Genomic DNA, 144,179 nt, shown 5'->3' with positions numbered 1-144,179 from the left:
AAATCGTAATAGTGTGGCCACATTTCCCATTGGGATTTGGTCAGCACAGCAAATACCACCTGCCATGTCATAACAGTAACAGAGAGGGTTGATGAGGGTAATGCTGTTGATGTGGTGTACATGGATTTCCAAAAGGCATTCGATACAGTGTCACAGAATAGACTTGTCAGAAAAGTTGTATCTCGTGAAATAAAGGGGCAGTAGCAATGTGGATATAGATTTGGTTGAGTAATAGGAAACAGAGAGCAATGGTTGATGGATATTTTTCAGGCTGGAGGAAGATTTGTCGTGGAGTTCCCCAGGGGTCAATATTGGGACCTTTGCTTTTCCTGATATATATTAATGATCTAGATCTTGATCTGCAGGGGGCAGTTTCAAAGTTTGCAGATGATACAAAACTTGGAAGCATTGTAAACTGTGAGGAGGACAGCGTAGAACTTCAAAAGGACATAGACAAGTTGTTGGAGTGGGCAAATAAATGGCAGATGAAGTTCAATACGGAGAAGTGTGAGGTGATGCATTTTGATAGGAAGAACATGGAGAGACAATACAAAATAAAGGATACAACTCTAAAGGGTGTGCAGGAGCAGGAGGACCAGGGCGTACATGTGCATAAGTCATTAAAGGTGGCAGAGCAGGTGGAGAGAGCAGTGAAAAAGCATACAGTATTCTAGGCTTTATTAATATCACAGAATCACAGTGCAGAAGAGGCCCTTTGGCCCATCGAGTCTGCACCGACACGTGAGAAACACCTGACCTACCGACCTAATCCCATTTACCAGCACTTGGCCCATAACCTTGAATGTTATGATGTGCCAAGTGCTCATCCAGGTACTTTTTAAAGGATGTGAGGCAACCCGCCTCCACCACCCTCCCAGGCAGCGCATTCCAGACCGTCACCACCCTCTGGGTAAAAAGGTTTTTCCTCACATCCCCCCTAAACCTCCTGTCCCTCACCTTGAACTTATGTCCCCTTGTGACTGACCCTTCAACTAAGGGGAGCAGCTGCTCCCTAACCACCCTGTCCATGCCCCTCAATCTTGTATACCTCGATCAGGTCGCCCCTCAGTCTTCTCTGCTCCAACTAAAACAACCCAAGTCTATCCAACCTCTCCTCATAACTTAAATGTTTCATCCCAGGCAACATTCTGGTGAATTTTCTCTGCACCCCCTCCAGTGCAATCACATCCTTCCTATAATGTGGCGACTAGAACTGCACACAGTACTCCAGCTGTGGCCTCACCAAGGTTCTATACACCTCCAACATGACCTCCCTACTTTTGTAATCTATGCCTCGATTGATAAAGGCAAGTGTCCCATATGCCTTTGTCACCACCCCACTAACATGCCCCTCCGCCTTCAGAGATCTATAGTCACACACGCCAAGGTCCCTTTGTTCCTCAGAACTTCCTAGTGTTATGCCGTTCATTGAATACTTACTTGTCAAATTACTCCTTCCAAAGTGTATCACTTCACACTTTTCAGGGTTAAATTCCATCTGCCACTTATCTGCCCATTTGACCATCCCGTCTATATCTTCCTGTAGCCCAAGACACTCAACCTCACTATTAACGACCAGGCCAATCTTTGTGTCATCCACAAACTTACTAATTCTACCCCCCACATAGTCATCTAAGTTATAGAGTTATACAGCACAGAAACAGGCCCTTTGGCCCATTGTGTCCATGCTGGCCATCAGGCACCTATCTATTCTAATCCCATTTTCCAGCACTTGGCCTGTAGCCCTGTATGCTATGGCGTTTCAAGTGCTCATTTAAATATTTCTTAAATGTTGTGAGGGTTCCTGCCTCTACCACCCGTCAGGCAGTGTATTCCAGATTCCAACACCCTCTGGGTGAAAAAATTCCTCAAATCTCCTCTAAACGTCCTGCCCCTTACCTTAGATCTATGCCCTCTGGTTATTGACACCTCCACTAAGGGGAAAAGTTTCTTCCTTTCCACCCTATGTCCCTCATAATTTTGTATATCTCTATCAGGTCCCCCTTCAGCTTTCTCTGCTCCAAGGAAAATAACCCCAGCCTATCCAGTCTCTCTTCATAACTGAAATGTTCCAGCCAGGCAACATCCTGGTGAATCTCCTCTACATCATCTCCAGTGCCATCACATCTTTCCTATTGCGTGGCGACCAGCTGTGGCCTAAGTAGTATTTTATACAGCTCCATCATAACCTCCCTGCTCTTATGTTCTATGTCTCGGCTAATAAAGGCAAGTATCCCATATGCCTTCTTAACCACCTTATCTACCTGTGCTGCTGCCTTCAGGGAACTATAGACATGTATACCAAGGTCCTTCTGATCCTCTGTACTTCCCTAGGTCCCACCGTTTATTTTGTATTGCCTTGCCTTGTTAGTCCTCTCAAAATGCATCACCTCACACTTTTCCAAGTTGAATTCTATTTGCCACTGCTCTGCCCATCTGGCCAGCCCATCTATATTATCCTGTAATCTAAGACTTTCCTCCTCACTATTTACGAAACTACCAATTTATGTTGTTTATATAAATAGAGGCATAGAGTATGAGAGCAAGGAGGTTATGTTGAACTTGTATAAAACACTAGATAGACCTCAGCTGGAGCATTATGTGTAGTTCTGGGCGCCACACTTTAGGAAGGATGTGAATGCATTGGACAGAGTGCAGAAGAGGTTTACAAGAGTTGTTCCAGGGATGAGAAACTTCATTTACAAAGAAAGATTGGAGAAGTTGGGACTGTTCTCCTTGGAGAGGAGAAGGCTAAGAGGAGATTTGATAGAGGTGTTCAAAATCATGAGGGGGCTGGACAGAGTAGATAGGGAGAAACTGTTCCTGCTCATAAATGGATCGAGAACGAGAATGCACAGATTTAAAGTGATTTGCAAAAGAAGCAAGTGTGACATGAGAAAAAACTTTTTCACACAGCGAGTAGTTAGGGTTTGGAATTCACTGCCTGGAAGTGCGGTGGAGGCAGGTTCAACTGAGGCATTCAGGAGGGCATTAGATGATTATTTGAATAGAAACAATATGCAGGGGTACAGGGAAAAGGCAGCAGAATGGCACTAAGTCATAATGCTCATTCGTGAACCAGTGCAGACAAGATGGGCTGAATGGCTTTCTTCTGCACTGTAACAATTCTGTAATTTCTGTGAAAAGTGACTGGTTGCTACAGGGATCATAACAAAAGCAATTGGCTGAAACAAACTTTGCATTTACCGTGGGTGTCAGTTCAGTGTTCCACCAGTTGTCTGGTATTCTGTTCCATCTCTTAAGTTTCTACTTCCAATGTCAATCAACCTTTGTCGAACACACACTACATCCAATACAGAGATTCGAAGTTTCATACTCAACTCACAGTCTCCAAGTTTTCAACATGAAATCTTGTGTGCACACTAGAGGTAGGAATGTAGTGCAATACGACACTGCTATTGCTAATAATGTCCATCCGTGGTAGCGCGTGTATCACTTCCCTCCACCAAAACCACTTGCTACTCCGGGATCATTCTGGAGAGCTAAGATAACCCCAACTTCTCATCTCCACTAACAACCATCTCCTCAAACACCTTCCCCTTCACTCTCTGCACTGACAAGTGTGAGGAGCTCATTGGCTTCTTTGGCAGTAAGATTGAGATCACCTATTCAGCTGCTTTCCTGCTTCTCCACCAAGTCAAACATCCCCACGTTCCTCTTGCCCTGATCCCACACATCTAATTTATCACCCAGCTCCCCTCAGACCCTCATCTTACCAATGAGACCCAACTTTGACCCCAACCAATTAAACCGGTGACCATTCAACTTCCTGCTACATCAGCAAAACAGTCCTAATCAAAGTCAAACATGACATCCTCTGTGATGTTGTGCACTCTCAGTTCTCATCTCTTGCAGCCTTTAACATGGTCAACCAATCCATCTTCCTCCAATGCCTTTCCTACATTGACCTTCTGGGTGGGACTTTACTGACTTGGTTCCGCTCTCATCCATCCAATTGCAGCCAAAGAACCTTGAAGAATGGCTTCTTTTCCTGTTCCTGCACTCTTACACTGTCAATCATCCTAAGATTTCTCTGAGTTCTGTCTTCCTTGCCTACACACTGTCCCTTGGCGACATCATCCATACGCACTGGGATACACTTCCTGAGTACACTGACAACACCCAGGTCTACCTTTTCAGTACCAGTTCAATTTCTCCACTTCTCCTCAGAATTCGGCTACCTCTTGGACACAATCCTGTGCTCCAACAACAAACTCTGTACTTGTAGCACAGATTGCAGCCTTCTCCTTGGTCAGGAGTTGCTGTTAGCTACAGGAGTTGTCCTGTTGTTAGCTACAGGCCTTGATTATTTCAACACATTTTTGGACAACCTCCATCCTAAGATTTAGTTCATCATATGACTGCTGCCTGCATCCAATCCTACACCAAGCTTCACTCACCCATTCTCTTATATTGGTTCCCAGTTTCTCAATGTCCCAAATTTAAAACTCCATTCCTAGGATGTAAATATAACGCCCAGTTTCTTTTCTCTACTGCAAATTGTCTTTTAAACCCCTCTCCCCAATCTCCTCCATCCTCACCTCCAACAAGGAGTGCGAGGAGCTCATGGAATTTTGTTACTGAGATTGAGACAATCCAATCAGCTGCCTCTGCCACGTCCCCTCCTTCCATTAGCCCACCAGGCCAAATTTTCTTATTTCCAAGTTTCCCCCGTGTTTTAGCCCTGAACTCAAATATTTCTCTAGTTTCTCTATTTCTGGATAGACTGGAGGAGCTGAGGTTTTTCTCCTGAGAGAAGAGTAAGAGGAGATTTGATGGAGGTGGTTAAAATCAGAAAGGCATAAGATTGAGTAAATAAAGAGTTTCCAATTACTGAAGGGTCAAAAACGAGAGGCACAGATTTAAGGTTGTTGGTAAAAGAGCCAATAGCATCATGAAGGAAAAGCTTTTGTTTTTTAACAGCGAGTGGTTAAGATTTGGGATGTGCTTGCTGATAGGCTGGCGGAAGCAGATTCAATACAGCCTTCAAAGAGGAACTGGATAAATATTTGAAGGAGAAAAATATTGCAAGGATATGGGGAAAGAGCTGGAGAGTGGGACCAACTGGATTGCTCTTTGAGAAAGCCGGCAAAGCTTGATGGGCTGAATAGTCTCCTTCTGCACTACACTCTACGGTCTCCCCTCATGTCCTCGTTGAACTCATCTTGTCCATGAGATCTAGCTCCCTATTCCCATTCCCAATCTTATTCCCACAGAACTGCTGATCACCAACTTGCCTCCTGGCTCCTAAGTTAGCAGATATAGTCAATGGGTTTCTCTCTTTAGATGTTGTCCCTCTCTCCTTTAAATCTGCCGTCATCACCCCTCTCCTCAAAAAAAACCCTTGACCCCACCATCCTTGCAAGCTATTGTTACGTCTCCAACCTCCCTTCCCTCTCCAAAGTCCTTGAACATGTTGTTGCCTCCCAAATCTGTTCTCATCTTTCCCAGAACTCCAAGTTTGAATCCCTCCTAATCAGGTTTCCGGCCTTGCCATAATATGTGAAAAGCTCTTATCAAACTCACAAATGACATCCTGTGTCGCTGTGACAAAGGTAAACTTTCCCTTCTCAACCTGTGTGCAGCCTTTGACACATTTGACCACACCTCCTCCTCTAACGCCTCTCCACTGTCATCCATCTGGATGGGGCTCCTCTCATATGGTTCCATTCTTATCTATCTATCTGTAGCCATAGTATCACTTGCAATGGTTTCTCTTCCTACTCCCACAATGTTACCTCTGGTGTCCTCCAAGAATCTATCCATGGCCCCCTCCTATTTCTCATCTACATGCTGCCCCTAGGTGACATCATCCAAAAGCACAGCATTAGATTTCACGTGTACACTGACGACACCCAGCTCTACCTCACCACCACCTCTCTTGATTCCTCCTCTGTTGCTAAATTATCATATTGCTTATTCAACATCCAGTACTGGATGAGTAGAAATTTCCCCCAATTAAATATTGGGACGACTGAAGCCATTGTTTTCCATCCCCACTTCAAACTCCGTTCTTTAACTACCAACTCCGTCCCACTGTCAGTTCTGTTGAAGGGTCATGTGGACTCGAAACGTCAACTCTTTTCTTCTCCACCGATGCTGCCAGACCTGCTGAGTTTTTCCAGGTAATTCTGTTTTTGTTTTGGATTTCCAGCATCCGCAGTAGCTTTTTGTTTTTAACTCCGTCCCACTGCCTGGCAACAGTCTGAGGGTAAGCCTTGGTGTCACGTTTAATTATAAGATGAGCATCTGACCTCTTATTCATGCCATCACTAAGACTGACAATTTTCACCTCCATAACATCACTCGATTTCGCCCTGTCCTAACTCATCTACTGTTGAAACCCTTACTCATGCTTTTGTTATCTCTAGACTCAACTATTCCAACACTCTCCTGGATGGCTTCCAAAATTCCACCCTTCATATATTTGAGGTAATCCAAAGTTCTGCTGCCTGTGTCTTAAATTGCTGCAAGTCCTGTTCCCCTATCACCCATGTGCTCGTTGACCTACAATGGCTTCCAATCAAATAAGATCTTGATTTTAAAATTCTCATCCTTCTTTTCAAAAAAAGTTAGTATGCAGGTACAGCATAAGGAAGGCAAATGGAATTTTGGCATTTATTGCCAAAGAAATTGAGTATAAAAATAGAGAAGTGTTGTTACAACTGTACAAGGCATTGGTGAGACCGCACCTGGAGTACTGTGCACAGTTTTGGTCCCCTTACTTGAGGAAGGATGTAGTTGCATTGGAGGCGGTTCAGAGGAGGTTCACTAGATTGATTCCAGAGATGTGGGGCTTGTCTTATGAGGAGAGATTGAGCAGTTTAGGCCTATACTTGCTAGAGTTTAGAAGGATGAGAGAAGATCTAATTGAGATATATAAGATGCTAAAGGGGATAGACAAAGTAGACGTGGAGCAGATGTTTCCCCTTGTGGGGCATTCTAGGACGAGAGGCCATAGTTTTAGGCTAAGGGTTGGTAGATTTAAATCAGAGATGAGGAGGAATTACTTTTCTCAAAGGGTCGTGAATCTGTGGAATTCACTACCTCAGAGTGCAGTGGATGCCGGGATGCTGAATAAATTTAAGGAGGAGATAGACAGATTTTTAATTAGTAATGGGTTGAAAGATTATGAGGAGAGGGCGGGAAATTGGAGTTGAGGCCGAAATGAGATCAGCCATGATCGTATTGAATGGCGGGGCAGGCTCGAGGGGCTAAATTGCCTGCTCCTGCTCCTAGTTCTTATGTTCTTCTTATGTAAATCCATCCATGGCCTTGTCCCTCCCTTTCTCTTCACCCCCACAATCCTCAGAGAGAACTGCAGTCCTCTACTTCTGGCCTCTTGTGGATCCCCAATTATAATTATTCCACTATTGGTGGCGATGCTTTCAGTTGCCTCGGCCCCAAGTTCTGGGATACCTTCCCTATACTTCAGCGCCTTTCTACCTCACATTCCTTAAAACCTACCTCTTTGAACAAGCTCTTGGTCATCTAATCTAATATCTTCTTAAATAAAAACAAAAGACTGGAAAAGCTCAGCAGGTCTAGCAGCTACTGTGGAGAGAGAAACAGAGTTACTGTTTCTTGGACTCAAAACAAAGTATATTAAAAGGTGCTTGGAGTCAGAGGCCAGTGCTTGTCAGGCAGCTGCCTTCTTCAGTTGAAGGAAGACTGATAAAGTGAGGAAGCCCAGGGGAAAAAGTTTCCTACCACTTCGACTAAAGAGCAGAAGGCTGCCGCCATAAGCTACAGAGATATGGGGAAAGAGCCAGGGAGTGGGACTCGAAACGTTAATGCTGCTTCTCTTTCCACAGATGCTGCATAATGTGCTTTTGTATTTTTATTTCAGATCTCCAGCATCTGCAGTAATTTGCTTTGATGTTATTTGCCATGGTGTCACCTTTTTTATTTAGAATGCTCCTGTGAAGTGCCTTGGGACATTTTCACATTAAAGGTGCTATATAATAAAAGATGCAGTTGTTGTGTTTAAATCTCTTCTTATCCTCTTGCCTCCAGCTTTCCAACCCTCCACCACCCCCAACTCTCCATTCCTCTGATTCTTGTGCACCTTGTGAACTCCCTCCACTGGCAGTTACACCATTGGTAACCACACCATCAGTTGCCTCACCTTCTATAATTCTCTTCCTAAAACCCTTTGCATCGCTACCTCCCTCACCTCCTGTATGATCCTCCTTAAGACCTACTGCTTGGACCAAGCTCTTGGCCACCCCTCTCAAAAGCTTCTCCTGTGACTCAGCATTCATTTCTTCCTTACTCCCCTGTGTAGCATTTAGGATATTTTACCAAGTTAAAGGTGATATATAAATGCAAGTTGTTGCTGTTTGCTGTGGAGAAGACATGACTAACCTGCTTCCATTTTAGTGTTGGCAATCAGCATTTGTCGCAGATGCTTCATAAGAGCTGGCCAGGTAAACGTGCTGAATTGCAGAGACGTGTCAGACATTTGTGGGATGTTCATCAGACTTAGCAGTTTATACTCTGGATGTGTCACCAAACTCTCCAGCAGATCACCTGCAGATAGAGGAAAAACAAGATCAACTGCAAACTTTGGGACAAAGGATTTATACTCTTGTCTGTTAGTGACCGTGAAGATTCAGTATTTTCTGTTAGACTGAGCTGTACAGGCAAGAAGGCATAAATCCACAGAGTGAGATAACAGCAAAGATTGGAGGCAGGAAGTAAAGTTAAATCATTGGTGATTAGACAGAGCCAAACTCTGTTTTAAAAAACTGGTATGTTGTAGAAAGATCTAAGGGAGATAAGGAATTTGTGATCGGGGATAGAAAGACTGGATGCAATAACTGAATTTTAGTGAGTCCAGCAAGAAGTGATATCATGCAGTATTGAGGTGAGCACTGAGGATGCAATCTTCTGTGGTGCCATTCACAATAGTCTAATGTATAATGCAGCTGACATTTCACTTTCCAGAATTTCCGGGGTACTCTGTCCCCTATGCTGACACCACCCAGCTTGAACTTGCCACCATCTCTATCTCGCCAACGGTTTTATGCTGCCAGTCTGCTTGACCAACATTCTGGATAAGCAGCAATTTTCTCAAGTTAAACACCGAGGACTAAAGCCATTGTCTCCAGTCCCACCACAAACTCCTGTTTATTCAATACAGATGTAAGAAATGATACTTTTCAGAATATTATAGAATTCTTATAGAATTAGCAGACACGGCATGAGGCCATCTTGCAGATGCCTGTTTCTCTCCTCTCTCTGTTAAAACACAAACAGGCCCTAACAACCAGAGGCTGAGGTAAAACAAAGATAACAGGCAAGGAGAATGGTGATCTCCAGAGTCTCATGTTGATGTCTCCTGACACAGGCTTCCAAGTTGGCAATCCTGAGTCAATAGGACAGCGTCTTGTACCTTCTTATCAAGACAAGTGTCCAGCAGAAGTTAACAAATGGCATTCAGCATGAGATAAGTTAAAAGATGACCTCAGCCAAAGAGATGGACATGGGGGAGGTGGCACCTTGGGTACAGTCCTTTGGTCATTGTTCGAGTAGCTCTGGCCAGTGATTGACATAGAGCTAACAGCCAGCACCTATAAATAAAGTACATTAACAGGTGCTCGGAGGCAGGGGCCCGTCCTTGTCAGACAACTGCCTTCTTCAATTGGAGGAAGACCGGGTAAAAGCGAGGAAGGCCAGAGGAAGAGTCTCCTACCACTTCAACGAAAGAACAGAAGGCTGCTGCCACAATCTACAGAGATCAACACTCACTCTGCACCATCCGTCCATTTGTCCTCCGGGAACAGTGGACCATTCTTACCTCTCACAAGTCATATGCTTTTCCTATCTACTTAGTTTATGCAACATTTTTAAACTGTTGCTTCTTAATAAACTTTAAAATCTTTCATGAACTTGACCCCCTTTTTGGGTAATGTGAGTCCTGAACCTAAACTTTAAACAGATTCCAGCCTCCTGCTCAGTCACTGTCAAGCTTCAAGCCAACTGTTTTGCAACTACTAAACAAAGCAACTGTTTGTCCCTGAACAAGACCTTGGTCAGACATCAGTTAAAATACTCTGTCCAGTTTTGGTCTCATCATGAGATGGATAATATGGAGGCTTTGTAAAAGGTTCAGAGGAGAGCTGATGGACTAATTTACAGTCCAAAGCATCTGAGTTGCCCAGAAAGGCCCAAATAGCTGGAACACTACACTCTATAGAAGTGTAGATTATGGGGTGATCTGATTGTGGTTTACAAGATAATATAAGGAATAGATTCTGTTCGAGCTGACAGTTTGTTCCAACAGGTTAGGGAGTTTTAAGTTCAGGTCTAGGCTAGATATCAGGAGGTCATCTTTTCCCAGAGAATAGTGGGCCTCTGGGATAGACAGTCAGTGCAGTGGACACTGACTCACTGAATTCCTTCAAGCAAAAGCTGGGCCTGCTTCAGGCTGAGACAAAAAATACCTTTTAGAAACGGTAGGACTGCCGGATATTAATCAGAGGCAGGGTGGTCTTTAGTTTTGTTTTCCTGAGTAGATTGGAAAGGAATTTTTCAGACATTTCCCCTACACCACCACCCCCACAAAATGGCACAGGTTCTTAATCTATTTTTTTGTCTTTCCCAGGAGATTCTATGGCTGCAGGTGAGATGGGGGGTGTCTACCTGGAGTGTGACCACAACTGTGTAGGGCAGATTGGATGGACCAGGAGGACTTTTCTACTCTCAATTTTAGACAGAAGAAATCAGGCATGAATAGCCCAGCTGTTAGAAAAGGTGATATGATCTGAAATATTCAGTGACATCTTGATACACACAAAGTAATTGAATAAAAAATTACAATAGTTATTGTTGCTGCTTTCGGTGACCGGGCCTGAGAAAAGTCAAACCCCAAAGAGAATTAAGCCACACTAGCAATGTGGATTCTATCGCAAACCAATTTAAGTGAGTGTCATGAAGCTATTAATGTATATAATATTTTGTAAAATAGTTTTCTTTTAAAATAGAGGTTTAGTCTGCGGGTCTGTCTTAATTGGATTAAAACCAGCTAGTCTGGGTGCTTTGAGTACTAGTTTTGATATGTAAGGGAGATAGCGTGTATTTGCATTTTTTGAATAGAGCATTCAAGAAGTGGGGTGAAAACTTGACACCTTTCTAACAGCTACCAAGCAATATGTTTATATTACTAATAAAATTGGTACAATGAATGGGGTTTCATTGTTAAAAGGTAAAGTTCAAAGAGACTAGTAAGACAATGAGAATTTAAATTCAATCAGTGGTGGAAGGTATAACTTCAGTAGTTTTCGGGTGTGCAAAGCAGAGGCAATGTAAGATCAAAAGGCAGCTGCAAGCCTCCAACTGGCTTCACAGCGAAAAGAGCCTCATTCTGAATTCATACGGTGAAAATGCTTTGCCTGGAGTTTGGTTAAGTCCATGTTACTTAATGGAGATTAGTTTGGGAATTTGTTAAAAGTTATGATAGGAATAATTTGTAGCCATGTGTACATATTTTTTAACCTGTGTAAATTAATAAAATGTTTAATTTAGTTTAATGTTAAACCTCAAACTAGTGGTCTGATTCCTGAGTTTAGAGTCACATCTCAAAAGTAACACTTAAAATTATAGGTTATGACAGTTGTTTAAAGTTTCCCTCTGGGGTTTTTAAATAACTCAGCTTCACCAATTGCATTGGTCATAACAGTGAGACCCCCAACACAGGAGAATGAGAGTGCTCTTGTACACTCATGCAAGACTGATGCATGCAAGGAGAGAATGTATAAGAGAAAGAGCATGTGAGATAGTGAGCATGTGTGAGCACCTACACAAAGGGAAAGAGTGTACATGTACAACCAAAAGCGAGCACATTAAATAGAGAGAGACCATGTAGGCATGTTATGGGGATGGGGGTGAGTAACCGTGACATTCTATATCAGTAATCACTGGCTATTTGTAATGTGGTTAAAGACTACAAAAATTGGTTGAAATGTTCATCAGTGTAGAGAAATGATGGATTCACATCATGAAATGCCTGTCTCATAGTGACGAATAATCACTTTTTCTTCAGTAAATACAGACAGGTTACGTCTTACTTACCTGGCTGACTGGGACTGTAGTAGAGTATAAAGCCTGGGGAAGGAATGAAAGTCAATAAAATTGAGTTTCTTCTTACCAAGAGGATTTGTGCCATATTGTGAACCATTCCATCTGGTGTATGCTGGCTGTAAGACACTCCCAAGCTGGTGAGCAATGACTTTATTGATGTCTGTGAAGGAAATCTGCTTTATGTTCATCAGCTGGGAGCAAATCTTGTGAACTGTGTCATTCTCATGAATCAGAAGTGCATCAGAAGACTGATACAAGTGAGACAGCGTCAGCACTGCATTATAATTCTGCACAATAACCTGACCAAAAACAAAATGCTCTTTCAGTAGGAAATAAAAAGAACACATGGTCTCCGCTGCCTTACTCAGCAGCACAACTCTGCAGCCCACTGCATTACCCCACAGTCACCCTGCAGCCCAATGCATTACTCCACAGTCACCCTGCAGCCCACTGCATTACCCCACAGTCACCCTGCAGCACACTGCATTACTCCACAGTCACCCTGCAGCCCACTGCATTACCCCACAGTCACCCTGCAGCCCAATGCCCACAGTCACCCTGCAGCTCACTGCATTACCCCAGTCACCCTGCAGACCAATGCATTACCCCACAATCACCCTGCAGCCCAATGCATTACCCCACAATCACCCTGCAGCCCAATGCATTACCCCACAGTCTCCCTGCGGCCCACTGCATTACTCCACAGTCACCTGCAGCCCACTGCATTACCCCACAGTCATCCTGCAGCCCAATGCATTACCTCAGTCACCCTGTAGCCCAATGCATTACCTCACAGTCATCCTGCAGCCCAATGCATTACCCCACAGTCACCCTGCAGCCCAATGCATTACCTCAGTCACCCTGCAGCCCAATGCATTACCTCACAGTCACCCTGCAGCCCAGTGCATTACTCCACAGTCACCTGCAGCCCACTGCGTTACCCCACAGTCACCCTGCAGCCCAATGCATTACCTCAGTCACCCTGCAGCCCAATGCATTACCTCACAGTCACCCTGCAGCCCACTGCATTACCCCACAGTCACCCTGCAGCCCACTGCATTACCTCACAGTCACCCTGCAGCCCACTGCATTACCCCACAGTCACCCTGCAGCCCAATGCATTACCCCACAGTCACCCTGCAGCCCAATGCATTACCTCACAGTCACCCTGCAGCCCACTGCATTACCTCACAGTCACCCTGCAGCCCAATGCATTACCCCACAGTCACCCTGCAGCTCACTGCATTACCCCACAGTCACCCTGCAGCCCACTGCATTACCTCACAGTCACCCTGCAGCCCACTGCATTACCCCACAGTCACCCTGCAGCCCAATGCATTACCCCACAGTCACCCTGCAGCCCAATGCCCACAGTCACCCTGCAGCCCAATGCATTACCCCACAGTCACCCTGCAGCCCAATGCCCACAGTCACCCTGCAGCCCACTGCATTACCCCACAGTCACCCTGTAGCCCAATGCCCACAGTCACCCTGCAGCTCACTGCATTACCCCACAGTTACCCTGCAGCCCAATGCATTACCCCACAGTCACCCTGCAGCCCAATGCATTACCTCACAGTCACCCTGCAGCTCACTGCATTACCCCACAGTCACCCTGCAGCCCAATGCCCACAGTCACCCTGCAGCTCACTGCATTACCCCAGTCACCCTGCAGCTCACTGCATTACCCCACAGTCACCCTGCAGCCCAATGCCCACAGTCACCCTGCAGCCCACTGCCCACAGTCACCCTGCAGCCCACTGCATTACCCCACAGTCACCCTGCAGCTCACTGCATTACATTATCCTGCCCCACACTCTGCATCCATACCCCTTTAAAGACTGAACATGTGCAAAAAGGAAGGTCATGCCTGACCAAACATTGAATTTCCTGAATTAAGAGAAAGGGTTGATAAGGATAATAAAAGAAAACAAAAAAATACCTGGAAAAACTCAGCAGGTCTGGCAGCATCTGCGGAGAGGAACACAGTTAACGTTTCAAGTCCGTATGACTCTTCAACAGAACTAAGTAAAAATAGAAAAGAGGTGAAATATAAGCTGGTTCAAGGAGGGGGTGGGACAGGTAAAGCTGGATAGAAGGCCAGTGACAGGTAGAGATAGCCAAAAGATGTCACAGACAAAAGGACAAAGAGGTGTTGAAGGTGGTGATATTATCTAAGGAATGTGCTAATTAAGGGTAGAAAGCAGGACAAGCAAGGTAAAGATAGCCCTAGTGGGTGTTGGGGTGGGGTGAAGGGAAGGGATCGAAAGGGATCGTTGTCACTGAAAGTGGCAATGCAGGTGGATAAGGTAGTCAGGAAGGCATATGGCATGCTTGCCTTCATTGGCAGGGGTATTGAGTATAAAAGCTGGGAAGTCATGCTGCAGCTGTATAGAACCTTGGTTAGGCCACACTTGGAATACTGCGTGCAATTCTGGTCACCACATTACCAGAAGGATGTGGAGGCATTGGAGAGGGTGCAGAGGAGGTTTACCAGGATGCTGCCTGGTCTGGAGGTTATTAGCTATGAGGAAAGGTTGGAGAAACTCGGATTGTCTCACTAGAGCGACGGAGACTGAGGGGCGACTTGATAGAAGTTTACAAAATTATGAGTGGCATGGACAGAGTAGATAGAAGCTTTTTCCCAGGGTGGAAGAGTCAATTACTAGTGGACATAGATTTAAGGTGAGAGGAGAAAATTATAAAGGTGATGTGTGGGGCAAGTTTTTTTTTACGCAGAGGCTATTGAGTGTCTGGAATTCGCTGCCAGAGGAGGTGGTGGAAGCAGGTACGATAGTGGTGTTTAAGAGGCAGCTTGACAAATACATGAATAGGATGGGAATAGGGGGATACGGACCCCGGAAGTGCAAAATGTTTTAGTTGACGGGCAATATGATCGGCGCAGGCTTGGAGGGCCGAAGGGCCTGTTCCTGTACTGTACTTTTCTTTGTTCTTTGAAATAGGCTAAAAGGTAGGGATAAAACAATGGATGGAAATACATTTAAAAATAATGGAAATAGGTGGGAAAAGAAAAATTTATATAAATTATTGGAAAAAAAAGTGGGGGGGGTGGTCGGAAAGCGGGTGGGGATGGAGGAGAAAGTTCATAATCTAAAATTGTTGGACTCAATATTCAGTCCGGAAGGCTGTAAAGTGATAAGGATAATGCTGTAGATGTAATATATTTGGATTTCAAATGACCTTCAACAAGGTCAGTAGAACTGATGACTGAAATAAGGGGCAAGTACAGAATGGATAGCAAGCTGGCTACAAAACACAAAAGAATAAGAGTTAATGGTGGTTATTTAGAGTAGCAAGTATTGGGAAGTGGTGTTCCTCAGGGATCTGGCTGGGGTCACTGATGGTCATCAGTTACAGAAACAAGTTGGACTCAGGAATCGAAAGTACAATTTCAAAATTTGCATATGATACCGAATTGGGGAATGTAGTTAACACTGAAAAGGAGGGTGAAAAATACAGGAAAGACTTAATAAATTTGCAGAATGGGCATGTAGCTGTTAAATCAACTATAATATTCATCAATATGAGGGGCTGTGCTTTGGTAGAAAGAATAAAGAGGGCACAAGGCGTAGAGGGACAGAGAAATACGGTTCACATGTACACAAACCACTAAAGGTGGTAGTGCAGGTTAATAAAGCCATAAAAAAAAGCAAAGAATACACTGGGGTTCATTTCTAGAGAGGTGTAATTGAAAAGCAAGAAATGCCCCTATTAATAAAGACCAGGATACTATATGCTTTATTAACTGTTCTCTCCACCTGTCCTGCCACCTTCAATGATTTATACACATAAACACCCAAGTTTTTCGCGACTCCTCAGATACTGAAGCTGTCCATGTCCAAATGCAGCAAGACCTGGACAATATCCAGGCTTGGGCTGACAATTGGAAAGTAACATTTGTGCCACAGAAGTGCTAGGCAATGACCGTCTCCAACAAGAGAGAATCTAATCATTGCCCCTTGACATTCAATGGCATTACCATCACTGAATCCCCCACTATCAACAACCTGGGAGTTACCATTGAGCAGAAACTGAACTGGACTAGCCATATAAATACTGTGGCTACAAGAGCAGGACAGAGGCTGGGAATCCTGCAGCGAGTAACTCACCTTCTGACTCCACAAGGCCTGTCCACCATCTACAAGGCACAAGTCAGGAGTGTGATGGAATACTCCCCACTTGCCTGGATGAGTGTAGCTCCAACAACACTAGAAGTTTAACGCCAGCCGGAACAAAGCAGCCCACTTGATTGGCATCCACTCCCTCCACTGACGCACAGTAGCAGCAGTGTGTGTACCATCTGCAAGATGCACTGCAGGAATTCACCAAGGCTCCTTAGGCAGCACCTTCCAAACCCACGACCGCTGCCATCTAGAAAGACAAGGGCAGCAGATAGATGGGAACACCACCACCTGGAAGTTCCCCTCCAAGTCACTCACTATCCTGACTTGGAAATGTATCGCCGTTCCTTCACTGTCACTGGGTCAAAATCCTGGAACTCCCTTCCTAACAGCACTGTGGGTGTAACTACACAATGTGGTCTGCAGCAGTTCAAGAAGGCAGCTCAGCACCACCTTCTCAAGGGCAACTAGAGATGGGCAATAAATGCTGGCCCAGCCAGCGAAGCCCACATCCCTTGAATGAATTTTTTTTAAATCCAATATGGAAAATACAGGAAAACTTCTTTATCTAGAGATCATGGAACTCACTACCACAGGAAGTAGCTGTGGTGAATAGAATAGAAACATATAAGGGGAAGCCAAATAAACAGAAGGGAAAAAGGAGGGTCAGAACTTCCGATGAGTAGCAATCAGAATCAGATTGCCACCCTGATCCTTTTCAATTACCTTAGTCGGGAGCTGAACATTTTTTCTCTTTGGGCCTCCTCAGAAATGTGCAGTGCAGCAGGTTCCTGAGGTCTTTAGTCTAGTGCAGCAGTATCCGGGGAAGGAAGGCATACCCCTTTTATAGCATGAACTGGCATAAAGCAATTAGGTTTAAAGGTCCAGCCAAAGAGAAGATAAATGGCTAGGATAGGGTGGGATTGGATGAGTTGAAGGGGGGGTTAGGATGGATCGGGAATGGGGCTTAGTCGGTGGGGGGTTTAGTAGGGGCTAGTCGGGGGTTGGGGGTTGTTGAGATTAAGGGTAGTCAGGAGTACAGGGTGGTAGCTAGAGGGTTGGAAGAGTAGTTGGGGATTTGGGGGATGGTCAGGGGTTCGGGAGGATAGCCGGGGGTCGGGAGGGTAGCCTGGGACTGTTGAAGGGTCATGAGGACTCGAGACGTCAACTTTGTTCTACTCCGCCGATGCTGCCAGACCTGCTGAGTTTTTCCAGGTATTTCTGTTTTTGTTTTGGATTTCCAGCATCCGCAGTTTTCTGTTTTTATATGAGGCAGTAGTTGGGGGATCGGGAAGGTAGTCGGGGGTGGGGGAGATTGAGAGGGTATTCGGGGAATTTAGGGGGGTGACCAGGGGCTCGGGAGGGCAGCCAGGAATATGGGGCGGTAGTCGGGGGATTGGAAGGGTAGTCAAGGGAATTTGGGGGGTAGTCGGAGGTTCAGGGGGGTTGTCTGGGGAGTTTTGGGGGTAGTCAGGGATATGGAGGATAGAGGGGGGATTTGGGGGTTGGTTGGAGGTTCGGGGGGTAGTTAGGGGATTGGAAGGGTAGTCAGGGGGATTTGGTGAGGTAGTTGGGGGGTTTCGGGAGGGTAGTTTGAGGGGTTTGGGGGTAGTCAGGGAGATTTGGGGAGTAGTTGGGCATAAGGGTGGTTGGGAGGGTCAGGAGGGTAGTTGCGGGGGTGGAGTGGTGTTCAGTACTATCATAACCCAAGAGTTAGAAGTGGTTTTAATTCTTCTAACTTTTCCTGGTAACTGTTCTGCTAAGACAGTCGGAACCATCCGAAGTCTCTGATTTAAATTGGAGTTTCAGATTGTTCCCAGTGCAGGGTAATTGTCCTTTGGAAGTTTAAACTTCCCAGGCAATTCCCATGCAGTCCTTGCCTGGGGAATTCCAGGGGGTTTCCCAGCGCACCTTCTGGGGTACCTCCTGGGTACGACCCCTGGAGGTCAGAAGTTCTGGGCCCTTTACCCAGAGTGTGTGGAACTCACTACTGCATGGAATAGTTGTGGTGAATAGAATAGATACATTTAAGCCAAATACACACAAGTGAAAAAGGAATAGGAGGACATGTAGATATGGTGAGATGAAGTAAGGTGAGAGGAGGCTCATGTACACCATTAACACCAGCACGGAGCAGCTGAGCTGAATGGCCTGTTTCTGTGCTGAAAATACTCTGTGATATTACTAATTGACAGCAACTCAGGAGTGCAGCATTCTCACACAATGAGTGATTAACATTTGGAGTTATCTTCTGGGTATAATATTAAAGGCAAAAAACATTCAGTTATCAGAATGGTTTCATGAAGTGGATGCTGCAAGGGGGCGGCAGGTACCTTTTTCAAAATTCATTCACGAGATATGGGCCAACATTTATTGCCCATCCCTAGTTGCCCTTGAGAAGGTGGTGGTGAGCTGCCTTCTTGAACCGCTGCAGTCCATGTGGTGTAGGTACACCCACAGTGCTGTTAGGAAGGGAGTTCCAGGATTTTGACCCAGCAACAGTGAAGGAACAGCAATATATTTCCAAGTCAGGATGCTGAGCGGCTCGGAGGGGAACTTCCAGGTGGTGGTGTTCCCATGTGTCTGTTGTCCTTGTCCTTCTAGACGGTAGTGGTCGTGGGTTTAGAAGGTGCTGTCTAGGGAGCCTTGGTGAATTCCTACAGTGCAGGTCTCTCTCCTCTTGTGATCGATGCCCCTTGGCAGACCATAGAGAAGTTACGGCACAGAAGGAGGCCATTCGGCCCATAGCCCTGCAGCTTACAGCACTTAAGGTGCAGATCCAGGTACTTTTTAAAAGAGTTGAGTTTCTGCCTCTACCACCAAATTGGACTGCGAATTCCAGACACCCAATACCCTGTGCGTAAAAAAGTTCTTCCTCATGTTCCCCTGACACCTTCTGCCACTTATCTTGAATCTATGTCCCCTGGTTCTAGAATTCTCCACCAAGGGAAACAATTTTATCCTGTCTACTCTATCTATTCCCCTCATAATTTTGTACACCTCAATCAAGTCACCTCTCAGCCTTCTTTGTTCTAAGGAAAATAACCCCAACCTATCCAATCTCTCCTCGTAGCTACACTTTTCTAACCCTGGCAACATTCTTGTAAACCTCCTCTGCACTCTCTCCAGAGCTATTACGTCCTTCCTGTAATGTGGTGACCAGAACTGCACACAATACTCCAGTTGTGGCCTCACCAGTGTTTTATACAAATCCAACATTATATCCTTACTTTTATATTCTATATCTCTGCCAATGAAGTACAGTATTCCATCTGCCTTCTTTACAACCTTGTCTACTTGAACTGCTGCCTTCAGGGACCTGTATACATCCTCTCCACCTGCATCTTGACCTTGTTCACAGCTTGCCCAGCCCTACAGAGTTGGATTGGACTTGGTGCACCAAATTGCCTCATCCTGTGCTGTTATCACTCTTGAAACTTTGAGCTCAGAGACAGTGCTTTTTCATCTATTCCTTGGGCATTTCTCCAGAAGCAAAAAAAGGAAAAACCAAGACATTGAAGCAGAAAGGAGGGCCAAAGAGAAAAGGAGTGAGAGGGAGGGAAAAACACCGCCATCTTATAGAACTTCCAAACTTTCCAAAGCATTTCACAGCCAGTAAGATGTTGAGGTGTAGCCACTCCTCTAACAATAGTGCCATGAAATCTTTCAAGTGCACCTGAGAGTGCAGACAGGGCCTCATTTAAAGTCTCAACCAAAAGACGGCACCTGTGATAGTGCAGCACTGTGAGTGTCAGCCTGACGTGGCTGGGACTTGAACCAATAACCTTCTGACTCAGAGGCAAGTGTGTTATCAACTGAAGCACAGAAGAAGCCTGCAATGCCTGAATTAATTCCTTCTGTGCTGTGAAATGCTGAGTCTATGAGATAGGGTAAGGAGGCAGCCTTATCCCAGCATTTGGAGATAGCTATATTAAAAATAAAAGGACCAATAGTATTGATAGTAGTTTGATAGTACAGAACTTGAGTGTTGCTGGAAAAAAAGAGATTTTTTGTCAAGTTTTTCATCTTGCACTCATCAGGACAATTCTTAAGAAAATAAAAATGTCAGGGGAAACAACATATTTATCCTATATGAGAAGTGGATTCTGATTGGTAGAGGTGTTGCCATGGAAAATGCACCAGTTGATGGTGACTGACAGTTAACTACCAAGCGCTGTTGAGATTTAAACCAGGCAGCTTGACCCTGATTGGTTAAGACATTGCCCTGGGGAATGAACCAGCGAATGGCTGTCACTTATTTTGTTTAGCTGAAACAGGCGCAATGTGTGTACATGTTCTTTCTATCTGCAAAGAACAGGGCCCTGTGTATTAATCTATATAGCTTCCAGTACACGCAAATGCATCACATACGAGCGCCAGACTGACAATCTCAAATTGGTTGTCAGTGTAATTCTTAGCACACTGAGCACATTGGTATCTTCTTGCGATTGTCCTGGTGAGTACAAGACGAAAAGCTTTGACAAAATTGTCTCTTTTTTGAGCAATAGTATTAATATTTGACACTACAGTCATTCCTTTCTGTACAATCCCAGATCCCACAAAACAGCTCATTGCAGCATTGCAGAGCGCAACTCCTCAAGCAGCTCATTGTCTGGAATTGTGGCTGTGATGAGCAAGTTACTCAGACTCTCAATTTTAATTACAGAAATTACAGACTCTCAAAATGAACTAGAAGATACAAGAATAATCGACACTGAGTTATAAGCAGTCCAGTTATCTCTGCACTCTCCTGGCATTTGTTGGATTAAATTATTTTATCAGTTAAAAAATATCATTCTGCTTCTATCCCAGTTTAAGAGGGTCAAAGGCACCGCGCAAACTACAAAATAGCACCAGGGACCGATCCAGGGACCTATCCTACCTCTCCGGTTCCATAAGGCCAGGTGAGCTGGTTCAATATAAATGCGTTTGGGTACGTATCCCTCAAACATCGAGTGACATAGGTTCCCAAGCCAGAGCCGGTACCTCCAGCCACGCTCATCATTGCAAAAAAGCCACTTAGTCGCTCACACTTTTCAACCTCCCGTCGTACCAAGTCCATCACAGCTTCTTCATGCCGAGGGCCATGAACACAGAACCTGAGTTGCAGAACACACACAGAACATTTCATTACGAACACACATACGAATTAGGGGCAGGAAGAGGCCACTTGGCTTCTCGATCCTGCTCCACCATTTAATAAGATCATGGTTGATCTGATCGTAACCTCCAGTCCACATTCCTGCCTACCTCCAATAACCTTTCACCCCCTTCTTAATCAAGAATCTATCTAGCTCTGCCTTAAAAATACTCAAAGGCTCTGCTGCCACCGCCTTTTGAGGAAGAGAGTTCCAAAGACCCACGACCCTCTGAGAGAAACAATTTCTCCTCATCTCGGTCTGAAATGAGCGATCCCTTATTTTTAATCTGTGACCTCTAGTTCTAGATTTTCCAAGGAGAAACATCTTCTCCATCTCCACCCTGTCAAGACCCTTCAGGATCTTAAAGGTTTCAATCAAGTCGCCTCTTATTCTCCTAAACTCCAGTGGATACAAGCCTAACCTGTCCAATCTTTCCTCATAAGACAACCCACCCATTTCTGGTATTAGTCTAGCAAACCTTCTCTGAACTGCTTCTAACGCATTTACATCCTTCCTTAAATAAGGAGACCAATATTGTACACAGTACTCCAGATGTGGTCTCACTCATGTCCCGCATAGCTGAAGCATACCTCCCTACTTTTGTAATCGATTCCCCTCACAATAAATGATAATATTCTATTAGTTTTCCTAATTACCTGCTGTACCTGCGTACTAACCTTTTGTGATTCATGCAGCAGAACACCCAGATCCCTCTGAATCTCAGAGCTCTGCAATCTCTCACCATTTAGACAATAAGCTTGTTTTTCATTCTTCCTGCCAAAATGGACAATTTCACATTTTCCCACATTATACTCCATTTGCCAGATCTTTGCACACTCACTTAACCTATGTCCCTTTGTAGGCCCCTTATGTCCTCTTCAATCTTACGTTCCTATCTTTGTGTTGTCAGCAAATTTAGCCACCATTCCTTCAGCCCCTTCATCCAAGTCAATTACATAAATTGTAAAAAGTTGAGGCCCCAGCACTGATCCCTGTGGCACAACACTCGTTACATCTTACCAACCAGAAAAAGACGCATTTATGCCAACTATATTTCCTGTTAGCTATCCAATCTTCTACCCATGTCAATATGTTACCCCCTACACCATGAGCTTTTATTTTCCACAATAATCTTTGATGTGGCATCTTATCAAATGCCTTCTGGAAATTTAAGTACAGTACATTCACCTGTTCCCCCTTATCCACAGCACATGTGACTCCTTCAAAGAACTCCAATGAATTGGCTAAACATGATTTCCCTTTCACAAAACCATGTTGATTCTGCCTGATTAGAAACATAAGAACAGGAGAAGGTCATTCAGCCCTCCGAGCCTGCTCCTCCATTCAATACAATCATGGCTGATTGAACACTTCAATGCATTTTACCCACACTATCCCCATAATCCTTTATGTTATTGTTAATCAGAAATCTATCAATCTCTACTTTAAACATACTCAATGATTGAGCTTCCACAGTCCTCTGGGGTAGAGAATTCCCAAGATTCATAACCCTCTGGGTAAAGACATTTCTCCTCATCTCGGTCCTAAGTAGCTTCCCCCTTATTTTGAAATCGTGTCCCCTGGTTCTAGACTCCCCAACCAGAAGAAACATCTTACCTGCATCCACCCTGTCTATTCCTTTAAGTATTCTGTAGGTTTCAATGAGATCACCTCTCATTCTTCAAAACTCTAGAGAATACAGGCCCAGTTTCCCCAATCTCTTTTCATAAGACAGTCCCGCCATCCCCGGAACAAGTCTGGTGAACCTTCATTGCACTCCCTCTATGGCAATAATACCCTTTGAGGTAAGGGGGCCAAAACTGCACACACTACTCCAGGTGTGGTCTAACCAAACTTCTATACAATTGAAGCAAGGCTTCACTACTCCTGTACTCAAATCCTCTTGCGATAAAGGCTAACATTTCATTAGCCTTCCTAATTCCCTACTGCACCTTAGCTTCCAGTGACTTATGGACAAGGACACCCAGGTCCCTTTGTACATCTACACATTTTCTAATCTCTTACAATTTAAGAAATACTTTGCAAATCTGTTACTTCCACTAAAGTGGATAACCTCACATTTTTCCACATCATATTCCGTCTGCCATGTTCTTGCACTAAAGTTTGTCCAAATCCAAAGCCTCTTTACATCTTCCTCACAACACACATTCCACCTAGCTTTGTATCATCCACGAACTTGGAAATATTACATTTGGTCCCCACATCTGAATCATTGATAAATTCTGTGAATAGCTGGGGCCCAAGTACTGATCTTTGCAGTACCCTACTAGTCACAGCCTGCCAATGCGAGAATGATTTGTTTATTCCTACTTTCTGTTTTCTGTTAGCCAATTCTTAATCCACTTGCCCCAGAATCAGTCCCAATGCCTCAGAAATCTGATGCCCTCCCTCCTACACCAGTTCTCCAACCACGTATTTAATCAATCAATTTTCCTATTGCTATGCTCACTAACATGTGACATTGGGGGTAGTCCTGAGATTACTGCCCTTGAAGTTCTGCTTTTTAATTTCCTTCTTAACTTCCTGAAATCTGCTTTCAGGACCTTATCCCTCTTCTTACCTAGGTTGTTGGTACCAATGTGGACCACGACTTCTGCCTGATCCCCCTCCCCCGAAGGTTGTCCTGCAGCCGCTCAGTGACATCCATGACCCTGGCAGCAGGGAGGCAACACACCATCCTGGAGTTACATTTACCGTCGCAGAAACGTCTGTCTGGTCCCCTGACAATGGAATCCACTATAACTATTGCCCTTCCATTCTTCTTCCTCCCCCCTGTACAGCTGAGCTGCCCATGGTGCTACAGGCTTGGCTCTGGCTGCACTCCCTAGAGGAACCATCGCCCTCATCAGCATCCAAAATGGAAAACCGCTTAGCAAGCAGGATAGACTCAGGGGCCTCCTGCACTACCTGCCTGGTTCTCTTAGACTGCCTGGCGGTCACCCATTCCCTCTCGGGCTGTACGTTTCTGACCTGCGGTGTTACCACCTCCCTAAACGTGCTATCCATGTAGTCCCCTGTCTCGTGGATCGCAACAGTGACTGCCACCACCGCTCAAGTTCCGAAACCCCGACCTCAAGCTTGTGCAGCTGGTGACAATTCCTACAGATGTGTTTTTCAGGGACACATGGTGGGTCCACAACTTCACACATGCTGCAGGATGTACACTCCACTTGGCCGAGCTGACCTGCCAACCCGTAACTCTAAAAGCTATTTATTACACTTAAAGAGTAAGTAGAATGAGTAGAATAAATTACTAGTAACTTGACTTTGCTACGCTTACGTTAACTTTATCTTACTTTGGTTTACTTTATTACTTTATTTCACTTTACTTCACGATTGCTAGTGTTTCTTGATGAAATCTAAGTAGCTATTTCTTTATAAATGATACATTTTTCTAGTTTTAAGCTTTTTAAACACACTCCCAAACAGCAGCTTCTCACCAACCAATGAACTGACAGTTTTCCTGTGACGTCACTCCTGGACTTTTTTCAAACTCAGCCCGTTGCCTGAGTAGAGGTGTCCCTCTCAGTTTGGCTGTCTCCGCTCCCTTAAATTTTTCTAAGTGTCCTGCTATAACATCTTTAATAATAGCTTCTAACATTTCCCCTGTGCTGATCAGCCAATATAGGTAATTGTCGTAATTTACTGCAAAAGGTTCGAGCTTCAGTGCGGATATTCAAACTTGCTGACATATTGTACACTGAATTTTGTGAGGCTGTGTGCGGCACCCAATCAATCACACATCTTGGAACTGTCCACATGACTCAGAAGATGGGAGGTGCTGAGCTAGCATGCCCACTCAATGGCAACCTTGGAGTTGAGCATATTTCTCAAATCAGTCATTGGAAATGCTAAGTATCATCTTTCCGCTTTCTGTTGGCTTCTCATGTTTATGTCCCACCAACACTGCCTTCCTTAGATGTTTGAAAATGGCCTTGCTCCTAATCTATGCTGCTGACCATGTGTCAATTTGCCATAAAAGTCCTTTCAAAGTTTATTATTTAGGATATAATTCAGTCTTAACCGCTCTAAAAGTTGCTGCAGTTGCACTTGGTTAATTTTCCTTTGGCTGATTTGAAATTTTCGGGTCTAGAAATGTCTAAACTTGCCCTCTGGCAGGGCTGCTGCACGGTCAACTGGAAGAGAATACAGTGAAATGTGAGCGGCATCTTCCCGTTCTGCCTCTGCTTCACACATCAGTGCCTCTTGGTGACATGACTGAGATTGGAATTTTTTAATTAAAACGATGTTTGTGACGTGAACTTGTGTCCCATCAATGCTGCAGCACAGGTGACTGCCAACAAGTTGTATACCAGACTGAGACTGAACACCCTGACATGTCAGCTTGTATGTAAATACAATGTCATGGGATAGTTGGTTGGAGCAATTTTAACAAGGTGTGAGGTGCTGTAAAACTCTAAACTGCCAGAGCTAAACATATTTACCAGGAAACATCCTCAAGGAAGAGGGCAGTTGTGCTTTTAACTCGACAGCTCAGTTGAAGTCATGATTTTTTTTTAACATTTTATGTTTACAAGGGCATAATTACCTCTCACCTTAGATATACACCTCTTTTCAGTGATTTCAAAAAACTCATTTTTGTATTTTAGTGCTAAAATCTGCAAATTTCTATTTAACTCGATATAAAAATAACCAACAAAGGCTAAAACCCAGTGTATACACCTTCCTTCAAACCTACTGCTGCTATAATAATTAAAGAGCTATTCTCTCTACAATCAGGTCTGTTGCTTCTGAGTAGTCCAATTCCATTATTGGAAGATGGGTTCTGGGATTTTACAAAAGTTTGTGGATTACATTCCATGATTCCATTCATTTGTGCTTAGGTAAAGGGAAAACAGAAAAGAAGGACTTGTTATTTCTATAGTCCCTTTCATGACCACCAGATGTCCCAAAGCACTTTACAGGCAATGGAGCACTTTTGGATTATAATCACTATTGTAATGTGGGAAACACAGGAGGGAATCTGTGCACAGCAAGCTCCCACAAACAGAAGTCTGAACAGTTTTTTTAATAATGTTGATTGTGGGCTAAATATTGGCCCAGGGCAACAGGGAGAATTCCCCTGCTCTTTTCCAAAATAGTGCCTTGGGATTTCACATCCACCTGAGGGAACAGTCAGGGCTTCAGTTTTAGATCTCATTTGAAAGATGGCACTACCAGCACTGCAGCACTCCCTCAGCACCGCTCTGCAGATCAATCTAGACCTTTTGTATTCAAGACTCCAGAGAGGGGGTGAGTTTAAATTTGGCAGGGGGATGGGAACTTGAGCGGGGAGACAAAAGAGAGGAAACAAAGATAGGAATGAAAGACAGAAAAGTAGAAAGTAAAAGGGTTATCAGCAAATAGGGCCATAGTACAAAAAAAGGTATGTAAAAATGTTATAAAGACAAGTCTAGAGGCACTGTACCTGGATGCACGGAGCATTCACAATAAAGTAGATGAATTAACAGCGTAAATAGATGTTAATGGGTATGATATGATTGCAATTACGAGGACATGGCTGCAAGGTGACCAAGGATGGGAACTGAATATCCAAGGGTACTCGATATTTAGGACGGAGAGGCAAAAAGGAAAAGGAGGTGCAGTGGCGTTGTTGGTTAATTATGAATTCAGTGCGATAATGAGAGAGGATATTTATTGGCTCAGAAAATCTCGATGTAGAATCAGTCTGGATGGAGCTAAGAAGCAACAAGGGGTGGAAAACATTAGTGGGAGTCGTCTATAGGTCTCCAAACAGTAGTGATAAGGTAGGGGACAGCATTAAACAGGAAATTGGAGATGCATGTAACAAGGGCGCTACAATAACCATGGGTGACTTTAATCTACATATAGACTGGACAAACCAAATGAGCAATAATAATGTGGCGGATGAATTCCTGGGGTGTTTGTGAGATGGTTTTTCTGGAGTTTTTGGTTAAGGACAGTATTGCAGTACTGGAGAAAGAGGCTGTGTCAGAGGTTTCAAGGGCAGATTCGATTTGGCTAGAGCTAAGGAATAAGAAGGGTGCAATTGCATTGCTCGGTGTAATTATAGACCACCAGCTAGTGGGAAGGATACAGAGGAACAAATCTGCAAGGAAATTACAGAGAGGTGTAAACATCGTAGAATAGTTATAAGGGGGAACTTTAATTACCCGTATATAGACTGGGATACTGGTAGTGTAAGAGGCAGTGAGGGACAAGCATTCCTAGACTGTGTTCAGGAGAATTTCCTACAGCAGTCTGTGTCCAGTCCAACGAGAAAAGAGGCACTGCTAGGGTTCTTGGGAATGAGGTGAGCCAAGTAGATAAAGTGACAATGGGGGAACATTTAGGGGTCAGTGGTCATTCTATCATAAGGTTTAGGATGATGGTGGAAAATGACATTGGTCAATCCAGAGTAAGAATAATCAACTGACAGAGAGCAGACTTCAATGGGACAAGAACGGAGCTGGGCCGGATAGACTGGATCCAAAGGTTGGCGGGAAAAACAGTAGCTGAACAATGGGCTACCTTCAAAGAGGAGATGCTTTGGGCACATTCAAGGTATACTCCCTCAAAAGGGAAGGATAGGACAAACAAATCCAGAGCTCCCTGGATGACAAACGAGATAGAAATTAAGTTAAAGAAGAAAAAATGTGCTTATGACAGGTGTCAGGTAGTAAATACAATTGAGAACCAAGCTGAATACAGAAGGTTCAGAAGGGATGTGAAAAAGCAAATACGAGAAGTAAAGAGGGATTATGAAAAAAAGGCTGGCAGCTAACATAAAAGGAAATCCCAAAGTATTCTATAAGCAGGGTGGTAAAAGGAGGAGTCGGGCTGATTAGGGGCCAAAAAGGGGATTTACACATAGAGGCAAGAGGCATGGCTGAGGTGTTAAATGAATACTTTGCATCTGTCTTTACCTACGAGGCAGACGCTGCCCAGGCCATGGTGACAGAGGAGGAAACTCAGTCACTAGAAGGGTTTAAAATTGAAAAGGAGGAGGTATTGGATAAGCTGTCGGTACTTAAAGTTGATAAGGCACCGGGACCGGATGAGATGCATCCAAGAATATTGAAGGAAGTGAGAGTGGAAATTGCAGAGACACTGGCAATAATCTTTCAACGTTCCCTGGATTCGAGGGAGGTGCCAGAGGACTGGAGAACTGCAAACATCACGCCCTTGTTCAAAAAAAGTTGCAAAGATCTGCCCTGCAATCACAGACCAGTCAGTTTAACTTCGGTGGTGGGGGAACTTCTAGAAACAATTATTTGGGATAAAATTAATAGTCACAGGGTAAAATATGGACTGATTCAGAAGAATCATCATGGATTTTTTAAAAGGCAAATTGCATCTAGCTAACTTGCTGGAGTTTTTTGAAGAGGCAACAGAGATGGTTGGTGAAGGCAAGGCCGTTGATGTGGTGTATATTGACATCCAAAAGGCATTTGATACAGTGCCACACAACAGACCTCGAGGAGAGTTATAGACCATGGAATAAAAGGGAGAGTAGCAACGTAGATACAAAATTGACTGAGGGATAGGAAACAGAGAGTAATGGTTAATGGGTATTTTTCCAGCTGGGAGAAGGTTTGTAGTGGAGTTCCCCAGGGATCGGTATTGGGACCCTTGCTCTTCCTGTTATATATATAAATGATCTAGACCTTGGTGAGCAGGAGACGATTTCAAAGTTTGAGGGCAACACAAAACTTGAAAGAATTGTAAACTGTGAGGAGGACAGTGTAGAACTTCAAAAGGACATTGACAGACAGGTGGCAGATGAAGTTCAATGTGGAGAAGTGAGAGGTGATACACTTTGGTGCAAAGAACATGGAGAGACAATATGAAATAAAGGATACTATTCTAAAAAGTGTGAAGGAGCAGAGACCTGGTGTATATGTAAAAAAATTATTAATGGTGGCAGGGCAGGTAGAGAGAGCTGTTTCTAAGGCATACAGTGTTCTAGGCTTCATTAATAGGGGCATAGATTATAAGAGCAGGGAGGTTTTGATGAACTTATATAAGACACTGGTTAGACCTCAGCTGGAGTATTGTTTACAGTTCTGGGTGCCACACTGTAGGAAGGATGTGAATGCATTGGACAGAGTGCAAAAGAGGTTTACGAGAATGGTTCCAGGGATGAGACACTTTAGTTATGAGGAAAGATTGGATAAGTTGGGACTGTTTTCCTTGGAGAGGAGAAGGCTGAGAGGAGACTTGATAGAAGTTTTCAAAATAATGAGGGGCCTGGACAGAGTAGATAGGGAGAAACTGTTCCTGCTCGTAAATGGACCAAGAACCAGAGGGCACAGTTTTAAGGTGTTTTGCAAAAGAAGCAAATGCGAGGTGGGAAAATACTTTTTCTCACAGTACGTAGTTAGGATTTAGAATACACTGTCTGGAAGTGTGGTGGAGGCAGGTTCAATCGAGGCATTCAAGAGGGCATTGGATGACTATATAAATAGAAACAATGTGCAGGGTTACGGGGAAAAGGCAGGAGATTGGTACTAAGTTAAAATGCTCAGAGAGCTGGTGCAGACACAATGGGCCGAATGGCCTCCTTCTACATTGTAACAATTCTGAGACAGTGTGCAGACATTCATCCATAAATACTGAAGATTGACTGATACATCTGTAAATTACATTTTCCTTTAAAGATGTGTTAGTGGTCACAATATATGTGAGTATTATTGCCAGAGACTGGGAGTTGGTTTGATTTCTCTACAAGCAAAGGGTTGTAAAAGGAAAGTTGCTATTTCAGACGGTGTTATGGTGATGGATAGGTTCATTCTCACCCATTTGCCCAGTTGTTTCCGGATCCTTGTTTCTGACAGAAGTAGGATTGGTTTCCGTATCTCCACCATCCTGATTTTGTGGCTTTGGATAAAGTACGACTGATGACCTTTGGCTCCATGTCGACTAGGATGGCCCGAGCTACTGGCAATGCTGAAAATCACACCAGTGCTGGGAAATTACAACACAGTATCTAAAAATACACATTCCAGCTATCAACTATAGCACAAGTGGTTTTCACTCAAAACCTGGCTCTAAATTTTTTAAACCCAAAACCAATGGGAAGAATGATGCACGAAAGAGCATCGCTGCAGGGAGCAGGGGGGACACTATTTAGGCTGCACTCAGTCTTAGTATTGCAGCAGGAGTCTTATGGCCTTTGTAAACAATCAACTCAAGTAGTAGATGGTCTCAATATCAAAATAAACTGTTCTACATATAAACTGTTTCACTTCAGTTTAAATACAATAGAATTCTTTTAAGAATAGTGAAAATGCTTGGAGTGACATTCATCACAAGTGCTGCCTGCAGAATCTGCCACATTCTGTTTTTATAACTGTTCCAAATTATCTTATTTGTAATTGTTTTTAGAGTACTAATAATTAATTGACTAGCTTTATCATATTTACTACATTAGTAAAAATATGCTATAGATAAATGTTTATTCAAGAGGCTAAGCCAGCAGAGACACAATGGGCTAAATGTCCTCCTTTTGTGTATTATTAGTTTTTTTATTCTTTCACTGGATGTGTATGTCACTGACAAAGCCAGCTTTTCTTTCCCATCCCTAACTGCCCCTTGAACTGAGTAGCTTGCTAGGCCATTTCAGGGGGCAGTTAAGAATCAACCACACTGGCTTCTACATGGACTTCAGTAAGGCTTTTGACAAGGTCCCACATGGGAGAATGGTCAAGAAGGTAAGAGCCCATGGGATCCAGGGAAATTTGGCAAATTGGATCCAAAATTGGCTTCGTGGCAGGAGGCAGAGGATGATGGTCGAAGGTTGTTTTTTGTGATTGGATGCCTGTGACGAGTGGTGTACCGCAGGGATCGGTGCTGGGACCCTTGCTGTTTGTAGTGTACATTAATAGCTTATACGTGAATATAGGAGGTATGATCAGTAAGTTTGCAGATGACATGAAAATTGGTGTCGTAAATAGTGAGGAGGAAAGCCTTAGATTACAGGACGATATAGATGGGCTGATAAGATGGGCAGAGCAGTGGCAAATGGAATTTAATCCTGAGAAGTGTGAGGTGATGGATTTTGGGAGGACTAACAGAGCAAGGGAATACACAATGAATGGTAGGACCCTAGGAAGTTCAGAGGATCAGAGGGACCTCGGTGTACATGTCCATAGATCCCTGAAGGCGGCAGCACAGGTAAAGGTGGTTAAGAAGGCATATGGGATACTTGCCTTTATTAGCCGAGGCATAGAACATAAGAGCAGGGAGGTTATGTTGGAGCTTTATATAATGCTAGTTAGGCCACAGCCGGAGTACTGCGTGCAGTTCTGGTCGCCACACTATAGGATGTGATTGCACTGGAGAGGGTGCAGAGGAGATTCGCCTGGGCTGGAGCGTTTCAGCTGTGAAGAGAGACTGGGTAGGCTAGGGTTGTTTTCCTTAGAGCAGAGAAGGCTGAGAGGGGACCTGATAGAGGTATAGAAAATTATGAGGGGAATAGATAGGAAGAAACTTTTCCCATTAGCAGAGGTGTTAATAACCAGGGGGCATAGATTTAAGGTAAGGGGCAGGAGGTTTAGAGGGGGATTGAGGAAACATTTGTTCACCCAGTGGGTGGTTGGGATCTGGAACACACACTGCCTGAGGGGGTGGTAGAGGCCGGAACCCTCACAATATTTAAGTAGTATTTGGATGAGCATTTGAAATGCCAAAGCATACAGGGCTACGGGCCAAGGGCTGGAAAATGGGATTAGGATAGGTGCTGGTTGATGGGCACGATGGGCTGAAGTTGCTGTGGGTCTGGAGTCACATGGCGGCCAGACCGGGTGAGGGGGGCAGATTTCCTTCCCTCAAAGGGCATTAGTGAAGAAGATGAGTTTTTACACCAATTGATAAATAGTTTGATGGTCACGGTGATGAGGCCGGGCCGGGTGGGGCTGGGTGGGGGGTGAAGCCCTGACCCCACAGCCTGACCCTGGGCCCCTGGATAACTAGCCCAGTGACACTGACACTGACTCGATGCTGAATGAGGGGGTTTGCCCCGCGCTCCCTGAGTGATGAGGGGTTGGAGGGACTGAGGGAGCTGCTGCTGTAGGAATGTCCCTCACCATCGCCTCCGGCCTCCTGCCTGAAGAATCTCTCCTGGGAAGCGGCCCGGTAACTGTCCCTCCGGCCCCGGTCACTCCGGCCATCGCTGCTGACCACGTCCAGCAGCTCCTGGCCCACCTGGTTCCCGCACTGGCCGAGCTGCAGCAGCACGAGCGCCATGGCCTTCCCCCCGCGCGCGCACGCGCCTCCCGCCACCAGAGCGCGCGCTCCCCCACGCGCCCGTGCGCCCCCCCACGCGCCCGCGCGCCCCCCGCCGCCGCCGGTCAGACGCGGAGCCCCCGCTTCCTCTCGGACTCCGGCGCCTGCGCAGAACCCGGCTCCCCTTAGCCCCGCCCCCTCCCTGCAACAACAACTGGCATTTAGATAACCCTTTTAATGTAGAAAAAAGTCCCAAACGCTTTACAGGAACTTTATAAAACAAAGTTTCATTCGGTTTAGATCAGAAATCATAACCTGAGTCAAAGCTGGGCAGGTCTGACAGGCCGTGTGTGCAGAGAGAGGGAGAGTTTCCCTGTCCTGACCCGGGGGAACAGCATCTTCCCCATCAGGAACCCTACAGCCTCCCGGCCTGACCCTCCCGGCCTGACCCTCCCGCCCTGACCCTCCCGGCCTGACCCTCCCGGTCACTACACCCTCCCGGCCTGACCCTCCCGGTCACTACACCCTCCCGGTCACTACACCCTCCCGGCCTGACCCTCCCGGTCACTACACCCTCCCGGCCTGACCCTCCCGCCCTGACCCTCCCGGCCTGACCCTCCCGGTCACTACACCCTCCCGGCCTGACCCTCCCGGTCACTACAGCCTCCCGGCCTGACCCTCCCGGTCACTACACCCTCCCGGCCTGACCCTCCCGGCCTGACCCTCCCGGTCACTACACCCTCCCGGCCTGACCCTCCCGGCCTGACCCTCCCGGTCACTACACCCTCCCGGCCTGACCCTCCCGGTCACTACACCCTCCCGGCCTGACCCTCCCGGCCTGACCCTCCCGGTCACTACACCCTCCCGGCCTGACCCTCCCGGTCACTACACCCTCCCGGCCTGACCCTCCCGGTCACTACAGCCTCCCGCCCCGACCCTCCCGGCCTGACCCTCCCGGTCACTACACCCTCCCGGCCTGACCCTCCCGGTCACTACACCCTCCCGGCCTGACCCTCCCGGTCACTACAGCCTCCCGGCCTGACCCTCCCGCCCTGACCCTCCCGGCCTGACCCTCCCGGTCACTACAGCCTCCCGGCCTGACACTCCCGGCCTGACCCTCCCGGTCACTACAGCCTCCCCTCCCGGCCTGACCCTCCCGGCCTGACCCTCCCGGTCACTACAGCCTCCCGGCCTGACCCTCCCGGTCACTACAGCCTCCCGGCCTGACCCTCCCGGTCACTACAGCCTCCCGGCCTGACCCTCCCGGTCACTACAGCCTCCCGGCCTGACCCTCCCGGTCACTGCAGCCTCCCGGCCTGACCCTCCCGGCCACTACAGCCTCCCGGCCTGACCCTCCCGGCCTGACCCTCCCGGTCACTACAGCCTCCCAGCCTGACACTCCCGGCCTGACCCTCCCGGTCACTACAGCCTCCCGGTCACTACAGCCTCCCGCCCCGACCCTCCCGGCCTGACCCTCCCGGCCTGACCCTCCCGGTCACTACAGCCTCCCGGCCTGACCCTCCCGGTCACTACAGCCTCCCGGCCTGACCCTCCCGGTCACTACACCCTCCCGGCTTGACCCTCCCGGTCACTTCAACAACATCAGACCATTAACTCCCTCCACCACCCCCACCCCCTTTTTAAATCCCCTTTCTTCTAATAATTATTATATTTTTCTTATAGATTTTTCTTTTCCCACCTATTTCTATTATTATTTTTAAAATTTATTTCCATCCATTGTTTTATCTCCACCTTTTAGCCCATTGCGATCCCTTCCCCCCCACCCCACCCCACCCCCACCAGGGCTATCTGTACCTTGCTCGTCCTGCTTTCTACCCTTAATGTCACCATTAGCACATCCTTTAGCTAATATCATCACCGTCAACACCCCTTTGACCTTTTATCTATGACATCTTTGGCAATCTCTTCTTTGCCTCCACCTATCACTGGCCCTCTATCCAGCTCCACCAGTCCCGCCCCCTTAAACAACTTATATTTCACCTCATTATTATACCGAGATAGATAGGTTCTTGATTGGTAAGGGGATCAAAGGTTACGGGGAGAAGGTGGGAGAATGGGGGTTGAGAAACTTATCAGCCATGATTGAATGGCGGAGCAGACTCGATGGGCCGAATGGCCTAATTTCTGCTCCTATGTCTTATCATCTTATTTCTATTTCTCTTTAGTTCTGAAGAAGACTCATACGGACTTGAAACATTAACTCTGTCTTCCTCTCCACAGATGCTGTCAGACCTGCCGAGTTTTTCCAGCAATTTTTGTTTTTGTTAAAGTTTCAGGCCTGTTTGACTCTCCCTCAGAGCCAGACTCTCTCTCTCTCTCTCTCTCGCCACAGAGGCTGTCACATCTACTGAGTTTCTCCAGCATTTTCTGTTTTTATTTCAGATTTCCAGCATCCACAGTATTTTGCTTTTAACTTAGTCAAACAGGCAGGTTTTAAAAAAAACAAACAAGTGCTGAAAATATCCAGCAGCATCTGTGGATCAAACTGAGTGTGAGGGAATTTCTATTCCTGGGCTGTTTCGGTCTATTTTCTGAGTGGGCCCGGGTCCTGTTTGAAGGGCAGTAACCTCTGGCATATCTGGAATTCCTGTGCAAGTGAAGAGTGCGGCACAGCGACAGGCCACACATGCTTGGTTTCTGGCACACAGAAATTGGGCAATGTGCCTGCACGGTGGGCTGATGCAAAAAATGCGCAGCACAAAAAATGAGCCCACATAAGTTTTTGAGTTGAGAGTTGAAGTGCTGTCATTAGTTCTGTGTGCAGCTGGGGCTCAGAGAAGCCTGTCAAGAACTAAAGAAGCGGCAGAAGGTTGCTAGTCCCATGTTGCTGAAGGAGGCTCAGAGAAGCCCCAGGAGATGTTGGTAGCTCTGTGCTGCTGAGCATTGGGCTCAGGGAAACCTAGGAGCAGTGATGTTCTGCTTAGAACAGCTAGACAGCTGGGATCATGCGGGTGATTAGATGCTGGGGTGTAGGCTTGTGAATCCAATGGGGCGCAGTCTCAGGAGAAGAGAGCAGTCATTGAGGCAATTTGGGCTGCAGTCCAGTTGCCTGACAACTTATTGGAGGCAAAAGGGTTTCAAGGCTGTGTTGCAGATGCTGTTCAGGGAAATCAGAAGCTGTATCCTCAAAAGAGGAGCTCAAATACCTCTTGAGGAAGACATGTTTTAAGGATTTTTGTGACTCACAGTCATCACTGATGCCTGGGTAGGTTGCTGAGAAATTCCCGGTTGTGTCTGCCATTTAATCTGCAGCTTTTGGTGTATTTAACCACAGTTTTTCTATCAATTCATGTTTACTTCATGTTAATTCTGAATGATTTTTCTTTATTCATTCATGGGATGTGGGCTTCGCTGGCTGGGCCAGCATTTATTGCCCATTCCCATTTGCCCTTGAGAAGGTGGTGGTGAGCTGCCTTCTTGAACCGCTGCAGTCCCTGTGGTGTAGGTACACCCACAGTGCTGTTAGGAAGGGAGTTCCAAGATTTTGACCCAGCGACAGTGAAAAAATGGTGATATATTTCCAAGTCAGGATGGTGAGTGGCTTGGAGGGGAACTTCCAGGTGGTGGTGTTTCCATGTATCTGCTGCCCTTGTTCTTCTAGATGGTAGTGGTCGTGGGTTTGGAAGGTGGTGTTGAAGGAGCCTTGGTGAATTCCTGCAGTGTATCTTGTAGATGGTACACACTGCTGCTACTGTGCGTAGGTGCTGGAGGGAGTGAATGTTTGTGGATGTGGTGCCAATCAAGCGGCTGCTTTGTCCTGGATGGTGTCAAGCTTCATGAGTGTTGTGGGAACTGCACTCATCCAGACAAGTGGGGAGTATTCCATCACACTCCTGACTTGTGCCTTGTAGATGGTGGACAGGCTTTGGGGAGTCAGGAGGTGAGTTACTCTCTGCAGGATTCCTAGCCTCTGACCTGCTCTTGTAGCCACAGTATTTATATGGCTAGTCTAGTTCAGGTTCTGGTCAATGGTAACCCCCCAGGATATTGATAGTGGGGGATTCAGTGATGGTAATGTCATTGAATGTCAAGGGGCCATAGTTAGATTCTCTCTTGTTGGAGATGGTCATTGTCTGGCACTTGTGAGGTGCGAATGTTACTTGCCACTTGTCAGCCCAAGCCTGGATATTGTCCAGGTCTTGCTGCATTTGGACATGGACTGCTTCAGTATCTGAGGAGTCATGAATGGTGCTGAACATTGTGCAATCATCAGTGAACATCCCCACTTCTGACCTTATGATGGAGGGAAGGTCATTGATGAAGCAGCTGAAGATGGTTGGGCAGAGGACACTACCCTGAGGAACTCCAGCAGTGATGTCCTGGAGCTGAGATGATTGACCTCCAACAACCACAACCATCTTCCTTTGTGCTAGGTATGACTCCAATCAGTGGAGAGTTTTCCCCCTGATTTGCTAGGACTCCTTGAAGCCACACTCGGTCAAATGTGGCCTTGATTCAAGGGCAGTCATTCGCACCTCAACTTCGGAGTCCAGCTCTTTTGTCCATGCTTGAACCAAGCCTGTAATGAATCACAGAATCTTAATGGCACAGAAGAAGCCCATCAAGTCTACACCGGTTCTCCAAATGAGCATTATGACCTAGTTCCATTGCCCTGCCTTTTCCCCGTACCCTTGCACATTATTTCTGTTCAAATAATCATCTAATGCCCTCTTGAATGCCTTGATTGAACCTGCCTCCACCACACTTCCAGGCAGTGCATTCCAGACCCAAACCACTCGCTGTGTGAAAACCTTTTTTCTCATGTGACCTCTTTTGCAAATCACTTTAAATCTGTGCCCTCTCGTTCTTGATCCCTTTACGAGTGGGAACAGCTTCTCCCTATCTACTCTGTCCAGCCCCCTCGTGATTTTGAACATCTCTATCAAATCTCCTCTTAGCCTTCTCCTCTCCAAGGAGAACAGCCCCAACCTCTCCAATCTATCCTCATAGCTGAGGTTCCTCATCCTTGGAACCATTCTTGTAAACCTCTTCTGCACTCTCTCCAATGTGTTCACATCCTTCCTATAATGTGGTGCCCAGAACTGTACACAATACTCCAGCTGAAGTCTAATGAGTATCTTATATAAATTCAGCATAGCCTCCCTGCTCTTGTACTCTATGCCCCTAATAATAAAGCCCAGGATACTATATGCTTTATTAACTGCTCTCTCCACCTGTCCTGCCACCTTCAATGATCTATGCATGCATACACCCAAGTCTTACTGCTCCTGCACCCCCTTCAAAATTTCAACCCTTATTTTGTATTGTCTATCCCTGTTCTTCCTACCAAAATGCATCACCTCTCACTTCTCTGCATTGAACTTCATCTACCACCTATCTGCCCACTCCACCAACTTGTCTATGTCCTCTTGAAGTTCTACACTGTCCTCCTCGCAGTTCACAACACTCCCAAGCTTCATAACATCCACAAACTTTGAAATTGTCCCCTGCACACCAAGATCTACATCATGAATACATATCAGGAAAAGCAAGGGTCCCAATACCGATCCCTGGGGAACTCCACTGCAAACCTTCCTCCAGCTCGAAAAATATCTATTGACCATTGCTCTTTGCTTCCTATTTTTCAGAAAATTTTGTATCCATGTTGTTACTGCCCCTTTTATTCCATGAGCAATAACTTTTCTCACAAGTCTGTTGTATGGCACTGTGTCAAATGCCTTTTCAAAGTCCATGTGCACCACATCAACAGCATTACTCTCATCGACCCTCTCTGTTACCTCTTCAGAAAACTCCAGCAAGTTAGTTAAACACAATTTCCCTTTTAGAAATCCATGCTGACTCTTCCTTATCAACCCATATTTTTCCGTGTGACTACCACTTCTATCCTGAAGAACTGTTTCTAGAATCTTTCCCAGCACTGACATAAAACTAACTGGTCTGTAATTGCTGGGCAGGTCTTTACAACCTTTTTTTAAAGGGGTGTAATGTTTGCAATTCTTCAGTCCTCTGGCACCAGCCCTGAGTCTAGGGAAGACTGAAAGATTATGACCAGTGCCCCTGCAATTTCTACTCTCACTTCCTTCAATGTCCTTGAATGCATCTCATCCTGTCCCAGTGCCTTGTCAACTTTAAGTACAGGAGTGGCCCTGGTGGAAACCAAACTGGGAATCAGCGAGTGGGCATCCGCCCTCACACCTTCCTCTCCCTCCTAGAACCATTATAGGGTCCCCCTAGTCCTCACTTATCACTCCACCAGCCTCTGCATTCAAAGGATCATCCTCTGCCATTTCCGCCAACTCCAGCATGATGCCACCACCAAACACATCTTCCCTTCACCACCCCTGGCGGTATTCCGCAGGGATCGTTCCCTCTGGAACACCCTGGTCCACTCCTCCATCACCCCCTACACCTCAACCCCCTCCCACGGCACCTTCCCATGCAACCGCAGAAGGTGCAACACCTGCCCCTTCACTTCCCCTTTCCTCACCGTCCAAGGGCCCAAACACTCCTTTCAAGTGAAGCAGCATTTCACTTACACTTCCCGCAATTTAGTTACTGCATTCGTTGCTCCAAATGCGGTTTCCTCTACATTGGAGAGACCAAATGCAGACTGGGTGACCGCTTTGCGGAACACCTTCGGTCTGTCCGCAAGCATGACCCAGACCTCCCTGTCGCTTGCCATTTCAACACTCCACCCTGCTCTCATGTCCACATGTCCGTCCTTGGCCTGCTGCATTGTTCCAGTGAAGCTCAACGCAAACTGGAGAAACAGCACCTCATCTTCCGACTAGGCACTTTACAGCCTTCCGGACTGAATATTGAGTTCAACAATTTTAGATCATGAACTCTCTTTTCCATCCCCACCCCCTTTCCGATCCCCCTTTTTCCAATAATTTATATAGATTTTTCTTTTCCCACCTATTTCCATTATTTTTAAATGTATTTCCACCCATTGTTTTATCTCTACCTTTTAGCCTATTTCGATCCCTTCCCCCCACTGCACCCCCACTAGGGCTATCTGTCCCTTGCTCGTCCTGCTTTCTACCCTTAATGTCACCATTAGCACATTTCTTAGCTAATATCACCACCATCAACACCTCTTTGTTCTTTTGTCTATGACATCTTTTGGCAATCTCTCCTTTCCCTCCACCTATCACTGGCCCTCTATCCAGCTCTACCTGTCCCACCCCCCCTTAAACCAGCTTATATTTCACCTCTTTTCTATTTTTCCTTAGTTGTGATGAAGAGTCATTTGGACTCGAAACGTTAACTGTGTTCCTCTCCGCAGATGCTGTCAGAACTGCTGAGTTTTTCCAGGTATTTTTGTTTTTGTTCTAGATTTCCAGCATCTGCAGTATTTTGCTTTTATATCAGTTAGAAGGTTATTGCTAAGCAAGTGCCGCTTGATAGCACTGTTGATGACCTCTTCCATCACTTTACTGATGATCAAGCGTAGACTGATGGGGTGGTAATTGGCCGGGTTGGATTTGTTCTGCTTTTTGTGTACAGGATTTACCTGGGCAATTTTTCACATAGCCAGGTAGATGCCAGTGTTGTAGCTGTTAGAGTATAAGTTATATGTTAGAGTATAAGATAGAATTCACTGTTTTGCTTTGTTGACTCTTGTTTAGTAAAATGTCTTCTGTCTGTTTAAAACCATGGCATCTTGTGGCTTTATTCTCTTAAATTACCTGGGATTTCAAATTTTGTGTACTTTACGACAAAAAGTTACTGGTCCCTATCCGGATCATAACAATATTGGGGCCTGGTCTGGGATCGGAACAAAAGTTATGTTTCAGGTCAATGACCTTTCATCAGAACAACAAGTTTTAAGGAATATCTTAAAGGAAGAAAGTGAGGTGAAGAGAGTTGGGGAGGGAATTCCAGAGTTTGGGTCCCAGGCAGTTGACCAAAGGTGGAGTGATTAAAATCCAGGACGCTCAAGAAGCCAGAATTAGAGGAGTGCAGATAATTTGGAGGGTTGTGGGACTGGAGGAGATTAAAGAGATAGGGAGGAGTTAGGCCATGGGGGGTTTGAAAACAAGGTTGAGAACTTTAAACAAGATGTTGCTTGACTGGGAACCAATGTGGGTTAGTGAGCACAGGGGTGATAGGAAACAGGTCTTGGTGTGAGTTAAGACATGGGCAGCAGAGTTTTGGATGACCTCAAGTTTCCAGAGGGTAGAATATGGGAGAGCATCCAGGATTACCTTGGAAAAATGGAGTCTAGAGGTAACAAAGGCATGGATGAGGGTTTCAGCAGCAGATGAACTGAGACAGGCATGATGCCAGGCTGTGTTACCAAGATGGAAATAGGCAGCTTTAGTGATGGCACAGATAATCTGGTCAGAAGCTTACCTCAGGGTCAAATATGACATCACTGTTGTGAACAATTTAGTTCAACCTCACATAATTGTCAGGGAGAGGGCTAGAGCTGCTGGCCAAGGAACAGAGTTTGTAGCAAGAATGAAGACAATGATTTTGGCCTTCCCAATATTTGATTGTAGGAAACCTCTGCTCATCCAGTACTGGATGTTGGACAAGCAGCATGATAACTTTGCAACCAAAGGAGGAGTCGAGAGTTGAGGTGAGATAGAGCTGGGTGTCTTCAGCGACATGTGGAAACTGAAGTTGTGCTTTCAGTTGATGTTGCCAAGGGGTGTCACGTAGATGAGAAATTGGTGGGTGCAAAGAATATATCCTTGCAGTCAGTATGCAGCTATAGCTGGTGATTCAGAAGGCAAGTGCAATATTGGTGTTTATTGCAAGGGGAATGGAAAATTAAAGTAGGGAAGTTCTGCTGCAGCTGTACAGGGCCTTTTTAAGACCACATCTGGAGTAGTGCACAGTTTTGATCTCCTTATTTGGAAAAGGATATAATTGCACTGGAGGCAATGCAGAGAAGATTCACTTGGCTGATTCCTGGGATGAAGAGGTTATCTTATGAAGAAAAGTTCAACAGCTTGGACTGATACCCATTGGAGTTTAGGAGAATGAGAGGTAATCTCCTGAGGGGACTTGACAGGGAGGATACTGGCTATTGTTTCCTCTTGTTGGGGAGACTAGAATTAAGCAGCACAGTTTAAGAATAAGAGGTCTCCCTTTTAAGATGGAGATGAGGAGGTTTTTTTCTCCTAGCATTGTTAGTCTGTGGAATTCTCTTCCCCAGAAAACAGTGAAGGCTGGGTCATTGAATTTATTCAAGGCTGAGTTAGATAGATTTTTGATAAACAAGGGAGTCGAGGGTTATGGGGGGAAAGACAGGAAAGTGTAGCTGAGACCACAACCAGAATCACAGAATCTCACAGTGCTGAAGAGGCCCTTTGGCCCATCGAGTCTGCACCGACATGTGAGAAACACCTGACCTACCTACCTAATCCCATTCACCAGCACTTGGCCCATAGCCTTGAATGTTATGATGTGCCAAGTGCTCATCCAGGTACTTTTTAAAGGATGTGAGGCAACCCGCCTCCACCACCCTCCCAGGCAGCGCATTCTAGACCGACACCACCCTCTGGGTAAAAAAGTTTTTCCTCACATCCCCCCTAAACCTCCTGCCCTCACCTTGAACTTATGCCCCTTTGTGACTGACCCTTCAACTAAGGGGAACAGCTGCTCCCCATCCACCCTGTCCATGCCCCTCATAATCTTGTACACCTCGATCAGGTCGCCCCTCAGTCTTCTCTGCTCCAACGAAAACAACCCAAGTCTATCCAACCTCTCTTCATAGCTTAAATGTTTCATCCCAGGCAACAACCTGGTGAATCTCTTCTGCACCCCCTCCAGTGCAATCACATCCTTCCTGTAATGTGGCGACCAGAACTGCACACAGTACTCCAGCTGTGGCCTCACCAAGATTCCATACAACTCCAATATGACCTCCCTACTTTTGTAATCTATACCTCGATTGATAAAGGCAAGTGTCCCATATGCCTTTTTCACCACCCCACTAACATGCCCCTCTGCCTTCAGAGATCTATGGACACACACGCTAAGGTCCCTTTATTCCTCAGAACTTCCTAGTGCCATGCCGTTCATTGACTACTTCCTTGTCAAATTACTCATTCCAAAGTGTATCACCCCACACTTCTCAGGGTTAAATTCCATCTGCCTGTTATCTGCCCATTTGACCATCCCGTCTATATCTTCCTGTAGCCCAAGAGCAGATAACCAGATCAGCCATGATCTTATCGAATGGCAGAGCAGGCTCAAAGGGCCGAATGGCCTACTTCTGCTCCTAAGTCCCATGTTCCTATGTAAGTTGCTATGGGACACCAGAGGTGATGGTGCAGGAGCAGGAAGAGAAGCCATTGCAAGTGATACTCTGGCGATGATTGGGTGGATAAGAATGGAACCAGGTGAGAGCATTCTCATGCAGTTGGACCACAGTGGAGAGGCATTGGAGGAGGATGGTGTAGTCAACCGTGTTAGGGACTACAGACAGATTGAGAAGAATGAGAAGGGATAGTTTAACTTTGTGGTCCAGCCAGATCTGCCCGTGAATAAGTCTGATGTGCTTCTTATCCATTCAAGTCTGCATTCCTTGAACTTAAGGGAGTGGATATGAGGCTGTACCAGGACGAACAATCAGGATGAGAGAGAACAATGTTTTTAATGGGGACTGGGACATTGAAGGTGAAAGTGAGGGTGTATTTGAGCAGATCAGTAGCTATGGAAATGTCATGGTGAATGGAGGGGAAAGGCTAGACAGTTTGAGTTTTGAAAGTTCAGTTGTAAGTGAATTAGAAGATTTTTTTTCTCGAGGCGTACAGAGAAAGAATCCGGGTTTGGAGAGGGAAGTGGAATGTGGGTGGAAGAACCTCCGCACTCTCCCTCCTCCTCCCCCTGTCTCACCTCCTCCTTCTCCCTGTCCTCTCCTTCTCCCACCTCACATCTCCTCCTTTCTCTCCTACCACCCTTACCACCTTCTGAGCTGAGACCTGTTGTGTCTGATGTAGATTTGTTAAATTTCCTACCCTACCCCTGAGAGCAAATTAAAGGAGAAGATTCAGAAGAGATTTGATAAAGTTATTCAAAATTATGAGTGGTCTGAATAGAATAGATAGGGAGAAACTGTTCCTATTGGTGGAAGGGTTGAGAACCAGAGAACACAAATTGGTGATTGGCAAAAGAATCAGAGGTGATATGAGGAAAAACTTTTTTCACGCTACAGCTGGCTAGGATCTGGAATGTAGACTGAGAGTGTGGTGGAGGCACGTTTAATCATGGCTTTCAAAAGGGAATTCAATAATTATCTGAAGAGAAAGGAATTTCAGGGCGATGGATTAAGAGCAGTTGAGTGGATCTAGCTGAGTAGCTCTTTCAGAGAGCTGGAATGGGTAGAACAGGCAAAATGGCCTCCTTCTGTGCTATAATGTTCTATGGACATAATTTAATGCCCTCCCTCGAGGCGAGTTTGGAGAAGTGGTGGGGTGGGATTTAATCGGGTGGAGATCCCCCTGCCTTCCGGCCTCTGCCCCGATTAAGTGACAATTAATGCTCACTTAATGAATACTCACCGCTGCTGGTATTCAACACGTGACTCCAGACCCACAGCAATGTGGTTGACTCTGAAATGGTCTAGCAAGGCACTCAGATGTATCAAACCGCTACAAAGTCACAAAAAAGGAATGAAACCGGACGGACCACCCGGCATCGACCTAGGCACTGGAAATGACAACGGCAAACTCAGCCCTATTGACCCTGCAAAGTCCCCCTCACTAACATCTGGGGTCTAGTGCCAAAATTGGGAGAGCTGCCTCACAGACTCGTCAAGCAACAGCCTGACATAGTCATCCTCACGGAATCATACCTTACAGATAATGTCCGAGTCTCCACCATCACCATCCCTGGGTATGTCCTGTCTCACCGGCAGGACAGGCCCAGCAGAGGTGGCGGCACAGTGGTATACATCAGGGGGGAGTTGCCCTGGGAGCCCTCAACATTGACTCCTGACCCCATGAAGTCTCAAGGTATCAGGTCAAACATGGGCAAGGAAACCCCCTGCTGATTACCACGTCCCGCCCTCCCTCAGCTGATGAATCATTGCTCCTCCATGTTGAACACTGCTCGGAGGAAGCACTGAGGGTGGCAAGGGCACAGAATGTACATCACCACTACTGGCTCAGTAACACCACTACTGGCAGAGTCCTAAAGGACATAGCTGCTAGACTGGGTCTGCGGCAGGTGGTGAGGGAACCAGCAAGAGGGAAAAACATACTTGACCTCATCCTCACCAACCTGCCAGCCGCAGATGCATCTGTCCTTGACAGCATCGGTAGGAGTGACCACCGCACAGTCATTGTGGAGACAAAGTCCCGCCTTCACATTGAGGATACCCTTCATCGTGTTGTGTGGCACAACCACCGTACTAAATGGGTTACGTTTCAAACAGATCTAGCAACTGAAGACTGGACATCCATGAGGCGCTGTAGGCCATCAGCAGCAGCAGAATTGTACTCAACCACAATCTGTAACCTCATGGTCCAGCATATCCCCCACTCTAGCATTACCATCAAGCCAGGAGATCAACCCTGGTTCAATGAAGAGTGCAGGAGGGCATGCCAGGAGCAGCACCAGGCATACCAAAAAATGAGGTGTCAACCTGGTGAAGCTATAACAGACGACTACATGCGTGCCAAACAGCATACACAGCAAGTGATAGACAGAGCTAAGCGATCAAAAAACCAATGGATCAGATCTAAGCTCTGCAGTCCTGCCACATCCAGTCATGAATGGTGGTGGACAATTAAGCAACTCACTGGAGGAGGAGGCTCCACAAATATCCCCATCCTCAACGATGGAGGAGCCCAGCACATCAGTGCAAAAGATAAGGCTGAAGCATTTTGCTACATTCATCAGCCAGAATTGCCAAGTGGATGATCCATCTCAGCCTCTTCCGGAGGTCCCCAGCATCACAGATGCCAGTCTCAGCCAATTTGATTCACTCCACGTGATATCAAGAAATGGCTGAAGGCACTGGATACTGCAAAGGCTATGGGCCCTGACAATATTCCAGCAATAGTACTGAAGACTTGTGCTCCAGAACTTGCCGCGCCCCTAGCCAAGCTGTTCCAATACAGCTACAATACTGGCATCTACCCGGCTATGTGGAAAATTGCTCATGTATGTCCTGTACATAAAAAGCAGGACAAATCCAAACCAGCCAATTACTACTTGATCAGTCTACTCTTGATCATCAGTGAAGTAATGGAAGGGGTCATCAACAGTGCTATCAAGTGGCACTTGCTTAGCAATAATCGGCTCACTGACGCTCAGTTTGGGTTCTGTCAGAGCCACTCAGCTTCTGACCTCATTACAGCCTTGGTTGAAACATGGACAAATGACCTGAACTCCCGAGGTGAGGTGAGAGTGACTGTCCTTAACATCAAGGCAGCATTTGATCGAGTGTGACATCAAAGAGCCCTAGCAAAACTGGGGTCAATGGGAACCGGGGGGAAACTCTCCACTGGTTGGAGTCATACCTAGCACAAAGGAAGATGGTTGTGGTGATTCAAGGTCAGTCATCTCAGTTCCAGGACATCACTGCAGGAGTTCCTCAGGGTAGTGTCCTAGGCCCAACCATCTTCAGCTGCTTCATCAATGACCTTCCTTCCATCATAAGGTCAGAAGTGGGGATGTTCGCTGATGATTGCACAATGTTTAGCACCATTTGCGACTCCTCAGATACTAAAGCAGTCCATGTCCAAATGCAGCAAGACCTGGACAATATCCAGGCTTGGGCTGACAAGTGACAAGCAACATTCGAGCCACACAAGTGCCAGGCAATGACCATCTCCAACAAGAGAGAATCTCACTATGGCCCCGTGACATTCAATGGCATTACCATCACTGAATCCCCCGCTATCAATATCCTGGGGGTTACCATTGACCAGAAACTGAACTGGACTAGCCATATAAATACCGTGGCTACAAGAGCAGGTCACAGGCTGGGAATTCTGCAGAAAGTAGCTCACCTCCTGACTCCCCAAAGCCTGTCCACCATCTACAAGGCACAAGTCAGGAGTGTGATGGAATACTCCCCACTTGCCTGGATGAGTGCAGCTCCCACAACACTCAAGAAGCTTGACACCATCCAGGACAAAGCAGCCCGCTTGATTGGCACCACATCCACAAACATTCACTCCCTGCACCACCGACACACAGTAACAGCAGTGTGTACCATCTACAAGATGCACTACAGGAATTCACCAAGGCTCCTTATGCAGCACCTTCCAAACCCATGATCACTACTGTCTAGAAGGACAAGGGTAGCAGATACATGGGAATATCATCACCTGGAAGTTCCCCTCCAAGTCACTCACCAACCTGACTTGGAAATATATCGCCGTTCCTTCAATGTCGCTGGGTCAAAATCCAGGAACTCCCTCCCTAACAGCACTGTGGGTGTACCTACACCAAATGGACTGCAGCAGTTCAAGAAGGCAGCTCACCACCACCTTTTGAAGGGCAATTAGGGATGGGCAATAAATGCTGGCCCAGCCAGCGACACCCACATCCCGTGAATGAATTTTAAAAAAGGGATCCCGGGAGAGGGAATCCATTGTTGTCAGGCACTTAGTGCTTGATCGAGGGTCCGACATCGGGAAGGGGCGGGGCCTGCCAAGAGCCACAAACACTTTGTTCTGAACTCCCTGCAACCCCCAGTCTGCAAACCTTTCCCTCAGACCCCATCCCACCCTCTCTCACATGTGGCCTGGGTCCTTCCCTGATCCTGAGCCTCTGATAGGTGCATTGTCAGAAGCTACCATCCCTCTTGCAGGCGCGGTCTGCAATGACGAACTGCTGGCTTCTGATTGGCCTACAGGCTGTCGGGGAGGCGGGATTTCTGCCCCCGGGTCATCCAGGTAATGCCGCTGCTGGCCAGTGAATATCATGGCCCTTCCCCAAGGAGGCGATGCAGGGCTCTCAGCAGCTCTCAGAGCCAACGGGCTAGACTCCCATCACCTGGCTTAAATTCCACCCTATGATTCTAAGTAGATTGATGGTAATGGTAGAGTGGGGGGATATGCCGGGCCATGAGGTTACAGATTGTGTTCGAGTACAATTCTGCTGCTGCTGATGGCCCACAGCACCTCATGGATGCCCAGTCTTCAGTTACTAGATCTGTTTGAAATCTATCCCATTTAGCACGGTGGTAGTGCCACACATGATGGAGGGTATCCTCAATGTGAAGACAGGACTTTGTCAACATCAGGACTGTGCGATGATCACTCCTACCGATACTGTCATGGACCAATGCATCTGCGGCAGACAGGTTGGTGAGGATGAGGCCAAGTATGTTTTTCCTTCTTGATGGTTCCCTCACCACCTGCCACAGACCCAGTCTAGCAGCTATGTCCTTTAGGACTCAGCCAGCACTGGTGCTACCGAGCCACTCTTGGTGATGGACATTGAAGTCCTCCACCCAGAGTACATTCTGTACCCTTGCCACCCTCAGTGCTTCCTCCAAGTGGTGTTCAACATGGAGGAGCACTGATTCATCAGCTGAGGGAGGGTGGTACATGGTAATCAGCAGGAGGTTTCCTTGCCCATGTTTGGCCTGATGCCATAAGACTTCATGGGGTCCAGAGTTGATGTTGACGACTCCCAGGGCATCTTCCTCCCGACTGTATACCACTGTGCCGCCACCTCTGGGATGGCAGCGTCTGGGATGTTATCTGTCAGGTATGATTCTGTGAGTGGGGCTGTTGCTTGACTCACACCTCTCCCAATTTTGGCACTAAACCCAGATGTTAGCGCTGACTTTGCCATTGTCGTTTCTGCTTCGTAGGTCGATGCTGGGTGGTCTGTCTGGTTTCATTCCATTTTTGTGACTTTGTAGCAGTTTGTTCCAACTGAGTGACTTGCTAGGGCATTTCAGAGGGCATTGCTGTGGGTCTGGAGTCACATGTGGGTCAGACCGGGTAAGGACGGCAGATTTCCTTCCCTAAAGGACATCAGTGACCCAGATGGGTTTTTACAACAATCGACAATGGCTTCGTCATCATCAGACTTTTATTTCCAGATTTTTATTGGATTCAAATTCCACCATCTGCCGGGGTGGGATTGGAACCCAGGTCCCCAGAGCATTACCCTGGGTCTCTGGGATACTAGCCCAGTGACAATACCACTACCCCCCCCCCTCCTATTCTATAAAGCTGCCCACCAATTTCACTCATGTCCTTTAGGTTCTGGATCAGATCGGGATCAGTTCTGATCTGGATCCGGATTTGGTTCCATAGCTGGATCAGGCCGGGGGGGAGGGGCTGGCTCTGCATTTCCTTCTATCTCGATCGACAACAACAACAGCAGCGGCTCCAGCCAGCGCTGCTGATGCCCCACCCATCACATTCTTATTAACACAATCCGACCAATAGGAACGGCGGATGGTTTGAGGGCCGACCGAGTATGAGCCAATGGGAGTGGCGGATAGTGTGAAGGCTGGCCGAGTATGAGCCAATGGAAGCGGCGGATAGTGTGAAGGCTGACCGAGTATGAGCCAATGGGAGCGGCGGATAGTGTGAGGGCTGACCGAGGATGAGCCAATGGGAGTGGCGGATAGTGTGAAGGCTGGCCGAGTATGAGCCAATGGGAGCGGCGGATAGTGTGAAGGATGACCGAGTATGAGCCAATGGGAGCGGCGGATAGTGTGAAGGCTGACCGAGTATGAGCCAATGGGAGCGGCGGTTGAGGCGGGGCTGCTCCTTTCCGTTGTGAGGGAAATGGCGGCCGCACCCGGGCCTCTGGAGATCCCGAGCGCCGCTTCCCGGTCTATCCGAGCCCAGAACATCGTCCCCCGGCTGCAGCATGGTCGCTACACGGGGCACGGGCCCACCAGGGTCTCACAGGTAGGCCTGAGAGCCAGCTGGCTGCCCGGGGTTTGTGGGGAAGGCCCCCAGGAGCCTGGGACTCGGTTTAGTAGCGGGCCGGAGGCGGAGGGGGGAGAGTGGCCTGTGCGGGCCCGGCTTTCACTCCGAGGGACGGAGGGAGTCGGGAATCAGCCCCTTTGCCGGGTTGTAGTATTTGAGGATTTGGAAAGGACGGAAAAATCTGATGATTCAATTTGAACCGGAGTCAAGTTAAACCTGAGCGAAACTTTGTCTTTAGCTTTTAAATTGAATTAGATTAAAATTCCAGCTTTGAAACTGTCCTGATGAAATTTGAGCTCTAATTCACTGGAATATTAGTGTCTTCCTCTGGGTCATTAATCCAGAAATATAAGAACTATATTATTTTACTCAATATTTTTTAAACTAATTGTGTGTAATCCCACTGAATTTTGACAAGGCCACTTAGAATCAGCAGGTCATTCATCCTGACGAGAGATACATCCTGCCTTTCCTGTGCTGGTTCTTTGAAAGCCCTGTAAATATTTTTCCTACTCAGCTATTTCTCCAATTCTCTTTTTAGAGAGTTACCACTGATTTTTAAAATTCGTTCACAGGATGTGGGCTTCCCTGGCTGGACCAGCATTTATTGCCCATCCCTAGTTGCCCTTGAGAAGGTGGTGGGTGAGCTGCCTTCTTGAACCGCTGCAGTCCATGTGATGTAGGTACACCCACAGTGCTGTTAGGAAGGGAGTTCCAGGATATTGACTCAGTGACAGTGAAGGAACGGCGATATATTTCCAAGTCAGGATAGTGAGTGACTTGGAGGGGAACTTCCGGGTGGTGATGTCCTCATCTATCTGCTGCCCTTGTCCTTCTAGGTGTTAGAGGTCATGGGTTTGGAAGGTGCTGCCTAAGGAGCCTTGGTGAATTCCTGCAGTGCATCTTGTAGATGGTACACACTGCTGCTACTGTACGTCGGTGTTGGAGGGAGTGAATATTTAAGGTGATGGGTGGGGTGCCTATCAAGCGGGCTGCTTTGTCCTGGATGGTGTCAAGCTTCTTAAGTGTTGTGGGAGCTGCACTCATCCAGGCAAGTGGGGAGTATTCCATCAGACTCCTGTCTTGTGCCTTGGAGTTGGTGGGCAGGCTTTGGGGAGTCAGGAGGTGAGTTACTCACCGCATGATTCCCAGTTTCTGACCTGCTGTTGTAGCCACAGTATTTATATGGCTGGTTCAGTTCAGTTACTGGTCAATGATAACCCCAGGATGTTGATCGTGGGGGATTCAGTGATGGTAATGCCATTGAATGTGATGGTTGGATTCTCCCTTGTTGGAGATGGTCATTGCCTGACACTTGTGTGGTGCGAATGTTACTTGCCACTTGTTAGCCCAAACCTGGATATTGTCCAGGTCTTGATGCATTTGGCCATGGACTGGTAGAAGCTGAAGCTTCAGGCTGCGCATTTGAGTTCATAACAACTGGTTGGAAAAAAAAACTCTCCTCATCACTCCTTTTGTCACTTTGCCGATTATCTTAAATCTCTTTATTTCTCCTGCCGCTGGAAATTGTTTCTCCTTATTACCTCTCTTAAAACCCTCCATAGTTTTGAACACCTCTAATTAAGTCTCCCCTTAACCCTCTAAGAACAATCCCAGTTTCTCCACATTACTGAAGTCCATCATCCCTGGTGCCATTCTGGTAAATCTATAGCCTCTCCAAAGGTCTTGACGTCCTTCCTAAAGTTTGGTGTCTAGAATGGAGCTCCAGCTGAGGCAGAACCAGAGATCGCTTTATAAAGGTTTACCAAACTGCTTTTGCACTCTGTGTCTTTGGTTATCAAGGCAAGGACCCTGATGCTTTTTTAAACAGCCTTATCAACTTATCTTGCCACCTTCAGATGATCTGCATACGTGAATCCAGTCTAAGTTCACGCTTCAGTGTAATGGGGGGACTGCTGCCTTATCTGAGTGCCTATCGTTCAAATTAAGTGAGGAACTGATGCCTGTTCTGCAGGTGAATGTTGAAGATCCTGTTGTATGACCCAAAAAGTGCTGGGAGTTTTACTGCTTTTAGTTTAGTAAACCTTGGTTTCCTAATCTTGATTTCCTCTACTAATATGCAAAATAAAAAATGCTTTTGCAGAGAACCAGCACAAGCATGACAGGCTGAATGACCCCCTTCTGTGCTTCAACCATTCAATGATTCTATAATAAAAACAATGCTGGAAAAATTCAGCAGTTTCGAAGAACAGTCAAGTAGAACTTGAAATGTTAACTCTGTCTGTCTCCACAGACGGTCGCCAGACCTGCCGAATTTTTCCAGCACTTTGTTTTTATTTCAGGTTTCCAGCATCTGCAGTATTTTACTTTTAATTCCATGACTATAACTTTGCTGTGCTAAAAATGACCGTGATACCATAGAATCCTGTGATAGACTGCAGCCAGAGTATTATGTCCAATTCTGGACACCACACTTTAGGAAGGATACCAAGGCTTTTGGATTTGCTTGATTATGAGATTGGAAGGTTGAAACCTGGGTTTTCACCACTCGGATCAATTAGCAGGTTGTGGTTGGTCATGTTTACAGTCAACCAGGAGGTACGCCGTCGACAGGTGGGCTGTTATAAGAACACAAGAAATAAGAGCAGGAGTAGGCCATTCGGCTCCTCAAGCCTGCCCTGCCATTCAATAAGTTCATGGCTGATCTTCCCTAGGCCACAACTCCTCTTTCATGCCAGCTCCTCATAGCCCTCAACTCCCTGATATTTCAAAAATCTATCTACCTCCTCTTTAAATACTTTCAGTGATCTCGCCTCCACAACTCTCTGGGGTAGAGAATTCCAGACATTCACTACCCTCTGAGAGAAGAAATCCCTTCGCATCTCAATTTTAAATGAGTGTCCCCTTATCCTGTAACTATGTTTCCTAGTTCAAAATTCCCCACTAGTGGAAACATCTTCTCAACATCTACACTGTCAAGCCCCCTCAGAATCTTGTACATTTCAATAAGATCACCCCTCATTCTTCTAAACTCTAATGAATAAAGGCCTAACCTGTTTAGCTGTTCTTGATAAGTCAACCCCTTCATCCCAGGAATCAGACAAGTGAATCTCTTTTGAACTGCCTCCAATGTCAGTATATCCTTTCTTAAATACGGGGACCAAAACTGTACACAGTACTCCAGGTGTGGCCTCGCCAACACCCTGTACAGTTGTAACAAGACTTCGCTATTTTTAAACTCCAACCCCCTAGCAATACAGGACAAAATTCCACTTGCCTTCTTAATTACTTGTTGCACCTGCATGCTAACCTTTTGTGTTTCATGCACTAGAACACTTGGATCCCTCTGTGCTGCATTTTTTCGGAGTCTCTCTCTATTTAAATAATAGCCTGCCCTTTGATTTTTCCTAATGTACATGACCTCACTTTCCTACATTAAACTCCATCTGCCAAGTTTTTGCCCACTCATTCAGCCTTTCTATATCCCCTTGCAGATTCCTTATGTCCTCATCACAACATGCCCTCCCACCTATTTTTGTATCAGCAAATTTGGATACATTACACTCTTCCCCCTCCTCCAGTCATTAATATAGATAGTAAATAATTGAGGCCCTAGGACTGATCCTTGTGGCACTCCACCAGTTACATCTTTCCAACCTGAAAAAGACCCATTAATCCCAACTCTGCCTTCTGTATGTTAACTGATCCTCAATCCATGCTAATACATTACCCCCAATACCATGAGCTCCTATCTTGTGCAATAGCCTTTTATGTGGCACCTTATCGAATGCCTTCTAGAAATCCAAATACACTACATCTACCGGTTCCCCTTTATCGACTCTGCTTATATCCTCAAAGAACTCTAGCAAATTTATAAAACATGATTTCCCTTTCACAAAACCATGTTGACTCTATTTGATTGTGTTAATCTTTTCTAAATGTCCTGCTATTTCTTCCTTAAGAATGGACTCTAGCATTTTCCCAATGACAGATGTTAGGCTGACTGGCCTATAGTTTCCTGCTTTTTGTCTCCCTCCCTTCTTGAACAGGGGCGTCACATTAGCGGTTTTCCAATCGGCTGGGACCCTCCCGGAATCCAGCGAGTTCTGGAACATTTTGACCAATGCCTCCACTATCTCTGCAGCCACTTCCTTTTAAACCCTTGGATGCAGGTCATCAGGTCCTGGCAACTTGTCTGCCTTTAGTCCCATTAGTTTGTCAAGTACTCTGTCCCTCGTGATAGAGACTGTTACAAGATCTTTCCTCCCATTAGCTCCTTGCTTTTCTGTTATCTTTGGAATGTTTATAGTGATCTCCACCGTGAAGACTGATGTAAAATATTGATTTAAATTTACTGCGATTTCCCTGTTCCCTGTCATCAGTTCTCCAGTCACATCCTCCAAGGGTCCCACACTCACTCACCTTAGCCACTCTCTTTTTATATACCCATAGAAGCTCTTGCTGTTTGTTTTTATATTTCTTGGCAATTTATTTTCATTGTCAATTTTCTCCCTGTTTATTAGCTTTTTAGTCATCTGCTGGTTCCTAAAAAAATTCCCAATCCTCTGGCCTACCACTAGTTTTTGCCGCTTTGTATGCCTTAGTTTTTGATTGGATACTTTCCTTGGCCGCCTTTGTTAACCACGGGTGGTTCATCCTTCTCATCGAGTCCTTCTTTTTGACCGGGGTAAATTTTTGCTGAGCGTTATTAAATGTCTGCCACTGCTCATTCACTGACCTTCCCCTTAGTCTATTTTCCCATCCCAATTTAGACAACTCTTTCTTCATACCTCTGTAATTACCCTTATTAAAGTTGAGGACACTGGCTTGAGATCCGAGTTGCTTGCCCTCAAACTGAATTTGAAATTCTACCATGTTATAATCGTTACACCTTAGAAGATCCTTAACTATGGGACCTCTTATTAATCATTACACATTACTTGATCTAAAATAGCCTGTTCCTGGGTAGGTTCTGCAACGTATTGCTCTAGAAAACAATCCCATCGTCAGTTTGTAGGGTGTGGAGTGTGTTCAGTTTGGGCTCTGGGATTTCAGACCAGTGTGTATGTGTTGAGATCCTGTGTCAATGGTTAGCTTTCAGCCAATGGTGTTGTTTGAAGAGGGCGGTTTCCCTGCAGGCATCTGGAAGTTCAATATGTGCTTGCATAAGAAGCCACTAGAGCGGTGTTAATTTTAACACCCCAGAAATAATCCTTTCTGGAGGTGAATATCTGCCACGTTTGTGTGGCAGCTCCTGAGCCATGTTGAACAGCAGGACTCTGCTGTTGGGTAGACCAGGGCGATTGAAGCAATGTGTAAAATCTGGACAACCTTCGACTGTTTGAGGACAGGCCAGGGAAGATGTGAGCACTTTCTCCACAACTGGAACATGAGGAAGAGCTCCAATTGTGACTGTGGCCATCCAAGGCAGACTATCGCCAATATACTGAACTCTTGACATGAGAGATCAATTGCTGGTGGTATCACAACCATTCATATTGCATGAGCTGAAGCCGTTGAATCGATTGTTAACCTCAACATCAAAGTATAACTGCTTTCTCCTGCCATCTAATAAAAAAAAACTAGATTGGAACCAGGGATGAGGAATTTCAATGATGTGGAGAGACTGAGAACCTGGGAATGTTCACCTTAGAGCAGAGAAAGTTATGAGGAAATGTCATAGATTTAAATGATGGACTTTGATATAGCAAAAGGAGAAGCCATTACCTCAGGTAAGTGGATTATAACCAGAGGTCATAATTTAAAATAGTTGACAGAAGACTTGGAGGGAAATGAGAAATTATTTCACACAAATGGTGGTTATGATCTTAAACACCCCCCACTACCTGGAAGGGTGCTGGAATCAGATTCCATAGGAGCTTTCAGAAGGCAGTTGGACATGTAGTTTATGACCACTAATTCTCAGGGTCAAGAAAGCTGGGGCGTGGGACTATATTAGATAGTTCTTTAAACAGCCAGAACAGGTAATGACTGGTTGATGGACTCATTGTAGCAGCCGGCTGGGGCTGCTTTTGGTTAGAACATGAAGTGAGTATTCACTTCTGTGCTGTGAAGCTCTCTGAATCAATGAAATGGCTGTAAAGCACTTGGGATGTCCTGAGGCTATAAATGAGAAAAATTCTCACACCCCTCTCATTGTAAACGACCATCCTATCTCCATCCTTTCCATTGCAAAGTTCTTGTCACATTCATGCTGATCTTTATCGCAGCTCTGTGTTTTAACTGCTCCAATCAGGTTTCTGCCCTCACAGTATTTGAATGGCCCTTATCAAAGTCATATGATTGTGATAAATTGTCCCATCTCATCCTTCTCAACCTCTCAGCAACCTTCGACATGGTAGATGACACCAGACTTCTCCAGTGACTCCCCCATTGTTTATCTCAGATGGATTGCTCTTACCTGATTCCACTTTTGCCTATCTAATCTTAGCCAGATCATCTAGAGCAATGGCTTCTCTTCCCACCCTGAACCATTTTTGAAGTTACTCAATGATCTATCCTTGGCCACCTTCTCTTCCTCATCCATGTGTTATCCTTGGTGAGCTCATCCACAGGTCTGCGTTCAGGTTCTTTGTGTACCCTGATAGCACCTAGCTTTTCTTGCCACCACCACCTTGACCCTTGTATTGTTGCTGTTTTGTCAGACTTCTCATCTGACATCCAGTCCTGGACAAGCTGCAGTAACTTCCAGTTAAGCATTAGGAAGACCATAGCTGCCGTCATTGGCTCCTATCACAAACTCCATACCCTTGGTACTGATTCCATCCCGCTTCCACCGGCTGAAGCTAAACCAACCTGTTCACAACATCTGGGTCCTATTTAACACTGAGCTGAGCTTCCTATCCTATGCATCACCAAGACCACCTCTGTCCATCTCAGCCCCTGCCTCATCTCAACTGAAGCAGAAATACTTACCCATGCCTTTGATATCTCTAATGTCAGTTGGTGGTACTTCACTTGTTGAGTCAGAAGGTTGTGGGTTTGTGCCACTTTAACACACAAACCTTGGTTCTCACTCCAGTGAGGGAGCGCTCTAATGTTGGAATGGGGACGTGATGGCGTAGTGGTATTGTCGCTGGACTAGTAATCCAGAGACCCAGGGTAATGCTCTGGGGACCCGGGTTCGAATCCCACCATGGCAGATGGTGGAATTTGAATTCAATAAAAACATGGAAATAAAAGTCTAATGATGACCATGAAACCAATGTCGATTGTTGTAAAATCCCATCTGGTTCATTAATGTCCTTTAGGGAAGGAAACCTGCTGTCCTTACCTGGTCTGGCCTACATGTGACTCCAGACCCACAGCAATGTGGTTGATTCTTAAATGCCCTAGCAAGCCGCTCAGTTGTATCAAACGGCTACAAAGTCACAGAGAAAGAATGAAACCGGATGAACCACCCGGCATCGACCTAGGCACCGGAAATGAGAACGGCAATCTCATTCCTGTCCACCCTGCAAAATCCTCCTTAATAACATCTGGGGGCTAGTGCCAAAATTGGGAGAGCTGTCTCACAGACTAGTCAAACAACAGCCTGACATAGTCATCCTTACAGATAATGTCCCGGACACCACCATCCCACCAGCAGGGCAGACCCAGCAGAGGTGGCGGCATAGTGGTATACAGTCAGGAGGATGTTGTCCTGGGAGTCCTCAACCATCGACTCTGAACCCCATGAAATCTCATGGCATCAGGTCAAACATGGGCAAGGAAACCTTCTGATTACCATGTACCGCCCGCCCTCAGCTGATGAATCAGTGCTCCTCCATGTTGAACATCACTTGGAAGAAGCACTGAGGGCGGCAAGGACACAATGTACTCTGGGTGGAGAACTTCAATGTCCATCACCAATAGTGTCTCGGTAGCACCACTACTGACTGAGCTGGTCAAATCCTAAAGGACGTAGCTACTAGACTGGGCCTGTGGCAGGTGGTGAGGGAACCAACAAGAGGGAAAAACATACTTGACCTCATCTTCACCAACATGCCTGCCATGGATGATTCTGTCCATGACAATATCGGTAGAAGTGATCACCACAAAGTCATGGTGGAGATGAAGTCCCGCCTCCACATTGACCATATCCTCCATCATGTTTAGCACTACCACCATGCTAAATGGGATAGATTTCAAACAGATCTAGCAACTCAAGACTGGGCATCCATGAGGTGCTGTGAGCCATCAGCAGCAGCAGAATTGTACTCGAACACAATCTGTAACCTCATGGCCCGGCATATTCCCCACTCTCCCATTACCATCGTGAATGGTGGTGGACAATTAAACAATTCACTGGAGGAGGTGGTCTAAAATATCCCCATCCTCAATGATGGAGGAGCCCAGCACAACAGTGCAAAAGATAAGGCTGAAGCATTTGCAACAATCCTCAGCCAGGAGTGCTGAGTGGATGATCCATCTCTACCTCCTCCGGAGGTCCCCAGCATCACAGATGCCAGTCTTCAACCAATTCGATTCACTCCACATGATATCAAGAAACGGCTGAAGGCACTGGATGCTGCAAAGGCTATGGGCTCTGACAATAGTACTGAAGACTTGTGCTCCAGAACTTGCCGTGCCCCTAGCCAAGCTGTTCCAGCACAGCTACAACATTGGCATCTACCCGGCTATGTGGAAAGTTACCCAGCTATGCCCTGTACACAAAAAGCAGGACAAATCAAACCTGGCCAATTACCATCGTCCACTCTCAATCATCAGTAAAATAATGGAAGGGGTCATCAACAGTGCTATTGAGCGGCACTTGCTTAGCAGTAACCTGCTCACTGACATCCACTTTGGGTTCCGCCAGAGCCACTCAGCTCCGGACCTCATTACAGCCTTGGTTCAAACATGGACAAAAGAGCTGAACTCCCAAGGTGAGGTGAGTAACTGCCCTTGACATCAAGGCAGCATTTGATCGAGTGTGGCATCAAGGAGCCCTAGCAAATCTGGACTCTATGGGAATCAGGGGGAAAACTCTCCGCTGGTTGACGTCATACCTAGGACAAAGGAAGATGGCGGTTGGAGGTCATTCATCTCTATCCAGGACATCACTGCAGCAGTTCCTCAGGGTAATGTCCAAGGCCCAGCCATCTTCAGCTGTTTCATCAATGACCTTCCTCCCATCATAAGGTCAGAAGTGGGGATGTTCGCTGCTGATTGCACAATGTTCACCATTTGCAGCTCCTCAGATACTGAAGCAGTCCATGTCCAAATACAGCGAGACCTGGACAATACCAAGGCTTGGGCTGACAAGTGGCAAGTAACATTTATGCCACACAAGTGTCAGGCAATGATCGTCCCCAACAAGAGAGAATCCAACCATCGCCCCTTGATGTTCAATGGCATTACCATCACCGAAATCCCCACTATCAAATTCATGGGGATTACTATTTACCAGAAACTGAACTGAACTAGCCATATAAATACTGTGGCTACAAGATCAGGTCTGAGGCTAGGAATCTTGCAACAAGTAACTCACCTCCTGACTCCCCAAAGCCTGTCCACCATCTACAAGGCACAAGTCAGGAGTGTGATGGAATACTCCCCACTTGCCTGGATGAGTGCAGCTCCAACAACCCTCGAAGCTTGACACCATCCAGGACAAAGCAGCCCCGTTTGATTGGCATCACATCTACAAACATTCACTCCCACCTCCGACGCACAGTAGCAGCAGTGTGTACCATCTACAAGATGCACTGCAGGAATTCACCAAGGCTCCTTCAACAGCACCATCTAAACTCATGACCACTACCATCTAGGACAAGGGCGGAAGATAGATGAGAACAACGCCATCTGGAAGTTCCGCTCCAAGTCACTCACCATCCTGACTTGGAAATATATCGCCGTTCCTTCACTGTCGCTGGGTCAAAATCCTGGAACTCCCTCCCTAACAGCACTGTGGATGTACCTACATGGACTGCAGCGGTTCAAGGCCACCACCACCTTCTCCAGGGCAACTCGGGATGTGCAGTAAATGCTGGCCTAGCCAGCAAAGCCCACAGCCCGTGAATGAATAAAAATGCCATATTTTGGATGAGACTTCAAACCGAGGCTCTATCTGCCCTGTTGAGTGGATGTAAAAGATTCTATGGCACTATTTTTATTAAAAGCATGGCTGTCCTCCCTAGCATACATTCCAATATTTATCTTTCAACCTAAATCTGATCATTATCATATTACTGTTTGTGGGAGCTTGCTGTGTGTAAATTGACTTCGGGGGAGACGGTGGCGTAGTGGTAATGTTGCTGGACTAGTAATCCACAGGTCCAGGCTAATGGTCTGGGCCATGGGTTCAAATCCCACCATGGTGGAATTGGAATTTAGTTAATAAACCTGGAATATAAAGTTAGCCCCAGTAATGGTGACCATGAAACTATCATTTACTATTGTAAAAATCCATCTGGTTCACTAATGTCCTTTAGGGAAGGAAATCTGCCGTCCTTACCTGGTCTGGCCCACGTGTGACTCCAGACCCACAGCAAATGTGGTTGACTCTTAACTGCCTTCTGAAATGACCTAGCAAAGTCAGTTTAAGGGCAATTAGGAATGGGCAACAAATGCTGGCCTTGCCAGTGATGCTCACATCCCATAAAATAGTAAAAAAAATTATGTTCCAACATTGCAACAAAGACTACATTCAAGAATACAAATTTATCTGTAAAGTGCTTTGGGATGTCGTGGGGTCATGAAAGGTGCTTTTTTAACCCAACTCTTTCCTTTCGACTGTTCTGCTTACCTGTCTAGTCTTCCACCTTTCCTCCATCTGTAAACTTAAACTCATTCAAAACCCTGCTGCCCATAACCCATCAGGTAAAAGCCCCATTTAACCTGTGTTCACTGAGCTACATTGATGCCATCAATGCATCAAATTTGTAATTCTCTGTCCTTTCCTGGTCTTTCCCCTCCGTATCTCTGTAATACCCTGCTATCCTACGGCCCTGAGCCCTCTGCACTGCCCACCCCTTAGCCCCACTATTGGTGGCTGTGGATTCAGCTGTTCCAATTTCTGGAATTTATAGAAGCAGAAGGATGCCATCTGGCCCCTCGAGCCTGTTCTGCCCGTTAGTGAGAGCAGGTTGTTCTATGACCTAACTTCATTTACCCACCTTTGCTCCATATCCCTTAATATCTTCCATTAATTAACATCTGCCAATCTCAGGTTTAATATAGCTGACCCAGCGTCAATGACTGTTTGTTTGTGGAAAAGAATTCCAAACTTCTAACACCCTTTCTATGTAATATTCCTATTTTAACTCCTGCAAGGTCTGGCTCAGATCTTTGAACTGTGCCTCAAACCTAGTCCCCAAGCTCAGTGGAAATAGTTTGTTTATGTATTCTTTTTAAGATCTTGAAAACTTTGATCGTTATGACGTGGCAGATATTTTCTCTATATACTCGGCTTTCGTGAAAAATACCCTATCGGTTTCTCAATTCCAGTTTCTTCATCTTGCAATAGTACAGCACCAATGCCTATATCACTTGAGTCAATGGCCAGCTTAAATTGTTAAATAATTAGGTACTGCCAACACTGGTGTCATAGTCGATACAGTTTTTGAACTGTCACGTGCCTTCTGAGACTCCTGTGCCCATTGAAACTTCTTGTTTTTTTTAATAGTTCAGTCAATGGATCAACCGTACTGCTAAAATAGTTACAAATTTCCGGTAAAACTCCCTCTTGCCCAGAAACCTCAAAACTTCCCTGAAGGCCAAGGGAAATCAACAATAGCTTTGACTTTCACATCTCTTGGAGCCACCTTGCTATGTCCAACGGTGTAGCCTAGATATGTAACTTGTGCTTTTGCAAATTCACTTTTAGCCAAGTTCATCACCAAATTAGCTTTTTGCATTTGATTAAATAATTCTTCCAGATGTTGTAAATCCTCCTCCCACGTTTGACTGAAAACTATCAAGTTGTCAATATAAACAGCATATTTGCTCAGTCCTGCAATTACTTTGTCAGCCTTTGAAATGTTGTTGGTGCATTTTCACACCAAATGGCATGATTTTAAACTGATATAGTCCTGGCATCACAAAAGCTGATATCTCCTTTGCTCCCTCCGATAACAGTACTTGACAGTATCCCCTCAGCAAGTCAATCTTTGTGATAAACCTTGATTGTCCAACTTTCTCAATGCAATCTTCCAACCACGGTATAGGGTATGAATCCGCTTTTGTCACTGCTTTCATCTTTCAATAGTCTACACAGAGTCTGTGTTCCATCCGTTTTGGTACCATCACAATAGGTGAACTCCAGTTACTCCAACTAGACTCAGTGATGTCATTTTGAAGCATGAATTCAATTGTTTTCTGCACTTGTGATAACTTTGCTGAACTCCTGCCTTATTGAAAATGAATCCCCTATACCCACATCATGTGTGGCTAAATTTGTCCTCCCCAGCTTATTCCCACAAATAGCTTTGTGTGACTGCAATAGTTTCTCCAAATCATTTTGACACTTGTCTGGAAGGTAACTCAATACCACATTGAAATTTTTAAGTACCCCCTCATTATCCAATTTGATTAGGGGAAAATCAATTTCAGAATCCTTCATTTCTACCTCCTTTCTCCTTATCTCCCACCACTAATACCTCCTTTTGGTCCTCTTCCCCGACAAAGTAGCTTTTAAGCATATTTACATGATACGCCCTCTGCTGTTTTCTTCTATCTGGAGTATTTGTAAAATAATTTTACTCAGTTTTCAATCCTGTGAGGTCCATTAAACCTTGTCTTTAACATTTCACCCAGTACTGGTAACAAAACTACCAGCTGTGGCCCTCCTATCTGCCTTCACTTTCATCACTTGCTGTGATATCTTTAAATGTTCCCTAGTTAACATTCATGCCATGTTCAATCTTTCTCAGAAGTTTGATACATAATCCAGGAGAGTAAGCAGTTTCTGAATTTTGACCCACCAATTTCTCATGAATCAACTTTAGTGGTCCCTTTACCTCATGACCATAGACTAATTCAAAAGAACTAAATCCAGTTGATGCATTAGGAGCATCCCTAATAGCAAATAACAAGAGTAGAATTCCCCTATTCCAATCCTGTGGCTAGTCTTGACTATAAGCACTTATCATGTTTTTTAAAGTTTGAAAAGTTTTAAAGAAGTTTTTTTAAAGCACCTTGTGCCTCAGGATGGCAGGCTGGCTGTTGACTTAAACTGTTTTATCCCCAAACTATTCATTACTCCCTTAGACAGTGTGACATGAAATTTGAACCCTGACCTGATTGTATTTCTTTTGGCAAACCGTATCTTGTAAAAAAAAAAATTAGTCAACTCTTCCACAATTCTCATTACTGTAATATTTCTCAATGGTATTGCTTCTAGAAACCTTGTAGACACATCCATTATTGTCAGCAAGTACAGAATTACCTCTTTTAGTCTTAGGGAGGAGTTCTACACAATCAACCATGACCCTTGTAAAAGGTTTCTCAAATGCTTGAATTGGAATTAAAGATGCTGGCTTACTCACTGCTTGTGGTTTCCCTATCACCTGACATGTGTGACATGTTCTACAGAATTTGATTACATCTATATGCAATCCAGGCTATAAAAATGTTTTTGCATTTTCGCCTGTGTCTTTCTAATTCCTAAATGTCCCATTGGAATTTCATGAGCTACTGAGTATCTCATTTCTATATCCAGATGGTATAACAACCATGCACTTGCATCCACTTCTCATCTGCCGAAACTTGATACGGTTGCCACTTCCTCATTAACACACTATCCTTAAGGTAATAACATTCTGGAATACATTCTGCCTCTGTTTGCGAGTAAGCTGTCTGATTTAACTGCTTTATTCGTGGATCTTTTTGTAGCTCTCCCAACTGCCTTGAGGTAAACAGTTCAGCTTCATTCTCTTCCATTCTTTCTCCCTGAACAATCTTATCAAAGATAGTGTCAACTAATTGAACTTCAACACCTTTTCCCCGCCTTTTAATTTCCTCCTCTTCCTGTTTCAACCTGTGAGCTCTATGGTCATGAGGTAAGACTTCTGTTGAATTCACCTCTAAGGCTGCTCAACTATCACAGGCATCACCCATATGTGACTCCACTTATTATCACCTGTTCCTGCAATACTCCCTCTGAGCAACAAATATCACTACTCCATAACATTAAGGATTGACTAACCCCTGTGTCTCTTAAAATCTTAACATTTTTATCTGCTCCACCCTGCACACATGGAAAGTCCCCCCCATCACATGCAAAATCTTTAAACATTTCTGCAATCTGCTCTTCAGAACTCCCTTGGGTAAATTGTAAACACATTCCCACTTCTTCACCTATCACTGCTTTACCTGTACACAAACCACTGGTTTTACCTGTGCCTCAACCTCAGGACCCACAGTACTCTTACTTCCAGAACTTTTCTGCATTCCAATTATTGTAACAGATTTTCCCTGTAACTTCCAACACATTGACTTTGTGTGCCTAACCTTGTTACAATGAAAAAAACCTCAATTTTCAAGCGTCATTTCTACCCTCGCCACCTTCCTTTTTTGCCTGAGGAAAAAGCTCCCTTAGAATTTCCAACTACTTCTCTTCCCTGACTAGCTACCTTCCTTTCACCTTCCCGCTTTCTCTCCTCTGATTTTAAAGGGCGATAAAAATAAGGTTTAAATCTATGAACTAACTCAATCATCAGCTACAAAAACAGAATTACCTGGAAAAACTCAGCAGGTCTGGCAGCATCGGTGGAGAAGAAAACAGTTGACGTTTCGGGTCCACATGACCTTTCAACAGAACCGTTCTGTTGAAGGGTCATGTGGACCCGAAACGTCGACTCTTTTCTTCTCCACCGATGCTGCCAGACCTGCTGAGTTTTTCCAGTTAATTCTGTTTTTGTTTTGGATTTCCAGCATCCGCAGTAGTTTTTTGTTTTTATCAATCATCAGCTATCTCTGCTGCTTGTCTTACCGGTTTAACCCTCTTCCCCCACATGAGTTCTCACTACTGAAGGAATTGAATCTTTAAATTCTTCCAAAAGAAATACTTCTGTAAAAGCTGCATATGTTGTCTCTACCTTTAGTGCCTGTAGACTGTGCACTGGTCAGAATTACCTTGTTTTACCCTCTCATACTCCATATAAGTTTGCCTGGGCTGTTTCCTTTATATGACTAAATTTCTGCCTTTGCGCCTCAGGAACCAACTCATATGCACTCAAAATAGTCTTTTTTATTGCATCATAATCCACTGACACCACTTCTGACAGTGAAGCATAATCCTCATGAGCTCTACCCACTAACTAGACAGTAAAAGCAAAGTACAGTTTTCTTGTGGCCATTTCATGTGTTTAGATATCTTCTCAAATGAAATAAAGAATGCCTCTGCATCCCTTTCTTCAAACTTCAAAAGAGCTTGCACAAATTTAAACACCTCCCCACTGGGTTTTAGGTTGAAGGCTTTTTCATCATCAGAACCTTCCGAAGCATCTGAGGCCTCTTTCTTTAAGTCCAGCTTTTTAAGCCAGTATTCCCTTTCTCTTTCCTTCTCCCTCCTCCTCCCTCTCCTCCATTGCTAACTTTTCCCCCTGGAGGTCAAGTTTTCGCATTTCCATTTCTCTTTGAAATACTCTTTTTTCTCTTTCCTTCTCTGCCCTTTTTCTGCTGCCTCTAGTTTCAAGTGTTTTCATTTCCCTCGCTTGTTCCAATTCAAGCTTCTTCATTTGTAACCAAAGCCTCACTACCTCCAGCTGTGACTCACTAGTGTCAGGTATCACTTCCAACTTCAAATGCTGTGTTGTTATTTCAACTATGTCTGCTTTCTTTGCCCCTACAGGTAACCTCAACTGCAACTTATCAGCCAATTCTGTTAACTTACCCTTAGATACAATTTGGGAAACTAGACTAGAGGGTAGATCAATAGAGAAGCAGTGGCATACATTTAAGGGGATATTTCAGAGTATTCAGAATAAGTACATTCCTACTATAAAGAAAAATTCTTAGGGGAAGACCCAACATCCGTGGTTTATTAAAGAAGTTGAGGAAAGCATCAAACTTAAGGAAAAACCATACAACTCTGTAAAGATGAGTGGCAGGACAGATGATTGGGCAGAATGTAAACAACGGCAGAGAATGACTAAAAGGTTAATCAGGAGAAAGAAATTGGAGTGTGAGAAGAAGCTAGCTAGAAATGTAAAAACGGATAGCAAGAGTTTCGACGGGTATTTCAAAAGGAAAAGAGTAAATAAATTGAGTGTTGGTCCTCTAGAGTGTCAGTGGGGACTTATTAGTAGATAATAAGGAAATAGCGGAATATTTTGCTTCTGTGTTCACTAGAGGATTCAAAAAACATTCCAGAAATAGCTGCAAATCAGGTGGTGAACGGGAGAGAGGAACTTGGTGAAATTGAAATCACTAGGGAAATGATACTGAGCAAATTGATGGAGCTGTGGGCTGGCAAGTCCAATGGAAGAGCTCAAGGCAACAGGGAAGAGTCAGCATGGTTTTGTGAAATGAAAATCATGTTTAACCAACTTATTGGAGTTTTTTGAAGGAGTAACATGCGCAGTGGATAAAGGGGAGCCTGTAGACGTGCTATAATTGGATTTCCAGAAGGCATTGACAAGGTGCCACATCAAAGATTATCACAGAAACTAAAAGTGCGTGGTGTAGGGGGCAACATATTAGTATAGACAGACAGGCTGGTTGGCTGGCAGAAAACAGAGGTATGTATAAATGGGTCTTTTTCGGATTGTCAGGATGTGACGAGTGGAGTCCCACAGGGGCCTGTACTGAGACCTCAACTTTTTGCGATTTACATCACTGACTTAGATGAGGGGAGTGAAGACATGGTAGCTAAATTTACAGATGACACAAAGATGAGTAGGAAAGTATGTTGTGAAGAGGACGTGAGGTTGCAGATGGATATAAATAAGCTGAGTGAGTAGGCAAAGATCTGTCAAATGAAGTTTAATGTGGGAAAATGTGAAGTTCACTTTGGCAGGAAGAACAAAAAAGTAGAGTGTAACTTAAATGGAGAGCAGCTGTATAATTCTGAGTTGCAGAGGAATCTAAGTGTTCTCGTGCATGAGTCACAAAGTTAGTATGCAGGTGCAGCAAGTAATTAAGAAGGCAAATGGAATGCTATTTATCCTTTATTATGAGAGGAATTGAACATAAAAGCAAGAATGTTATGCTTCAGTTGTACAGGGCATTGGTGAGACTGCACCTTGAGTACTGTAGTTTTGGTCTCCTTATTTAAGGAAGGATGTAAATGCATTGGAGGCGGTTCAGAGGAGGTTTACTAGATTGATACCTGGAATGAATGGGTTGCCTTATGAGGAAAGGCTGGATAGACCGAGCTTGTTTCCATTGGAGTTTAGAAGAGTGAGGGGTGATTTGATTGAAGTATACGCTCTTTTCAACAATTTTTTTTCTCATTCTTGCTGGTAAGTAATAAACCAAAATGCACGTTTAAAGGGTCAGGAACGAGAGGAATGGTGACCTGAAAATATCCAATGGATGTTGGAGGTAATGGTCAGAGGGATTTTTGAATCAGCCTGTTTTTAGATGTTTGTTAGATTTTTTTCTGCACATTCCACTCGCCTATTGTTACTTCTGCCGTTGTAGCATGAATTTTCCCTGCCTCGCTCTTTGCTTTACTCGTACGTAACACGGTTCACATCAATGAGCAGGGGTACATGTGCTAAATTGAGGATGGCTCTAAAATTAAAGGAATTAAGTCAAGTAAAACGCTGAAAATGCACTGGCAGTCAGTATCCGAAAGTGAAAGGTTAACTTTTAGTTGAGATTCATCATCCATCATAGCCTTCTGCAGTAGAAAGAAGTGAATTTGTGGGAGCTGATGACAGTTGTCCAAATCATTGAGGTACAAATCATTGAGGCATTTTTTTTTCTTTCATGGGATGTGGATATCTGGAAAGGCCAACATACGTCCATCCCTAAATGCCCTTGAAAAGCTGGTGATGACCCACTGCCGTGAACCTTTGTGGTTCATGTAGTGTTGGTTCGCCCACAGTGCTGTTAGAGTGGGAGTTTCATTGACAGTAAAGGAACAGTGATATAGTTCCAAGTCAATAGAGCGTGAGACTTGGAGAGGAGCTTGCAGACAGTGGTGTTCACGGGCATCTGCCCTGTTCTTCTAGGTGGTAGAGGTCATGGGTTTAGGAGGTCAAAGGAGCATTGGTAAGCTACTTCAGGGCATCTTATATATAGTACACACTGCTGCCACATTGGCAGTGGAGAGAGTGAATGTTGAAGTTGGTGGATGTGGTGCTGATCAGGCAGACTGATTTGGCCTGGATGGTGTCAAGCATTTTGAGTGTTGTTGGAGCTGGACACATTCAGGCAAGTGGGGAGTATTCCATCACACTCCTGACTTGTGCCTTGTAGATGGTGACAGGCTTTGGGGAGTCAGGAGATGAGTGTTACTCTCCCCAGAATTCCTAGTTTGTTACCTATTGTAGCAACAGGTTTTTATTTGGCTGATGTAGTTCAGTTTCTGGTCAGTGGTAGCTCTCCCAGAATATTGGTAGTGGGTACTCAGCAATGGTACCGCCATTTGATGTCAAGAGAAGGTGGCTAGCCCCTCTCTTGTTGGAGATGGCCATTGCCTAGCACTTGTGTGACACAAATGTTATTTGCCACTGGTCAGTCCAATCCTGAACATTGTCCAGCTCTTGCTTCAGTATGTGGTGAGTTGCGAATGGTGCTGAACATTGTGCAATCATCAGTGAACATCTCCACTTCTGACCTTATGATGGAGCGATTTCAAGTGCTTCTTCATGGGAACAGGTAGCTTTGGCATCAGAGAAAAGGAACTAATGAGTTTGGGGGACAAGCCTGATGGAGTAGCTGGCCTTTTCCTCTCCCTTTTTGTGCTGATTAGGCTTCCCAATATAATAGATGTAACCATAATAGACAGCACTTTCCAGTCAAACAAGTTCTTTTTCAAAAAAATACAATGGAAACCTAGAACATTTTTTCCCCCCAAAAAGCGGTGGATCCTGGGTCAGTTTTAATTTTCGAGCCTGAGCTTGATTGAATTTTGTTGGTTAAGAGTATCAGCTTGGACAGAAGGTGAGTAAGGAGGCAGCTGATATGTATGTTTACAAGGATCTTGAAGGAGGAAAGGGAAGACGAGGGACAGTAGAATTTTAGGAAGTAATTAGACTGTCGGGCTTAGGTGGCTGAAGGTGCAACAGCCTCAACCAACACAGGTTAAGTGAGTGGGCAAAAACTTGGCAGATGGAATACAACGTGGGAAAATGTGAGTAGGAAGAATAGAAGAGCTGAATATTATTTAAATGGAGAAAGGTTGCAGAAATCTATAGCACAGAGGGATTTGGGAGTCCTCGTGCATGAATCCCAAAACGCTAGCATACAAGCTCAGCAGGTATCGGGGAAGGCAAATGGAATGTTGATCTTTTATTTGAAAGGGAATGGAGTATAAAAATAGGGAAGTCCAGCTAAAACTATACAAGGCACTAGTTCACAGAATTGTTATGGCGCAGAAGGAGGCCATTCAGCCCATCATGTCTGCACCGGCTCTCAGCATTTTAACTTGGTGCCAGTCTCCTGCCTTTTCCCTGTAACCGTGCACGTTGTTTCTATTTAAATCATCATCCAATGCACTCTTGAATGCCTCAGTTGATTCTGCCTCCACCTCACTTCCAGGTAGTGCATTGTAAGCCCTAACTACTCGCTGCGTGAAAAAGTTTTTTCCCACATCACATATACTTCTTTTGCAAAACACTTTAAATCTGTGCCCTCTGGTTCTCAATCCACCTACGAGCAGGAACAGTTTCTCCCTATCTACTCTGTCCAGACCCCTCATGATTTTGAAAACTTCTATTAAGGTTCCTCTTAGCCTTCCCCCCTCCAAGAAAAACAGTCCCAACTTCTCCAATCTTTCCTCATAACTGAAGTGTCTCATCCCTGGAACCATTCTCGTAAACCTCTTCTGCACTCTCCCCAATGCGTTCAAATCCTTCCTATAGTGGCGCCCAGAACTGTACATAATACTCCAGCTGAGGTCTAACCAGTGTCTTATATAAGTTCATCAAAACCTCCCTGCTCTTATACTCTATGCCCCTATTAATAAAGCCCAGGATACTGTATGCTTTAGAAACAGCTCTTTCTACCTGTCCTGCCACCTTTAATGACTTAGTACATATACACCCAGGTCCCTGCTCCTTCACACCCTTTAGAATAGTATCCTTTATTTTATACTGTCTCTCCATGTTCTTTGCACTAAAGTGTATCACCTCACACTTCTCCACATTGAACTTTATCTGCCACCTATCTGCCCACTACACCAATGTGTCAATGTCCTTTAGAAGTTCTACACTGTCCCCTCGGTTTACAATTCTCCCAAGTTTTATTTCGCTCGCAAACTTGAAATTGTCCCCTGCTCACCAAGATCCAGATCATTTATATATATCAGGAAAAGCAAGAGTCCAACTACTGACCCCTGGGGAACTCCACTACAAACCTCCTTCCAGCCTGAAAAATACCCATTAACCATTACCCTCTGTTTCCTATCCCTCAACCAATATTGTATCTACGTTGCTACTCTCCCTTATATTCCATGACCTATAACTTTCCTCAAGTCTGTTGTGTGGCATTGTATCGAGCACCTTTTGGAAGTCCATATACACCACATCAACGGCCTTGCCCTCACCAACCATCTCTGTTACCTCTTCAAAAAACTCCAAGTTAGTTAGACACGATTTTCCTTTTAAAATATCCACGCTGACTCTTCTGAATCAATCCACATTTTTCCATGTGGCTACTAATTCTATCCCAAATAATTGTTTCTAGAAGTTTCCTCACCACCGAAGTTAAACTGACTGGTCTGTAATTGCAGGGCAGATCTTTGCAACTTTTTTTGAACAAGGGCGTAACATTTGCAGTTCTCCAGTCCTCTGGCATCTCCCCCGAATCCAGGGAACGTTAAAAGATTATGGCCAGTGCCTCTGCAATTTCCACACTCACTTCCTTCAATATTCTTGGATGCATCTCATCCGGCCCCGGTGCCTTATCAACTTTAAGTACCGACAGCTTATCCAATACCTCCTTTTCAATTTTAAACCCTTCTAGTGACTGAGTTTCCTCTTCTGTCACCATGGCCTGGGCAGCATCTACTTGTATGTAAAGACAGATGCAAAGTATTTATTTAACACCTCAGCCATGCCTCTTGCCTCTATGTGTAAATCCCCTTTTTGCTCCCTAATCAGCCCTACTTCTCCTTTTACCACCCTTTTACTATTGATGTGCTTATAGAATACTTTGGGATTTCCTTTTATGTTAGCTGCCAGCCTTTTTTCATAATGCCTCTTTGCTTCTCGTATTTGCCTTTTCACATCCCCTCTGAACCTTCTGTATTCAGCTTGGTTCTCAATTGTATTTACTATCTGACACCTGTCATAAGCACATTTTTTCATTAACTTAATTTCTATCTCGTTTGTCATCCAGGGTGCTCTGGTTTTGTTTGTCCTACCCTTCCCTTTTGAGGGAATATACCTTGACTGTACCCAAACCATTCCCTCTTTGAAGGTAGCCCATTGTTCAGCTACTGTTTTTCCCGCCAACCTTTGGTTCCAGTCTATCCGGCCCAGCTCCGTTCTTGCCCCATTGAAATCCGCTCTCTGTCAGTTGATTATTCTTACTCTGGTTTGACCAATGTCATTTTCCACCGTCATCCCAAACCTTATTATACAATGATCACTGTCCCCTAAATGTTTCCCTACTGTCGCTTTATCCACTTGGCTCACCTCATTCCCAAGAACCCTAGCAGTGCCTCCTTCCTTGTTGGACTGGACACAGACTGCTGTTGGAAATTCTCCTGAACACAGTCTAGGAACGCTTGTCCCTCACTGCCCCTTACACTACCATTATCCCAGTCTATATACGGGTAATTAAAGTCCCCCATTGTAACTATATTCTACGATGTTTACACCTCTCTGTAATTTCCTTGCAGATTTGTTCCTCTGTATCCTTCCCACTAGCTGGTGGTCTATAATTACACTGAGCAATGCAATTGCACCCTTCTTATTCCTTAGCTCTAGCCAAATCGAATCTGCCCTTGAAACCTCTGACACAGCCTCTTTCTCCAGTACTGCAATACTCTCCTTAACCAAAAACACCACCCCTCTTCCTTTTTTCCTATCTTTTCTGAACATTTTGTAACCGGGAATGTTTAACACCCAGAACTGCCCTTTCTTAAACCAGATCTCCGTTATCGCCACAACATCATAACCCCACAAGGCAATTTGTGCCTGTAATTCTCCAATTTTATTAACTATATTCCGTGCATTCACACACATGCAGTGCAACCCTGAATTAGACTTCATTACTAACTCCCTTACTCCGACTCCACCTATTAACTTACTATTCTCTATTTTAGTGCCTCTCCCAACATTCCGTGCACCCTGGTGTTACTTTCTAATATCCTCTCCTGGTTCCCACACCCCTGGTGAGTTAGTTTAATCCCCAGCAGGTTAGACCACACCTAGAATACTATGAACAGTCTTGGTCCCTTATCTAAGGAAAGATATACTGGCATTGGAGGCAGTCCAGCAAAGGTTCACTAGGTTGATCCCGAGTATGGAGGGATTTTCTTTTGAGGAGCGGTTGAGTAGGTTGGGCTTGCATTCATTGGAGTTTAGAAGAATGAGAGGCAACCTTATTGAAACATAAGATTCTTAGGGGGGCTTGACAGGCTGAGAGGTTGTTTCCCCTTGTGGGAGAGTCTAGGACTGGAGGGCATAATCTCAAAGTAAAGGGTCGCCCATTTAAGACAGATGAGGAGGAATTTCTTCTCTGACAGTAGCGAATCTGTGGAATTCTTTACCACAGAGGGCTGTGGAGGCTGGGTCATTAAGTATATTCAAGGCTGAGATAGACAGATTTTTAAGGGAATCGAGGGTTATGGGCAAAAGGCAGGAAAGTGGAGTTGAGGATTATCAGATCAGTCTTGATCTCATTGAATGGTGGAGCAGACGTGATGGGCAGAATGGCCTACTTCTGCACCTATGCTTTGACCATAGGACCATAAGACAATGTAGAATTTCAGTTTGAAACATTGGATGACCGAGGGCTAATGTAGATGAGCAAGGCTGATGAGCACATGGAAACATAGAATATAGAGAGTAGGAGCAGGAGTAGGTCATTCGGCCCTTCGAGCCTGCTTGCCATTCAATATGATCAAGACTGATCCTCAATCTCAGCGCCATACTCCCACTCTCTCTCCCCATACCCTTGAAGCTTTAGAGTCCAGAAATCTATCTGTTTCCTCCTTAAATATATTCAGTGGCTTGGCCTCCACAGCTTTCTGTGGTAGAGAATTCCACAGGTTCACCACCCTCTGAGTGAAGAAGTTTCTCCTCATCTCAGCCCTAAATGGCCTACCCCGTATCCTGAGACTGTGACCCCTTGTTCTAGAACCCCCCCCCAGCCAGAGGAAACATCATCCCTGCATCCAGTCTGTCCAGCCCTGTCAGAATTTTATACGTTTCAATCAGATCCCCTCTCATTCTTCTAAACTCCAGCGAATACAGGGCCTAGTCAGCCCAATCCCTCCTCGCACGACAACCCTGCCATCCGAGGAGTCAGTCTGGTGAACCTTCGCTGCACTTTCTCGATGGCAAGTATATCCTTTCTTAGGTAAGGAGACCAAAGCTGCACACTGCACTTCAGGTGTGGTTTCACCAATGCCCTGTACAGCTGCAGTAAGACATCCTGCTTCAAGCCCTCTCGCAATGAAGGCCAACATACCATTTGCTTTCCTAACTGCTTGCTGCACCTGCATGCTTGCTTTCAGTGATTGGAGGACCACTGGACTAACTCGCGCGCCCTCCATGGAGCTGTGTCTACCAGCATTGAAGCCCTGCTCCTGCAGAACCAACTACGATGGACAGGCCATTGCGTCCAGAAGACCGAAAGCCGCCTCTCTCAGCAGCTTCTCTTCTCACAGCCCTCCATTGGCCAGCGCTCAAATGGTGATTAAAGGAAAAGGTATAAGGAAATGCTCAAGGTCGTCCTAACACATGGAGGCATTAACACCAGTGACTGGGAAGAGAACACATGTCACCACTTGGACCGTCAAGGCACAATCCTCTTTGGGGCTCAGCGACTCGACAGCGAGGTGGAACGGCAACGGCAGAAGAAGGAGAAGAAGCCAACCTGGTGCTGTGATTTCCACTCCCCTGCGCAATGTGCCTCCACTGCAAAAGAATATTTGGATCCAGAATTGGGCTCCTCAGTCATCTGAAGCCTCACCAAGGCTCATCCTCGATTCTGAGGAACTGACAACAAGGGCAATCAAGTCCCTTTGTACATCAACATTTCCCAATCTATCACCATTTAAATAATACTCTGCCATTCTGTTTTTCCTACCAAAGTGGATAACTTCACACTCTTATACACGTTATACTGCATCTGGCATGTTTTTGCCCACCCACTCAACCTGCCTAAATCACCTTGAAACCTCTTAACCCTCACATTCCCACCAAGCTTTGTGTCATCACATTTAGAAATATTACATTTGGTGTTCTCATCCAAATCGTTGATATATATTGTAGTAACCTGGGGCCCAAACACTGATCCCTGCGGTACCCCACTAGTCAACGCCTGCCACTCCAAAAAAGATCCGTTTATTCCTACTCTCTGTTTCCTGTCTGCTAACTAATTTCTCAATCCATGCCAAAATATTACCCCCCAATTCCATCTGCTTTAGTTTTGCACACTAACCTCTTATGTGGGACTTTATCAAAAGCTTCCTGAATATCCAAATACACCACATCCACTGGTTTTCCCTTATCTATTCTGCTAGTTACATCCTCAAAAAAACTCCAGTAGGTTTGTCGGACATGATTTTCCTTTCATAAACCCATGTTGACTTTGTCTAATTCTGTTGATATTTTCTAAGTGTCATGTTATCACATCCTTTATAATAGACTCTAGCATTTTCCCTACCACCGATGTTAGGCTAACTAGCCTGTAAACTATAGGTCAGTCAGCCTAACACCTGTCATTGGAAAAATGCTAGAGTTCATTATTAAGGAAGAAATAGGACATTTTGAAAAGCTTAACGGAAGCAAAAAGAGTCAACGTGGTTTTGTGAAAGGGAAATCATGTTTGACAAACTTGTTATATCCTCAAAAGAACTCTAGCAAACAGAGTTGATAAAGGGGATGTGGTGTATTTGGATTTCCAGGAGGCATGTGATAAGGTGTCTCATAAAAAGTTATTGCACAAGATAGGAGCTCATGGTATTGGGGGTAATGTATTAGCATGGATTGAGGATTGGTTTACACACACACGGCAGAGGGTTGGGATTAATGGGTCTTTTTCAGGTTGGAAAGACGTAACTAGTGGAGTGCCAGAAGGATCAGTTCTAGTGCATGAAACACAAAAAAATTAGCATGCAGGTGCAGCAAGTAATTAAGAAGGCAAATGGAATTTTGTCCTGTATTGCTAGGGGGTTGGAGTTTAAAAATAGTGAAGTCTTGTTACAACTGTACAGGGTGTTGGTGAGGCCGCACCTGGAGTACTGCGTACAGTTTTGGTCCCTATATTCAAGAAAGGATATACTAGCATTGGAGGCAGTTCAAAAGAGATTCACTAGGCTGATTCCTGGGATGAAGGTATTGACTTATCAAGAACAGCTAAACAGGTTAGGCCTTTATTCATTAGAGTTTAGAAGAATGAGGGGTGATCTTATTGAAATGTACAAGATTCTGAGGGGGCTTGACAGGGTAGATGTTAGATGATGTTTCCACTATGGGAATCTGAGATGCAAAGGAACTTCTTCTCTGAGGGTAGTGAATGTCTGGAATTCTCTACCCCAGAGTTGTGGAAGCTAGGTCACAAAGTATTTAAAGAGGCGGTAGATAGATTTTGAAATATTGGGGAGTTGAGGTTTATGAGGAGTGGGAACAAAAGAGGAGTGAGGCCTGGTGCAGATCAGCCATGATTTTATTGAATGGCAGGGCAGGCTTGAGGGGCTGAATGGCCTGCTCCTCCTATTTCTTATGTTCTTACGTAATTCACTGTTTTCTCCCTCCCTCCTTTTAAATAGCGAGGTTATGTTTGCCACTACTTCACTTTCCATCCTGATGATGAATTCTATCATGTTATGGTCACTGTTTACTCACAGACCACACAAGATTATTAATTAACCCCTTCTCAATGCACAATACCACATCTAGGATAACCTGTTCCCCAGTTGGTTGCTTGATGTACTGATCTAAAAAAAACACCTTGTGTACACTTAACCTGCCTATCTCTTTGAGCCTCTCTGTGTCCTCCTCACAACTTCCCTTTTCACCTAGTTTTGTATTATACTGTCCCCTCATCCAAGTCATTAATATAGATTGTAAATAGCTGAGGCCCCAGCACTGACCCTTGTGGTACTCAACTATTCACTACCTGACCAACTTGAAATGGCCCATTTCTGCCCACTCCCTGCTTCCTCTTTGTTAACCAATCCTCTGTCCATGCTAATATGTTACCTCCCACTCCATGCACACTTATCTTGCCTATTGACCTTTTTTGTGGCAAATCCCTTTTGGAAATCCTGGTATTCTATATCAACTGATTCCTCTTTATCTACCTTACTAGTGACATTCTCAAAGAAACTCCCATAAATTTGTCAGACAGGATTTCCTTTTAGTAAAACTATGTTGACTTAGAAAAGCACAGTATGATTAGAATAAGTGCATTAAACAAGGATTCCTTAATAGATTCCGGATGTTAGGTTAACTGGCCTGCCGTTCCCTGTTTTCTCTCTCCCTCCTTTCTTGAAAAACATTTGTCAACTTCTAATCTGATGGGACTATTCCAAAATTCAATGAATTCTGAAAATCCCAGCCAGCACATCCACTGTCTCCTTTAGAACCCTAGGGTGTAGACCATCAGGTCCCAGGGATTTCTTGGATTTTAGTCCCTTAAATTTCTCCAATACTTTTTCTCTGATATTAATTTCCCTAATTTCCTCACTTTTTAGCCTCTAATTTACCATCTATTTCTGGGATGAAATTTGTCTTCTACTGTGAAGACAGACACACAATATTTGTTCAATACCTCCACCATTTCTTTGTTCCGCATGATAATTTCTCCTGTCATTGATTCTAATGGACCAAAGTTTACTTTAGTTACTCTCTTTTTGTACAATCTCCCCTTCTTTATTACTGGCTAGTTCACTCTCGTATTCCATGTTTCCCTTTTATCAACTTTTTGGTTGCCCTTTGGCTTCCAAAACATTCCCAATTCTCTGACTTGTTACTGTTTTTTGCAATAATCTAAGCCCTTCTTAATCCAATACTATCCCTAAATTCCTGAGTGAGCCACAGATGGGTCGGTCTTGCTGAGTTTTTGTTTGTCAGTGGAATGTTTTTTAGTTGGTCATTTTGAATTGTTTCTTTAAATGTTTCCCACTGTTCATTTACAGCCATACCTTTTATTCTGTTTATCCAATTTACCATAGCCAGTGTTTAAAAATACAGGGCCGCCCATTTAAAACGTATGAGGTAAAATTTTTTTCACTCAGAGGGTCGTGAGTCTTTGGAATTCTCTTCCTGAAAAGGTGGTGGAAGCAGAGTCTTTGAATATTTTTAAGGCAGAGGTAGATAGATTCTTGGTAAGCAAGGTGGGTGATAGGTTATCGGTGGTAGGTGGGATGCAGATTTTGGGTTACTATCAGATCTGTGTTTGAGACTGGAGTATGTCACAATCAGATTTAACCTGGAATTCAATGATATTATCACTATTTCCCAGTAGATATTTACTATGACATTGCTAATTAACCCTGCTTCATTATGCAATACTAGATCTAAGGTAGTCAGTTCCACAACATGTTGCTCCAAGAAACTTTCATGAAAACTCATCTTCCAGATCATCTTTGCCAATTTGATTGCCTCAGTCTATATGAAGATTAAAGTGCCCCACAATTATTACATTGCCTTTGTTACAAGGTCCAATTATTTCTTATTTAATGTTCTGTCCAACGGTATAACTACTGTTAGGGGGCTACTCTTGCTATTCCTAATTTACGCCCATTCTGATTCTGCTTCATGATCTCCTGAGGCCAGATCACTTCTCCCTAAAGTCCTTATGCCATCTTTTACTATTATGGCTACCCTGCCTCCTTTGCCATTTCATTTGTCTTTCTGAAATATTATGTACCCAGTAATATTTATTTCCCAATCTTGAACACCTTGTAACCAGGTCTCTGTAATGACGATTAGATCTAAATCATTTCTCTCTCTTTGTGCCACTAGTTCATCTATCTTATTGCAGATGGTTCATGCATAAGGACTTTTAATTTCATTATTTTTTACTGCTATTTCCTGCAATGACCTTGTTTGTTGATGTACAATTTTTGTTAAACTCTGTCCCTTCCTTTCCCACTCTGCTTGTCTTTACCCACATTTCTGCACTGCTCCGATGCCTTGACCTTTCTCTTTGGATTTCTAAATCTCCCTTCACCCGAACCCTCCCATATTCTGCAGTTGCAACACATCACCTGCCCTGCCATCTTTATTATGTGTTAATTGAAAATAATTTAAAAATAACTTAAACCCTGTTATGCCCAATAAGCTTTATTACTGCTACTACAAAACCTTCCAGAAAACCTTAAAATTGACAAATTGTATGCAACTACTTGTATTCATATAGCACCTTTCATTATAGTAAAACATTCCAAGACACTTCACAGGAGTGTTATAAAACACAATTTTACACTGAGTCACTAAGGCGATACTGGGATGACCAAAAGCTTGGTCAAAATGGTAGGGATCTCTTAAAGGAGGAGAGAGAAATGGAGAAATAGAATATGTCTGAACTTGGGGCTTTTGTAGCTGAAGGCATGGCCACTGCTGGTGCAGCAATTAACATTGGGGATGCTCGAGGCCAGAATTAGAGTGCAGATATCTCTGATGATTGAGGCTGAAGCTGATTACAGAGATCGAGAGGAGCAAGGCAATGGAGGGGTTGATAATGAGAATGCGAATTTTAAATTTGAGGTGTTGTCTACCCCAGAGCCAATGTAGGTCAGCAAATCTAGGAATAATGGGTGAGTGGGACTTGATGCGAGTTAGGACGTGGGCAGCAGAGTTTTGGATGACCTCCATTTTACAGAGGGTAGAATGTGGGAAACCAGCCAAGAGAGAGCATTGGAATAGTCAAATCTAAGGAAACAAAGGAATAAGTTAAGGTTTCAGCAGCACATGAGCTGAGGCAGGGGTGAGGTTGGGTGATGTGGAGGTGGAAATAGACGGTCTTAGTGATGGTTCAGATATGTAACCGGAAGCTCATCTCAGGGTCAGCCAGGACACTGAGGTTGCGAACAATCTGGATCAATCTCAGTTACCAGGAAGAGGGATGGAGTGGGTGGCCAAGGGAATAGTATTTGTGATTAGGACTGAAGACAATGGCTTTTGTCTTCCCAATATTTAGTTGGTGAAAATTGCTGGATGTACTGGCTGACAAGCAGTCTGACAATTTAGAGACAGTGCAAGAGAGGCGGTGGTGAGAGAGTTTTGCTGTTATCAGTGTGCATGGGAAAATTAATATGTTTTGGAATGATGTCACCAAGAGGCAGCCATTCAGCCCAGACCCTTGCTGCTGACTCACCCAACCAGCCCAGACTGCTGCCACCTATAACGAGATGTGCCATTCACAGCGTGGACCTGAAGGGCCCAGAGGTGCTAGAGGTCCTCCACCAATGGCACCTGCAGTGTCCTCAGCTGAAAGTCAGCATTCTACCATGGTGCATAGAAGCATAAGGACAAGTCAAGACACACACAAGACGGGCAGTAAGGGAATGCAAAGGATGATTAGTTGACTTTTATGCATAATATGGCATGATTTGAGTTATGCATTTGGTTTGAAATGTTCACTTTGTGGTGGCTTTTGCTTTTGCATTGTGGCCAAGTGGAGACTGACAGTCAGTGACAGAGGAAAGCCAAGTTGTGGAACTGTTGGTGAATGGGAAATTGGAGTTGTGGTTACTGCTATCATGCTCAGGTGAGGTTCTTCATGGAAAGCCCACGCCGAATGGCTGGTGGCAAGGGCTGCCCTCTCATGACAGGTTATGCAGCGGACCATCATGGTTCCCAATATCCACACTGTTGCTTATTGCAGGGTTCCTTCAGAACAGCACAGGGAGCGAAAGCATTGTTTCTACACACCAGTGGGTTGCTCCATCATATTTTCCTTGTTTTCATTGTATGCATGCTGTGCATGTGGTTTGCACACCAGATTCATCAGTGGAAAGCCCTTGTCAGCCATTAGCCACCCCTTGGGTCAAATGCAGTGTACTGACTCTGAATTAAGGCATCATAGATGCTGCCAGGATACCAGACATGGACCTAAGTGAGTTTGGTCCCCTTATCTAAGGAAAGATATACTGGCATTGGAGGTGGTCCAGAGAAGGTTCACTGGGTTGATCCCGAGTATGGAGGGATTTTCTTATGAGGAGAGGTTGAGTAGGTTGGGTCTGTACTCATTGGAGTTTAGAAGAAAAAGAGGTGACCTTATTGAAACATATAAGATTCTTAGGGGGCTTGACAGAGTAGATGCTGAGAGGTTGTTTCCCCTTGTGGGAGAATCTAGGACCAGAGGGCATAATCTGAGTAAGGGGCCCTTAGGGAGTGGGAGGATCCAGTTGTTGTGGTCTACGTCGGGACAAGTAACATAGGTAAGACTAGGAAAGAGGACCTGTTTGGGGATTATCAGGAACTAGGAACTAAATTAAAGAACAGGTCCTCAAGGGTTAAAATCTCCGAATTACTACCCGAGCCACGTGCAAATTGGCATAGGGACACGAGAATAAGGGAAGTAAACACGTGGCTAAAGGAGTGGTGCGGGAAAGAGGGGTTCCATTTCATGGGGCACTGGCATCAGTATTGGAACAGGAGGGATCTGTACCGTTGGGACGGTCTCCACCTGAACCGATCTGGGACCAATGTTCTAGCGAAAAGGGTAAATAGGGTGGTCAACAGGACTTTAAACTAGAAAGTGGGGGGGAAGGAAAGGGTAAAACTCCAAGAAGTATGACTAATGGGAAACAAAGCAGCAGGTTAGCGTGTTGGGGGGGGGGGTGGATTCAACTTCATGGAAAATTATGAAAAAACTGAAAAGAAAGGAGAGCCCAGGAGAGGGTATTAAAGTCTCCAGAACACAAAATAGGACAGAGTGTTTGGAAAGGGCTAGGAATCTAACTTCAAGCACATCAGATAAAGGGACGACAATGAGAAAGGGGGCGGGAAATACAGGACTGAAGGTGTTGTATCTGAATGCACGCAGTATACAAAATAAGGTAAATGAGCTTGTGGCGCAGATTGAAATTGGCAGGTATGATGTGGTGGGCATCACGGAGACATGGCTGCAGGGGGATCAGGACTGAGAGCTAAATATCCAAGGATATACATCCTATCGAAAAGATAGGCAGGTTGGCAGAGGGGGTGGGGTTGCTTTGTTAGTAAGAAATGTAATTAAATCGATAGCAAGAAATGATGTAGGGTCATATGATGTAGAATCTGTGTGGGTAGAGTTGAGGAACTGCAAAGGTAAAAAAAACCATAATGGGAGTAATGTACAGGCCTCCGAACAGTAGTCAGGATGTGGGGCACAAGATACATCAGGAGATAGAAAAGGCGTATAAGAAAGGCAAGGTTACAGTGATCATGGGGAATTTCAATATGCAGGTAGACTGGGAAAATCAGGTTGGTAACGGATCCCAAGAAAAGGAATTTGTGGAATGTCTACGAGATGGTTTTTTGGAGCAGCTTGTGGTGGAGCCCACTAGGGAACAGGCAATTCTAGATTTAGTGATGTGTAATGGGGCAGATTTGATAAGGGAGCTTAAGGTGAAGGAACCCTTAGGAAGAAGTGACCATAATATGATAGAATTTACCCTGCAATTTGAGAGGAAAAAGCTGGAATCAGATGTAACGGTATTACAGTTGAATAAAGGCAACTGCAGAGGCATGAGGGAGGAGCTGGCCAGAATTGACTGGGAGATGAGCCTAGCAGGAAAGACAGTGGAACAGCAATGGCAGGAGTTTCTGGGAGTAATTTGGGAGACACAGCAAAAATTCATCCCTAGGAAGAAGAAGCATACTAAAGGGAGGATGAGGCAACCATGGCTGACAAGGGAAGTCAGGGACAGCATAAAAGCTAACGAGAAAGCATACAATGCGGCGAAGAGCAGTGGGAAACCAGGGGATTGGGAAGCCTACAAAGACCAACAGAGGACAACTAAAAAAGAAATAAGGAGGGAGAAGATTAAATATGAGGGTAAACTAGCCAGTAATATAAATGAAGATTGCAAGAGTTTTTTTAGATATATAAAGGGTAAGAGAGAGGCAAAAGTGGACATTGGGCCGCTGGAAAATGACGCTGGAGAAGTAGTAGTGGGGAACAAAGAAACAGCGGAGGAACAGAATAGGTACTTTGCGTCAGTCTTCACGGTGGAAGACGCGAGTAACATCCCCAAAGTTCAAGAGAGTCGGGGGGCAGATGAGTATGGTGGCCATTACCAAGGAGAAGGTGCTAGGAAAACTGAAAGGTCTGAATGTGGATAAATCACCTGGGCCAGATGGATTACACCCCAGAGTTCTGAAGGAGATAGCTGAAGAGATAGTGGAGGCGTTAGTGGTGATCTTTAAGGAATCACTGGAGTCAGGGAGGGTCCCAGAGGACTGGAAAATCCCTATTTAAGAAGGGAGTGAGACAAAAGACGGGAAATTAGAGGCCGATTAGCCTGACCTCGGTCGTTGGTAAGATTTTAGAGTCCATTATTGAGGATGAGATTTCAGAATACTTGGAAGTGCATGGTAAAATAAGGCAAAGTCAGCATGGTTTCATCAAGGGGAGGTCATGCCTGACAAATCTGTTAGAATTCTTTGAGGCGGTAACGAGTAGGTTAGACAAAGGAGAGCCAATGGATGTTATCTACTTGGACTTCCAGAAGGCCTTTGACAAGGTGCTGCACAGGAGGCTGCTCAGTAAGATAAGATCCCATGGTGTTAGAGGCAAGGTACTAGCATGGATAGAAGATTGGCTGTCTGGCAGGAGGCAGGGAGTGGGGATAAGGGGGTCCTTCTCAGGATGGCGGCCGGTGACTAGTGGAGTTCCGCAGGGGTCAGTGTTGGGACCACAACTTTTCACTTTATACATTAATGATCTAGATGAAGGAACTGAGGGCATCCTGGCTACGTTTGCAAATGATACAAAGATAGGTGGAGGGACAGGTAGTATTAAGGAGGCGGGGAGGCTGCAGAATGATTTGGACAGGTTAGGAGAATGGGCAAAGAAGTGGCAGATGGAATACAACGTGGGGAAGTGTGAGGTCATGCACTTTGGTAGGAAGAATAGAGGCATAGACTATTTTCTAAATGGGGAGAGAATTCAGAAATCTGGAGTGCAAAGGGACTTGCGAGTCCGAGTCCAGGATTCTCTTAAGGTTAACTTGCAGGTTGAGTCGGTAGTTAGGAAGGCAAATGCAATGTTGGCATATATTTCGAGAGGACTGGAATATAAAAGCAGGGATGTGCTGCTGAGGCTTTATAAGGCTCTGGTCAGACCACATTTAGAATATTGTGAGCAATTTTGGGCCCCGTATTTCAGAAAGGATGTGCTGGCCCTGGAGAGGGTCCAGAGGAGGTTCACGAGAACGATCCCAGGAATGAAAGGCTTAACATATGAGGAACATTTGAGGACTCTGGGTCTATACTCGATGGAGTTTAGAAGGGTGAGGGGGGGATCTGATTGAAACTTACAGAATACTGAAAGAGTGGACCCGAGGGCACAGCCTCAGAGTGAAGGGAAGACCTTTTAGAACAGAGATGAGGAGAAACTTTAGCCAGAGAGTGGTGAATCTATGGAATTCATTGCCACAGAAGGCTGTGGAGGCCAGGTCATTGAGTGTATTTAAGACCGAGATCGATAGGTTCTTGATTGGTAACTAAGGAAAAGGTTGGGCCTATCAGCGAAGTACATGGTAATTTGTGCGTTGATGCTGAAGATGTGGGCAGAGTTCTCAATGAGTACCTTGTCTCTGTCTTCACTAAGGAGAGGGTTTATGCAGACATTCTAGTTAGAGCAAAAGTGCGAAATATTAGATACAATAAGCATAGTGAGAGAGGGCGCACTGGAGGGACTGACATCCTTGGAATGCGGAGAAGTCACCAGGCCCGAATGGATTGTATCCAAGGTTGTTAAAGGAAGCCAGGGAGGAAGTAGCTATGCCCTGAGGATCATTTTCTAATCCTCACTAGATATGGCGAGGGGATTAGAGGTTTGTGAACATTGTACCATTGTTTAAAAAGGGAGAGAGGAACAGGCCAAATAATTATAGGCCCATCAGTCTGGCTTCAGTGGTGGGCAAATTATTAGAATCAAATTTGAAAGCCAGGATAAACAGTCACTTAAAAAGTTAAGGATTAATCAGAGATAGTCAACATGGTTTTGTTCAGAGAAGGTCATGTCTTACGAACTTAATAGAATTTTTGTGAGGAAGTAACAAGGAGGCTTGATGAGGGTAGTGCAGTGGATGTGGTTGACATGAGGACCCACAAGGCTGACTGGCCAGAAAAGTATAAGTCCATGTGATACAAGAGTGTGTGGCATGTTGGATCCAAAATTGGCTCAGTGTCAGGAAACAAAGGATAATGATTGGATGTTTTTGCAAATGGAAAGCTGTTTCCAGTGACATTCCACAGGGCTCAGTGTTCGAACCCTTGCATTTGTGGTAGATATTAATGATTCGGACTTAAATGTGGGAGGCATGGTTGGAAAATTTACAGATGACACAAAAACTGACCATGTAGTTGATTTGTGTAGAGGATAGCTGTGGACTCCAGAATGATATCAGTGGTTTGGTTGAGTGGTTGGAAAAGTGGCAAAAAAATTCAATCCTGAGAAGTGTGAGCTAATGCATTTGGGGAGGGCAAACAAAACAAGGGAATACTCAATAAATGGGAGGATATTGAGAGGGGTAGAAGAAGTGAGAGACCTTGGAGTACATGTCCACAGGTCCTTGAAGGTGACAGGGCAGGCGGACAAGGTGGTAAAGAAGACATATAGAATGACGAGGTATTGAATACAAAAGCAGGTATGCAATGCTGGAACTGTATAAAACGATGGTTAGGCCACAGCTGGAATTTTGTGTACAGTTCTGGTCACCACACTACAGGCAGCACATAATTGATCTGGAGAGTGTGCAGAAGAGATTTACAAGAATGTTGCCAGGGCATGAAAATTGCAGTTATGAGGAAAGATTGGGTAGGCTAAGGTTGATTTCCTTAGAACAGAGGAAGCTGAGGGCTAATTTGATTGAGGTATACAAAATTGAAGGTAGATAGAGTAGACCGGAAAGATCTGTTTCCCTAGCTGAGGGGGTCAGTTACCGGGGCACAGATTTAAGTGATTGGTAGAGGTTAAAAGGGATATTAGGAAAATCTTCACCTAGAGGGTGGTAGGTGTGTGGACTTTGCTGCCTGGATTTAACTCATTTAAAAGGAACTTGGCTCAACACTTGAAGTGCTGTAACCTGCAAGGCTACAGACCAGGTGCTGGAATGGGTGACTAGTTTTTTTAGCCGGTGCAGTCATGATGGGCTGAATGCTCTCTTTCTGTGCCATAACTTTTCTATGGTTCTAATAGGGGGGCAGAGAATGGTGTGATTTGATAAGTGGAGGTTTGGGCAGGGCAAGTCGCAGAAGGCATAGCCAGGTGAGAAGGCCTCCTTTTAGGGGGAAAATTTCATCAGCTTTCAGCCAGGTTTCTGTCAAGGCCACGTTAATATAATCATCCACAATAAGCTCATGGATGGCAAGGACCTTGTTCAAAAGTGAACAGACATTCTGGAGGGAGTTGTGGAAAAGTACAGGGGGGCAGCGAAGGAGAATATTTGAAATAAAAGCAATGCAGTGACTGTCAACTTAGAACATGCGATGTGTTCTCACCCCTCTCCCTTTTTCTTTCATGATGAAAAGTGTTCCTTTTTAGAACGCAAATTTTGCTAACATGATACTCCACCTTACTGATTCTGCTCCCCATCCCCACTCCAATGAGTGCAATAGGAGTAAGATCATTACTGCAAAAAGACTGGGAGTTGTAGATCATAAGTCTCTGTCCCACTTTACAGGGGAAAATATAAAATAGATTCTTATGAAATCTCAAATCAAATCTACATGCTGATTACAGTGTTTAATGAAATTTTTTGTAACCATTGCATCTACCTGTTCGCAGATTCCAAATTCTTTGCTGAGGGAGAGGGACAAAACTGCGAAATGGAATGGGATCCCACATCTGGTGCAGAAATTATATACGAACAGCCAACCCAACAACGATGGGCTGTTGCTGTGCCATGGTATTTTAAAGGTCAGTACTAAAGATTATGGTGCAGGATACTGAAGTAAGCCTACAACAGCAATCACATCACCTCTCAACCTTCTCTTTGAGTGAGAACATGCCCAATTTATATAATCATTCCTCATCTAACCCCTCTGTTCCTTTGATCATTCTACTTGCTCTCCTGAATCCTTTCAATAGCTGCAATATCTTCCTTGTACTGTGGTAAGCAGAACTTTAGTGTCCTAAGTGCAATTGCACCAATCATTTATCAAGTAGCAGGATTATCTCACTACTTTGTCTTTGCTTTGTGCAGTGCATCACACTGGAATATGATTCATTAATCCCACACCACTCATTGTTTCAATAATGGCTCACAAAACCTGTAGGCATTGCTTAAATCTCTGTGTGGTATTTTCAAAGAACCTCACAGTAGCGCGGCCTGTTAAATTGTGATCTACAGTGCCACCTGTTTGCTGTCTTAAGGCAAGGATATCTATATGATAATGGGAAAAGGCTACTATGTATTTTGGCAGCCAGAACATCCTCTTTGGCCTATCTTTTCTGTGTGGGGAAAAATAGCAAATGGAAAGAGAGCAGGGTCACAGTAGTTGTCAACTTTATCGGCTGTGAATATAACAGATAATTGTTACAAGAAATCCCAGTTTGGGAGCAGACCAGATGAATCAGTCTGCACTTTCCCCTCCGTTACCTTTTATGCTGAAGCAACCTCCCATGCTGACAGTTTTATCTACACAATGATGGTTCTTTTGCTGCTGAACATCTGACCGAATTACCAGTTTATTTGAGCTTTCTGTGGCTAGGTTTTATGCCTCTCGATTCTGGAGTAGTGTTCAGAAAAACTCATTGCAATTTATACGTCTTTTGTCTTTTGCAACTGAGTTGTATAAAATCTTCCTTAGTTTAATGTTTGAGAAGGAAAGCTCCAGGGTGCACAATTCCTATGAAATCACAGAATTATAAAAACTTACAGAACAGAAAAGGCCATTTGACATATCATCCCTGGGGTGGCTCTTTGAAAGAGCAATTGTGCTTGGTTCCACGTGGCTACTTTTTGTTTGTGACCCTATAGGTTCCTCATCCTCAACTCCCTTTTTAAAAATTATTTATAAAACCAGCTTGCATCACCTTTGCAGTCGAGCAGTTCCAGCTCCCCATAGCTGAGTGAAAAAACTTCTCATCTACCTTCTCCATATTTTTCCAGTGATTTTGAATCTGTGACTTCTCATTATTGATCTTCTTGCCAGAAGTGTTATGATCCTGTTGATGTTACTACTGGACAAGTCAGATACCATGGTTTTTTTTTTGTTTAGAAATATGAAAGCTGGCTACTGAACAGAGTCCCAGAAGTCTGCTGATGAACCTTTAACAAAAGAATAAACCATTTATTAAACAAGAAACAAACTATTACACTAGACAAAAAAGTTTCAATACAAACTCCAGTAAATGAATCAATTTACATCACTCCTTCACCCCAACTATAGCTTTTATAGCTACATACCAACACATAAAGATAACCCAATTTACAACACCTATCTTAAACTCTAATATTCACATTAAGTATGCACTACATGTAAACTAATAGGCAAACAGTGGTCAGCCACATCACACTTCAAAAATTGAGTGAGAGATGCCACCCAAAGCAGATGCTATGGATTTTGCGTCAACCCTCTTCCCAAACACTTGTTACAACTAGTCTCAGTGCAACTCTATCTTTCTCACAAGGGTTTCCAATCTCTACATTCAAAACTCGCCTAGGAATTCTATCCCAAACCATGCTTTCTGTCGGACATCTTCCACAAGGATCCATCTCCAGGGCTTCCACCACTCTCTCCGATGTTCCTCTTTGCCTGATCTCCACCTGTGTTCAAGCTTCGCCTTCCATGTGCACACTTAGATATTCGGCTGTGCCAAGCAGCGCACCACTGTTTCACATTCGGGTCTTGTTATTCCCTTCTGCGCAGGAATAGTTCCCAGCTGAAAATAGAAACAAACTGCGCATGTGTGCAGGGCTGTTTACTGGCCTGGAGGCCTAAACCTGTCTATACCATGTGCAAAAAACTCAAAGAATGGAAAAGAAACGTGAACTGTGCATGTGCGGCCATTCTACGGCCAGTGCATGTGCAGACGAACCGAGGCCTACTGGGAAGTGTAGTTCCCGAACCCAATCTCTGATTGTTAATTTAAATTTCAGGTAAGTTTTTTTCCTTTGGGGCTTATCACACCAGAGGAAACAATCTTTGCCTATTATTTTTTTTTTTCCATTTATCTTACTCCATCAAAAACTAACGTTTTGGAAATCTGTTTCATTGCCTCTTAACCTTCTCTGTTCCAAGGAGAACAATCCTATTTGCATATTGCTGAAAGAAGAGATGTGCTGTCAAAGCTTTGTCTTGGTATTCTTGCAGATTGGTCCTGATGAGTCCAAGTGTAAAGGGAATAATTCATACTGCATGAGAAGAGAGTACTGACTGGTGGACTCTGGTTGAGGCGTTGCCATGGAGAATGCAGCAGAAAACAGTTAACTGCCAAGTTTTTAAATTAAACCATACAAGGGGAATGAGCCAGGGAATGGCTGTCCCCAGAGCTCTTTTGTTTAGTGGACGTGCTTCTGTCTGCATAGGACTGGGCCCTCTGTGTGAATATATAGCAAGCGTAAGTGAGCCACACTGTGAGCCAATTGATAACCTCAAATTAGTTGTCCCTGCAATTCTTCGCACAATCAGGATTGTTTAGCAAGTACTCTCAAACTGCAGAATCACATCTAATGTTGGATGCTGTTTTAAGTTTTGCAAGCACAGACTGGTTGAGTACGGTCAGTACTTTGCCTGTTGTGAGCAGCCGAAGAGATGTGTTTGATACGATTCCCCAGTTGTTGGGATGTATGGCCGAACGTCACACCGGCACTGAAAGTCGTTTGCCAATTTACTGATTTCTGTGTTACGCAGGACATCTTTTTGGCTTGCCGGCAGCATCCTGTTAGTGGCGAATACCACTCGTGTTGCTACTGCATTGTAGCAGCATGAAACAGCTAGCTTCACCTGTTGCTCAAATTTTGGAGACACCTTGCCTTTCCAGGGTAATCTGAGGTAGACTGGGCACTTTTCAGGGCTGAAAGTGGTGGCCTGAGGCCCATTCATGAGTTTGCGCAATATACAGCGTGAAATACTTATCAGGATAGGCCTTATCCCGAAGGATGTCTTTGATGTGCCCTATTTCAGCATCGAGCTTGCATGGTGAGCAAATTGCTCAGGACCTATTTATGAGATTGCCAATCTTCTAGCACTTGGAACTGTAGGAATCCCACACATATATTGACCAGTGAAGGTAGGCTGGTAGTAGACAGTAGTAGAGAACCCACTGGCAGAATTCTCACTACTACGTCGAGGAAAAGGAGCTCGTTTAACTGCTCCGTATCAAAGGTGAATTTGAGTCTATGAAGGTGTGTAAGGAAATTCTTTACATGCAGCTGTGGATTCACATATAGCAAACGTATCATCCACATACCAGAAATATGCAGTGAGTGGAGGTTAGGTGTCATTCTGTCGAAGACACGTTTCTTGTGGAAACAGAAAAAGATGTTTGTGAGAGCTGGCTATAGAGAGGATTCCATGGCAACACCATTATTTAGGCATCCCATTTCCAAATTGCCAGGTGGATGCCAGTGTTGTAGCTGTACTGGAACAGTTGGGCTCCAGAACTAAGCAAAGTCTTCAGCACCATTGCCAGAACGTTGTCAGGGCCCATAGCCTTTGCAGTATCCAGTGCCTTCAGCCATTTTTGAAATCAATAGATTGAATCAAATCGGCTGAAGGCTGGTATCTGTGATGCTGAGGAGGCCGAGATGGATCATGCAATTGGCATTTCTGGCTGAAGATGTGCAGAGATCCCCCATCATTGAGGATGGGGATATTTGTGGAGCCTCCTCCTCCAGTGAGCTGTTTAATTGTCCACCACCATTCACGACTGGATGTGGCAGGACTGCAGAGCTCAGTTCTTATCCAAGTTGGTTGTGGGATTGCTTAGCTCTCTTTCTATTGCTTGGTTTTTTGCTGTTTGGCACACAAGTAGTCCTGTGTTGTAGCTTAGAAACATAGAAAATAAAAGTAGGAGTAGGTCATTCGTCCCTTCGATCCAGCTCTGCCATTCAATATGATCATGGCTCTAGCTCGACGCCATACTCCCGCTTGCTCCCCATACCCCTTAACGTCATTAGAGTCCAGAAATCTATCCGTTTCCTTCTAAAATATATTCAATGACTTGACCTCCACAGCCCTCTGGTAGAGAATTCCACAGGTTCACTGCTGCCTGAGTGAAGAAGTTTCTCCTCTTCTCAGTCCTGAGATTGTGACCCCTTGCTCTAGACCACTGCCCCCCCCCCCCCCCCCCCCCCCCCACCTCCCCCTCCAGCCAGAAGAAACATCAACCCTGCATTCAGTCTGTCCAGCCCTGTCAGAATTTTATACATTTCAATGAGATCCCCTCTCATTCTTCTAAACTCCAGTGAATACAGGGCCTAGTCAGCCCAATCTCCTCATACGACAATCCTGCCATCCAGGAATCAGTCTGGTGAACCTTTGCTGCACTCCCTCTATGGCAAGTATATTCTTTCTTAGGTAAGGAGACCAAAACTGCACACAATACTCGAGGTGCGGTCTCACCAATGCCCTGTACAGCTGCAGTAAGACATCCTTGCTCCTGTGCCCAAGTCCTCTCGCAATGAAGGCCAACATACCATTTGCCGCCTTCACTGCTTGCTGCACCTGCATGCTTGCTTTCAGTGATTGGTGTACAAGGACACCCAGGCCCCTTTGTACATCAACATTTCTAGATCTATCACTATTTAAATAATACTCACCAGGTTGACGCATCGTTTTTAGGTATGCCTGGTGCTGCTCCTGGCATGTCCTCCTGCATTCTTCATTGAACAATGGTTGATCCCCTGGCTTGGTGGTAATGGTTGAGCGGAGGATGTGCTGGGCTATGAGGTCACAGATTGTAGTTTTATACAATCCTGCTTCTGATGGTCCACAACATCTACTGATGCCCGGTTTTGAATTGCTAGATCTGTATGAAATCTATCCCGTTAAGCATGGTGGTAGTGCCACACAGCACGATGGAGGACATCCTCTGTGAAGGCAGGACTTCGTCTCCACAAGGACTGTGTGGTGGTTAATCCTACTGGTACTGTCAGGGACAGATGTGTCTGTGACTAGTAGATTGGCGAGGACGAGGTCAAGAAAGTTTTTCCTTCTTGGCTCCCTCACTACCTGCCACAGATCAGCCTGGCAGCTGTGTCCTTAAGGACTTGGCCAGCTTGATTATTAGTGTTGCTACCAAGCCATTCTTGGTGATGGACATTGAAGTCCCCCACAGATTACATTCTGTGCCCTTGCCACCCTCAGTGCTTTCTCCAAGTGGTGTTCAACATGGAGGAGCACTGATTCATCAGCTGAGGGAGGGTGATAATCAGCAGCAGGTTTCCTCCCTGTGTTTGACCTGATGCTGTGAGACTTCATGGGGATTAGAGTCAATGTTGAAGACTCCCAGGGCAACTCCATTTTGACTAAACCACTGTGCTGCCATCTCTGGTGGGTCTGTCCTGTTGGTGGGACAGGACATTCCCAAGGATGGTGGTGGTGTTTTCTGGGACATTGTCTGTAGGGTATGATTCCATGAGTTTGCCGATGTCAGTCTGTTGCTTGACTAGTCTGTGAGACAGCTCTCCAGATCTTGGCACAAGTTCCCAGATATTAGTAAGGAGGACTTTGCATGGTCGACAGGGCTAGTTTTGCCATTATAATTTCTGGTGCCTAGGTTAATGCCTTGGGAATTCTCTTCCCCGAGGGTTGTGGAAGCTTAATCAATGAGTATGCTCAAGACAGAAATCGATAGATTTCTGGGTACTAATGATATCAAGATATATGAGGGTAGTAGGGAAAAATGATGTCGAGGTAGATGATCAGCCATGATCTGTTTGACTGTCAGGACAGGCTTGACGGGCTGAATAGCCTACTCCTATTTCCCATGTTCCTGTGCTGGGTGACCCACCCAGTATCATTCCTTTTTCAACTTCGTAGAGGTTTGATACAACTGAATGGCTTGCTAGGCCATTTCAGAGAGCAGTTAAGAGTCAACCACATTGCTGTGGGTCTGGACTTCCATATAGGGCAGACCAGGTAGGGACAGCAGATTTCCTTCCCTAAAGGACATTAGTGAACCTGATGGGTTTTACCAACAATGATTTCATGGTCACTATTACCAAGACTACTTTTTAATTCCAGATTTATTAATTGATTTAAGTTCCTCCAGCTGCCATGGTGGGATTTAAACCCATGTCGGCAGAGCATTAGCCTGGACCTCTGGATTACTACTCTAGTAACATTACCCTCTAGTAACATTACCACTACTTCACCGCCTTCCTTTATTGGAGTTTCTTTGCTGGAAAATGTTCAATTCCCCAGCATTGATATTCTTGATCCCATGAGCAGATTCACAGAGAAAACATTAACTGTGATTGGTCCGGCTCAGAATTTTTTTCTTTGGATGCAGTGACAATCTGAGAAATCTGATTGTGGAGAGTTTTTCTCAGCAGTTTGGGGATTGCTGGTACAATGCCATGCAGTGTGCACTGAGAATTCTGTGCGCTCCCCAGCCGAACCCAATTCTGATAGAATGCTAATGAGCACAATGGATAAGAATCGAATGACAGGTTTAGTATTCAAGTTGTGGTATCGTTCACAGCAGCCCTTAACAGATGTTTCAAGGTAAGCAATTTTATGTTGTTGGTTCTCTTAGATGATGCTCTGTTCACCAGTTGTTAGAATTAAGTGGAAGGAGAGGATTGCTGAGTAAGAAGATGAATGCAATATCTTGCTCCATCTCCTCCTGGAAGCCTTACCTGTTGGAGGGACCTCTTGCCAAGCTTTGTGTTGTGTCACCTCTGCTTGTATCATTCACCTTTGTTTTAGGGTTGTTGCTCAATAACTCTACAATTATGGCTTACCATTGTAATCAAGATAACAAAGGTTCTGGAACTCTGAAATAATCAAAGAAGAGATGAAAATGCTGCAAATACACAATTGAGTCAGTTCGAATCTGAAAGAAAATATTTTGGTCTCTAAGCTGAGCAGGTATTTTATTATCTTGTAATCCTCAACCAGGGAGCAGAGAGCATTTGGCCATTCCAGCCAGGTTGGGTTATGGTGCTTGAGCTTTGGTCTGTGAGATGTTGATTGTTCCTTTTCCGTCCCCCTTGTGTGTAGGAAATCGCTCCACTTCTCTCAATGGAGGCAATGGCGTTTGTGACAGAGGATGGGAAAGGTGCCCAGGAGTCCAAATTTCCCAATACGCATGTTTTTGATCTGTTCGGTGGAGTAGATGTAAGTGCTGCACTAAAATGCTTTGAAAATACTTTACGGGTTATTTAGAATGTGAAGAAAATACTTTCTGAAATCCTTTGTGTGAGAGGGTGAGACAGATCAGACTAAAAAAATATCAATTTCTCATTAGAAGCTTGACTGGATGACGCTGTAAAATTGCAATGCTTCATTGTTACGCAATGCCAGCTAACATCTGGAAACAATGGTTTTTACTATATAATGAACTGTGCACTGCTGGACCATTCTAGACAACTAAAGGAGTTTCTCTTGCTGAAAAGAAAATCTTGAATGGTCAGAGTGGAGGAGTTCCAGTAATGATTAGCTACTGTCCCCCCCACCCCCCCCATACACCTATGCAATGGTATTGATCGAACCTTTTCTTTTTTAAGGAACTATCTCAGTTAGTTGAATCTTTGCTGGACACTGGCCTGCATAAAGCAAATGAACACCCTAGGATGCCTCCTTAAATTCCTTTACAATGAAATTCTCAATTTTAATGGGAACATTGGTTGGGGAGTCTAGGACTAGGTGGCATAGTCTTAAAAAAAATAGAGCCAGACCTTTTACAAGTGAAATTAGGAAATATTTCTACATGCAAAAATTGGTAGCATTTTGGAACCCTCTTTTGCAAATGGTAATTAATACTAAATCAGTTGTTAATTTTAAATCTGATAGATTTTTGTTGTCCAAAGGTACTAAGGGATATGGGGAAAAAGGTATTTAGATTTAGGTTGCAGATCATCCATGATGCCCTTGAGTGGTGGAACAGACTTGAGGGAATAGATGACCCCACTTGTTCCTGTGGGGCTAAAAGTGTAATTTGAATTATAAATGTTGAGTTTCAAATCTTTCAATTGAATACATTGCAAGCCTGCCAACCCAGTGAGCCAGCATTTATTGCCCATCCCTAATAGTCCTTGAGAAGGTGGCGGTGAGCTACCCTCTTGAACTTGCTGCAATCCATGTGCATCAATTGTGCTATTACAAGCCAAGTTATTCACCCCAAGTACTGACAAATAATGAGTTCAAATCTGTAGCCCTACACAGATAAAATACATTTTTTTTGAGTTTTCCTTATGCATGCCTTTGTGTGAATGAGGTATCATGAAGTGGAGGTAATGGGAGGTAATTAGCTGCCATTTTTTGATCTCTGTACTCAAAGCAGAATTAAATAGGAGCAAGAGTAGGCCATTCGGCCTTTCGAGCCTGCTCTGCCATTCAAACAGGTCATGCCTGATCATCTACCTCTATGCCGTTTTTTCCTACTATTCCCATCTCCCTTGATGTCGTTAGTATCTCTTGGACGTGCTCAATGATTGAGTTTCCGTAGCCCTCTAGGGCACAATTCCAAAGATTCACCACCCTCTGAGTGAAGAAATGCCTCCTGAACCTAGCCTTAAATGGCCTGTCCCTTATTCTGAGACTGTCTTGTTATGACCGAGCAGTTGGTAAAGCTGAGTTATTTTAAAAATCTCATAGGGAAACTTTAAACAGCTGTCATAACTTGTATTTCTAAGTGGCATGTTTGAGATGCGACTCTAAATTCAAGGATCAGACCACCAGTTCTCGAGGTTTTACATTAAACTAAATGAAACATTTTAACTTAACCTGTGTAAATTAATATATATCTATATACACACATGACTACAAATTACTACTATCATAACTTTTAACAAATTCCCAAACTAATCTCCATTAAGGCAACAGCAACCCATATACTTAACCAAACACCAGGCAAAGCATTTTCACTTTACAAATTCAAAATGAAGTTCTTTTCACTTTGGTTCCTGTGGAGACAGTTGGAGGCTTACAACTGCTATTGATCTTGCATTGCCTCTGCTCTGCATACCCAAATACTGCTGAAGTTATACCTAGCACAGCGCATTGAATTTAAATTCTCATTGTATCAACAACCTCTGAACTAGACCTCTCTAACAATAAAACCCTTTTCATAGCACCAATTTTATTAGTAATGTAATATTGCTTGGTATCTGCCAGCTAGGTGGTAGTTTTCACCCCACTTCTTGAATGCACGATTCAAAAAATGCAAATACACTCTAATCTCTCTTACATATCAAAATTAATACACATCAGAGCACCCAGACTAGCTGGATTTAATCCAATTAAGACACATCCACAGCTAAACCTCTATTTTAAAAGAAAAGTATTTTCCAGTAATATTATATACATTAATAGCTTCATGACTTGTCTCTGATTCTAAACTCACCAGCCAGGGGAAACATCCTATCCACATCTATCCTGTCATGCCCTGTAAGAATTTTGTTAGTTTCAATGAGATCTCTTGTTCTTTGAAACTCTCAGAACTGGGCCTGTATTCTCTAATCTCTCTTTGTAAAACAATCCCGCCATCCCAGGGACAATCTGGTGAACCTCCATTGCACTGCCTCTATGACAAGTATACCCTTCCTTAGATAAGGAGACCAAAACTGTACACAATATTCCAGATGCGCTGTCACCAAGGCTCTGTACAATTGCAGCAAGACATCCTTACCCCTGTACGCAAATCCCTTTACAATTAAGGCCAACGTACCATTTACCTTCCTAATTGCTTGCTGCATCTGTTTTGGTTTATTGTTTATGAAGTTTGAGGGCAGAATGTTTTGGGAATGTGATCTGACTGCAGAGACTTGTTGGAAACATCTTTGTGTGTGTATCTAGTGATTCTTGCATTAAATTTTCAGGCTTAATATGGATGTTGCAATAATTTCTTCCAATGGTTCTACTGTCTGCTTGAGAGAAGGTGGAGTACATGAGCCCCTGGTGTTGAATTACTGCTTTGATATTTATTCTGCAATTTGAGATTTTGATCTTTGCAGCTTTTTGTATTTTTATATATAGTATAAGTGAAAGCCAATTACAGTGAGGTAAAAATAGTACTGCAGGCAAACTGTTAATTTAGATATGCAAGATAGCTGAGAAGTACTCCTTAGAAGTTAGAATATTATTCACCCACTTACCCACTCTTGAAGGCATTGCCTCTGGCTGGTCATTGTTCAGTAAGCCCAGCAGCTCCCTGGTATAACATGACACTCCTTTATATGCGATTCTTGCCTGTGTGAACGTACTGTCCCAGACAGAAGGATGTCAGGGCTGAGCTCATTCATGTCCTCACCTGATGTTTTCTCTATCTTTTTCTCAGTCTATCTCTATTGTTCTGGTCTTTCATAGTGCGACAAGTTGGAGATCAGCCACGATCTTTCAGAATTGCAGGGCAGGCTTGAAGGGCCAAACGGCCTACCCCAGCTCCAATTTCTTGTACCCATATGTTCTCTGACTCATTCACTTTTGCTTTCTTCATACCCACATGCATACACTTTCCACATAGGTTACTAAATTGACACCAGGAATAGAAGCTCCAGATTTCTGTGTGGGTGTCCTTCATCTCCAAAGGTTGGAGGCATTAGAACTAAATGAAACGCAGCAGCTTCTAATTTGGCCTTTATATATAGCAGTTTTAACCTCGCAACATTCTGCGCAAAGACCAGAAGTAACCAAGTCTGCCTTCACCCGCCGCTGCTAATCGCAAATCTTTTTTTCTCTTGATCAGTGCGAAGCTTTTAAATGTCTGTATTTTGATATGTCCCATGCTTTTTTACTTTTACAGCTTTTAGTTGAAATCCTTATGCGGCCAACACTTGCACCACAGAAAAAGAAGCAGAAGAGTGAGTAGAATATTAAGACATTTATTGTGCTCGGGAATATGCATGGTGTCAATTTGCATAATGTTGATGTGAGGAGGCACTGAGCAGAGGACAGGGAATTCCTGTGGGGGTTGGGGTGGGGATTGTAGAGTTGGGCGGGGGGGTGTGAGAAGGGAGGTGATTATGGAGTGGAGGGGGTGGAGGTATACCCAAGTTAGACAGAGGATTCCCACTGGTTGTGATCACCACATCCTGGTGGCAGATGTGAGCATTGTTGAAGCATGTTGCTTGTGTCCTTGTAGCTCCCAGAGTATGGTAGGCCCCATACTCTGGGAGCTACAAGGACACATCAGCAACATACTGGAAGGCCTGAATAAAGGAACAATGTCACAAAAATATAATTTTGTTTGAATTAGGTTGTGGATTTGAACTCTAGTGAGGTTCTCGTAGAAAATGGTAGAAAATGTTTGTGCATTGAAAGTGGAACTCTGGCTGATTGACTTTCTATAAAAGTGAAAGTGCCTGGAGTTGGAAGTAACCATAGAATATGGGTTGAAAATTGCTTCAGCGTTCGAAGACAAAGAAGTAGTGATAAAAGGGAATATACTTTTGTTAGCAAGATGTGACTACTGATGATACCCAAGGGTCTTTACTGGGACCTCAGCTTTTCACCATATCTATCAATGGCTTGGATGTAGAACTCTCTTCCTTCATCCATGTTTGTCAGCTCAAAGTTGTAAGATGAAAGGAAGAAAATATTGGCCTTGGAGGGTGTTAGAATATTTTCAAGTGGCCCAAATAGTCAAGGTTGCCTTACTGCAGAACTCTGGCCAGAGAGCAGCTGTGAAGTAAAAACTGGAGTTTGAAGACTCTGCCTAGACAAGGGACTAGTTGCTAGGAGGCCAGCAACCTAACATGCAAGGCCATATCATGGGCTGGCTTTAGGATAATGTATAAAAATCAGACACTTGCATAAGAAGAGAACAGTTACGATTGGAAAAGGTGGTGGGGTAGCTCTGTTAATTAAGGATGACATCAGTATAATAGAGATGACTTTAGTTCTAAAGATCAAGATGTGGAATCAGTTTGAGTTGAGATAAGAAATAGTAAACATAGGAAGTCACTTGTGGGAGTAGCTTATAGGCCCCCTAACAATAACCGCACTAGGATGGAGTGTACAAGAAGAAACAATGGTGGCTTGTGAGAAAGATAGTGATAATCATGGGTGATTTTAATCTACATGTAAATTGAGTGAATCAGATTGGCAAAGGTAGCTTGGAAGATGAGTGCGTAGTGTTTTTGGGACAATTTCTTAAGAGCAGCACTCGCTAAAGCCAACCAGAGAGCAGGCTATTCTAGATCTGGTAATGTACGATGAAACAGGATTAATTAATGACCTCCTAGTAAAGGCACCTCTAGGTAGTAGTGATCATAACATGATTGAATTTCACATTCATTTTGAGTGAGGGAAGAGTGGGTTTAAGACTAACATTTTAAACTTAAATAAAGGCAATTATGAGGGCATGAAGGCAGAGCTGGTTAAAGTAAACTGGTAAATTAGGTTAAAGGATAAGTCAGTAGAGATGCAGTGGCAGACATTTAAGGAGATATTTCATAATCAGCTAAGATACGTTCCAGTAGGAAAGAGACTTCAGGGAAAGGATTCTCCATCTGTAGCTAGCTAATGGAGTTAACGATAGTATTAAATTGAAAGAAAAAGCATACAATTCCATGAAGATTAGTGGCAGGTTAGAAGATTGGGCAAGATATTTTTAAAAAAGCAATGAATAGCTTAAAAAACATAAAGATGAATTTGAGTATGAGAGAAAGCTAGCTCGAAATATAAACACAGGAAGAGCTTCTCCAGCTGTTTAAAAAGGAAAAGAGTAAGTAAAGTGAACGTTGGCCCTCTACAGTGAGTGTCTAGGGAATTAATAATGGAAAATAAGAAAATGGCAGATGAATTGAACGGATATTTTGCATCTGTTATCACTGTAGAGGATACAAGTAACATCCCAGAAGTAAGTGTGCATTAAGAGGTGAAAGGAAGGGAGGAACTTAAAACAATTACGATCACCAGGGGCAGGGTACTGAGAAAATTATTTGAACTCGAAGCTCTCAAGTCCCCAGGTTCTGATGGATTTCATCTGAAGGTCTTAAAGAAGTGGCTGTTGAGATAGTTGGTGCATTGGTTTTAATTTTCTAAAATTCCCTAGATTCTGGGACGGTTCCATTAGATTGGAAAATAGCGAATGTAACTCTTATTCAAAAAGGGAGGGAGAGAAAGCAAGAAACTACAGGCCAGTTAGCTTAACATCTGTCATAGGGTAAATAGAATCACAGAATGCAGAAGAGGCCCTTCGGCCCATCAAGTCTGCACCGACACGTGAGAAACACGACCTATCTACCTAATCCCATTTACCAGCACTTGGTCCATAGCCTTGAATGTTATAACATGCCAAGTGCTCATCCAGGTACTTTTTAAAGGATGTGAGGCAACACGCCTCCACCACCCTCCCAGGCAGTGCATTCCAGACCGTCACCACCCTCTGGGTAAAAAGTTTCTCCTCACATCTCCCCCCTAAACCTTCTTCCCCTCACCTTGAACTTATGCCCCCTTGTGACTGATCTTTCAACTAAGGGGAACAGCTGCTCCCTATCCACCCTGTCCATGCCCTCATAATCTTGTACACCTCGATCAGGTCGCCCCTCAGTCTTCTCTGCTCCAACAAAAACAACCCAAGTCTATCCAACCTCTCTTCATAACTTAAATGTTATGAAGCTTGGTCCTCCCAGGCAACATCCTGGTGAATCTCCTCTGCACCCCTTCCAGTGCAATCACATCCTTCCTATAATGTGGCGACCAGAACTGCACACAGTACTCCAGCTGTGGCCTCACAAAGGTCTATACAACTCCAACATGATCTCCCAACTTTTGTAATCTATGCCTCGATTGATAAAGGCAAGTGCCCCATATGCCTTTTTCATCACCCCACAAACATGCCCCTCCACCTTCAGAGATCTATGGACACACGCCAAAGTCCCTTTGTTCCTCAGAACTTCCTAGTGTCATGCCGTTCATTGAATACTTCCTTGTCAAATTACTCCTTCCAAAGTGTATCACCTCACACTTTTCAGGGTTAAATCCCATCTGCCACTTATCAGCCCATTTGACTATCCCGTCTATATCTTCCTGTAGCCCAAGACACTCGGCCTCACTGTTAACCACCCGGCCAATCTTTGTGTCATCCGCAAACTTACTAATCCTACCTCCCAGATAGTCATCTGTATCGTTTATATAAATGACGAATAATAGGGGACCCAGCACAGATTCCTGTGGTATGCCACTGGACACGGGCTTCCAGTCACTAAAGCATCCTTCTGTCATCACCCTCTGTCCCCTACAGCTAAGCCAATTTTGAATCCACCTTATCAAATTACCCTGTATCCCATGTGCATTTGCCTTCTTTATAAGTCCCCCATGTGGGACCTTGTCAAAGGCTTTGTTGAAATCCATATAAACTGCATCAACTGCAGTACCGTCACCTACACACCTGGTCACCTACTGATGGAAAATACTGGAATCTATTATTGAGGAGATTATAGCGGGGCACTTAGAAAATCTCAATGCAATCAGGTAGAGTCAGCATGGTGCTCTGAAAGGGAAAATAGTGTTTGACTAATTTATTACGGTACTTTGAGGAAGTAACAAGCAATGTGAATAAAGGGGAGCCTTCAGATGTGGTGTACTTAAATTTCCAGAAGGCATTTGACAAGGTGGTACATTAAAGGTTACTGAGCGAAATAAGAGCTTATGGGGGGTAACATATTGGCATGGATAAAGGATTTGTTAGCTAACAGGAAACAGTAAGTACAAATGGTTAATTTTCGGGTTGGCAAGATGTAACGAATGGTGTGCCATTGTTATAGTGCTGGGGCCTCAACTATTTACAACCTGTATTGATGACTTGGATGAAGGGACCAAATGTATTGTTGCTAAATTTATTGGTTACACAAAGATAAGTAGGAAAGTAAGTTGTGAAGAGGACATAAGGAACCTGCATAAGGAGTGATAGGTTAAGTGAGTGGGTTAAATTTTGACAGCTGGAGTATAATATGGGAAAATGTAAACTCGCCCACTTTGGTAGGAAGAGTTAAAAAAGCAGCATATTATTTAAGTAGGGAGAGATTGCAGAACTGAGGTACAGAGGGATCTGGGTGTCCTGGCATATCACAAAAAATTAGTATGCAGGCACAGAAAGTGATTAGGAAGAAATATGGAATGTTATAATTTATTGCAAGGGCAATGGAATATAAAATATTTTGTTATGATTGTATTGGCGAGATCACAATACTGTGTACAGTTTTGGTCTTTTTTAAAGACATAATTGTATTAGAAGCAGTTTGGAGAAGGTACACTTGACTGCTTCCTGGAATGATGCGTTATCCCTGAGGATGAGCCTGTATCTATTGGAGTTTAGAAGAGTGAGAGGTGATCTTATTGAAACGTATAAGATCGTGAGGGGACTTGACAGGTTGGATGCTGAAAGGATGTTTCCCCTTGTGGGAGAGACTAGAACTGGGGACGCAGTTTAAAAACAAGGGGTCTCCCATTTAAGACTGAGTTGATGAGAAGTTTTTTCTGAGGGTTGTGAGACTGTGGAACTCTTTTCCCCAGAGATTGGTGAAGGCAGGGTCATTGAATAATTTTAAGGCTGAGTTAGATTGACTCCCTTGTCAATCAAGAGTCTAAGCGTATGAGGGTAGGGAGGAGAGTGGAATTGAGGACACAGTAAGATCAGCCATGCTCTTATTCAATAGTGGAGCAGGCTTGAGGGGTCAAATGGCCTCCTCCTCCTAATTCATAAGTACATATGTAATTAGGATGCTGTCTGAAGAGCTCAGCCAGTGGCAGCTTGGCAAGATTCTGATATGAGTACGTAATGCCTAATAGTAGTTGAATAGTACTGAATAGTACAATGGCAGAACCGGGTCTGTCCATTAACTAGAGCAGTCTGTGGACTGTTGGAGTTACTTCTCTTTAGCAGGAATCTAGGAAGTTTGCAATCCTAATCTTGAACTTTGTGGAGAAACCGTTGTATTATTTGCTTGTCATTTAAAGTAATGTAGAACAGTTGTACAAGAATAGCACTGTTATTAATTAGTGTATATTAAAGCATGTTGCTTAAATCCACTCAAGCCTGTATCACATGGAGATTAGCATAGGACTAACAAATCTTTGTTGCAATTTGCATCCCAGATTCATCGGCGTGAAACTGAGTTGTAAAGACTTGAATCGAGGACAGGCTACATAAACTTGGCTGGTATTATTTTGGGTTTAGAAGATTGAAGAGTTAACTAGTAGGAGGTGTTTAAATTGGTAAAGGAATTTGATAGGGTAGAAAAAAAGCTGTGGTGGACGAGTCTAGAACAAGAGGGCATAGCCTTAAAATTAGAGCTAGACTGTTCAGTAATGATATTGGGAAACATTTTTTCACAACTCTTTCCCTTTAAAAGCTGTGATTGATGAGGATCAATTGCTATTTAAGACTGAGATGTTTAGTATGGTTGTCAAGGAGGTTAGAGGAAGAGTGGGTAAATGGAGATGAGGTACTGATCAGTCATGATCTAATTCAATGGCAGAATGAGGGCTGATAGATCTCCAGTTCCTATATTTCCTAGGTTCCTAATATTTTTACTTGTATTGCAATAGGAGTACTACTGTATTACATTATTGAGGGCTGTTGGTTTCCCTTCCCTCTTTCCATTAACTTTATTCTATTGCAGTCATCTAACTATGGGTCCACGCTGAAACAATATGTGGGGTTCCCAGAAAAAGGCAAACCTCTCCATCACGTGAAGAAATTAAACTTTTTCCAAGATGTTTTTGTCTGGTTTTACAGAAGAAAGCACTTCCAAATTATTAAATGTCATAAGTTAAAAAGGAATGTAAATTTAATGGCATATTTTTTTGTTTTGCAGTGAGTGAAGACTTGATAAAGGATTGTCTAAGCATATTATACAACACGTGTATCTGTGTAAGTGTGAGTAGGTCTACCTTCTGTAACTATAACATAGAGCAGTTAAGAAACCTCAAGTCTGGCTAAGATACAGCCATTTCCTCTGCAAAAAAGGAAGTTGGAATTGTAGAACAGTACATCACAGGAAGAGGCCTTTCGGCCCATCGAGCCTGCATGAGCTGTTTTGAAGAGCAACCCAAATAGTCCCAATCTGTGCCTCTCTTTCCCATTGTCCAACAATGTTTTCCCCTTCAAATAATTATTGAAATCCCTTTTGAATGCTACTATTGAATCATTTCCACTACCCAATCATGTGATTGGTTAGGATTTGAAATGCATTGCATGTATGTTTTTCCTCATGTCACCTCTAGTTCATTTAGCAATCATTTTAAATCTATTTAATGACCAATTATATCAGCCCTTTCATAAGCTGAGTGTCCCAAATTGCTTCCTAGGTACTTTTGAAGTTGTAGCCAATTTCCACAGAGCAAGCTCCCAAACAGCAGTGATCAGACAACATGTTTTAGTGATGTTGTTTGTGGGATAAACATTGCCAAGAAATTGGAGAATTCCTCTGTTGCTCTTTGAATACTATTATGGACACTTTACATAAAACTGAGAAGGCACTCTTGATCCTCATTTGAATGTCTCATCTGAAAGATGGCAACTCCGGCAGTGCAATGCACTCAGTACCGTCCCTCTTCACAGTGCAGTCCCTCAGTACAGCACTAGGTTGTCAGCCTAGAATGGGGGATTGAACCCACAATCTTCTGGCACAGATGAGAGTGCTACCCACTGAGCCAAGGCTGACACTTTATTTTTGATGAACTTCTTATACTAAATTGGAGCTTTGGATAGGGTAGGGGAGGCATTTAAGAAGAGAATCAGCAATTTAATATGCTCCTGTCGTTTTGTGAAAGGGGAAGCTGGCATTTGTAAGTTTGTGTGTTCGCATGGCACTCATGTAGTGAAGTCATTGGTCAATGTGATGGAGATTTCATAAGTCACAGTTAGTCTTGGGACATGCAGTTGCCTTAAACAAATAGCAATGTTCACCTCACAGAAAGAAAAACTTGCATTTTTTGTAGCATTTTCACAACCATTGGGCATCTCTAAGAACTTTACAACTAGTGAAGTACTTTTTGAAGTGTAGTCACTGTCGTAAGATAGGAAACACAACAATCAGTTTCTACACAGCAAGATCCCGCAAACAGCAATGTGATAATGACCATGTAATTTATTTTAATGATGTAGTTGAGGGATAGATATTGGTTAAGACATTGGGAATAGTACACCCGCACTTCTTTGAACTAGCGCCATGGGATCTCTTACCTCCACCCAAGCAAGCTGATGGGGCCTTGGTATAACATCTCGCCTAAAAGACAACACTTCCTACAGTGAGTGCACTCTCTGCACTGAAATGTTGTTGATTTTTGTGCTTGAACTCAAACTTGTGACTCGGAGGGATAAATGTTACTAACTGATGCACGGCACTATCAGTGCACGTTCTCAAGCTATCATGAAGCCAGTGACAAATTTACATTAGCTAGGCTTAATTTTTTGAGGGAGGAGGAGGAGGAGGACAGCTGATTTTGGGAAGGCTGAAAAACTCATTGAATTGAATGGTGTATTGTGAAGCGGAGGGAAGTGGTGAAATGAGAAAATGCAAAGATTTTAAGATCAGTCAGGCAGCTCCAGAAAGTTATTTTAGACATGGGATTTAGCTGTTGCGGGTGTTAGGACTGATAGGTATGTACCATTTAGAAATCAGGCAGGGTTTGTTGGCAGTGGATGATGCAGCGCATCCTCTCTTATTTTCAGACGGATGGAGTGACTAAGCGCCTCTCGGAACGGAATGACTTTGTGCTGTTCCTCTTCACACTTATGACAAATAAAAAGACCTTTTTGCAAACTGCTACACTTATAGAAGATATCCTGGGAGTGAAAAAGGTCAGTGTGTCCTGGTCAGAGCCTTTTACATTGTGTTGTGTTTGAAGAGAGCAATGCTTGCTCTTCCCTTGTTTTTCCTTTGCTTTCGTTTCTAGCCATGGTGAGTCTGGATGCACTTCTCCTGTTTCGGCGATGCAGAGCTTTGTTCCCCTCACCTCTGTCTCAAACTGAACAAGGTTACCTATAAGGTCTTATTCAACCCAAGCTGAGCTTTTGACCCCATTTCCTCTTTGTTAAAAAGGATTTGTATTGTTAATTTCTGTCTTTGCCTCACCCCATATATGAACATACGAATGTTGCTGAAACCCTCGACTGTGGCTTTGTCACCTCCAGGTTAGCATTGTAACCCTTCTGAGCTGGCCTGATTTCTTCCACCTTCCAATAATAACAAGTCACCTAAAACTCTGCTGCCCATTTCTTGTTCTGCACCAAGTCCTGTTTGCCCATCACTAAAGTTCTTGGGCTCCTGATCCTTCCCAAAGCCTCAAATATAAAATTCTAATTCCTGTGTTTAAAATCCTCCGTGAACTCACCCCTCACTTCATTCCCTGACTCTCGTCTCTGCATTCCACTTCACTCCAGCATCTTCAGCTGTTTAAGCCCCATGCTCTGGAATTTACTCCCTAAACTTCTCCACCTGTCGTCTTTTAACTGACCTCTTTGGTCACCTATCTGATATCTGCTCTTTTGGTTTGGTGCCCATTTTTCTCCCTGCCCCTGAAGGACTTTGGACGTTTTCTACATGAAAGGCATGATGAATAGCACCCAGTGTAGGGTTCAAGCTCTACCACATCAAAGACAGTGAGCTGAAGAGTAAAACTCCTCCTAACAATGCTCTTGACTTTAGCTTAGAACACCCCTATAGCAGTGTGGCATTTTTCCATTTCAACATAAGCTAACGTCAGTTTAGTGGTGTGTTGAGAGCAGTTACATGATTTAGACCTATACACATTAGGAATTCAATTGGGACTGTGTAAATACATTTCTGGTGGACAGCAAGCAGAGAAAGGAGATTTTCTTTCAGCCTGGCATGCATTCAAACCCAGGTTCCAAAGTTGAGAAGCTGGTGTATTAAGCAACAGTACAGAGAGGCTATTAAACCCATCATGATCATCAGATATTTTCTCAAACTACCCAAAGCTTATCCCATGCTTTGCTTTTTCCTCATGGTCTAGCATTTTCCTTTGTTTCTGGACCTGGGTGTCCTTGTAGACCAATCACAGAGCAAGCATGCAGGTGCAGCAAGCAATTAACAAAGCAAATGGTATGCTGGCCTTCATTGCGAGAGGACTTGAAGCAGGATGTCTTACTGCAGCTGTACAGGGCTGTGGTGAGACCACACCTGGAGAAGTGTGTGCAGTTTTGGTCCCCTTATCTAAGAAAGGATATACTTCCCATAGAGGGAGTGCAGCGAAGGTTCACCAGACTGATTCCTGGGATGGCAGGATTGCTGTGAGGAGAGATTGGGTCGACTAGACCTGTATTCATTGTAATTTAGAAGAATGAGATGGGATCTCATTGAAACGTATAAGATTCTGACAGAGATGGACAGATTGGATGCAGGGACGATGTTTCCTCTGGCGGAGGGTGAGGGTGGGGGGGGGTCTAGAACAAAGGGTCACAGTCTCAGGATATGGGGTAGACCATTCAGGACTGAGATGATGAGAAGCCTCTTCACTCAGAGGGTGTTGTGCCTATGGAATTCCTTACCACAGAAGACTATGGAGCCATGTCACAATACATTTAAGAAGGAAATAGATTTCTAGACTCTAAAGGTGTCAAGGGATATGGGGAGAGAACAGGAGTATGGTGCTGAGATAGAGAATCAGCCATGATCACGTTGAATGGCGGAGCAGGCTTGAAAGGCCGAATGACCTCCTATTTTCTGTGTTTCTATGCTTCTATACAGGGCATAGGTGAGACCACACCTGGAGTACTGTATACAGTATTGGTCTCCTTATTTATGGAAAGATGTAAATGCATTGGAAGCAGTTCAGAGAAGGTTTACTAGACTAATACTCAGAATGGGAGGGTTGCCTTTTAAGTAAAGGCTGGACGGGCTAGATTTGTATCTGCTGGAGCTTTGAAGAGTAAGAAGTGATTTGATTGAAGCATATAAGACGCTGAGGGGTCTTGAGGGGGTGGATGTGGAGAGGATGTTTCCTCTTGTGGGAGAATCTAGTACTAGGGGTCACTGTTTAAAAATAAAGGGCCACCCATTTAAAATGGAGATGAGAAAATGTTTTTGAGGGTTATGAGCCTTTGGAACTCTCTTCCTCAACAGGCAGTAGCAGAAGAATCTTTGAATGTTTTTAAGGCTGAGCTACATATATTTTTGATAAGTAAGGGCATGAAAGGTTATCGGGGGTTGGTGGGAATGTGGATTTGAGATTACAGTCAGATCATCCACGATCTTATTGAATAGAGGAATAACTCGAGGAGCCGAGTGGTCTGCTCCTCCTAATTCGTATGTAGTCACCAAGAAATCCAATAGGAATTCAGAAGAAACTTCTTAACTCATACTAGTAAGAATGTAGAACTCGCTACCACAGGGAGTTGTTGAGTGAATGGTATGGATGTATTTTAGGGAAAACTAGACCAGCATGTGAAGGAAAAGGGAATAGGTGGTTACAATGGTAGATTTAGATGAGGAAAGGCTCAAGTGGAGCATAAACACCGGCATGGACCTGTTGGGCCGAATGGCCTTTTTCTGTGCCATATATTCTGTCATCTTGAACCACTGCAGCCTGTGTGGTGTCGGTCCACCCACAGTGCTGTTAGGAAGGGACCTCCAGGATTTTGGCCCAGCAACAGTTAAAGAACTGTGATATAGTTCCATGTCAGGATGGTGTGTGACTTGGAGAACTATCAGGTGGTGGTGTTCTTGTGTATATGCTGCCCTTTTCATTCTAGGTGTAGAGGTTGCGAGTTTGGAAGCTGCTGCTGCAGAAGGTTGTGATCAGGACTTTTTTCATGCCAGTACGATTGATTTTAATGCTGCTGTGGTTGGACATGTAAAATGAAGTACAAATTCCCTTTTCTTTCGGGCAATCCTTATTTCTGTAATATAAAAGCAAAATACTGCAGAATCTGGAAATGTGAAACAAAAACAAAATGCTGGAAAAGCTCAGCAGGTCTAACAGCGTCTATGGAGAGAAAAAGAGTTAACGTTTCGAGTCCGTGTGACACTTCTTCAGAGCAAATCCTTATTTCTGTATTGTGCTCTAACATTTCGGGTGTGGGGATGACTAACTGTTAATTTAGGCTCATCTTGCAATATCCTATTCCTTTCAAGGAGATGATTCAATTGGAAGATATCCCAAACCTTGCAAACCTGGTCGCCAGTTTTGACCAGCAGCAACTTGCTAATTTCTGTCGAATTTTGTCAGTCACGATATCTGAGCTGGACACGGGAAATGATGACAAACACACACTACTTGCCAAAAATGCACAACAGAAGAAGTCTGCAGGCCCTTCTCGAGCTGAAATCAACCAAGGTAAGGAAGTATTGAGTGTCTGGAGTTTCTCTCCATTGCAGACTGGGGGCTTGTACATCCTTTAAGGATGCAATACAAGAACTTGTATGCTTTTAATTTCCTTTTTGAGTGAGCCAATAATGAATGTTTGTGGATGTGGTGCCAATCAAGTGGGCTGCTTTGTCCTGGATGGTGTCGAGCTTCTTGAATGTTGTTGGAGCTGCACTCATCCAGGCAAGTGGAGAATGTTCCATCACACTCCTGACCTGTGCCTTGTAGATGGTGGACAGGCTTTGGGGAGTCAGGAGGTGAGTTACTCGTTGCAGGATTCCTAGCCTCTGACCTGCTCTTGTAGCACCAGTATTTATATGGTGTTATGATCAATGCAGTTGGTAAAGCGGAGTTATTTAAAAATTCCAGAGGGAAACTTTAAACAACTGTCATAACCTATAATTTTAAGTGTCAGGTTTGAGATGCGACTCTAAATTTAGGAATCAGACCACCAGTTCTCGAAGTTTTACATTAAACTAAAGGCAACATTTTATTAATTTACACAGGTCAAAATATATATACACATGGCTACAAATTACTGCTATCATAACTTTTTAACAAATTCCCAAACTAATCTCCATTAAGGCAACAGCAACATAGACTTAACCAAACACCAAGCAAAGCATTTTCACCTTACGAATTCAAAATGAGTCTCTTTTCGCTTGGTTCCTGTGGAGATGGTTGGAGGCTTATAGCTGCCTTTTGACCTCACATTGCCTCTGCTCTGCACACCTGAAAACTGCTGAAGTTATACCTACCAGTCCCATTGAATGTTAATTCTCATTGTATCAACAACCTCTGAACTAAACCTCTCTAACAATTAAACCCCTTTCATAGTACCAACTTTATTAGCGAAATAAACATATGGCTTGGTATCTGCTTGATAGGCGTCAGTTTTCACCCCACTTCTTAAATGCCGTATTCAAAAAATGCAAATGCACACTCTCTTACACATCAAAACCATTGCACATCAAAGCACCCAGACTATCTGGCTTTAATCCAATTAAGACACACCCACAGAATAAACCTCTATTTTAAAAGAAAAATCTTTTCCAATAATATATACATTAATAGCTTCGTGACAATGGTTAGTCCAGTTCAGTTTCTGGTCAATGGTAACCCCCAGATGATGATAGTGGGGGATTCAGCGATGGTAATGCCATTGAATGTCATGATTCATGTTGGAGATGGACATTGACTGACATTTGTGTAGCGCAAAAGTTACTTGCCACTTATCAGCCCAAGATTGTATGTGAGCATTCTTTAGAAATGTTAAGCCTGTATAGCTGTCAGATTTGAACCTTGGGTGCATTGGAGTCGACTTGTCCTTTTCCCCTCATTACTTTATTCTTGTACATATAAAATCCACTCTGCACCCAGAAGAATTGTAGCTCAGGCACTAAAGTATGATCTCTCTTCACCCCCTTCTCAGTCACCCTTTTGAATATTCCTGGATTCATTGAGCGATTGTGTAAATTGGCAACGCGGAAGGTCTCTGAGACAACAGGCACTTCAAACTTCTTACAGGAGCTAGAGGAGTGGTACGCGTGGCTGGACAACGCACTGGTTCTTGACGCGTTAATGCACATGGCCACTGAGGAAGCCGACCAAAGCAGTAGTACAGGTACCTTGCGCTGATTGTCAAAAGTGTACCCAATTTCCGATGCTGGCTCATGTGCGAGGGCCAGAACTTAACTTTTGGTTCAGCGATCCTAAATAGTCACTTAATCTAGCCTGGGAGTGGGAAAAGGTTGGAAATTAAATTTTATCGTGCAATGTTGTATTTGATGCATTCTAGGTTAAGTTTGCTTTTCACCCTTTCACCTACAGTCAATAAGCATTCAAATACGTATGGCATCAACCAGCCACTCTTTGATTTCCTTTATGAAATTTCCTCTCCTTTGACATTTTCAACCTTGCTGATGCTACAGGCCTTGAAACATTATTTCTGAAGGTGATAATTATCCATCATGAAAGCCGACCTGTGTACTTGTACAGATTTAGATTCTGGCCTGCGCTTTAACTCCAGAGGCAATAATTTAATTAGGTAATGCACAAAATGCTCCTAACTGTGGGAGAGTCATACCCTTCAGGATAATGAAGTGGATTTTAAAAGATTCTTTTATGGGATGTGGGCATTGCTGGCAAGGCCAGCATTTGTTGTCCATCCCTAATTGCCCTTGAACTGAATAGCTTGCTGGGCCATTTCAGAGGGCAGTTAAGAGTCAGCCCCTTTAGGGAAGGAAACCTGCCGTTCTTACCTGGTCTGAAGGCATAGGTAGGCCAGGCCAGGTAAGGACGGCAGATTTCCTTCCCTAAAGGACATTGTTTTTACAACAACCAATGATGGTTTCATGGTCACCACTAGCTTTATATTCCAGATTTGATATATAATTTATTATTATTATTTATTAATTGAATTTAAATTCCACCAGCTGCCGTGGTGGGATTTGAACCTTTATTCCCAGAGCAGTGGATTACTAGACCAATGATATTATCATTCTGCCACTGTCTCTCCTGGATGTAAGCAGGAATGAGGGATTTTAATTACATAGATTGCAGAAGCTGGATTGTTGTCCTTTTAAAAAAAAGACTTGTATTTATATAGCACCTTTCATGACCACATAATGTCCCAAAGTGCTTTACAGTCAATGAAGTATCTTTTGAAGTGTAGTCACTGTTGTAATGTAACGAGCATGGCAGTCAAATTTGCACACAGCAAGATCCCATAAAAAGCACTGGAATACTGACCAATTGATCTGTTTCTGGTGATGTTGATTGAGGGATAAATATTGACCAAGACACTAGGAATAACTCCCCTACTCTTCAAAATAGTACAGTGGGATCTTTTATGTTCGCCTGAGGGCAGGGGCTTCAGTTTAAAATCTCATCCGAAAGATGGCACTTCTGACAGTGCAAGGCTCCCACAGTACTGCACTGGAGTGTTTTTTGTGCTCAAGCCTTGGAGTGGAATTTGGAACGGGAACTTTGTGATTCAGGGATGAGAGTGCTACCAACTGAATCATGTCTGGCACCTAAAGCAGAGAAGGGGAAGTTTTGAGAACCAGGAGAGAGAAACTTTCCACTGGCAAGTAGGCCAGTGACCAAAGGTTAGAGATTTAAAATGTTGGCAAAAAATCTAAAGGGGAAATGTAAAATTTCTTTACCTTGAAAGTGGGTTAAGACCTAGTGTGCACTGCCTAAAAAGGTGGTTGAATCTGATTCCATCTGATCTTTCAAAAGGCAATTGGAGAACAGTCGGATTAATTTGCAGGATTCGGAAGTCAAAAAGTGGCTTTTTAAAATTTGTCCATGGGTGTCAAGCATTGCTGTCAAGGCCAGCGTTTATTCTCCATAATTGCTTTTGAAGAGGTAGTGCTGAGCCACTTTCTTAACTGCTACATATGGTGTAGGTACATCCAGAGTGCTGTTAGGAATTTAATTGGGTATGGGACTAAGTTGGACAGCTCTTTCAAAGAGCTGGCACAAATGTGATGGAGCGAATGACCTCTTCCTGTGCCTTTGGATTCTATGATTCTATGCACCCTAAGGTGGCTTGATTCATTAATGATGTTAACTAGCTAAAGTAGGTTATAATTTTATGTTTGGCATGTTGAAAAACTTGGATGAAGGGTCAAGGCTCATTGCGCAGAGCAGCAGTAAAATCAAAAAAATTAGGGAAGACTAGGTCAATCACGGAGCAGGGGTCAGGTGATGCCAATCTTGTATTTTTGGAAAACAACTTGTGCATTGAAGGATGAACTGCCCTAGCTTTGAGGTACTGTGTAAGAGAGTTTGTGTTTAAGGATGCAGGAAGGAGAGTGTTTATAAGACAGTGCATTTAGAACTTTGGAGGAGCAAAAAGGAAAGTGGATTGAGGCTATGTTTAAACTTCTTCCCTTTCTACATTCAGAGTCTGCAGATGAGAGTGTGCTGGCTGCCAATCAGCTGAGGAGTCGGCTCCCACAGTCCATGAAGATCATGCATGAGATCATGTACAAAGTGGAAGTGCTGTATGTGTTGTGTGTTCTGCTAATGGGAAGGCAACGGAACCAGGTTGGTGACAGACTCAGGAGGCAGATTTCATCAGAACTTGTAATATGTGTGTCTCTGGGCCTTTCCCTTTGAGAACAATCCCCAGTAACATTTGTGTCTCAAGTGCCAGACAGTGACCATCTCCAACAGGAGAGAGCCTAACCATCTCTCCATGACATTCAACGGCATCACCATCGTTGAATCCCCCACTATCAACATCCTGAGGTTACCATTGACCAGAAACTTAACTGGGCTAGGCATGTAAATAGTGTGGCTTGAAGAGCAGGTTAGAGGCTGGGAATTCTGCAGCGAATTACCTGACCGCCTGAATTACCTGTATCACCTGACTGCTCAAAGCCTGTCGTCCATCTGCAAGGCACTAGTCAGGAGTTTGATGGAATACTTCCCATTTGCCTCCAAGAACACACAAGAAGCTCAACAACACCCAATCAACCCAGCTTGATTGGCACCCTATCCACCACATTAAACATTCATTCCCTCTGCTACCAATGCACAGTGGCAGCAGTGTGTGCCATCTGCAAGATGCATTGTAGCAACTCACCAAAGCTGCTTTGACAGCACCTTCCAAACTTGTGACCTCTACAGTCTAGGTAGATAAGGACTGCAGATGCATGGAAGGAACACCTCCGAGTTCCCCTCCAAGTCTCTCACCAGCTTGACTTGGAACTATATTGCCATTCCTTTGTTGTTGCTCGGCCACAATCCTGGAAGTCCCTTCCTAACAGTACTGTGGGTGTCCTTAGAACTACTACTTTCTACTGCGTTTCACAGATGTAGATTGTAGAGCTAATTGTGACACCAATATGGGATCTGCTGCATGCTGAGAACTGCTTTTTTCGTCAAGGAACAGAAACTTGAAAGTAATGAGTCTAATTTGAAAGGTTTATGCAATTGCTCATTGTGTCCGCTATGATTGGAGAAAGCAGTTCTTTAACCAGATATACCTGTGACTCACCATTTTAGTTTAATGTGAGATGAGCAGAATTTAATTTGAGAAAGTGATTTACCCCTAATATTGGTTTCTCTGATTATCCATCATTCCCCTCTCCTAATATTGGTTCATACTAGAGCCAGTTCCGCAAGTATCACCAGCCCCCACTTCACCCCTACCCCATGTAGCTATTCCAAGATTGGGTGAGTGTCTGCCAGCTCATCGGTCAGAGAGAGACAGCAGCTCAGATTGACCTTATGTGCTCTGTCCGTGGAAGAATTTTTCAGCACCTGTGGTTGGGTGGCAATTGAGTGGAAACCCTGGTTTCTTCTCCTTGTTCATAGCCTGAGGATGCAGTCACACTCAAAAGATTAATTCAGCGAAACCAATGAGGGGACAGCAAGAGGAAGGGACGGGCTGCTCCAAAATACCGTCGATTGGATCATGCAAAACAATGCTATAGTGGAAGTCCTGATATTAAATGTGCATTCCAGCTCCACAACATGAAAGTAGAGCAAAGCTGAATAAAGCAACTTAAAATGGAGGCTTACTGCAGCTAAATGCTGTTTTTTTTAAGTACATGTTGGGAACTGGAAATATTCAGAGAACCATATTGGATTTCTTGGTTTTAATGTTACAATATGGTGACTAAGTGGGAATTGTCCATGAGATCCTCCCATAAGACATAGGAGCAGAAATTAGGCCATTTGGCCCATCGAGTCTGCTCCGCCATTCAATCATGGCTGATAAGTTTCTCAACCCCATTCTCCCGCCTTCTCCCCGTAACCTTTGATCCCCTTACCAATCAAGAACCTATCTATCTCGGTCTTAAATACAATGACCTGGCCGCCACAGCCTTCTGTGGCAATGAATTCCACAGATTCACTACTCTCTGGCTAAAGAAGTTTCCCCTCATCTCCCACTTTGCCTCAGGCTCAGTGAATAGCTCACTATGGGGTGTGACAGAGACCAGCTGTCGTAACTGATTCCAATGCTTGTTCTTTCAGGTTCACAAGATGTTGGCAGAATTTCGACTTATCCCTGGACTCAATAATCTGTTTGACAAACTGATATGGAGGAAACATTCTACTAATCATGTGCTGCATGGACAGAACCAAATCTGTGACTGCAGTCCAGTGAGTATGAAACTGCTGGCGAAAGTGGCTGATTGCAGGAGTTCATTTATCATGACTTAGAAACTGTCATTCTCTTTGTCACAGATCGCTCTAGTCACTAACTTTCAGTGCTCTGGTGACATTCCTGAAACATACTGGATATATTGGATTGTTGTGTGCCTTATCACTTGCCCTAATGATCACTGACCAGTGTGTTCACAGAAGAAGATCCAGGGGTATGCTGTGATGCGGTGAAACAGACAAGATAATTGGATATAAAAGCAAAAAACTGTGGATGCTGGAAATCCAAAACAAAAATAAAAATACCTGGAAAAACTCAGCAGATCTGACAGCATCTGCGGAGAGGAACACAGTTGACGTTTCGAGTCTGTATGACTCTTCAACAGAACTAAGGAAAAATAGAAGAGAGGTGAAATATAAGCTGGTTTAAGTGGGGGCATGGGTGGGACAAGTAGAGCTGGATAGAGGGCCAGTGATAGCCAAAATATGTCATAGACAAAGAGGTGTTGAAGGTGGTGATATTATCTAAGGAATGTGCTAATAGGTGACATTAAGGGTAGAAAGCAGGACGAGCAAGGTACAGATAGCCCTAGTGGGGGTGGGTGGGGGGAAGGGATCAAAAAAGGCTAAAAGGTAGAGATAAAACAATGGATGGAAATACATTTAAAAATAATGGAAATAGGTGGGCAAAGAAAAATCTATATAAATTCTTGGAAAAAAGGGGGATTGGAAAGGGGGTGGGGATGGAGGAGAGAGCTCATGATCTAAAATTGTTGAACTCAATATTCAGTCCAAAAGGCTGTAAAGTGCCTAGTCGGAAGATGAGGTGCTGTTCCTCCAGTTTGCGTTGAGCTTCACTGGAACATTGCAGCGGGCCAAGGACGGACATGTGGGCATGAGAGCAGGGTGGTGTGTTGAAATGGCAAGCGCCAGGGATGTCTGGGTCATGCTTTGGTCAGACCGAAGGTGTTCCGCAAAGCGGGCATCCAGTCTGCGTTAGGTCTCTCCAATGTAGAGGAAACCGCATTGGGAGCAGCGAATGCAGTAAACTAAATTGAGGGAAGTGCAAGTGAAATGCTGCTTCACTTGAAAGGAGTGTTTGGGCCCTTGGATGGTGAGGAGAGGGGAAGTAAAGGGGCAGGTGTTGCACCTTCTGCGGTTGCATGAGAAAGTGCCGTGGTAGGGGGTTGAGGTGTAGGGGGTGATGGAGGAGTGGACCAGGGTGTCTCGGAGGGAACGATCCCTGCGGAATGCCGCCGGGGGTGTGAAGGGAAGATGTGTTTGGTGGTGGCATCATGCTGGAGTTGGCAGAAATGGCGGAGGATGATCCTTTGAATGCGGAGGCTAGTGGGGTGATAAGTGAGGACAAGGGGGACCCTATCATGGTTCTGGGAGGGAGAGGAATGTGTGAGGTGTGAACCATAATTGGATATGGTTGTTTAGTAGTACAAACTTGAGAATTGCTGAAAAAAAAGATATGTTATCAAAGCTTTACACCTTGCACTCATCAGGATAGCTTGCAAGAAGTTACCAAACAAATGGGGGAACAATAACTTCTACCGCATGAGAAAGCGCTGATTGGTTGGCAAGTGGACTCTGCTGGAGGTGTTGCCATGGAGAATGCAAAATGGATCAGTTAGCTGCCCAGCTTTGTTCAAATTCAAACCAGGCAGCTCGACTCTGGTCAAGGCATTGCCCTGGGGAATGAATCAGTGAATGACTACTCCCTAAGCTTTTGTTTAGGTGAAAAAATTGCGAAGTGTGCACATGTTCCTTCTGTCTTCAAAGGACAGGACCCTGTATGAATATGCGTGGCTTCTAGCATGTGTACATGAGCCTCACTGTGAGTCCCACTGCCTGTCTTATATTGGTTGTCAGTTGTAATTCAGGAGTTGGGAGCCTTTTTCTTATCAAGGGTCATTCACTGATGGGCAAAACCAATCGCGGGCCACACATGCACAAATCGGTTTAATTTAGTGTTTTTTAGAGAATACAGAAACATTCAACTCGCCCACTGTTTTAATGCGATGGCTGAATTTGAATATTATATTTTTTAATATTATAGTAATTTAGCTGACTTTTATTCAAAACAAATTGGTATAAATGCTGTTTTGAAGGCACTAGTGTCATAGGTCTATATTTTTAGAAATCTTGCTGCGGGCCGGATGAAATCGAGCAACGGGCTGGATCTGGCCGGAGGTTCCCCACCCCTTGTGTAATTCTTAGCACAATCGGGATTGTTTAGCAGTTGTTGTCCGATTGCGGAATCACATCTAATGTTGGATACTATTGTGAGGGCCTAAAGACACCTCACTGTATATTTTTATAAAAGTAAATATATATTTTATATAGATATGCTCATCGCTATTTCTACAATTTTTAAAGTTGAACAAAGATCTTTAAAATGGCTGAAACTGTATGTGACCCCTGAACAAAAGCCACTTGGCAGTTTTAGGAAAACTCACACGTCACTATTTCTGAGGAGCCACTAATGACCCCCATTGCACTGTACAACCTAACTTCCCAGGCTGGCCAGAAGGAAATAGATCATCTGCTAAGACAAAGGCCTCACAACCTTCCTTTCAATTCCTAATGGTTAAGACTCTTTGGAATCCAGACGATGCACACACATCCTTTATCAAAGATGATGGAGAGGTGGGAGTCATCTGACATGGGCCTCTGGGTGGTAGAACAATTGTAATATTGCCTTGCTGAACTGCATAGCTCTGCTATTTAATATCTGAACAGGCCATGCCGAAGGACCTCTGGTCCAGGTTGAACACCTACCCCATTTACCCTGTTTTTTATTCATTCACAGGATGTGAGCTTTGCTGGCTGGGCCAGCATTTATTGCCCATCCCTAGCTGCCCTTGGAAAGGTGGTGGTGAGCTGCCACCTTGAATCACTGCAGTCTGTGTGGTGTAGGTACACCCACAGTGCTGTTAGGGACGGAGTTCCAGGATTTTGACCCAGCGACAGTGAAGGAACGGTGATATATTTAAAAGTTAGGATGGTGAGTGACTTGGAGGGGAACTTCCAGGTGATAGTGTTCCCATCTATCTGATGCCCTTGTCCTTCTAGATGGTCATGGGTTTGGAAGGTGCTGTCTAAGGAGCCTTGGTGAACCCCTGCAGTTCACTTTGTAGATAGTACACGCTGCTGCTACTGTGCGTCGGTGGTGGAGGGAGTGAATGTTTGTGGATGTGGTGCCAATCAAGTGGGCTACTTTATCCTGGACGGTGTCAAGCTTCTTGAGTGTTGTTGGAGCTACACTCATCCAGGCAAGCGGGGAGTATTCCATCACACTCCCGACTGTGCCTTGGCTTTGGACAGTCAGGACGTGAGTCACTCGTCTCAGGATTCCTAGCCTCTGACCTGCTCTTGTAGCCACAGTATTTATATGGCTAGTCCAGTTCAGCTTCCAGTCAGTGGTAACCCCCAGCATGTTGATAGCATGGGGGATCGCCTGACACTTGTGTGGTGCAAATGTTTCTTGCCACTTGTCAGTCCAAATTTGGATATTGTCCAGGTCTTGCTGCTTTTGGACATGGACTGCTTCAGTATCTGAGGAGCTGCGAATAGTGCTAGAAGTTCTGTACCATTGCCTACAAGACAGATACACACAGATGAATCAATCTGCCTATATCATCTCGTAAGTCTACACTAGTAAAAACGTGAATTCTACAACATTGATTTTCACACACCGACCTCCACTCATTGGACTTTGATTCTGGAACCCACATGAACCAATATTTATTTTCTCTGCAATCTCTCTACTGTAAATCCTTTTTTCTATCCCTTTCTTTATTGCCTTAGTGTGGAGGTGACATTGCAACCCTCTTCCCATGTTTTGTGTGTACACATAAACTAACCCTTTGAGCCCACCCCATCTCGAGTTTGCTGTGGGGCTATTACTAGAAAATTGGATCTCTCAAAAACCGAGGGATTAGGGAAATATGCCACCGCTTATAAAAAGGGAAATAAATCAAAACACCTTTCCAATTACAGACTGACAGTGAGAGGAAAAGTGCTGTTTAACTTAACTCCCCTCCTATCCAAAACACTGTTTTGAGGTTTGCAAGCACGGGCAGGTTGGGTACAGTCAGTACTTGTCTGTTGCAAACAGCTGAAGGGATGTGCGGTTTGATACTGATCAATATGAGTTGGGATTCCTACAGTTCCAAGTGCTATGAATTTCAATGCTGGTGTGAAGCCAGGTATATAGGCATATGTCCCAATGATTGGCAGATCGTATCAAACAGCATGTACCTTCAGCTGTTCGCAACAGACAAAGTGTTGACCGTCCCTAACCAGCCCATGCTTGCAAAACTCAACACCAACATTAGATGTGATTCCACGATTGGGCAGTACCTGCTAAACAATCCTTGATTGTGTTAAGAATTACACGGACAAACCAATTAAAGATGGTCGGTCGGACTCAGTGTGGCTCAGTTACACATGTGGAAGCCATGTATGTTCACACACGGCCCCGCCCTTTACAGACTCAGGGAACGTGCACGTTTTTCACCTTTATCATCTAACCAAAAGCTTAGGGAGTAGTCATTCCCCAGGGCGATGTCTTGACCAATCAGTTCATCTGGCTGATTTGGATTTGAACAAAGCTGGGCAGATAACTGCTCCATTCTGCATTCCCCATGGCAATGTCTCCACTAAAGGCCACTTGCCTACCGATTGGCACGTTCTTCTCATGCAGTACAAATTTCTGTTCCCCCATTACAGTTTGGTAATTACTTGCGAGCTATCCTGATGAGTGCAAGACGAAATGCTTAGTTAGCATGCCTCTTTTATCAGCAATAATTGGATATGTTTCATGTTTTTGGTGGGAATTGGATCGTTTTCAAGTTTGTTACAAGCATTATTTTTAGTATTTTCACATTCAGCTGCCAACAAAAGAAGTAGCTTCCGAAAAGATTTTTGGAAATTATTGGTTTGATTTTGCCCTTTTATACCTTGCTCACTTTGGTGATTGAATCTTAACTGTTGCTCCTTGATTTGTTTTTCTGCAATCCTGGTTGCTTTTGAAAGCATTGTACCAGTGTGTTGCCTACCTGTTCAGTTCTGATTTTATTGCTCTTCTGTGAATTGTATAATCAGATGTAACTGTGACACAATTTATTACACCTATGATGTCTTGACACTAGACGTGCCTTGGATGCATTCTAGATCAAGAATTTTTGATGATTCCAGCCCAATCCATGGCTGAAGGGTTTCTCCACCTATGTGTTTAACTGCCCACTGTTGGTTCACAGCTGCAACCAGCCCAGTAAGCCCTACAGTGCACCGTTCCATTGTAGCAGGCCTCACCACCCTTCTTCCCCACACTCCCCAACTCTCCACCACGACTTACAGACTTGACCCAATGTCTCCTGGTTGGAGCAGTTTCAAAGTTAAACCAAAGTAATATTCTGATATGTAGCAACAATACTTTTAATCTAGACCAGCACCAACAGACTCAGGATTGGCGGTGGCATCTGCCTATGTCGATTATATCCTCAACTGATCCAGATTTCCAGGTGCATTTTTGTACATTGGAATTGGGTAAACCCAGATTCTGAAACCAGAACTCTATTTGAAACATTGAATCCCATTGTTGTCTATTTTAATTTGATTCCTGATCACACTGGACGTGAATTACAGCATTACAATAGCACTAATGGTAAGAACGCTATTGGAAATTTACAAAACTCAAATGTATAATTGCATGTAAGAGAGAAAATGCATGCGAGTGAAACTTGCAGGGCAGACTCTGAAATCCTCACACCAGGGCTCCTTGGATGATTACCTTTTGTAGTAGTTCTGCTGCCTTAATTCAGGGCTTAGCAACATCACAATCCCCATTTTCAGTTAGTAGAGATCTGCAGTATAGCTCATTTCTTCAGCACATATTTAGTCAGTATCTTTCTCTTACAGTGCTACGAAAATAAGTCTTGTGTGCTCAGCCAGGATTTTTTTTCCTTATTTTAGAAATAAATTACTTTCCCTTGTCTAAAACAAAGTGCTCGAAATACTCAGCAGGTCAGAACCTGTTTTGAATCCAGTTCTGATGAAAGGTCATCAGCCTGAAATGTTAAATCTGTTTCTCTGTCCACAGGTGTTGCCTGGCCTGCTGAGTATTTCCAGCATTTCCTGTTTATATTTCTGATTTCCTGAATCTGTGGTATTTTGCTTTTGTATAATTTCCTTTCTCTGCTATTTGGCTGAGGGCTGTGTTCTGGCAGCTGGTTCAATGCGTTTCAAATAGTGCAGACTCCAAACACGTAGTTGGAAGCGCAGAATGGGGAGGCGATGGCGTAGTGATATTGTCGCTGGGCTAGTAATCCAGGGACCTGGGTTTGAATCCTGCCACAGCAGATGATGGAATTAAAAGTCTAATGATGACCAGGAAACCATTGTTGTAAAAACCCATCTGGTTCACTAATGTCATCAAATCTGCTGTCCTTACCTGGCCTGGCCTACATGTGACTCCAGACCCACAGCAATGTGGTTGACTTTTAACTGGCCCCTGAAATGCCCTAGCAAGCCACTCAGTTGTAACAAACTGCTAGAAAGTCACAAAAAAGGAATGAAACCGGATGGACCACCCCGCATCGACCTAGGCACCAGAAAAGACGATGGCAATCTCAGCAATGTCCTCCTTATTAACATCTGAGGGCTAGTGCCAAAATTGGGAGAGCTATCTCATGACTAGTCAAGCAACAGCCTGACATAGTTATCCTCACGGAATCGTACCTTACAGATAATGTCCCAGACACCACCATCACCATCCTTGGATATGCCCTGCCCTGTGGGCAGGACAGGCCCAGCATAGGTGGCAGCACAGTGGTATACAGTCGGGAGGGTGTTGCCCTGGGAGTCCCCAACATTGACTTCAGACACCATGAAGTATCATGGCATCAGGTAAAACATGGGCAAGGAAACCTCCTGCTGATTACTGGCCTCCCTCAGCTGATGGATCAGTGCTTCTCCATGTTGAACACCACTTGGAGGAAGCACTGAGCGTGGCAAGGACACAGAATGTACTCTGGATGGAGGACTTCAATGTCCATCACCACGACTGGCTCGGTAGCTCCACTACTGACCGAGCTGGCTGAGTCCTAAAGGACATAGCTGCTAACTGGGTCTGCAGCAGGTGGTGAGGGAACCAACAAGGGAAAAACATACTTGACCTCATCCTCACCAACCTGCCTGCCACAGATGCATCTGTCCATGACAGTATCAGTAGGAGTGACCACCGCACAGTCATTGTGGAGACAAAGTCCCGCCTTCACATTGAGGATACCTTCCATCATGTTGTGTGACACTACCACCGTCCTAAATGGAAGAGATTTCGAACAGACCCATCTGTAGGTGTGGCTCATATCCAACTCTGTATAGGACTTGTCTCCAGTCAGCCTTGCATATAACTTGTCTGTCCTTGGAATGGGGTACTTGTCTAGTTGTGTTGCCTTATTTACGGTCAATTTATAACCCCCACAAATACGTATTGTATTTGGGCCATCAGCAGCAGAATTGTACTCGAACACAATCTGTAACCTCATGCTCTGGCATATCCCCCCACTCTACCATTACCATCAAGCCAGGGGATCAACCCTGGTTCAAAGAAGAGTGCAGGAGGGCAGGCTAGGAGCAGCACCAGGCATACTTAAAAATGAGGTGTCAACCTGCTGAAGCTATAACACCGGACTACTTGCGTGGCAAACAGCATAAGCAGCAAGTGATGGACAGAGTGATCCCACAACCAACAGATCAAATCTAAGCTCTGCAGTCCAACCACATACAGTCGTGAATGGTGGTGGACAATTAAACAACTCACTGGAGGAGCAGGCTCTACAAATATCTCCATCCTCAATGATGGAGGAGCCCAGCACATCAGTACAGAAGATCAGGCATTTGCCTTAGAAGATTATGCATCTTCAGCCAGAAGTGCCGAGTGGATGATCCATCTCGGACTCCTCCGGAGGTCCCTAGCATCACAGATGCCAGTCTTCAGCCAATTCGATTCACTCCTCGTGATATCAAGAAACGGCTGAAGACACTGGATATTGCAAAGGCTGTGGGCCCTGACAATATTCCGGCAATAGTGCTGAAGACTTGTGCTCCAGAACTTGCTGCGCCCCCTAGCCAAGCTGTTCCAGTACAGCTACAGCACTGGTATCTACCCAGGTATATCTTGTACACAAAGCAGGACAAATCCAACCAGACCAATTACCGCCCCATCAGTCTACTCTCGATCATCAGTAAAGTAACGGAAGGGGTCATCAACTGTGCTATCGAATGGCAATTGCTTAACAATAGCCTGTTCACTAATGCCCAGCTTGGGTTCCACCAGGGCTCCTCAGCCCCTGACCCCATTACAACCTTGGTTGAAACATGGACAGAAGTGCTGAACTCCCTAAGTGTGGTGAGAGTAATTGCCCTTGACATCAAGGCAGCATTTGACAGTGTGACATCAAGGAGCCCTAGCAAAACTGGAGTCAATGGGAATCAGGGGAAAACCCTCTATGGGTTGGAGTCATACATAGCACAAAGGAAGATGGTTGTGGTTGTTGGAGGTCAGTCATCTCAGCTCCAGGACATCACTGTAGGAGTTCCTCAGGATAGTGTCCTCAGCCCAACTATCTTCAGCTGCTTCAATGACCTTCCTTCCATCATAAGGTCAGAAGTGGGGATGTTCGCTGATGATTGCACAATGTTCAGCACCATTCACGACTCCTCAGATACTAAAGCAGTCCATGCCCAAATGCAGCAAGATCTGAACAATATCCAGGCTTGGCTGACAAATGGCAAGTAACTTTCGTGCCACACAAGTGTCAGGCATGAGCATCTCCAACAAGTGAGAATCCAGCCAGCGCCCCATGACATTCAATGGCATTACCATCACTGAATCCCCCGCTATCAACATCCTGGGGGTTACCATTGACCAGAAACTGAGCTGGACTAGCCATATAAATACTGTGGCTACAAGAACAGGTTAGAGTCTAGGAATCCTGTGACGAGTATCTCACCCCCTGACTCCCCAAAGCCTGTTTACCATCTACAAGGCACAAGTCAGGAGTGTGATAGAATACTCCCCACTTGCCTGGATGAGTGCAGCTCCTACAGCACTTAAGAAGCTTGACACCGCCCAGGGCAAAGCAGCCTGCTTGATTGGCACCACATCCAGAAACATTCCCTCCACCACTGATATACAGTAACAGCAGTGTGTATCATCTACAAGATGCACTGCAGGAATTCACCAAGGCTTCTTCAACAGCACCTTCCAAACCCACGACCACTACCATCTAGAAGGACAAGGGCAGCAGATAGATAGGAACACCACCAGCTGGAAATTACCCTCCAAGTCACTCACCTTCCTGACTTGGAAATATATCACCGTTCCTTCACTGTCACTGAGTCAAAATCCTGGAACTCCCTCCCTAACAGCACTGTGGGTGTACCTACACCACATGGACTGCAGCGGTTCAAGAAGGCAGCTCACCACCACCTTCAAGGGCAGGTAGGGATGGGCAATAAATGCTGGCCCAGCCAGTGAAGCCCCCATCCTGTGAATGAATAAAAAAATAGAATCTGGAGGAATAGTGAATTCGAGCTTTGGAGTTGAGGCTTAATATGTTGATCATAACGTGGATAATTCATCCAATTATATTTGAGATTTTACTAAAATTTGCAAGGTTTATGCATAAGCATTATGTATCAAACATTGGGTGCATCTACACCAGATGGACTGCAATGAATTCAAGGTGGCTCACCACCACCACCTCAATTGAGGAAACACAGCAAATGGCGCTCACATCCCATGAAAGAATATTAAAAATAACAAAGTTCTTGTTACATATGAATTAGGTGTAGGTCATTCAACCTCTTGAGACTATTCCGCCATTCAATAAGATCATGACTGATCTGATTGTGGCCTCAAGTCTACTTTCTTGCCGCTACCCGCTACTCTGACTCTATTGTTAGTCAGGAATCTATCTAGCTCTGCCTTAAAAATATTCAATAACCCTGCCTCCACCCCTCTCTGCGGAAGAGTTCCACAGACTCTTGGCCCTCAGAAAATTTTCCTTATTTCCATCTTAAATGGGAGACCCCTTATTTTTAAACTGCATCCCCTAGTTCTAGTCTCTCCCACAAGGAGAAACATCCTTTCAGCATCCACCCTGTCAAGTCCCCTCAGGACCTTGTATTTCAATAGGATCAATTTTCATTCTTCTAATTCAAATGGATGCAGGCCCAACATGTCCAAGCTTTCCTCAGAAAATAACCCCTTCATCCCAGCAATCAGTTGAGTGAACCTTCTCTGAACTGCTGCTAATGCAATTATGTCCGTCCTTAAATAAGGAGACCAAAACTGTACACAGCACTCTAGATGTCCCCTCACTAATGTTCTGTACAATTGTGGCAAAACTTCCCAAATTTTTTATTCCATTCTCCTTACAACAAACGGCAACATTCCATTTGCCTTCCTAATCACTTGCTGTACCAGCATACTAACTTTTTGTGATTCATGTACCAGGGCACCCAGATCGCTCTGTACTGCAGAGTTCTGTAATCACAGTTTAAATATTATACTACTTTTCTGTTCTTCTTGCCAAAGTGGACAAGTTCACATTTTCCCACATTATGCTCCATTTATCACATTTTTGTCCACTCAGTTAACCAATGCCCCTTTGCAGACTCCTTATATCCTCTTCACAACTTACTTTCTTATCTATCTTTGTATCATTAAATTTAGCAACCATACGTTTAGTCCCTTCATCCAAGTCGTTGATATAGATTGTAAATAGTTTAGACCCCAACACTGATCCCTGTGGCACTCGGCTTGTCACATCTTGCCAAGACAAATCATTTTTTACCTACTGTTTCCTGTTAGCTAACCAATCCTCTATCCATGCTAACATGTTAACTTCTACACTGAGTTTTTATTTTGTGTAGTAACTTCTTGATGTGGCACCTTATCAAATGCCTTCTGGAAATCTAAGTACATCACGTCCACCAGTTCCCCTTTGTCCATGTTGCTTGTAACTCCCTCATTGTATTAAGTGCCCTGTTATACCCTCTAATAATAGATACCTACATTTTCCCTGTAACAGATGTTAATCTAACTGGCCTTAGTTTTCCGTTTCCTATCCCCTCCTTTCTTGGATGGAGGAGTTACATTCACTATTTTTAAATCTAATGGGACATTTACAGAATCTAGGGAATTTTGGAAAATTAAAATCAATGCATCTACTATCTCAGTAGCCACTTTAAGACCCTCGGATGAAATCCATCAGGACCTGGAGACTTGAGAGCTTTGAATCCTAATAATTTTCTCAGTACCCTTTCCCTGGTGATTATAATTGTTTTAAGTTCCTCCTTCCCTTTCACATCTTAATGCACACTTATTTCTGTTATGGCTGTACTGGAACAGCTTGGCCAGTGGCTTGGCTGGTTCTGGAGCATAGACTTAACTACTACAGCCAGATGTTGTCAGGACTCATAGCCTTTGCTGCCTCCAGTGCCTTCAGCCCTTGATATCATGTGGAATGAATTGAATTGCCTGAAGATTGGCATCCATGATAGTGCGAGCTTCACTGGTGCTTTAGTTCTGAAAGCTTTCAACTGATTTGAAAATTTTGCTAATTTACTATCCAGAAATACTTTTTAATCTGATGAAGCATTGGCTTTACAGTAAGTGTCCCCTGTTGCTAGAGTCTTAGCTATTCATTGTGATTTCCTGCACTCAGTCATGCCACCTCATTTTCTTTAAGACCTGGACGCACTTGGTCCTAATTATGTAATTGCTACATCCTCTATTCTTTTAATGTTTTTCCTTCAGCTTTCTGCCTAAAGCTTTTGCCATTCCTCTACAGGAGATTTCTCTGAAAATCCAATTCCTGAGGTTACTTCAGAGCTTCAGTGATCACCATGAGTGAGTATTTAGAAAGGAGCATTTACTGTGTAATGGTGTCTATGATCACTTATCGGGGTTCACTGCAATGTCTAAACTTCTAAAATTGGGTTTCTTTGAAAATGTAAAGCGGCTGCAGGCCATGGAAGGAAAAAAAAAGGTTGGTTGATCCAGCCCTAGTTTGTATTCTGTAATTGTCCAAGTGTATCATCAGAACCCACAGCAATTCGCCACTGGAAAATGCACCAAGCACATCATCTCTCAGAATTGATTGTGATTTCATTAATAATAGCATTGTTTCAGTAACAAGTAACAAGGATTGTGGGAAAGCCCATTGGTTATAAGGCATGGGTTTTTCATAACACAGGACATTTTCAAATGGGGGTATAGAAATTGATGCTTGCTTACAGTTTCAAATTATTATTCTATATTCTAATGCTAGCTGTGCTTCTCAAGATTATCGCATATTTACTCCTGTCTCCATCTATTTTAATTTAGTTTTAACAATTGCCCACTTTGAAAATGTGAAATATTTATTTCCCCATTGCCAACTCAGCAATTATTTTATCAACTCCTCCTCCTCTGTCCTTGTCTCCCAGGAGCACTTGCACTGAATATCTTTTATTTCTCCTATCAACCTCCCAATTCCGTGGCTTATCTGAACATTAAACCTAAAATTTGTGGTAAAAATAGTGAGGCATATTAAAGCACCAGTCCCTTGGACAAGCACAGATTTCTAACTTAATGTCACATATTATAATAGATTAGATAATATAAATTCCGAGCGGTTTGATTCTTGAAGGTTTCTCCTTTCATGTGACCGCAGTTGTTTTTGGATTTTCAGGAATAGGTATCTTTTATTGAACAGCCAGGAACTGAATGAACTTAGTGCAATCTCACTCAAAGCTAACATTCCTGAGGTAGATGCAGTTGTCAACACTGACAGGTAAGCTGACCATTCCGAGGTGACTTGTTATGTATGTAAAGATTAACCATTATGGTGCTTAAAATAGGAAGGGACATCCATTAATGCTGCCATAACTGATTCTGTGGAACAATATGCTCCAAATTTAAACTAAAAATACAATTTGGTTTAAATTCTCTGTCCAGGGTGGTGTCTAGTTTACTGAGGGTTGTGGTGCACCATCCAGGCAAGCGACAAGAGTTCTGTCAATGTAAAGGCAAAATACTGTGGATGCTAGAAATCTGAAACAGAAACAAAAAATGCTGGAAAAACTCAGGTCTGACAGCATCTGTGGAGAGAAAGAGCGAGACAGAGTTAACGTTTCGAGTCCGTATGACTCTTCAGAGCTGTTGTGTAAGAGTTCTGCCAAATTCCTTAGTTGAGCCTTGTAAAGACAGTGAAGAGGATTTGGAAGTTAGTAGGTGAGCTGTTTGTCAAAGCACCAACCTCAGCCTTGCTCTGTGATGTTGGTACGGCCAGTTCACTCCATCTGATTAGAAGATTCTTGCTCCCAAATATTGATTTGATTTGACTTGGCAATGATAATGTGCCATTAAAAGTCATGAGATGGGCTTTCTCTTGTTCAAGCTAGTCATTACCCCTGTTACATGGTGTGACTGTTATCTGCCACTCGGTCCAAACCTGGGTTTTATCCATGACCTACTATAAATTGCATGCGCTTGAATTATCGCCCTGAAGACCGGGAGGTTGTGGATTGATGTTCGATCGCTGGGTTGATGGCGCTCGTTGTGATTTCTCACTTAACGGAGTGGGCCACGTGAAGGCTGCCAAATTCCACTTGGACCCATGCACACAACCTCAGGCAATGTGATTATTGACCCTGAAGAAGCTTGGAAAAATCCCTAAACCACACCCATACAAACACAATGGCAGATACCTGATGCACAAATAGGCACAAATAGAAAATTTAAAACTCTCCTGTGTGCGGCTGTGGTCACCCAGAACAGACCATGGAACACACGCTGACTCAATACCCGACTCATAAATAAAATTTACATGTCATTCCTAAGATAATATTCTGGCTTGACCACCTTGATGTAATATTATAGTTGTTGCTTTCTACTCAGCCATACAAAGGGCGGCGGCGGCTGCATGAACTGCCTCCCTATTGGAGGAGCTACGATAGGGAGGACAATTTTGCCAACAACTGGTGTCTTTGGGGGTGTGTGGGGGAGATGAAGAAGGGAGAAATTGTGCAGGTATCAAATTGATGTGGCAGCCATAACCATTCAATGTTGGGAATTGGCAGGGTGGTTGGTCATGGTCGTTGTTACATTTTCCTGTGATTAGTTAGAGTAACCCACAAAAAATGGTCTGCGTAGCCCTGGTTTTGAGTCCAATGTGTTCTCATTTTGAAGCTGGTCCAACTTTTATTAAACTTGCTGTCTTGTAACATTCTGTGACGTATGTAGAGTCATAATGTGGGCAGGCGGTGATGTGGTGGTATTGTCGCTGGACTATGGTTCCAGAGATCCAGGCTAATGCTCTGGGGACCCGGGTTCAAATCCCACCACGGCACATGGAAATTAATCTGGAATTAAAAGTCTAATGGTGACCATTGATTGTTCTAAAAACCCATATGGTTCAGGGAAGGAAATGTGCTGTCCTTACCTGGTCTGGCCTACATGAGACTCCAGGCCCACAGCAATGTGGTTGACTCTTAAATGCCCTCTGAATGGGATGGACAATAAATAGTCAGCGACGGCCACATCCCATGAATGAATATATAAAAATTGTAGTAAATGCAGATACTCGAGTAAATTGGGTTAAGGCTTGTTGTTCAGATGCAGGACCTTTACTCCAAATGCTGCAAGGTCAGAAATACACAATAATGGAAAGTGTGATCAGCAAAGTATCAGAAATTGCTCTTTCCCAGGTTGGTGTCTCACTTGCTGAGTATTGTAGCTGCATCATTCAGGCAACACTGACAGGTAAACTGAATATTACTTGTTATGTCTTAATTAGCATTCATGGTGCTTAGAGTAAGAAGACATATCCATTAATGCTGCTGTAACTCTGGTTCTCTGCTTTCCAAGATCCCTGATTTGTGATGGGAAGAAAGGACTTCTGACGAGGTTATTACAGGTGATGAAGAAAGAACCTGCTGAATCCTCTTTCAGGTAGGCATGTTCCTTCCCTATCTTTTCGCGCTTCCCCCACCCCACCCCACCCCACCCCCAACCCCTGAAACAGCCAATTTTTCAGAAGCTATATAGTGATTTTCTAAAGACCCTTTCCCTTTACCAGTGATAATAAAAAACATTTCTTACAATCCCTTCTAGCTTGTTCCCAATAATGGATGCCAGGCTGATAGGTCTGTAGTTCCCTGACTCTGATTTGTCCCTTTTTTCCTTTGAAAATAGCAATGCCACGAGCTAGCTTTCAGTCTTGAGGGACTATCCCTGACTCTTTTAATGGGCACCAGTTCCATTGCTTTAATCACTCCTTGGATATTCAGACCTAGAGCTCTATCAATTTTGAGTTTTCCTGGATGACTTGTATATTTTAGTATTAATAATACTTAATACTGAGTAAACCCTCCCCACCCCAATCTGAAATAAGAGTCAGCTACAGGAGTAGAGACTGATGCAAAATAAGTGGACTTCAACCCTAAAGTGGCATGTGTTGCTAATACATATGCAATAGATAAAATATCAATTTAATTCCAGTTAATACTAAGCATGGAGTTTAGGATGGATTTGCATTAGAGAATCAAGCCTATGTTTTATGTTTGTTGTAGAATATTCATTAAAGAACTGGCCTGCAGCTTATGTAATGGGTGAGTTGATGATGTGAGTATGAGTTGTGTAGACTGTAATAGTGACGGCTTCGATCTGCATTTTGCTGAGTTAGCTTATTATAGCTGAGGTGAGTGTGATGGTACAAGTTCAAGGTTTAGGAGCAGCAATGGTGCCCTAATTAATTAAACTGATAAAGTGTGTTCATGATTACTGGTCACATGGGCCAGAACTGGCAGGGCATGTAGTGTCTGCGGAACCATACCCAGTAGGTAATCCACCTTTAGGAAGTGGACGGCAGACAATTGGTAAGGATTTAAAGCAGCTTATTGCTATAATTATTGTCTCTCATTCCTGGCAGATTCTGGCAAGCAAGAGCAGTTGAGAGTTTTCTACGAGGAGTGACTTCCTATGCTGACCAGATGTTTCTTTTGAAACGTGGCCTGCTGGAGGTAAGGCAGTGTTTAATCAAAGAGAAATATTGTGTAAATGGTCAAGCAAACCAGCTGTTTGTGGAGGGTGAGAAGAATTTCACTAATGTCCTTTAGGAAAGGAAATCCACTGTCCTTACCTGGTCTGGCCTACCTGTGACTCCAGACCCACAGCAATGTGGTTGACTCTTAATTGCTCTCTGAAATGGCCGAGCATGCCACTCAGTTCAAGGGCAATTAGGGATGGACAGCAAATGATGGCCTTGCCAGTGACACCCACATCCCATGAACAAGTAATTTAAAAAGTCTTTCATGCTCCAGTTTGCTTGCAAGATGTGACCAATTTAACTCTACACGTTCTAATTCCTATGGACTGGAAATAGGTTTGGATTTAAACTTGCCTGTTTTTTACCACTGAATGGGGTGAAAATGGGTCAGTGGGGAATTAGGGGGTTACTGCTGGATGTGGGTGGCAGGGGTGTGTTGCCACGGAGTGGGGGTGTTGGGGGTGTTGCCACGGAGTGGGGGTGCTGGTGCTGTTGCTGATGGGCAGGTGGTTGTGGTGTAGCTGCTGGGTGCATTCTGTCAGGTGAATTGGAGGCTGAAGATCTCAATCCTGTCCTGCAGAAACATGTACATGTGCTGCTGACTGTTGGTCAGGCATTTATCATTATACATTTATTTTTAACATGTCAACATTTTATTTTGCTTAATTTTGAGGAAGTTACTGCAGTGGAAAATAATTTTTTTTTCAACTTTGGCAAGTAATACCAGTATTGGCTACTCTTGGGTTGACACAGTTAGATACACAATAAAACTCACTGTCCCCTTCTCCCTGTGCCTTATTCCCAAACTTGGCATTGCTAGCTGCCAGTATTGTGCTCTCGATTCTCTCACTACACATTCCACTGCTGAGTTGTGTAAAGCACATGGCTGGAACGGGATTAAAACTGCATCGTTCTCAGTTCACACGGGAAAGGCCCTTAAGTGAGCAAAATAAAGGGAGGCCTTCATATCAATTTTGCCTGATTGGAACTTGCATCCCAGAGATGAAAGGGCAATGTCTAACCAAAGAATCCAATTTAAATTTGTTTTTAAATTTCAATATAAATGAACTCTTTGGAATCAGAAATTTAAAAAAGAAACCTTTGAAGGAATGTGTTTGAAAAATTGTACGAAAATGTTCAGGGCGCAGAGATTCAGAACAGCAATATGATTGTCATCAGGGCCGTTGAAGGTCAGTGCCCTTTCCTAACTAAAAGAGTTAGTTCTATGTTTATTTTTGCAGCACATTCTTTTCTGCATTATCGACAGCGAGTGTAAATCAAGGGATGTGTTGCAGAGTTATTTTGACCTTTTGGGTGAACTGATGAAATTCAACATTGATGCCTTCAAGAGGTTTAATAAGTACGTGAACACAGAAGAGAAGGTGAGTTGCACAGCTTTATCTGCAAGTCAGCGTCTACCTGATTAACATTTGGTTGTATAGCGAGTACTTTGCTTTAATGATTTTGAAAGATGCTTATATTTCATCCATCAGTAAAAGTGACCACAAAGCTGTCTGATTGCTGGAAAAGCCCAACTGGTTCACTGATGTCCTTTAGAGTAGGAAACCTGCCACTCTTATCCAGTCTGGGCCTGTATGAGGCACTGATGCAGTTGACTCTGAATGACTATCTGAATTGGCTCAGCAAACCACCGAGTTGAAAGGAACGCCAGTACCTTTGGCTGGTTCTCTGCTGAATGTCCTTCTCCATGTCTCTGCCTTACCTCCTTCTTCCTCCTGCCCTCCTCAGCTCAACCACCCCACATGCCCTGGAGCAGGATCAGAATGAGAAACCAACCTGGGTCTGGCAATATTTCCTGCCATTCACCCTGACTCAGTGCTGGGCACAGGGGCTGCCTCTTAGGCCCCTGTGTTCAAAGGTTGATGAAGGGGTGAGAGTAATGTGGCAGCAAGAAGCAGTGCTGTCACTCTCCAGGTACATGCCCCAGAAGCCAGGATCTCACTTTGATAAATTCATGCCATTTCTCTGCTCCATGGTCAAACACAGCTGACTCTGGAAGAATGTTCCAATGGATAACAACAAATAACCCCAGGACCAGCAACAATGCCAGGGGATGGAGAGGACAACAGTGTCTTTGGTGAGGGGAGGAAGGTAAACGACACCTTTGGAGGTGGGGGGGTAAAGGGCAGCAATGCCTTTGGTAAGTGGCAACAGCGCTGTTGTGCCGGGGTTGGTGGGGGGGGGGAGGTGCGGTGTGGGGCAGCAGCGTTGCTGGGATGGGGGGGGGGGGTTGGTGTGGTGTGGGGCAGCGGCGCGGCTGGGGGGGTGTGGTGTGGTGCGGCACGGCTGGGGGGCGGGGTGTGGTGTGGTGCGGCGCGGCTGGGTGGGGTTGGTGTGTGGGGCAGCGGTGCGGCTTGGGGGTAGTTGATGTGGTGTGGGGCAGTGGCATGGCTGGGGGGGTGTGGTGTAGGGCAGTGGCGTGGCTGGGGGGGTAGTTGATGTGGTGTGGGGCAGTGGCACGGCTGGGGGTGTGTGGTGTGGGGCAGCTGGGGGGGGGTGTGGTGTGGGGCAGTGGTGTGGCTGCGGGGGGGGGTGGGGAGGTTGGTGTGGGGTGGCTGTGGGGTGGCTGGGGCGGTGGGGGGTGCGGTGCGGCTGGGGGGGGGGTTGGTGTGTGGGGCAGCGGTGCGGCTGGGGGGGTGTGGTGTGGTGCGGCACGGCTGGGGGGCGGGGTGTGGTGTGGTGCGGCGCGGCTGGGTGGGGTTGGTGTGTGGGGCAGCGGTGCGGCTTGGGGGTAGTTGATGTGGTGTGGGGCAGTGGCATGGCTGGGGGGGTGTGGTGTAGGGCAGTGGCGTGGCTGGGGGGGTAGTTGATGTGGTGTGGGGCAGTGGCACGGCTGGGGGTGTGTGGTGTGGGGCAGCTGGGGGGGGGTGTGGTGTGGGGCAGTGGTGTGGCTGCGGGGGGGGGTGGGGAGGTTGGTGTGGGGTGGCTGTGGGGTGGCTGGGGCGGTGGGGGGTGCGGTGCGGCTGGGGGGGGTGGTTGGTGTGTGGGGCAGCGGTGCGGCTGGGGGGGTGTGGTGTGGCGCGGCGCTGTCAGTGGGTTTTTTTGTGGTGACAAATTTTCGCTCCTGATTGTCCCCAATCAGAAAGCCGTGTCCTTCAGTCTTGAAATTGAATTTGTTCGGTGATTGCGTTCTTTAAAACAAAATCTCCCAAGTTTTCTCTTGTGGTTTGTAATTGTACCATCCCCATGACATAATCGCTTGGAAAAGAATATAAATGGATGTGAGGAGTAAAGAGAGGAGCGACTCATGTTAATAATACCAGCATGAGGGTGAAAGGCTTGTTCCTACGCTGGGATGTTGCGTGATTTTTCTTCCAGCAAATATTGCAACCAAGTGAAATTGCTAAAAACAGAGGACTCTACTTTTTCATATGGATGGAAGTAATTATCTGATAAACAGCTTGGCCAAGGCAGTCTTAATCAGCTATCGAGAATAGCAAGATTTTCCCTCTGTCAATGTAACAAGCAGTGTGTATTTTAATCTCTTTCCAGCTAATAGCATGGTTTCAAACTTGATAGCATTCACCAAACACAGCAAATCATGACGCTGTCTGTCTTATTCAGTTTCAGATATTTTTGAACCAGATCAACAGCTCTTTAGTGGATTCCAACATGCTGGTCCGCTGCATTGTGTTGTCATTGGACAGATTTGAGAGCCAAACAGATGCTGTCAAAGGTAGAATGAATATTAAGTTGTCCTTTTATGAACAATGGAGAAGTTGAAGTAATTCTGCAATGAAACAAATTAATTCTGTCTCTTCCTGTCTTCAAAAGAAGCGTGGCAGAGTATAAACTTTCCAATACCCTACAAATCTGAAAACACAGAATTTTATTAAGTTTGTGAGCAACAACAAATTTAACACCGAACAGGTCAGGAGCAGTAAGCAGAGAATAAATTTCAAGAGGTGTCAGTAAGTGCCCTTAAAGCATCAAAGAGCCCAAGCAAATTTGTGAATGAGATCAAGCAGCAATGTCTCCCATACCTGGAGTCAACCTGTGTACAGGAGAATGACTGTGGTTATTAGAGGCCACTTGTAGTCCCGGGACATCACTGCAGGAGTTCCTCAGGGTAGTGTCCTCGGCCCAACCATCTTCAGCTGCTTCATCATTGACCTTCCCACCATGATATGGTTAGAAGTGATGATCTGGCTGGATTCAGGTGCGTTCAGAACTCCAATAATGAAGCAGCCTGTGTCAGCCTAGAGCAAGAGATTAAAAAAATCCAGGCTGAGGCTGGCGAGTGGTAGGCAACATTCATGCGACATTATAAACAAGTAATGACAATCGAGTAAGTGAATCCAGCCATCTCCCCCAATCTGCCCTATTACTCGTGACCCTTAAGATATTTCTGGTGGGAGACATTGCCAGAAGCTTTTAATGGGGTCCTTAACTTTACACAGGGGAGGCGATGGCGTAGTGGTATTGTCGCTGGACTAATAATTCAGAGACCTAGGGTAATGCTCTGGGGACCGGGTTCCAATCCCGCCACGGCAGATGGTAGAATTTGAATTCGATAAATAAAACCTGAGATAAAAACAAAAAACTGCGGATGCTGGAAATTCAAAACAAAAACAGAATTACCTGGAAAAACTCAGCAGGTCTGGCAGCATCGGCGGAGAAGAAAAGAGTTGACGTTTCGAGTCCTCATGACCCTTCAACAGAACCCTTCAAATAAAACCTGAAATTGAAATTAAAAGTCTAATGATGACCATGAAACCATTGCCGATTGTTGTAAAAACCCATCTGGTTCAGAGAAGGAAATCTGTCATCCTTATGTGGTCTGGCCTACATGTTGACTCTTAACTGCCCTATGAGCAAGGGCAATTAGGAATGGGCAATAAATGCTGGCCAATAAATTGCTGTCTGAGAATTGGGATAATCCTACATTCTGCCTCTGTTGGAGTTGGCAGCACTGATTCCCTGCTCAGCTTGCATCAGCTGACGCAGACTCCAGGGCACATGGTAGCAAGTTTGCTGCAGGTGACACAAAAGTGGAGCTCAGGTGGCTCCTGAGTCTTTGGCCCTAATTTCAGTAGCCTGTGGTGTCATGATCTGCATTTAGCTATTTATATTGAGCTGGTAAATCATGTGTTTTTCCATGAAGTTTGTGGTTTATCATTTCTGCACTGATCTTTGTGAGGAAGGGTGGGAGTGTGGTTACCCTCTGTCATTCTGACGACTCTGCGTTCTACTTAGTTGCAGAAGTGATTTCCCAGTGCTGCCTACTGTCCTATATCTCCCGTGTGGAAAACCGACTCTCATTTCTTTTCCGGCTAATTAATATTATTCAAGTACAGACTCTCACACAGGTAAGCCTTTTGTGAAGTATTTACATTCTGTCTAACCTTCTTACTCTCTCTCTAACATCAAATTGATACCATGTAGTTTGCAAAATCCTTCATTCTTGTCATTTGAAATAAGCCAAGGTTCTAATGTGGAGTCTAACGCCCACCCCTCGTCCTCGGCCCTGACCCCTAACTTAACTGCTGTCAGTTCAAGAACCCACAACAGTTGCACCTAATGTTAAGGGGGCACTTGTCTACATTCCATTTTTATATGGTGTAATGTTCCTATCTTTTTAAAAACTACATTCTCTGACTTAGCATGAGCAGTTCCACAGGAATTTGTTGTCTACATGTGTCTGAATGTCTCTGCTCTGATAAAAGTATATTTTTCATAAGGCTAACTTCAAAGGTGATGGGTTGTCAGCGGTGGTTGGGAGTTCCATTCCGTGAATTAGTGCAAACTTGAAGCGCCGTTGTAAATTGAGATTTAGGACTAATGTCATTGAGCAACCAATCAACAATGGACGTTTACCTGGTGATGTCATTAAACCCAAAGGTCAATGCCATCTTCCAAGAAAGTGAACTCCTTGGGGTGGGGGCAGGGGGAACAAAAATACCTATTGTACACAGGCCCTTGAGTGCTTAATGGTTTCATTTATATTGTTACAGATGATAGATGCAAACACCACCACTTGGAAGTTCCCCTCCAAGTCACACACCATTCTGACTTGGAAATATATCGCTGTTCCTTCACTGGAACTCCCCCGCCCCCCTTCTAACAGCACTGTGGGTGTACCTACACCACATGGACTGCAGTGGTTCAAGAAGGCAGCTCACCACCTTCTCAAGGCAACTAGGGATGGGCAATAAATGTTGGCCCAGCCAGCGAAGCCCACATCCCGTGAATGAATTAAAGCAAAAATGTTAGATGGAGCTCTCTAAACACACAGCTCTGATTTGAAAATACAATGGCTCAGATTTTGCAGTGGCCATGATGACAAAACTGTCAGCATTCGCCATCATTACTCTTCTGAACCTGATAATGACTCCGGGAGTCTGCACATGTGTAGAATAACGTGGAGATCCAAATATTGCTTTCACATAAGGAATTTAATAACAGGGTGAACATTATCTCAAATACACTAGATATGGGATTGAATTTGTGCATTTGTTTTGATGAAATATCTTCGTGCCTAAAGACATTTATAATCAATCATCTTCAGCCAGAAGTGCCAAGTGGATGATCCACCTCTGCCTCTTCCTGAGGCCCCTAGCATCACAGATGCCAGTCTTCAGCCAATTCAGTCCACTGCATGTGATATTGTGATATCAAGAAACCTGCCAGCAATAGCACTGATGACTTGTACTCCAGAACTTGCCGCGCCCCTAGCCAAGCTCTTCCAGTACAGCGACAACACTGGCATCTACCCGGCAATATGGAAAATTGCTCAGATATGTCCTGTACACAAAAAGCAGGACAAACCCAACCCAGCCAATTACCGTCCCATCAGTCTACTCTCGATCATCAGTAAAGTGATGGAAGGTGTCATCAACAGTGCTATCAAGTGGCACTCACTTGTTACAGCCTTGGTCCAAACATGAACAAAAGAGCCGAACTTGAGTGAGAGTGACTGCCTTGACATGAAGGCAGCATTTGACCGAGTGTGGCATCAAGGAGCCCTAGCAAAACTGGAGTCAATGGGAATAAAGGAGATAACTCCACTAATTGGAGGCATACCTAGCACAAAGAAAGATGGTTGTAGCTGTTGGTTAGTCATCTTTGTCCGAGGATGTCACTGCAGGAGTTCCTCAGAGTAGTGTCCTAGGCCCAAACATCTTCAACTGCTTCATCAATGACCTTCCCTCCATCATATGGTCAGAAATGGGGATGTTCGCTGATGATTGCACAATGTTCACCATTTGCGACTCCTCAGATACTGAAGCAGTCTAAGCTCAAAAGCAGCAAGACCTGGACAATATCCAGGCTTGAGCTGAGAAGTGCAAATAACATTCATGCCACACAAGTGCCAGGCAATGACCATTTCCAACAAGAAAGAATCCAACCATCGCCTCTTGACATTCAGTGGCATTACCATTGCTGAATCCTCCGCTATTAACATCCTGGAGAGCTACCATTGACCAGAAACTGAACTGGGCTAGCCATATAAATACTGTGGCTATAAGGGCTGGTCAGAGGCTGGGAATTCTATGGCGAGTAACTCATCTTCTAACTCCCCGAAGCCTGTCCACCATCTACAAGGCACAAATTAGGAGTGTGATGGAATATTCTCCACTTGCCGAGATGAGTGCACCTCCAACAACAGTCAAGAAGCTTGACACTATCCAGGACTAAGCAGCCCGCTTGATTGGCACCACATCCACCACCTTCAACATTCACTTCCTCCACCACAAGCGCACAGTGGCAGCAGTGTGTACCACCTACAAGAGGCACTGCAGAAACTCACCAAGGCTTCTTCAACAGCAGCTTCCAAACCCACGACCACTATCATCTAAAATGGCAAGGGCAGCAGACACATGAGAACACCACCACCTGAAAGTTCCCCTGCAAGCCACACTCCACCCTGACTTGGAAACATATCACCGTTCCTTCACTGTCGCTGGGTCAAAGTCTTGGATATGTATATATATGCCTTGTAGAAGTGTGAGGTGATGCGTTTTGGTAGAAAGAACATGGACAGACAATATAAAATAAGGGGTGAAATTTTGAAGGGAGTGCAGGAGTAGAAAGACCTGGGTATATATGTGCATAGGCATTAAAGGTGTCAGAACAGGTGGAGAGAGCAGTTAATAAAGCATGTAGTATCCTGGGCTTTATTTAATAGGGGCAAAGAGTACAAGAGCAAGGAGGTTATGCTGAATTTATATAAGGCACTCGTTAGACCTCAGCTGGAATATTGTGTACAGTCCTGGGTGCCACATTATAGGAAGGATGTGAACACATTGGAGAGAGTGCAGAAGAGGTTTACAAGAATGGTTCCAAGGATGAGGAACTTCAGCTATGAGGATAGATTGGAGAGGTTGGGACTGTTCTCCTTGGAGAGAAGGTGGCTAAGAGGAGATTTGATAGAGATGCTCAAAATCATGAGGGGGCTGGACAGAGTAGATAGGGAGAAGCTGTTCCCACTTGTAAAAGGATCAAGAACGAGAGGGCAAAGATTTAAAGTGATTCAGAAAAGAAGCAAATGTAATGTGAGAAAAAACTTTTTCACACAATGAGTGGTTCGAGTCTGGAATGCACTGGAATTGTGGTGGAGGCAGGTTCAATCAAAATTCAAGAGGACATTAGATGATTATTTTAATAGAAACAATGTGCAGGGGTACAGGGAAAAGGCAGGGCAATGGCACTAGGTCATAATGCTCATTTGGAGAGCCGGTGCAGACATGGGCCAAATGGCCTCCTGTGCTGTTAAAATTCTCTGATTCTGTGAACTCCCTCTCTAACAGCACTGTGGGTGTACCTACACCACATGGACTGCAGCGGTTCAAGAAGGCAGCTCACCACCACCTTCTCAAGGGCAAATAGGGATGGGCAATAAATGCTGGCCCAGCCAGGACACGCACATCCTGTGAAAGAATCAAAAAAAACCATGATGAAGAGAAGGTTGGATCCAGCAGTGAGGGGTAATCCTGAAGAAGGACATAATAAACTAAACTCAGAATAATCTCAGATATGTCAGCACTCAACTTTGTGAGTTGACATCATTTTGAAGAAATTGCATCACTGATTCTACGCTCTTCCAGCGCGTGAGCGATTGAAGTTCCACGAGCAATCTGTGAATTGATAAAATCTTCCACTTTTATGGTGTTAGTGTCACTGTAAAAACCTTTGAAGAAGTTGCACCTTGTTGAATGTGGTATTATTGGGTTTTTAATGACATAAATTTAATGGCATACTAAGTTCATAATTCTAGCATGAGGCCTTATCTGTGACATACTTTTAAATAGGCAAAATATGTTAGAATCAAAGAGGGTGGTGAATCTTTGGAATTCTCTACCGCAGAGGGCTGTGGAAATTCAATCATTGAGCATGTTCAAGACAGAAATCGATAGTTTTCCGGAGACTAATGACCTCAGGGGATATGTGGATAGCACGGGAAAGTGGTGTTGAGGTAGATGATTAGCCATGATCTTATTGAATGGTGGAGCAGGCTCAGTGGGCTAAATAGCCTACTCCTGTATGGCACAGAAAGAGGCCACTTGGCCCATTGTGTATGCCAGTAAAAAAAAAAGAGCCACCCAGCTTAATCCCACTTTCCAGCATTTGGTCTGTAGCCCTGCGGGTTACAGCACTTGAGGTGTATATCCAGACACCATTTAAATGAGTTGAGGGTTCCTGCCTCTACTGCCTTTTCAGGCAGTGAGCTCCAGCCCCCACAACCCTCTGGGTGAAAACATTTTTTTCTGTACTCCCCCCTAATCATTCTGCCAATCACTTTAAACCTATGCCCCTTAGTCCACTGACCTTTCTGCTAAAGTAAATAGGCCCTTCCCATCCACTGTATCCAGGCCCCTCAAAATTTTGTACATCTCAATCAAATGTGTGAAGAAACCTGTTTTTCGAAAGGTTTGAAAGATGCGGAAACCAAAAGTTGCCTTTTCTCTACTGCCTTTTCTCTGAAGAAGGGTCATATGGACTCGAGCTGTTAACTTTGTTTTTTTCTCTCCATAGATGCTGTCAGACTTGCTGAGTTTTTCCAGCATTTTCTGTTTTTGTTTCAGATTTCCAGCATCCGCAGTATTTTGCTTTTATCTTTTTCTCTAGTTGGGCCAATCACTCACTTGGTATCAGTAAAGTCTGCTCCGTACACTCTATATAAAGTGTCTCGCGCTTGCTCAAAACACATTGTTGTGAGCCCGAGGGGGAAGTGGTTGACTGCAAATGCACCTTACTGACATTTAATGCTTTTCCTATTAAAGGAAAATGTTAGCTGCCTGAACACGAGCCTGGTGATCTTGATGCTGGCAAGACGCAAGGGCAAGCTGCCATTCTACCTGAATGCTTTACGGGAGAAAGAGCTTTGTGAGAAATATCCGGGCTTCCTCCTCAACAATTTTCACAGCCTGCTGCGCTTCTGGCAAGAGCATTACCTCAACAAAGATAAGGACAGCACATGCCTGGAGAATGTGAGTGTGGATAGCTGAGGTGTAAATCGTGAAGCTTTTCAATCATTTTAAATACAAGTTGAATATTTTCTTTAATAATCTAGGTGAAATTAAATTATAACACTAACTTTCCAATTTATGGCTATCCTATCTTGACCTGTTTGCCTTGAGGAATGCTATTCATTGGGAATGTTAACTTTGGGGTGAGGAATGATGGATTATGGGTTATTTAGTGGTGAATTTGCTAATCAACCCTCTCTACCAAGGAAGGTTTAAAGTTCACTTGCTGTGCTGAGCTCCTCATCCTCAACTGGATGGTAACTGGAGTGGGATAGTGAGTTTTTAGCCAGTGCTAGAGAGTGCTTGTGTGTATTCGTGCTGATTCATGATTTGACCAGGCATGGCTTTCATGGCCTGTATGGATGAAATAACTTGATGATTCTTGCTGCCTGGGCTTGCAAGTATTGAAAAGGATTGCTATCTGTAGATAGGCTGTTTATCCCAACTGGGTTCATGTTGGTGTTATTCCATCATGAGCAGCATCCTCATCCCATGTGCTCTGTTCTCAAATTCCCTTCTATCCCCCTTTTCCTGCAGCTACCTGTCTAACCAAATTGTTGACATGCTCTCTGCTTCAATTGCCAATTCTCAACCCTGTTTTTAAAAAGAGCAGTTTCTCCTGCACTTTGTTCTTGAATCTCTCATTTCATTTTATATCTAATCCCCTAGATCCCTTGTCCATTGGATACAAGAACTTTCCAGCCACCTTGTCCCATCGCTTTAACAATGTAAATACATCTATCAATCACCGTCTCTCTTGTTATAACAAAAATCACCTCATGCATGAGATAAATGGTCAGTTGGGTGAGGCACTGTACAATGCCTGGAACCTAGGAGCTATATCCCGACTTCACTTGTCTCCTTTAGGACAGAGGGAAGGAACTTAATGACCCTCTTACAAGTTCAGTTTTAAGCCTGATCCTCTTCCTCCCACAGAGCTCCTGCATTAGCTTCAGTTACTGGAAAGAGACAGTATCACTGCTCCTATGTCCTGACCGGACAGCTCCTTGTGCAATCATTAGCTACATTGATGAAGTGTACATGAACATTGATAAAGACTTCAGTGAAGATTGATGTGCAGCTTGTGGACAATTGGACTGATGCTTCATACAGCTGTGGAGTAAGCCCAAGAGCATGGATATTCAGGCCTTATTGTCTGATGTTTGTTCGCACCTGGACTGGAAGTTGGAAGAGCTGGTTGGTGATTGGTGCAGCTGTTTTTATTATAACCATGAATTGATGCCTTTTGTCTTTTAAACATCCTTTAGGGTTGTCTGAACCTGTATGATACTGGGGGAGGAAGAAAGATTTCCCATGACTGGGTGCCAGAGTAGAAGCTGCCTGAAAACCAGCACTGCCTTTGGTTAAATGTACTGTGGAGTACCTTCTAAGATCTCTGATTTTTTTATAAATGTCCCATTCTAATTCGGTATTTTAAATATTTACTTCTAAGTGTGCCATTTGGCATCTTCCCATCTACAATTCTTGGTTATGTGAAGATGCTAGTGGCTAACAGCAACCTTCAGTGTAATCACAATGTCAATGTATATTGAGAGGTTAAAGTCATTTTATTTCATTCACAAGATCGTTTTATTTTAATTACTTGTTGAAACTCGTTTGCTGTCATCGGTTTCGATAAGCTGTTTCTCTTCCGGAATCTGCTTTCAAGCATCAAACTTAAAAGTTATCTAACGTACAGCTTATTAAGTAGTTTGTAATATATACTATGTACTAAATGCTCCGAGTTTGACTTATACAACTCACTGAATATTCCTTTAAGTTTTTGTAGAGCAAATCTGGAAAGGTTTCATTTTGTAAAGGGTTCGAATGCATGGTTATTCATTGGGCTTTTTCCCTCTTCATCTGTTTATTTTAGTTACCTCTCTTGCCTGTTTCCTCCCTGAAGATGGTGGCTGCTTACTGGGTGCTGGTCACCCTTGAGTGCCTCACCCAAGCTTGATACTTTACAGTGAGTGTCTGCAGATTGTAGGACCGGGTCAGGGCACCTGAAAGTTGAGCCAAGTTCTGTTCCTGAACAGCTGTAAACATTGATTAGGGCCTGTAACCTGGGTCAATCTTTCTCTCTACCCTGTGGTGTTCTGAGGCCATGCTGGCTATGATCAACTGTCGGTGGGGAGGGGGCTCTTTCTGGTCTTTGTGGCTCAGCATTAAACTCTGAGCCATTAGGAGAACGACTGTTGGCTTTGTCATTGAAGGACTGATTTGTAGTGTGTAAAACCATCAAACTTCACTAGAGTGGGCTGTATATATGTGTAAAATGATTTAATGTACCTGAGTTAGTGCAGTTTATAATTCTTGTGGAGAAATGGTGGAAGTTTTTAAAAAAAATCTATCTGTGTGACATCAAATGACAAAAATCTGCATTACTATTTCAGTCAAGTGTATAGAGTATGAAATGTTTATGCCATGTCCACATGCACTGTGGAAAACCAGTACAGATTTCATCTCCCCAAATGTCTGTAACTGGGGAGAGTATTATGACCGATGAACATGAGGGTGAAGTACTGTTGATTGCAGGTCTATCAATGGTGATGGAGGTGTTTGCGTTGATAAATAAAGACCATTATTAACAAGAGATGGATGCAAATGTTAGTGTATTGGATTAAGTCTGATTCTCCCAATAATGCATTCCTACCAGTGCATCAAGTAAATCTGATGGTGGAACTGTAGTTGCATCTCAATCTCCAGGTGTTGTTATCTCATTCCTGGGTCAAAGCTACAAAATAATTCTTTCCTATCCTCAAACTTCAGAGTGTTAATCCAGGTGTGGTCCATCAGTGAGAACAGTTTACGTGTGTGTAGCTGGCTTGTAGCTGCTCTCCCATTGTGCAGCTGATCTGCTTAACATATTTTAATATTTTTACACATTGTTTGGATCCCAAACCAATACTCCCTATATTCCTATCTGAACTTTCGCTGAATTGATGTGTACATTATTTGGGTCTAAACTGATGAGCTGGTTGTCAACTTGTTACAAGCTTTTGAAGCTGGGAAAACTTTTTAATGGGGTTATTTTTGATTAGCATTAGAGTTCCTTCATTGGCCATAATTGGCATTTCTTCCAGGAGATTGGGGAGGACAGAGGAGTAGGTTTATTA

General features: G+C 44.3%; 2 protein-coding genes across 5 annotated transcripts in view; one reads left to right on the top strand and one right to left on the bottom strand.

Moving 5' to 3' along the window:
• Positions 1 to 32,658, bottom strand: part of tubd1 (tubulin, delta 1) — a 44,625-nt gene extending 11,967 nt beyond the window's left edge. For 2 of the 3 annotated variants that reach the window (XR_013574256.1, XM_078535091.1), the window contains exons 1-5: positions 32,479 to 32,658; positions 30,190 to 30,340; positions 21,130 to 21,346; positions 12,173 to 12,404; positions 8,389 to 8,553 (exon numbers count right to left, since the gene is read on the bottom strand). Coding sequence is in view for 2 of the 3 variants with exons in the window: in XM_078535091.1 (XP_078391217.1) it covers positions 8,389 to 8,553; positions 12,173 to 12,404; positions 21,130 to 21,346; positions 30,190 to 30,340; positions 32,479 to 32,638 (925 nt within the window). In the remaining variant the exon portion in view is untranslated. The remainder of the gene's footprint in view (positions 1 to 8,388; positions 8,554 to 12,172; positions 12,405 to 21,129; positions 21,347 to 30,189; positions 30,341 to 32,478) is intronic. The other variant, XM_078535092.1, reaches the window with a different exon arrangement.
• A 16,633-nt stretch (positions 32,659 to 49,291) lies between these two features.
• On the top strand, positions 49,292 to 143,656 carry LOC144673099 (short transient receptor potential channel 4-associated protein-like). 2 transcript variants are annotated; one of them, XM_078535090.1, is made up of 19 exons: positions 49,292 to 49,449; positions 85,672 to 85,803; positions 93,060 to 93,176; positions 96,802 to 96,859; positions 102,821 to 102,876; positions 104,680 to 104,808; positions 108,104 to 108,305; positions 109,768 to 109,959; positions 112,249 to 112,391; positions 114,330 to 114,458; positions 126,332 to 126,390; positions 127,214 to 127,315; positions 129,391 to 129,474; positions 130,454 to 130,544; positions 131,812 to 131,952; positions 134,156 to 134,267; positions 135,788 to 135,900; positions 140,815 to 141,021; positions 141,997 to 143,656. In XM_078535090.1, the coding sequence occupies exons 1-19, from the start codon at positions 49,324 to 49,326 to the stop codon at positions 142,132 to 142,134; spliced, it is 2,331 nt and encodes a 776-aa protein (XP_078391216.1). In that variant the 5' UTR covers positions 49,292 to 49,323; the 3' UTR covers positions 142,135 to 143,656. The 2 variants fall into 2 exon arrangements, with proteins under 2 accessions (XP_078391216.1, XP_078391215.1); XM_078535089.1 differs by having other exon boundaries at positions 102,821 to 102,882.
• Positions 143,657 to 144,179: the final 523 nt, after the last annotated feature.

Source organism: Cetorhinus maximus, unplaced genomic scaffold, assembly GCF_964194155.1.
Source record: "Cetorhinus maximus unplaced genomic scaffold, sCetMax3.hap1.1 HAP1_SCAFFOLD_264, whole genome shotgun sequence".
Taxonomy (NCBI): Eukaryota; Metazoa; Chordata; class Chondrichthyes; order Lamniformes; family Cetorhinidae; genus Cetorhinus; species Cetorhinus maximus.
The sequence above is the reverse complement of the archived record's forward strand: the minus strand, read 5'-3'. Positions and strand labels throughout refer to the sequence as shown.

Bases quoted from the DNA above. Each gene is read 5' to 3' on its own strand.
- LOC144673099 (XM_078535089.1), top strand. From the start codon at position 49,324: ATGGCGGCCGCACCCGGGCCTCTGGAGATCCCGAGCGCCGCTTCCCGG. The intron at 93,177-96,801 runs GTAAGTGCTGCA...TTACTTTTACAG, and splicing joins ATCTGTTCGGTGGAGTAGAT to CTTTTAGTTGAAATCCTTAT. The intron at 108,306-109,767 runs GTAAGGAAGTAT...CCCCCTTCTCAG, and splicing joins TCGAGCTGAAATCAACCAAG to TCACCCTTTTGAATATTCCT.